General features: G+C 43.1%; 1 protein-coding gene across 1 annotated transcript; it reads right to left on the bottom strand.

The window, feature by feature from the left end:
- Window positions 1-58,191: 58,191 nt before the first annotated feature.
- Window positions 58,192-133,801, bottom strand: apoba (apolipoprotein Ba). Its single transcript, XM_067985269.1, has 30 exons — window positions 133,711-133,801; window positions 133,513-133,617; window positions 118,730-118,768; window positions 117,940-118,055; window positions 114,624-114,769; window positions 112,816-112,972; window positions 110,778-110,933; window positions 110,522-110,643; window positions 108,637-108,722; window positions 106,588-106,813; window positions 104,134-104,361; window positions 102,606-102,723; window positions 102,364-102,510; window positions 99,091-99,302; window positions 98,519-98,753; window positions 97,658-97,837; window positions 97,369-97,557; window positions 96,745-96,912; window positions 96,070-96,275; window positions 95,798-95,980; window positions 87,912-88,033; window positions 84,742-84,952; window positions 83,715-83,893; window positions 81,928-82,127; window positions 78,782-78,924; window positions 70,523-70,944; window positions 62,122-69,975; window positions 61,580-61,694; window positions 60,420-60,603; window positions 58,192-60,149 (listed from the first exon to the last, which is right to left on the bottom strand). The coding sequence occupies exons 1-30, from the start codon at window positions 133,799-133,801 to the stop codon at window positions 58,320-58,322; spliced, it is 14,370 nt and encodes a 4,789-aa protein (XP_067841370.1). The 3' UTR covers window positions 58,192-58,319.
- Between the last annotated feature and the right edge of the window lie 10,378 nt (window positions 133,802-144,179).

Below are 144,179 nucleotides of genomic sequence, written 5' to 3'. Positions count from 1 at the left end.
CTTAACTGTGTAGCATTCTCACTCTTGACTTTTACCTGTTGTTCTCCCCTTCCCCCTTTGCTTTGTTTAGTCCTATAAATGGGCTCGTTTATCTTCTAGTTTTTCATTCTGACAAATGGTCACACAGCAAACGTTAATCCATTTTTCTCTTTCCAGACGCTGATGAACCTGCTGTATACTTCCTGCATTTTCTGTTCCTATTTCAGATTTTCAGCATTTGCAGATTTTTCTTTTCCATGTCCATCATTTTCTGCTTGTCTTACAGATTGAACTTTGGTAGTTATTAGAAGTACAGAAAGACCTGGAGAAATTGTATTGGGTGCAAGTAGGCAAGTCATAGATTTTGTTATAGCCAAATTCATGCTCCAGCAACCCTGGTTTAGCAGGTGGCAGTTAATTCTTTATTTGAAGAAAGACTGCATTCTGGGTTTCAACATTGTCAGGAGAGAGTTCCAACAGAAGTGACATGTGAAGCTTCACTCATGATATTATGTACAGACATTTTGGAGTGATGTAGAGCGGGTTGAATTCCTGCAAGTATTCTGCTGCCACAGAAACCCCGGAAAAATGGCGTGAACATTGTTTATGCCGAAATTAGGGGGGCTGAGAGGGAGAACCCCCATAGGAATTCACCCCCAGAATGTTAAGGTGCAGCCACAACAGCTCTTGTGTTCCAGACATAAACATGGTGTGGGAATATCCTCGGAGCAGCTCCCACTCCAGTGCCATAACTTCACCGGAAGTGTGGGTGGAAACCCTGTTAACGTGTATAATCGGGATTTCCGCTGCACTTCCGGAGATGTTACAGAGGCACAGTGGGAGCAGCTCTGAGGAAATTCCTGGCCATAGTGTTCTGTAGGGGAATCAAATATAAAGGAAAATCTGCATATTATGGAAATCTGAAAAAAAAGCACAAAACACTAGAAAAACACAACAGATCAGTCAATATCTGTAAAGAGAAAAGACAGATTATGATCTGTTGTTGTTTACCTTTCAGCATTGAGTCTGATGTAGGTTACATAACTGAAACATCATAGCCTGTCTTTCCTCTCTACAGATGCTAACTGACCTGCTGTGTATTTTCAGCATTTTGTGTTTTTAGTTCTCCAGGGCACTGGGCAGTGCAGTGAGTTAGCAAACTTGCATTTACCCTCTGGGACCTGGATTTAAATTCAAACTAGACCAATGGGATGAAGGTCTACTCTGTCTGTTCGGTACAATGGCCCTTTATCACATGAATTTGTAATTCTGAATGTAGTTCTTAGGCCGAGTGAACAAAAATTGGCTATTTCACTTAGAGAGCCCACAGAATGGCTGGTGTAGGAAAGGAAAATTTCACACTGGTGCAGTAGAGGATGCTTTTCTGAACTTGGGCTTTAGCCAAATTGTTGAGGCATTGTACCTCATTGTACTATACCTGACCTGGGAGTGTTGATGCTAACACCCAGTGCTAGAAATGGGAACACATTCCATTCGCCAGTACCAACATCCCTCTCGTTGAGTAAAACAATTTTACAAAAATAAATAAGATTTACAAAAATGAATAAACATTGAGATCTGACTTAAGTTCTAGCAACTTCTCTGGTGCTTATCTGATAGAACTGACAGCACGACCATAACTAATGGTTGAGGCAGAAACTATGGCAACATTCAGGATTATATTGGATGATGGAAAAAAGGTTGAAGTGATATGGGAACAGGGTGGGTAAATGTGATTAGAACTATTTGCTCGCGTGGAGGGTAAACACCAACACAGACTGGTTGGCCAAGTGGCCTGTTTCCATGTTGTAACTTTTATGTATTTCTGTGTATAACTGTCCAGCACTGAAGTGGGCAGACTTCGGAATGAATAAATCAGCCTCATCCATTCCGCTGGTCTTGGAATGTATGGATTTGGAATGTAATAAGTTCAGGAATAAGGTGTGGATTTTCTCAGCAGGCTTCAGAGCACCAGCAATAGTTACAATATTCCAACACTGAGAGAATGTATGCCTTGCAGAACATTCAGTTTATTAATGGTAAGAGGTAAGACCAAGGGATAATTTTGAACTAACCTGCTGGCGAGATCAGATCGACTGCCCATTTTACACCCAACCCGATTTTACTTCCCATTAATTTTGATGGACAGTAAAACCGGGTGGGGTGTAAAACAGGCGGCCGATCTGATCCTGTCAGTTTCCCGCCAGGCACGTTAGGTTAAAATTATGCCCCCCAAGTTATCTTGAGATTTCCTACAGTTCTGCAGTTTTCCCAAGCACTTTTTTCCTTTTGTATGCCCCATTACATTGTGTAACTTACTGCCACCACATTTACCAGTCAAGGAGGCATTTTCACTTTTGGCATTTTTGAGTCTTGAGGATACAAATGATCCTCCGTGTCCTTTTTATTCTTACTTTATTTATGTGATTCTGAGTTGATGAAGAAATGCAGTATAAATTGTGACGTCCATTATTACACATTCACTCATGCAAAATAATGATAATCCAATGCTTGCTTCCACAGAAAATGCTGGAAATGCAGCATCTATATTTTGCTCCCTAAAGTAAGCATAAAACAACACAAGTACCTACAGAACAATCTGTCAGTTCACCAGGCACTGGTGTAGTGCATATAGTCTGGTGGTCTATCGGGTGGTGATTTCTCCCTATGGTTTAAGTTAGGCCTTTGATTTTAATTGGAAACATTCTGTGCACAAATGGCTAATTTAGGTGGCCTAACCAGTAAACTAAATTATAAGAAATGATTGGCCTTCCTCCTAAAAAAACATATGTTTATACTTGAAACAAGATGATTCAGCTGTTTGAGGAACAGGTCTGGTTTTATCTTCCTTGCTCAAAATACATACTTACTTTGTTTGTGGACAGCACGTCAAGGCAAATACACTAAATGCTACCTTAAATTAAAGCAGTCTTGGCGGAAAGTGGGCTTAGTGCAAACTATTAGTGAGCAATACTCCTCAATTTTGTCATTTAGGTCTTGTAAATCAAATTGCTAGGCTAAAATTTCAACATGCAGCGCAATTTATATGATTATAATCTGTAGTTTTAACAGAACGTAAGAATATATAAACTTTAAATGTCATTACGTTCTTCATAAATGAGCCACCATCATTGTACTTTAAGATCTGATATCATTACTCTTTTACATGTAGATTTACTAGAAAGGGGAGCTCTCTCAATGGTTCAGTTGGTTAAGATGTTGTCCAGTAGTAAAGTCAGCCACACAGACCAGGAAGGTCCTATGTTTGATCCCTTGTTTCTGCTGAGTTAGTTGATCACATCCTGTTGAATGGTGGGGGTGCTACAATTAGCTTCAGAAACCATACTATAGGCAGGAGAAAAAAGTTGTCTTAGTTTCTGCTCTTTATCACTATCCAGTTGCCTCTGCTGGGAACAAACACCTATGAATCCACGGTGTGGATAGAGTTAGGTTCGGCTATGATGTTCGTATAGTCAAATAGCCTGCCAACCTTCACACATGAAGGAACTGGCATATGGCTGAGCAGTGGAGGGTTCACAAAACACCTGGAGGCATATCCCGGCATCAATCAATATCTTCATAGAAGATGAGGAAATTATTGATGGGGAATCTTTTTTAGATGCAACGTTTATCTTCAATGCTTATTCTGATGGAAGTAATGCTGGGTTGTATTTGCAAAGGGCACCAAAAGTCATTCATTTGTATACAGGATGCATGTTAAATTAGGAGCCCATTCATAATGTGCGGAAGTTTATTACAGGGGCAAAAGGCCCAAGTAGAAGATAGTGATGGGGGCATTTCCAAAGGAGACCTGGCAAGATCAATAACCACCCAATATCCTGACCCTTACTCACCCAAATTCCCACATGCCCCTAAAATAAGTGAATTTCTGATGTCAGAATTGACCATTGTCTCACACAATATAAATCTTTTTAAAAGAGAGAGATTACCTGTTGTGGACTAAGCTATACAATGCAGGAAGGCCCCTGATCTGACCCTTGTGCTGTACTGAGTTTGTCAGTCTTAGCTGGGCAGAGGTAGGCAGGGGCAGTCAGAGCTTCATAGATCGGCTATAAAGGCAAACATAAAAGATTCAGCCAGAGTTCCCTGTTCTTGATTGCTAGTCAGTGACTTCTTCTAGAAATTTGTGCGTGTGTATGCAAACACTGAGTGAAGACAGGATAAGACTTGCCTGTGATGGCACCCACAGTTGAATAGTCTGTCTGATTTACTCTCCAGAATCACACATGAAGAACGAGTACTTCCAGGAAGCTCCAGATGGCCACTGGCAGTTTGGAACCACACTCCAGCATGAGTCATTACATTTAGAAGAAGGAAAGGTAAAACACAAGATAATAGAAGGAAAAATGCGGGATGGAGAATTACCCTGACTGTGGACAGTCATTCCCCTCTTGTGCAGCACTAAAGAACATCAGGTTCAGTGATCTTTTCCACTGGAATTTTCAGTTAAATAAATCTTTTGCTGCTCGCAAAAACAAAATAATAGAAAATTGAAGAAGCACAATTTTGGTAGAGCACATGATAAGTTAGCAGCAATGTAAACAAAGTTATAAAAATTGAGACCCATATCTGATAACACTTAAAGCAAAATGCACAGAGCAATCCTATTGAAGTGATTTAGCAAACTTCTGGTGCTGCTAAAGTCTAGATTCAGTAGTATAAATTGTCTTGTGAAGTTAAAATGTCAATTGAAATAAACCCTTTACAGTCAGCACAATTCTCCAACCATGTAATTATTAAATGCCCTGTCAGATGCATGAAAATGGGACAGTGGAGCAAAGCCAGCAAGTGATTTACAAATGTAAGATGCAGCACATGTTTACTGCTGCTTTCAAAGTAAATCATTTAAAAAGGCAGCTGTTAAAAGGAAACCAGATCTTTTAGTTGTTTTTTTTGGTATGGATTTTGCCTGTATTATTATTATTTAATTTTTATGGACTTTCCCTACTTTTTCAGATGAGAACATGGAGGAAATGTTTATGGTAGTACACAAGCAGCCAAATCATTGTTTCCAAATGTAAAGAAAGTTTGTCCAAGAGTTCAGAAGACCAGGAAGACCCGTAAATCAAAGGGGATCTGTAAAAGTTGCTCCTACAATACCAATTTTCACTCTACCTCAGGGAGTGCCAGAGCATCTAACTAGAAGCTATGGAATCCAGTGCCAAGTCTATGTTAGCTTAATGCTAGAGACTGCTTTAAAAGTACTTGAAATTAGATTATTTCATGTTTTAACTGGTATCAGATGAAAGAAAGCATTTGCTGGCACTTTAATCTACAGCAGCAAAAAAAACTCACTGGACAAAGCAGTAATAAATTAAACCCAATTAATTTATTTCTACAAGTGCTCATGCACGTGTGCTTAATGTGTTTTACCTGGTGCTTCCCCTTGGTGATCATGTACGTTTTGTGTTTTCTACTTCCCAAATGTTTCCCTGTGTCACGCTACTGGATGTTAGTAGGAGCCTCTTGGAATTCATATGGCCCACTGGCTCCTTGTACCAGACCATGAGATGGCCTTGAAACTGCCTACACAATGACTAATAAAATGATGACTGCCTGGTCCTGCCCACTTTCTGCCACATTTTTGGTCATTTGAGGGGGAGGGTTGTTGAAGGTTCTGAATACAGCATCTTTATCCTTGCCTGCTCCAGCCATGCACCTGCTGCTGAACACTCCCTTGCATAAAAGAGCAGACTTGTACGTAGCAATTAAAAAAGAAAGACTTGCATATATATGGTGCCTTTCATGACCTCCGGATGCCCCAAAGCGCTTTACAGCCAATGAAATACTTTTGAATTAAAAACAGAAAATGCTGGAAATACTCAGCAAGTCAGTTCAAACTTTTTCCAGTTCTGATGAAAGGTCATTGACCTGAAACGTTAACTCTGTTTCTTTCTCCACAGATGCTGCTTGATTTGCTGAGTATACCCAGCATTTTCTGTTTTTAAATTCAGATTTCCAGCATCCGCAGTATTTTGCTTTTGAAGTACTTTTGAAGTGTAGTCACTATTGTAATGTAGGAAACACGGCAGCCAATTTGCGCACAGCAAGGTGGGGCAAACAGCAATGTGATAATGACCAGATAATCTGTTTTAGTGATGTTGGTTGAGGGATAAATGTTGGCCAGGACACCGAGGAGAACTCCCCTGCTCCTCTTCAAAATAGCGCTTTTATGTCCACCTGAGAATTCGATGGGGCCTCCGTTTAACGTCTCATCTAAAAGACAGCACCTCCAACTCACTAAGTACTGCTCTGAAGTGTTAACCCAGATCATGTACTCAAGTCTCTGGAATGGGACTTGAACCCACAACCTTCCGACTCAGAGGCAAGAGTGCTACCACTGAACCAAGGGCACTAAAGCACTGAAGCCCTGCATAATGGCTTTCTCTAGCATGTAGAAACTGCACAAGACAGCCTCTGAAGTTTGGAAACCAAGGCCTCTATAGCAATAGTCTGAGCATTCACAAGAGATACTTTGGGCTCGATTTTAACAGGCCTGCGGGTTTCGGGCGGGTTGGGTTTCAGGAGCGTGGTCAACACGCTCGGTGAAATTAGTGGGTTGCCCGCGCGATCGTAACAGGCAACACACTAATTGGATCCATTTACCTGCTCTTCCGGGCTCCGCGCTGCTGGTCTGCGCGTCGGGCGGGCTGCGCATGCGCAGTACGATCTGTCAGCTGGAGGCTCTCTAGTTAAAGGGGCAGTCCTCCACTGACAGATGCTGCAACCAATAGAACAAATTACAGCATGGAGCAGCCCAGGGGGAAGGCTGCTCCCAGTTTAATGATGCCTCACCCCAGGTATCATCAGATGGGGTGAGGAGGAGGGGGAGGACAGAGATCTTCCACCCGGCGGGCGGGAGGAAGCGGCCTGCCTCTGCCACCAAGAAGGCCTGGCTCGAGGTGGCAGAGGAGGTCACCTGCACCACCAACATATCGCCCACCTGCATACAGTGCAGGAGGCGCTCCAATGACCGCAGTAAGTCAGCCACAGTGAGAACACGTAGTCTTTCCCCTACACTCCGTCTGCCACAACACTGCCCCCACCCCACATCTCCTTCGGCACCGCCAACACTACTCTGTCACATCACCCCTCATACCCACTCAAACCCCATCCTCATCTTACCTGCACCTACTCACCTCGCGAGTACTCACCCCGCCACTAACACGCAACCCAATCCTCATACAATCTCATGGCTCTATCTCATACTCACCCTCTCGTGCATCTCCCTCACGGCCAGCCTCACTCAACCTGCCACCACCTGTGCTGCAGCCACAGGGCATGCATCACACATGTGCAGTAGGCAGCGTAAGGCAAACATGTCGTGAGCATGAAGGGGATGCACAAGGGTGTTTGAGGGTTTGCCATGGGTGTTACCTATATTGAATTTCAGAACAACTCACATCACACATTATATTGGCACCACCACTGCCATGTCTCCGCGAATCCTGTCTGTTTTGTGCAATAATGCCCGCTCCTGGGTATCACTATGAGGACCCACCACTGATGCCACCCATTGTGTTACTGCAGAGTAGGTGCAGGTGTATTTGCAGGGCCCCTCCGCGCAGACGACTGAGAGACATCGGCGGTGTACCCGGCTGCACCCTGGAAGGATGCGGAGGAGAAGTTGTGGAGGGCAGTGGTGACTTTGGCAGCGACAGGTAAGCAGATGGTGCTGGGGCCAGCCAGGAGCAGCTCAGCATGAAAGAGGCTGCAGATGTCCACGACTACATGTCGAGTGAATCTGCGCCTCCGTGTGCACTGCTGCTCAGAGAGGTCCGGGGAGCTGCGCCTCGGTCTGTGGACCCTGTGGCGAGGGTAGTGCCCTCTGCGACGCGTCTCTGCGGTAGCCCTCCCTCCTGCTGTACAGGTGGATGTGTCACAGCACTCTGTTGTGGAGCTCCACGTGTCAGAGGTGGACGGCGTGGATGGCGAGGCTGGCGATGTTGTGCGCCCTCCGAGGAGGTCATGACTGCAGCTACGGTGGCCCCCATCCGCAATATGTACATCTGAGGGGGTCCGCAAAGTAGGCACATGTCTCCGGACCCCGGGGTGAGTGTGCAGGTTGGTGACTTTGACCGTCAGGAGGGGGGTGGTGGAGGCCACACTTTGTCCCAAGTGACAGAGCGGCCTCCTGCAATGGGTGAGGGTCTCCCCCCCAACCTGTCAAATGGACCTTTGCAGCTGCCACAGGCTGACGGCTGCAACACGTCCAGTTCAACTAGGACTGTTTCCCCCAGTGTGTGAAACAGTCCCATGTTTCCCCAAAATCACACACAGTCCCTTAATCAGGTCAGTTAATGACCTGAACAAGCAAAATAAATACACTCAAGTGGCATCCCGCTGGCTTTAATTGCCTGCGGGATTCCCACCAGCGGGGGCCGCGCACGCACCCCCGCACGTCATCGGGGAACCCGGAAGTGGGCGGGATCGTGGCACGATCCGGTCACGTGCCTGGATATCGGGATTTTCGGGGCCCCCCCGCTGGAAACGCACACGAAACCCGCTGGTAAAATCGAGCCCCTTGATTGGGCTTAGGACCTCTGTCAATGGGGGCTCCACAGCAGATGGTCCTAGTGTTTCCACATTTTGCATCATAGACTGCAGTTCCAATAATTGGTTATTTATGGCCATTAGACTCACCATACCTTGCAAGGCATGTGACACACCCTTTAATGACTTTCCCTCCTCTGAATTCACTGCCGTCCTGTCCTCCCTAAACCTCTCCCTCCATATAAACTGTCTTGCTTATATTCCCAGCCACCACATGAACCTTGCTATCTCCCATGGCCTCTTCACTCCTGTTGTCAAGATCAAGACCCCACAAACAGCAATGAGCTAAATAACCAGATAATTTGCTTTTCATGTTGTTGGTTGAGAGATAAATGTTGGCCAGGAAACCAGTGCCATGGGATCTTTTACATTTACCTGGCAGAGCAGACAGGGCTTCAGTGTAATATTTCATCTGCCATGATGTCACTCCGAACCAGATGGTAGACATGTAGGAGAATAGCGCAGGAATGGCCCTTTTTCTAATTTCCCTTTGTCGCTGTGGCGAAGAGCCAAGCCTTTGGTTGGTACATCATTTAAACCAAAAATAACTGTTCTGGCCTGCATTATATGTGGTATGATAATTAGAATGATTTATAGTATAAATGCATAATTCTAACAGAGTACCTGACAAAAAAACACTGTGGAGGTGTTAAAGAATGTACTCCACTTTCCAAAAAGTTAATATTTAATGATACAAAAGCACAGACATAAGATGATGAAGACTGTGAAACATCTCATCCACGGCAAATTAAACATACTTCTCTGTCTTAGTCATTCCCTTGGAGGCCAAATATATTCACAGCACACAACAGGCAGCGATATTAACAACATTTTTATAAATTATGCTTTTAATAGAAAACAAGATTGAATAGGTCTCCCAGTCTTCCCCCAACCCTTATTGCCAACCAAATCCACCACCCTAAACATTCACTCCCTTCACCACCGGCGCACTGTGGCTGCAGTGTGCACCATCCACAGGATGCACTGCAGCAACTCGCCAAGGCTTCTTCGACAGCACCTCCCAAACCCGCGACCTCTACCACCTAGAAGGACAAGGGCAGCAGGCGCATGGGAACAACACCACCTGCACGTTCCCCTCCAAGTCACACACCATCCCAACTTGGAAATATATCGCCGTTCCTTCATTGTCGCTGGGTCAAAATCCTGGAACTCCCTTCCTAACAGCACTGTGGGAGAACCGTCACCACACGGACTGCAGCGGTTCAAGAAGGCGGCTCACCACCACCTTCTCGAGGGCAATTAGGGATGGGCAATAAATGCTGGCCTTGCCAGCGACGCCCACATCCCGTGAACGAATAAAAAAAAACAGGTCCAACAAATGTCTGAAATGTTAAAAATAACTAAGAATTGAAAATTTTTTGGATTTCCATACTTCACTCTTCAGTTGATTTATAGCAAATGTTGGGGGTGAAACTGGTCTTCAGTGGCAGCGCAAAAATGGGCATATAATGAGTTGGCAGCTGTTTTACACCCTGAGCGGAGTGTAACACGGGCTGCCGACTCGCTCCCACCTGTTTTGCACTACCACAAAAAACATTTCACTATCTATCTATCTATCTATCATCTCTCTTTGTTCTTTTTGCTCAAACTCAGGATAAGGAAGAGATCAACCAACTTAGAGTGTTTACATGTGTCTCCCAGCAAAGCTTCCTCCAAAATGCCAGAAAGCTCTCGTTCACATGGAGGTTCTACATCATAAAACCAATTAAAAACATGTGACAAAATTCATACACTTCCATCCCCTCGGGCATGTGCATTTCCTATCGCCAACAAAAAAGGTTCCAACAGGAAACAACAGAAATTATACAGTTGAAGAGACAGATGCCAAATTCATTCAAATCTCACAAATTTTGTGTTTCTCTGAAGCAAAGATACAAATTTGGATGATTTCAGTTTATCATTTCAATTCGTCTGATTTCATCCTTAATCATTACTAAGATCTACATACTGATTTTTTTGTCTTCTTTTAGATTGTTTTCATTCAGCGCATGAATCAATAAATTAATTAGCTTGATTGGTAGGAATCTGAAATGAATATATTTTCAGAATCATTGAAACATCATTTTTTCAAAGCAAAATATTGAAGTAATGTTAACTATACTGTGTGATTGATCAGAACAACCTATTTATATAATATAAGAACTAAAGGTTATGGTATTTATTATTTCTTGCCTTTTCTTACTTGGTCTGCCCATAGAACTCACCATCTCGGCTTGAGGTGGTGGGATGATAACCTGTTCTGAGCGGTCTGTCAATGTTCCACTAGAAGTGGCTGCTTGGTGCTGTACAAGGACTGGCCCAGGTTAATTCTCCCAGCGATTTCATTCCTTTCCTGTGGCAAAAATACATAGCTTTCACATGTAGTCTACCCAAGACTGCAAAACTCCCCATGTGAGAATTTTTTAAAAATTCGATCATGGGATGTGGGCATCGCTGGCAAGGCCAGCATTTATTTCCCATTCCTAATTGCCCTCGAGAAGGTGGTGGTGAGCTGCCTTCTTGAACCGCTGCAGTCCGTGTGGTGAAGGTTCTCTCAGTGCTGTTAAGTAGGGAGTGCCAGGATTTTGACCCAGCGACGATGAAGGAATGGCAATATATTTCCAAGTCGGGATGGTGTGTGACTTGGAGGGGAACGTGCAGGTGGTGTTGTTCCCATGTGCCTGCTGCCGTTGTCCTTCTAGGTGGTAGAGGTTGTGGGTTTGGGAGGTGCTGTCGAAGAAGCCTTGGCGAGTTGCTGCAGTGCATCCTGTGGATGGTACGCACTGCAGCCACAGTGCGCCGTTGGTGAAGGGAATGAGTGTTTAAGGTGGTGGATGGGGTGCCAATCAAGTGGGCTGCTTTGTTCTGGATGGTGTCGAGCATCTTGAGTGTTGTTGGAGTTGCACTCATCCTGGCAAGTGGGGAGTATTCCATCACACTCCTGACTTGTGCCTTGCAGATGGTGGAAAGGCTTTGGGGAGTCAGGTGGTGAGTCACTCTTCCCGAATACCCAGCCTCTGACCTGCTCTTGTAGCCGCAGTATTTATGTGGCTGGTTCAGTTAAGTTTCTGGTCAATGGTGACCCCCAGGCTGTTGATGGTGGGGGATTCGGTGATGGTAATGCCGTTGAATGTCAAGGGGAGGTGGTTAGACTCTCTCTCGTTGGAAATGGTCGTTGCCTGGCACTTGTCTGGCGTGAATGTTACTTGCCATACGGGCACGGACTGCTTCGTTATCTGAGGGGTTGCGAATGGCACTGAACACTGTGAAATCATCAGCCGACATCTCCATTTCTGACCTGATGAGGGAGGGTAGGTCATTGATGAAGCAGCTGAAGATGGTTGGGCCTAGGACACTGCCTTGAGGGACACCTGCAGCAATGTCCTGGGGCTGAGATGATTGGCCTCCAACAACCACTACCATCTATCTTTGTGCTAGGTATGACTCCAGCCACTGGAGAGTTTTCCCCCTGATTCCCATTGACTTCAATTTTACTAGGGCTCCTTGGTGCCACACTCGGTCAAATGCTGCCTAAATGTCAAGGCAGTTACTCTCACCTCACCTCTGGAATTCAGCTCTTTTGTCCATGTTTGGACCAAGGCTGTAATGAGGTCTGGAGCCGGGTGGTCATGGCGGAACCCAAACTGAGTATTGGTGAGCAGGTTATTGGTGAGCAAGTGCCGCTTGATAGCACTGTTGATGACATCTTCCATCACTTTGCTGATGATTGAGAGTAGACTGATGGGGCAGTAATTGGACAGATTGGACTTGTCCTGCTTTTTGTGGATAGGACATACCTGGGCAATTTTCCACATTGTCGGGTAGATGCCAGTGTTGTAGCTGTACTGGAACAGTTTGGCTAGAGGCGCAGCTAGTTCTGGAGCACAAGTCTTAAGCATTATAGCCGGGATGTTGTCGGGGCCCATAGCCTTTATTGTATCCAGTGCACGCAGCCGTTTCTTAATATCATGTGGAGTGAATCGAATTAGCTGAAGACTGGCTTCTGTGATGGTGGGGATATCGGGAGGAGGCCGAGATGGATCATCTACTCGGCACTTCTGGCTGAAGGTGGTTGCAAACGCTTCAGCCTTGTCTTTTGCACTCATGTGCTGGACTCTGCCATCATCGAGGACGGGGATGTTCACAGAGCCTCCTCCTCCTGTTGGTTGTTTAATTGTCCACCACCATTCACGACTGGATGTGGCAGGATTGCCTCCTACTGTTCCATGGTACAACACATTGGAGTTCTAATGTGATTCACAACTGCTCTGACCTACAAAGGACCATGACTGACTCTTTAGCTGGAACAGTCATTTTCTTTCAACAGTCATCTATGTTGTTGTGTGACTGATCCCACCTGGAAAATGCTGATGTGGAAATTATACTGCATTTTTATCAAGACCTGCTGCGCACAAGCACTGGGACAGATAATGTTTCTTTGTATTCTGTAAAAAAAATAATAAAAGTCCTCATCAGTAACAATGCAGTAAAATAATAGAACAGTTACTCGAGTTGTCTCTGACATAAGGGGCTTTTTGTTATTTAAACAGATTGAGCTCCTAATGTCAAAAGTGGCTTAATTCCCAGTAATCATCTGAAGATTGAGTAAGGGAGCTACAGTATGACCAGGTGTTCACATTTCCCAGTTTGGCAGCCAAGTGACATGAACACTCTGGAGGTATGATTCCACTTGTCTCACCTAGCCACATTGAAGTATTTTACATTTATCTTATAAGGTGTGCTCATTATTCTTTCCACACACCTCAGAACAACTTCTGAAAGATATCCACTTTGGCATATGATTTCTAGATATGATTTAGGAACATAAAGTTGGCAGCCAGGGCAGATTTTTTTCCTTTTTTAATTTTAACAAAGAACTAGTAGTGATTAAAAAGGCTGTAATGTTGACAGACAGCCCTCATGGACTTGTCTCCCCTATTTATCACTATTCTGAGGATTCCTAGATCTCCAAAAACAGCACATGGGTAAAAGTGAAAAGAGGACATAAAAAAGTCAATGTTGACTTGTTAAAGGCCTTGTTAAGGTCATTATTGATGCACAAATCCAACATTATATAATCCACAGTCAAATTGAAAAATGAATATTTTATTCCCGTTCAAATCTAGAATTAGAGAGTTCCACAAATGGGAAGATTTTGAAGTGCCATCCTATCAGCTGCAGTAGTGAATAGTATGTAATGGTCTAGAAATTGGTCCTCATTGCGTCCATTTTGCAGGCGTAAAGAGCACCAATTTTGTAGACCAAACGTCCCACCTAAAAAAATGCCTGAAAGACGTTCAACCCGATATTGGGGCAGGTATCTCTGGTAGCCACCTCAAACAAGCATTAGGCACCGTACATATGTAAATGAGGGGCCCAACAACTATTTTAGATTTCCTCTGGGAAATTGGGCATCGCAGAGTGGAGCAGCAGCTGGAGGCATGACAAGTGCGGCTTTTCACCGGATAATGTTAATGAGGCCTGAGGCCCAATTTTGGGCCAACCTCAGCCTTCCCGATTCAGGTGCACACTGTCTGCATCCCACTAGTTATGCAATTGAAAACAGGCCTCAACCAATTTCTAGGCCACAGGATTTTTTTTTTTGTTAGAGAGCATGGATGTAGTGGCTATTAGGAGGAATATTGCAATGGAGTAGCAGGAGCACGAGGAAGGGAAAGCCTGAGAGTACAGATAAAATAGGAAGATAAATTTTCTGGTGGCACTGGGAAGTGGAGTTAGAAAATTGGAAAGCAGGGGTTGGAAAATTGGGCAGAAATCCAGCAGATTTTGCCCATTTTGCATCAGGTATGAACTCTCCGTTGGGCCTCAAAGCAGGCTTATAGAGCTCTCACGGTTAACAGGTGAGAGCTTCATTATAATATTTAAATATATTTTAGTTGGAAACACTTTAGCACTCATGAAATTTCTTGTGATTCTTGTAGGAATGCTCTGTGCATTGATTTTCCCATGTAGAACTGGAATGATGTTTTGTTTTTTATTTAGTTCTTTTGGAAAGAAATCGGCTCACCTTTAACTCACAGCACCAGTCCTTTAAGAACTGCAGCTGTGCTGGGTTCCCCAACCCATGGAGTGAGCTCCTGGCAGGAGCTTGCATGGAAAATATATTTATGCCAGCCTCAGAAGATCTGGTGCAGTTGGCCATTCCTAAAACATGTGAGTGTGCGGCTTGTAGTTGATTAAGTGCCAGGAACAGAAAATTGTCCCATTGAAGGGCATGGAGGGTGTCAAGATGTAATGATTCCACTATTGCAGTGTAAAAGTTGTGAGTACTGAAAGCTTGCAGTCTGAAGGAAGATTCACCAATAAAGAATGGATGGGGCAGATAAAATGTACAGGTGATGACTGATATGCAGAAGAAATAGAGTAGGAGAGGGGGTAGAGCCTTGGGGAACCCCAGAATCAATGGATAAAGATCAGAGGATGATTTTAGTGGCCCTCACACAGGGCAGGGCCAAAAGCAGTTTTGGAAGAGGCTTTTGAAAAAAGGAGACACAGATACAGCAATTTAAAAATAAGCTAGGGTTTCCTGGAACATGGCTGTGATGGTAGACAATGGGCTCGATTTTAAAAGGGTGGCGGATGGCAGCGAGGAGAGGGGAGGGGTCAATGGGTGCGCGGTAAACCCGAATAATAAAAACTTACCGTTCCCCATGCAATCGCAACTTATTTGGTGCCCTTAACCTTGTTTCCAGGTTTTCCGTCCGAAAGCTGCGCAGTGGGCGGACTGTGCACCTGCATGACAGGCCGTCAGCTGCAACGTCTGGATTTGAACGGCCATTGTTCCAATGGATTTTGCTGGAGCAAAGAGCAAGACCCAATGGAGCAGCACAGGGGCAAGGCTGCTCCAAGATTCAGTGATGCCTCACTTCAGGTGCTACTGGCTGGGGTGAGGAGGAGGAGGGAACTATTTTACCTGGCCGACAGGAGGAAGCGCCCTACCTCTGTCACCAAGAAGGCCTGGCTCGAGATGGCAGGTGGTCACAAGCAGGAGCAACATATCCCGCACTTGGGTCCAGTGCAGGAAGCGTTTCAATGGCCTAACTAGGTCAGCAAAAGTGAGTACACTTACTGATTCTCCTGTATTCCGTGTCGCACATAAACCCCCCTCCCCCCTCCCACAACTCATTCTGCACTGCCAAGACTACTCCATCTCATCACTCCTCACACCCACTTAACGCTCATCATCAACTTACCTGCACTTCCTGAGCACTTCCTCACCTCCCCATTTGTGGCTCCACCACTACCATTCACCCCAATCCTCATTCAATGTGATGGGTCTGTCTCATACTCACCCTCTGATGCATCTCTTTCACGGTCAGCCTCACCCAAAGCAATGCATTCATCGGTTGGCCACTTCACCATCACTCACTCACACGTCTGTTCTTTCCCCCCTTCTAGGAGAAGAGAGCGCAAAATGCACGCGAGAGGGTGAGGACCGGAGTGGGGCCACAACAAATAGTGATCCTCACAGAGGTGGAGGAGGAGGTCCTGGAGATCAGCCGCACCCTCGAGTGCCTGTCCGCCGGGGACGCCGAGGCTGGCACCCTACAAATATCTGGTGACACAACTTTAACATTCATCACACACAATATGAATTGATGTTAACAATGAATGGTGTGTTGAACATTATGCTCAGTATGCTCATCGTAACATGACACACCTGTGATGATGCTTAATATTGCCTTTAATATTGCCTTCTGTTCTCTTGCAGGCCCTTCAATGACTGCAGTGACAGCAGAGGGCGATTCCTCAGAGGAGCTCCAGGCTCCATCACACTTACATTATGCTGTGGCAGCGTTGAAATCACTTGCCTTCACTCTTAATTAGATTTATGTACACTTCAAGTACTTTAAGTACTTGAATTACTGCTTTAAATATTGTCCCACCAGCTTTAATTGCTGATGTTGGAGCCGGGATTTCTGCCCGCTCCTGGAAATCCCGATTTTCTTCGCGCCCCCCCCCACCCACCTTCAACGTACCTGCACTTTCATTTTAAAATTGAGCCCAATATATTTGTTTGGAATGCATGATGCCAGACACAGACACAAGCTATGGAGCTGTCTGAAACAATGACGGACGATTCTCCAAAACGTTCAATAACAGATTCATTTAAAATAAATGGGTCAATATATCTGTTAAAAGAGCAAACAAAAGAATTCGATGCAGGTTATGCATTTATTTGATAATATCATTTAGTATAATTTTCGAGCCACGTGTTTTTGTTTGTTTGAAACTCTGACACCTATAAAATAAATAGAACATTATCAGTATTATTTTACTCGTGATGAAGACCTCATAATTAACTCATGTTTGAAATGATACTTTATTATGGATCTTCCATGTTCACTTACTTCCTGATCAAGGATAAACTCCTGTTATTTAGTTACTATTTTCTCTACTAATCTAGCTGGCCAAGCATCAATTGCAGTCCAGGGACCAGGGAGGAGACTTCCCTGAAGCCCAACAAAGGTGTAAGAGAGTGTTTTTAAAAAAAAGTCATTCTCAGGATGTTGGCATTGCTAGCATTTATTGCCCATCCCTAGTTGCCCTGCTTTGCTACAACTGTGTAGCTTGCTAGGCCACTTCAGAGGGCAGTCAACCATGCTGGTAGGGGATTAATGTCACATATAGGCCAGACTGGGTAAGGGCGACAGGTTTCCTTCCCTAAAGGACATTAGTGAACCATTTGGATTTTTATAACAATCCAACAATTTCATGGTCACTTTTTACTGATATCAGCTTTTCATTTCCAGATCTAAAAAAAACTAAATTCAAATTTGCATGGTGGGACATGAACCCACATTCCCTGGATTATTAGCCCAGGTCTCTGGATTACGAGTCAAGTAACATAACCACTATATTACAGTTCCTTAAAGTTAAAAGTTAAAAGCAAATTTCCTCTTAACTTCCCTCGCAATTGGAAAACACTTGGGGTGTTAAATTGGTTAAGGCAACAAACCAGGCCGCGGGTCCCGCGATGCGTGACAAACCTGCACCCAGTGCTTCCTGTGCAGGCAGAACGTGAACTTCGAGCTGCCTGTTAATTAGAATGATTCCTCCGTGCAGCCAGCGCTACTGAGGCTGCACGGAGAATCAGGAAGCCCAAAATGGGGCATGGCCAGCTCTTGTCACAGGCAGCCTGCACCTCTTAAAGGTGCAGGTGCACATTTTAAATGGCAGGTGCACAGTCCACTGGGAGGAGGGAAAGATGGCAGGAAGGATTGTGGAACCGGTACGAGAGCGCGCCCCATGCGTCTCTGACAATGCACTGGAGGTCCTGATGGAGGTGGTGGATGAAAGGAGAGCCACCCTGTACCCATAGGGTGGCAGAGACCCTCCAGACTCCAGCTTCGCAGGTAGTGGGAGGCTGTGGCCCAGGAAATCAATGCCAGGAGCACAGCACCACGCATGTGGGTGGCAGTGCCGAAAGAAGTTCAATGATTTGACATGAGTGGTCAAGGTGAGTGAATGCAAGTGTCAAGTGGCACATCCTACAACTGCACCACTGCTCCACGCATCACAATCCCCGTCACCCACCCACCAACAAACACTGCCCATCCATACTCAATGCTGCACTCGGCATCTGCATCTAACCCTCACACAGTACCATACTTGCAGGCCACACAACCACCACTCACAGGTTACACACAATGGCAGCAATTCAACCATGACAGGCACATCACCTGCACACCTTGCAGGATACTCACTGACACACTACGCTCTGTCTTACAGGAGAAGGTGGCGCATAACAGCCAGCAGCAGGAGAGACCTGAGGGTGGATGGGACGCTTACACGTCCTCACCCCATGGAGGAGACCGTGCTTCGGATAATTGGGTAGGCCGTCACTGCAGCCATGACAAGATGCCGCGCTGGAGGTCCCAAGGAAGGGGGGGGGGGGGGGTCTCTGCCTATCTAATGCTCCTTCTCCTTTCCCACATCTCCCTCCTCCCACAATGTTTTTGGACTCACGTGCTGCAGATGCTGTTGGCACGCACGTCTTGCTTGCTCCTCTCCCTGCTCCACAACTCAGCCTGTTTCTCTTTGTTATTGCAGATACCCAAAAACATGTGGGGGCACCATCTGAGGAGGAGGAGGAGGAGGAGGGGGACACTGAAGCCACACCGTCACTCGATCTGACGCTCACATCCACCAGCTCAGAGACTGACACTGTGCGTCCTTTAGAGGCTAGGTTAGAGGAGGGATCTGCACGTGGTGAGACACTGAGCACAAGTGCACAGGAGCTGGGGCGGGGGGAACGGATACCGCAGGTGCCAGCTCACCGGAGGGTGAGGTCACTCACTAGTTCTGCTGCAGAGGAGACAGATGAGGACTTCGATGGGCCAGGTTACAGAAGACGGCTGATGGACGTACACCACCGAATGCATGGGGCACTGGAAAGCCTGCCAGAAAGCTTGCGCACAGTGTCAAGGAGCATGGAGGAGTCCAGTTCCAACTTGGTGCAGGTCTTTGCACAGAGCTTGGAGCCCATCCTTTCTCACATGGAACGAGCGATCATCTCCATCATCACACCTGTGGCACCCACCATGATGAAGCCTCTGATGGCCAATGTCGCAGCTTGCATTGCAGCACAAAGCGATGCCATTGCAGCACAAAGCGATGCCATTGCAGCACAAAGCGATGTGATGAAAGGTCTGCAAGCTACGGTTGAAGCTCAGACTGCTGCAATGGCAGCTCTGGCTCTGGGTACCACTGTGGAACAGGGCTCCCAGGATGTCACAGCACTCACAGCAATTCATTGTAGAGCACATTGTTGCATCAATACACTGCACTGCTGCACCAACTTGGAATATTTCATACTCATGAAATAAGCCTGCTGACCTGTTTACTTAATTTGTTGTGAGTAGTTTCTTCTTAGTTTAATGACCAAAGGTTTTGCTTATTTCTTATGTTTTCATCACTTGCTGTTGAACATTATAATGAACAGCAAGCAAGGAGAGACCATCGGCAATAATTTCCAAGGTGGTTCTCCTGAACTCCTGCCATAACTTTGGTGGAGGATTGACTGAAAACCCATGAACTTCTGTCGAAGTTACGGCAGGAGATCGGGGAACCCTTGTGGAAGTTCTACCCTAATACTGCATAATACTCTTAACTAACTCAGTGTTATTACCTGCCATTACAACTTTAACTGTGACTTTAGAAGACCCCATTTCAACTGGCTTTAATGAGATTAAAGATCAGTTTGGTGGTTTCATTTCACAAACAACACCACCTGCACGTTCCCCTCCAAGTCACACACCATCCCGACTTGGAAATATATCGCCGTTCCTTCATCATCGCTGACTCAAAATCCCTACCTAACAGCACTGTGGGAGAACCTTCACCACACTGACTGCAGCAGTTCAGGAAGGTGGCTTACCACCACCTTCTCAAGGGCAATTAGGGATGGGCAATAAATGCTGGCCTTGCCAGCGATGCCCACATCCGATGAAAATTTTTTTTAAAACTCTATAGGATTCAGTCCAAAGACAAAATGGGGTGAATTTCCACGGAGGTTCTCCCACTCATCCATTATAATTTCAGTAGAAGAGCCATGGAAATACCAGAAAAACATAAGTACCTTGGAGGAGAATCCCCAAAGAAATTTATACTCAATATATGTCAACAAACACTGTCGACTTTTACCATATTAAATGATCCTAGTCTTTAAATTCCTCAGAGCCAAAGATCATACAAGTGTAGGGAGCCTACTAAAGGTGAACTATTAGCATTGAATTGGAGGACACAAGTCCAAAATTAATACACTTCAAGTGAAACTAGAAATACGATGAAAATAAATTAATGCTGTGACAATTGAAAAGGAGAGCTGGATAAACACACCAGTGTAGAAACTCCCATCAAGTGAGATTCTGCACTGGGAGAGAAGTCTCAGAAAATTGACCCCAAAATTCTCATGGTCCGAGCAGCAGAGGAGACCTTATTGCTAACTCTTGATAATTTTGTTCAAAAATCATTTATAGGTCATAGCTATTTAATTATTTAATGATAATTGCTTCTTCAATAAACTTTTACTGTTTTGATCCATTGCCAACTATTATTTGCTACAAGATCCCTTTTCCATTGTCCTTGTTGTGGTGAGAAAACAGCACAAAAATTGCTTCCAAATGGAATTACACACAAAAGTGTCAATGGCCTAACGCGTTCAAAAAATCAAACAAGCATTATATTGTTACAACCTGTAAACGTAAAACAGTAAAGGGGGTCAACAATGTTTTACTTCGATGTTCAGGTTTAGCATTTAATCATATAATACTGGTCTTGTCTATGTTCTTTTTTCCCTTGGCAGGACTAGCCTACTGTAACTATGTAAAATGATAGGGCTCCACTTATGGTATTATTGTAATCTGCCAACATTGGAACGCAAAAAGCTCATAGTATAAAAATCTCATATACTGCAACAGATTATAAGCATCTATTATTTGTGGAACTGCAGGTGCACTCATCTGCTCTTGATTATCAAAAGGCTGCACTGCACTAATTTCTGTAACTATATATAGAGTTCATCAATCAGATCACTCAGAGCTACTCAGAGAAGTAAATGCAATGCACAACTACCTTTGATATCTTAAAAATAAAACCTGCGCAGGCAGTCATTAAGAGAAAAACTTCCTAATTTCTTTGAAAAAACCCGGCTTGTGTTTGTGATAAACACTGTTGTGTGACAGAATAACAATTATAGCAATTATTATATACAGAGTTGTGAGGTTGCTTGTTCAAAAAAATTAAGCTACCTTTGATCTGTCATCTGGGAAAGTTTACTGGGTGTGCTTTCAGTCATCACTATTGATTAAGGTTATTAGCTACATGCGTTGACTTGACGCAGTTGTTATTTTTGTCTCTGTAGGGCCATTGTATGTAACTCAAGGACATTTAACTTAATTTACAATGCAGGTGTTGGTATATTTATTTATAGTCCTAATTTAAAACTATATTCAATGCTTTGTTTCATGAGCATCATCAAGCGCAGAAGTTTATGATATTTCCAAAATCCAAACATTTAAAAATCAGGCTGATAGCTTCAAATGATAAACAAATACTTCTGTGTGGGTGCTGAGGAGTGGGGCAACAAAGGAAGGGGAAATTCAAAAAACCATACTGTACATGTACATTCGTAAATATCAGGAAATAGCCACATAGGTGAAAGTGATCTGCTCCACAGGGACTGATTACATAAGAATCTGTGTCAGCCACATGAGATGCCACTTGTCACACAATCCGGTAACTCAACAGGAAAGAAAAATAAAATAAACATTGATTTATTGGACAGCCTTTACGCTTAACGGGAAAAAATAGGCGTTTGCCGATACTTCAGCTTTCATGCATCTTCTGGACTTTTCAGTAAATGGACCCTGAAGCAGTGGGATACACACTAGCTTAGAAATTGGTTCTTGCTCATCTGCCGGCACCAACTGGGCACAAGGAACAATTCCTGTGCCAGAATGGGTAGGCCTGCAACAGTCTTTGGTACTGCATCGTCGCTGGGAGGGGCACCCCTGCATCTTCCGGCTTAATATTCAGGTAAGTACTCTTTTTAAAACTGACCTTTTTGGTGGAGGCCTGCAATGGTTCCTTTAAGGACTGCTGGTTCGGCCAAATGTAGCCACAGGCAGAGCACGTTTCCCTGATCCCAGCCTTTCCCCCCCGGCCGGCCTAATTCAGGGCTGCCAAATTTTGCATAAGAGGCCTCAAGCAGCACTAGACACCTGTTTCAGGCGCAAGCCCTGAAGGCCTCGTTTTCTGCCTTCATCAATATGGTGGGCAGCGCACTTTTGGCATGTAATGAGTGTGCATACCCCGCCCACCATATTGGGTGCTTAGGATGAGTTGGAGGATGCAGCTGGGATAGGAGGTCTCCAACATCAGCCTGCTGCCAGAGCTGTATGCCAGCAACTCATTGAACATTGCTTCTCCTAAACTGCTCCCACCATCACCTCCCCCCACCACCCCCCACCCAATTCCTGTCCAGATCACCATCTGAACCAGTCCATCCACGCTCCAGTAAAGATCTTCCATCCAAATGACCATCATTGATATATATGGCACCTGGGTTGGTTGAGTCCACGTCTACTACTGAAATACTCCTCAGACACCATCATAAAAGCAGACTGGGTTATATTTTAATGGTGTTCACAAATGCCAGGAGAAATAATAATCATCCCTGTTTCAGCACAAAGTGCCTATCTTACATGTCTTTTTGCCTATCCTACTACTTCCACGAGGTGCTTCCCCAGTAGCTTCCGCATTGGAGGTAAGAGGCTGCTGATGTTCAGATGAGGGTTTCTGAGGTGTTTGGACTCAATGACCTCCAGGAGCTCAGGCCTGAAAGGGCCCGGCTGGAGACTGCAGCATCTCGGGTATTGCCGGAGCAGGCTGGCCTGCTGCCTTTATGGCACCCGAGTTGGCATTGATTGAGAAGTGACGGGGAAGTAGGTATGCTGTCACCATGACAGAGGGCAACATGTGCCACTCCCATTGCGGCAATGCCACTCCCATGAGGCTGCAGCTCAGCACTCCCACTGATCTGCGGGAGATCTATGACACGATTGAAGCTCCTATCATTGTGTTCCCCCAGCCTTTCAAAGGCTGAGGAGATGTTGGAACTCAGAGCCCAAATGGCAGCAGTTTGAAGATCGATCAGACTCTTGGACACAGGGCCTAGCTGTAGCGTCCATAGAGGTGACCACATGCTCCATGATAAGCTGCAGAGTATTGATACCTTGTACCAGAGCACCACACAAGCTTGAAGCAGACTTCTCCATACTGTCAGATAAAGTGCAGCAGTTCCAATGCCTCAAGCAGTTGCTGTTGCATACTGAAGTTCATTCTTTTGAACGTTGGGACGCTAAAGCCTGTATCTCACTCCTCTTCAGCAGAGCTAGGACCCAAGCTTGTTCTTTGGCCAGCCATCTCCTGGTCTGTTCTTTCCACTATCACCAGCTCATGCTCACTAGTGCTGAGTGATTCACCCTGTGCAGACCACGCTAACTCACTATCTACACCACCCAGGGTGCCGATTTCTATGCTGGTGCTTGGAAAGAATGGAGCAAATGGTGTTGCATCTTCCCAAGGATAGATCCCCCCCCCATTTATTGTGCTGCCAAGCCTGAGTCATAGGATAGACCTTAAAAAAAAGGAAGAGGAACAAAGTTCAATGAGGAATGTGAAGGTTAAGCAGTAGCAGATGCGTTGCACCACAATGCAGATGACACATTACCTGTAAGTGTGCTTGATTGAGGAAAGAGAAAAGATAAGAAAATTAGACAGACACCCTACTGCACTGGTTTCATGCTTGTACATATTTTTGGTTTTCTCCATGGCCTAGAGGTTTGGAGACAATGGGGGTTAAATTGGATAAGGCCTGATACTGGGCGTGGGGGTCACGTGGTTAACCTGCAGTCGTTGTTACCGATGCACGCAGCACGCGGGATTCGTGCTACATCCTCATTTCCATGATTTCCATATGCAGCCAACACTACCCATGCCATTGAGTGGCTGAACGCAGCAGCAGGAGGCCTGATACAGGGCGTGGCCAGCACTAGGTAAAGGCAGCCTGCACCTCTTAAAGGGGAGGTGCACTGTCAATGGAAGCAGTGCAGGGTGGCAGGCAGAATGGCTGGAATGTCAAGACAGCGTGCCCCTAGGTTCTCTGACAGCGCACTGGAGGCCATAGTGGAGAGAGCGCAGAAATGGAGATCCATCCTGTACCCACAGAGTGGCAGGAGACCCTCCACTCACCAGGTGCGGAGGCAGTGGGAGGAAGTGGCCATGGAGGAGAATGGCAGGAGTATCGCACCACGCACATGGATACAGTGCTGGAAAAAGTTCAATGATTTAACACGAGTGATCAAGGTGAGTGAATGCAGTGTCAAGTGGCTCCTCCTACCAACCCGCAGCATTGCTCCATGCATCACACCCCCCCTCAACCCACCAACTAACAAACACTGCCCATCCGTACACAATGCTGCACTTCAAATACAGCATCTCACCCTCACATAGTACCACACTTGCAATCCACACACCCACCACTCACAGGTCGCACACACTAGCAGTTATTCGACCATGACAGGCACATCACCCAAACACATTGCAGGACACTCACTGACACACTTCCCTTTATCTTGCAGGAGATGGTGGCACATAACAGCCAGCAGACCAAAAGACCCGAGGGAGGGCAGGCGTGCCTATACGTCCTTACCGCCTCTGGACAAGTCCATGCTACGCATCACTGGGCGGGCCGTCGCTGTGGCCATAACCACAGGCAGCGCTGGAGGTCCCGACGAAGGTGGGGGGGTGGTCACAGCATACCTAATCCTCCTTCTCTTTTCCCACATCTCCCTTATCCCACAATCTTTTCTGACAGACGTGCTGCAGATGGTGTCAGCGCGCACGTCTTACTTGCTCCTATCCCCGCTCCACATCTCAACCTGTCTCCTTTTGTCATTGCAGGTGCCCAAGAATTGGAGCCAGCACCGTCTGAGGTGGAGGAAGAGGAGGACACTGATAACGAAGCCACACCGTCACTCGATCTCACACTTGCATCAACCAGCTCAGATACTTGTAAGGAATCTTACAACACCAGGTTATAGTCCAACAGTTTTATTTTCAAATAAAACTGTTAGACTATAACCTGGTGTTGTAAGATTCCTTACATTTGTCAACCCCAGTCCATCACCGGCATCTCCACATCACAGCTCAGATACTGACACTGCACGTACTGTAGAGGCTAGGATAGAGGAGGGATCTACACGTGGTGAGACACTGAGCACAAGCACGCAGGAGCGGGGTGGGGGGAACGGATACCACAGGTGCCAGCTCACCGGAGGGTGAGGTCGCACAACTGGTTCTGCTGCCAAGGAATCAAATGATGAATTCAATGGGCCAGGCGACAGAAGACGGCAGATGGGTGTAGACCACCGAATGCTTGGTGCACCGGAACACGTGCCAGAAAGCCTGTGCACAATGAGAAGGGGCATGGAGGAGTCCACCTCAAACTTGGCGCAGGGTTTTGCACAGAGTTTGGAGCCCAAGCTTACCCACATGGAACGGGTGGTCACATGGTCACACTGTGGAACCCACCATGATGCAGCATCTGATGACCGATGTCACGGCTTCCACTGCAGCACAAACCAATGTCATCAAAGGTTTATATGCTTCAGTTGAAGCTCAGACTGCTGCTTTGGAAGTGCAGACTGCTGCTATCATGGCTTTCGGTACCACTGTGGAACGGAGCTTCCAAGGCATCACAGCACTCCTGCAATCTGTTTCCCAGCTGATCACCAGGAGTACCAAGGCACTGTCCTGTGCGAGTGGCAGGGCGCCATGGCAGTCGAACCTGCTGTCCTCTCTCCAGACGACAGCATTCCTGCTCCCACCCCTGCCACTCCGCCAGTGCTCTTGCTGTTGCCTGCCAGCCAGCCTGGCCAGACTGCTGCAGCCCATGCTGAGATGGTGCAGTCTGAAGACGGGCCCTCCCGGGTTAGAGCTGCTCGAGGCCGTCCTCCACGGCCATCTGCACACTCCTCCATTGAAGGTCAGCAGCCTTCCACCACCCACGCTCCAGCTGCTGGGGATGCATCTCGTAGGAGCCCTAGGATAGTTAAAGGCACACGAGTGACAGGCACTAAGGGAATGCACAAGGGAATAGTGTAATGTTGTATACATGAGTTCATGTGTTAAGTTATAAATTTGGATTTGAAGTCACAGTTGTTGGTGGTTTTTATTTATGTGATGAACTGTGGGAGGAAGCAATGTGTAATCATATGGAGGGCGATTGAATGGTCATGTGGGAGAGGAAAGGAGGGGAGCGTTGGACTGTTGTTGACTTGGGAGGTGTCGTTGAGGTTACTGATATCGCTCATGAATAAGGTGAGCACGCAGAGCCCTGGCAGACAAAGACTTGTTGCCTCCTTGCGTCTTCCTCCACTTCTTCCTCCGTCTCCTCCCCCTTGCAGTTTGACCTGCCCTGCGTGGCCTCTCTGCATGATCCCAGTCATGTTCTATGCTCAGCGAGAGCCCTAGCAGGCCACCCATTGTTGCCAGGAATCTTGTTGTAAATGACACCAAAAGTAATGCAGGACCTGCCAAACCACTCTTTATATACTATAGCAACTCTATCCAAGTATAGGAAGCTTCAACAAGCACATACAATTGTACCAACAGCCAGAAAGAATAATCCAGCCGCTAACCTGCAACACCTGCATGATCCCTTTAAATAGTCCTCCAGGCTGTCTAAAACATGTTCAGCTGTTCATGGTTAAGAAAGTTCATTGGCTGGAGCATTGACTGCCAAAATGTTGTCTATACCTTTAAATCAGCGTTGCACACTGATCTAACGCATATTCTCCTTACTTTACATGATGCCGGCATTCATTATCTGCGTGTGCGTAAACGCCTTTACCAAGATGGCCTCCAACGCATGTCATGCTAGAAGCGTGCACACGCATTCCGGATGCCATTTTGGGACCTTAGGAGGCCATGCAGTGCCTGAAAAATGGGCGCTACACAACCGAATTTCTAGCCCAGTGTTTCCCCTGTTGGCAAATTCATGCACACCAGCTCCTTGTCTCAGTGATAACTGCCACTGACTGGAAACAAGCATCTCTCTCTCTGTTCAAGCAAGGCATTCACAAGATCAGACACAGCTATGTCCATAAAATTAGAGGGGAGATTTTCCTCTTCCCTCTACCTGACAGTTGACATTGCTCTGGAATTTCCTGGAGTCTGCACTTCTAGTAGGCACAGACCTACTGTACCCATTATAATGAGATAAGAGAGAGGTTCTTGGCTTCTAGTCTCATTTTGCTGCCTTTGCAACCATTAAATGTCCCAGCTTCAGGTGCTTGAAGAGACTGGATGCAAGTAAAAATAATTTTAGGCAATCATTACCAGGAAGATTTTAAGCTTTCAGGGCCTTACATTTCCTCCTAGATTTTTAGATACCTGCACATCCAGGCAGGAAAATCCTAAGCAGCTTCCTCCTCCACAGGCATCTGAAGTGCACTGCACCTGTAGGATGCCCACAGGGCATAAAGGAACATCTGTCCAATATGCTTTAAAAGAATAATAGCGTCCTCGTCAGTGTATGACAATTTTAAAGCTGTTAGGTTTAATGGTGCTTTGTTAGATATCTGTAATCCTCCCATGCTAGCTGGACCCTGGTATGTTAATTCTGTCTTACATGGATGTTTCTGTTTAGTCTACCAATTTGCCACGTCTAGTACAAACACACTAAGAACTGTGTATGTTGGAAGTAGTATAACCTGATCTAAGTGACTACATCCATTGTTATGAGTTTTTTGAGTCTTTGCCATTTCACAATTGTTTGACTTTCAGGTTTTTCAAACATAAAGCAACATTTTCCCCTCAACTGGTGCCACTGATGTACTTACAATAAAAATGTGATGTAAATGCCTTTTTATTTGTGGAGAGCTAGCTGCCATATTTTAATCTCTAAATTAGGTGCTGGTACAAGAGACAATTTGTTTCTTCTTTAGTCACCAGTTAGGCAATTACACTAAATGATTAGATGGAAACATATAGCTCCAAGTTAAGTAAGCCATCCTCGCTTTAATTTTTTTTTCTTTTTAATTTTTCTCTTCAAGAAGGGAAGGGGAGCCACTTCTTCTTTCAACCTCCCAGTGTCAACAATAAGCCCTCCTTGGTAAGATATAGCATAACCACCTACAGAGTGGACTCTTTCCCTAACAATGTGCCTTAGCCCCAATCTTAGGAGGACGATGCCTACCGTGCCAGTTTGCTGTTTCCCCACATAAGCCATTCTTGTGGTCCCTCTGAGTGAGGTTCCCATATTAGCATCAAATAGGGGCTTTCACGTGCTATGGGTTTTTCTCCACCGGGAACTAGATTCAGATTCTTTCACAAAGGACTCCCACACTGAAGCAGAGGTTTAGGATGTCGCTGCAGGAGGAGCCCAGCACAAAATGTCTGCTCCTAGGCCACCGCTAAGTAGCAGTTCCAAAGCATAAAGCAGACAATGGCAGGTGACTGAGAGACTCTGATAAGTCTGCAGGTTGTGCTGCCCATGATTCCCCAATGTGCGCAACTGACAGGTGAGGCTTCCCGGCGGTAGCGCGAAAGTGGACAATCGGCCTTACAAACAAGATGGTGATTATAAATAGAGAAAAAAAATAGGGGAGGGGCTGAAAATCTGTGAAGGGGCACACCCTGGCATATGTGTCGAGATATGCCAGCCTGGGACCTCTGCCGCTGACCCCACCAAAGTTCACAGAGCATGACCGGAGGTCCCTTCATAGTAGGCACCCGCACCACTTGAGATATGTCTGGAGCGCCTGCCCACCAAAGAGGCCATAAAGCCCACAAGAAGAGTGACCATCTTGGGGGAGGAGGAAGAATGTCAGGTTAGCCCTTGGAAACAAATATCAGGTACTCACAGCACTCTTTCACCTTTGAAAGGGGTTGCATTGAAATATCTTTTTAAAAAATTGATAGTCCTTTTCTTTGAGACTCCAGGTGATGATCCTGGCCTAAGACCCTCAGGGGGGGTCTCTACTTCCACCAGTGGTTATCATAGCACTCTGGTCTAAGTAGATGTACCTCTGCCAGCCCTATGTCGGGTCCCTCTGAGGTCTGGGAATGCAGGAACTCCAGATGTAGGGAGGCCATACCAGATACTCCAATGTTAGCCCCGACAGTGTATCTTGGTTCCAGCCAAATTTATGGCCCTTCTGTTGCCCTCCTACCTAATTTATGGTGGGAGTGCACCAGAAGGGCTGTTGGATTTTCAGCCTCCCCTATCTGGGTACTCCTAGTGTTCATCCTATTCAGAAGTTATGTAAAGGAGTTACCTTTTCTCCCAATATTGTCTCTTCTTCATTTGTGATATTAGCCAGCAATGTTGCGAGTTTATTTGACTATGGTGGTTGTTGGGGTGGGGGGTGGGGGGGTTGTGGAGTGAAATCACAGCCGATTCTATCCTCTCACAAAATTCACACACATGCACTTTCCCGGACCAGTCAATGGACAATGAAAAGGAGCAGGAACTTTGATTGATTTTTCACTTCCCTGGATCCGAGTGCTTAGGCCAAATTTAGTGCCCATACACCCACCTCAGCTGAGGTCAACTAACCCAGCACAGATTAAGGTTTGAAGCTGGGGCTTCCTTTGTCTGGATGGCTCAGTGCCACAATGAATGCATTTACCAACCGGGCTAACGAGGCGAACTACAGAGGATGGTGCTTCATGTAATATAACATTTGCTGATTAAACCAATCTACGTGACCTGGTGACAGGGAAGATTGATAGCATTCAAAGGACCAAGTAAGTGGATGGGTTAATGAATGACAGATGAACTTTAATTTAGATAAACTGTAAGGGGCAATGCACGTTGCAGAAGAATTAAGTTGTTAACTCATTGTTCACCCGACATATGAATGAAAGTAGGACAGTTCAATCTTTTTTTTTGAATAGTCCTTTCAATGGCCCATGGAAGGCTTGAAATAAATTGAGTGTGAAAGGCAGTTAGCAAATAGGTCTGATCACACTTGGCTGTAATGCAGCATTCTCGACGCATTCCAAACCACTTAAGGTGAAAAAAGAAGCTGCCAATGTGGTATGTGAAGATAAAATAGTGTTTACTGGGAGGAAAAGTCACTTGTTAAAGGCAGACATTTCAATTCTGACAGCACACTCTACAGAAGCCACTTCTTACTTAAATCTAATCAGACACTCTGTACATACGCATGGGGGAGGGCATGTAAAGTAGGTCACCATTTAACCCAAATAATTGATCAGAAAGATGGCAAGGGTGTATCCCAGATGCTAGTAAAGTGAATTTTTTCTGATAGGAAAATAATTGACTACATTGTCTGGAATGTGTTGTGAACATGCCAACAATGTGAAGGAACAGATGGTACTCTACTTCTCATTTGTTTCAAAGTCTTTAGCATACTCTGCACATTAATAAGCAACAATCTCTCCATGTTTAGATTACCACTGTAAACATGTAATATAACTGGAAATTAATAAGCCTAATGGTTCTGGTGCTAGTGTCACAATAAAAACATAGAGGAGCTTGGTGAAGGAGTATGGTCGTTTAGTTTTCAGATTTTTCTCTCAGTTTCTCATGCGCTGAGTGCCTGATCTTACCCAGGTTGTTAGAGTGAGATGCTGAGCAAATAAAATACGATTTCTACTGACAGGGGAAACTGGTTGAGAAAACAACGCAAACAAATCTTGTTTATACCCAGCAATCAGTTATACCTTGCTTATCTTTACATTCAGAGTCAGAAACCAGAGCCTGTGCATTGAGAAACACAACTTCTGTTGTGAAACAGCAATTTAATTTATGTAACACCTTTAACATAGCAAAATGTCTCAAGATGCTTACAGTTTAAATTGTCTCACTTGTACTGTGAGCAGATTTCACAAACAAGGGGAAATATTCACAAATAAGGTCAGCATCAGCCTGCCTGCCTTTTTTCACCCCAACCATTAATCAGTTTTAAAACTTCTTACATTAAATCAGACGGCTTTTGTTATCATGCATGTAATAAATTGTCAAAAAGTTTAAACAATCTGCATATGCACCACATTCTTTCTACTTTTTTTCCCTCATTTTGTTCTCACTATTGTTAACAATTTTTAAATCTGCTAAGAGGGAGGGCAGGACTATTGCAAGAGGATGGGTAGCAGGTAGTTTAATGGCTACTATTTTGGTCTATAGTTGTGTGTTCAGTAACTAGTGTCCATAACCAATTATCATATCAAAGAAGGAGGCCATTCGGCCCATCAAGCCCACGCCTGCTCTCTGCAAGAGCAATCCAGCTAGTGCCACTCCCCCGCCCTTTCCCCGTAGGCCTGCAATTTTTTTTCTTTCAAGTACTTATCCAATCCCCCTTTGAGAGCCACGATTGCTCGGGGGTCTGGTTATACTGGCAGAAGTTCCATGTTTAGTCTACTTGGAGTAGATCATAGCCGCCAAAAGGTGTTTTTCTTTATATTCTGAATGGACTAAAATGACAATGTTTATTGTGACAATGCCCATCTTTTTTTCTGTCTATTTGGCTTCTTTTTGCAAGTATAAATGAGGAATTACATGTGACACCGGAAGAGATACAGGAGACTAGTCACCTGCCCACCATCTCAATTGCAGATTGGTGCTTTTTCTTCGGTTGATTTTGATTTTTGTATCTTCACATTCTTCCCCTGGAGAATAGTGTGAAGCATCATGACTAGACACTTCCCACTCCTGGGAGAGGCAAAAAAACAAAGGACAAAACAGGGCCAGTAAGGGACAAAAAACTCTGGAAAACTTCTCTCCGACCCCCTCTGGCAATCAAAACCAGTCCAGGAGATCACACGGACCTTGTGTTAAACCAACCAATGGGGTGGTTAGCCCTAATGGCGAGAGGGTTTTATAGGCTCCCACAACCCATATGATAGGGGGTGGGGGTGGGGATTGGGGGGGGGGGGGGCACCTACATCAACCATATGCAAGAATCCCACAAGATGCTAACACAGAATTTAGAGGCAGAACTTCAGACTCCACTTGCCGGGACTGTCAAGTGTGGGATCCGGACCCAGCACCTTCTGACTCTGGCAGGAATGCTACCACTCATCCAAAGACTGGCTCCCACATTTCATGCAGAAACATATCAAAAAGAAAACAATGAAAACGAGTGGATAGCGTGTTGCAGTATTTTAGCTGTCCTTTTATCTCTGGGATTTGGCTTGAATTCAGCCTAGACTGATAAACTGAAGATCTCCTCTGCCTGTGAAGGTCCCATATAAAATGAGTTTGGACTGCTGTTATATTGCAGCCAACATGAGCATTAAAAATACAAGACAAACTATCTCAGATGGTGCTACAACTGGCTCCAAAATTGGAACCACTATACTGCACAACTGGTAAACTGCTGTTAAAAACACCAAGACTACAGTACAGGATAGATTTTACAAATTCACACGCCCAATACAGAGCTTTGAGCGTAGGAGCGTTATTAGGAATGTGCTCCCACCGTGCGAAGCTCCACACTTGGAATGTGTATTTGTAAAATCTGCCCTTATAAGTGGGGCTTAAGTGAAATTAAATTTGTCATGGTGAGGATAAACTTATCCATTGGTTCTAATTGATCTAATTCTGAAAATACATTTTTCAGCTGCACTGCACTATGCATCAATATATTTAATACAAACCTTTCCTATACCACATACCACCAGTGCAAGGCTCATTTCATACCATGGTGTCACCACATAATTGCTATTGGTAAAATATATCTCTCAACAGCTTATAATTGCAAAGAGCCTTTAACTTGGTGAAACATCACAAAGCATTTCACGGGGGAGGCAGGGTGGGGGAAATTTAGATGCTGAGCAAGTTTGGGAGAAGAGTAAATTTTAAGGAAGCTTTTGAAGGTCAGGAGAGATTAAGTAAGGCAAAGGGTTTTGGGAAATAATTCCAGAGAGCAAGGAGGGCAGTGGTGGCTGATGACTGAAGTCTTACCACCAATGTTTTGAGTAAAAAGGAGGGGTGATGATGCCTAGTATTCCAGAGTCAGAAAAGGGTGGAGGAGGTTACAGAGGCAGGGTGGAATTATGAAGGGATCTGTAGACAAAGAAGGGATTTTGAAGTTAATGCATTGGGGGTTGGTAAGGACAAGGAACATAAGAACAGGAGTAGATCATTCAGCCCCTCGAGCCTGTTCCGCTATTCAATCAGATCATGGCTGATCTGTGGCTTAACTCCATTTACCCACCATTGATCCAGATCCCTTGATACCCCCATAGATGAGCAGGACTTAATACAAATGCTATAATATTTAGAAGGCAAGTTTCTATTCATTTTAATTAGGGCTTTAATATTTTGGGTTGGCAAATATTTTAAAATAAATTAAATTCCAAACAATTTATACATGGAGCACCTGATGGGGACCTGGGGAGGGTTAATCAGGTGGTGTACGGGAAGCATTGTCCAGAAGTCTGGAGTGCGTGATGGGGAAATCAACATCAAATACTTGATGCATCTAATGGGATAATCCTGAAGCCATGATCTGGCAGTCTGGAGATTGTCACAAGGAAATTCTGAAGCTGTCATCTGGAACCTTGGAGAATTTGTGGGAGGATCTTGGCAATCTGGAGAAGCTTGCAGGAGCATGTAGCAGGAAAGAAATCTTCAAGGTAGCTGTATAAGCGTGCTTTCCCTTTTATCAATAGAGTTGAAATTTGATTAGGTAGTGGGATGTTAGGGGCTGAAGGGTAAAAGTTGATACTTCTTTGTCTTGCCTCAAAGTTAACAACAAGGATTTGGAACATTGTAGATCTGGAGAGAAGTAGGGGTAAAAAACATACAATTAGAGCTCAGGTCTGATTCGGTTTGACTGATTTGACTCAGTTGGTATTACATCTCTGTTCCTAAATCACTTTAATCGTCCTTATCATACATGGCATTCTAAAATTGTCTGTCACGTCCATAAAATAAACCGAGCAGAACAGGCCCTCCTAATACCAATTTTTTGGTTTGATTGTTATGTTGTTATAACAGGTGATGTGTTCTTTATGAGGAAAGAGACAGAAACAGTGCTTGAACTTTTCAGATGTCACATATTGAAAAGATGTAGATCCACTCAAGTCACAATGCAAGACCAGGGGTCATGTGGCTGGATATTGTTCATTGATACAATCCGACAATTATATTCCAGATATATTGTTGACCCATCAGTAAAGATTATTTCCATCCCATGATCTTTAGTTGTGTGCTGTTGTTGTTTTCATGGGGTAAATTTTAACGGGGAGCTGGGAAGAGGGCGGGGGGGAGGAATTCCTGACGGGAAACCCGGAAGTATGGGTTTTCCAGATGTCCTTACGATTTTGATGTAAGGACGTCTTTCATTTTTTTTCTGTAGGTTTCCTGCCCGACAGGCCAGCCAGATTGACAGGCTGGCTATCAGTCGAATGGGAGACCAGCCAGGGAGCAGATACTAGCAGGTAAATTGGTACCCCATCTACCGCCCTAAACATTCACTCCCTTCACCACCGGCGCACTGTGGCTGCAGTGTGTACCATCTACAGGATGCACTGCAGCAAATCGCCAAGGCTTCTTCGACAGCACCTCCCAAACCCGCGACCTCTACCACCTAGAAGGACAAGGGCAGCAGGCACAAGGGAACAACACTACCTGCACGTTCCCCTTCAAGTCACACACCATCCCGACTTGGAAATATATCGCCGTTCCTTCATCGTTGCTGGGTCAAAATCCTGGAACTCCCTTCCTAACAGCACTGTGAGAGAACCTTCACCACACGGACTGCAGCGGTTCAAGAAGGCGGCTCACCACCACCTTCTGAAGGACAATTAGGGATGGGCAATAAATGCTGGCCTTGCCAGCAACGGCCACATCCCATGAACGAATAATAAAGAAAATCTTAGATGGGGGGAGGGTCGGTCATTGGCAGGGGGGTCGGGGGTCATCGGGGTCGTGAGTCATCGAGGGTCGGGGGTCATCGGGAGCTCAGTCATGGTGGATTGGACATCAGGGGGTTCAGAGATCAGCGATCATGGGGAGGGGTGTGAGAGATTGTGGTGGGGGGTCGAAGATTGTGGGGGGAGTTGGAGATTGTGGGGGGATTTGGAGATTGTGGGGGGGGTCCGAGATTGTGGGGGGGGGGGGGGGGTCCGAGATTGTGTGTGGTGGGGAGGCAGAGCTGGAGGTGGAGTGTCGGGCGATCATTTGTGTGGGATCGCGGCAGGTAAGCTTATAGGGCCTGGAGGAAACACTCCTGCTCCGCCTGGCCTACAAGCAGTGCAATAAAGGCACTTACCTGTTAATCCAGCCCTTCTCGCCTGCTCTTACGTGGCATGAAGCAGAAGCCCCGGAATCCCAGCCTCCAAGAGCTAAAAATAAAAAACATGTCAAAATGGAGGCCTGCAGCCTCCTTAAACGATTTCACTGACCTACCCACCTCCTGAGAGCGGTTTGGTTGCCTGCCCCTCAACCCGCCTCCGTTAAAACCGGAAGTGGGCGGGCTGGAGACGGGTTGGGGTTGGTTTTTACTCTTTTTACCTTCCCACCACCCACCCCCCAACCCACACATTCGTGGGGTTAAAATTTACCCCTTTATCTTCACTTGGAGAATAGTGTGAAGTAATGAAAGGACTACTTTCGCTACTTATTAACAGTCTGACAGGCCGCGACATGAACGCTTCTTCCATGGCCATAATCATCATTATATCTGCCAATAGGGTGGTTAGTCCTATATGAGCTCCCACAACCCATAAGATGGGGACTGGGGTGGGGGGGGGCACCCGCACCCACAGGACAAGAATATCCCATTGCACGTCAACCCAGAATTCAGAGCCAGAGCTCCATTCTCCACTCGCTGGGACTGTCTTGAGCAGGGATCAAACCCTGTACTTTCTGGCTCAGAGGCATTATTGCTACCACTAAGCCAAAGGCTGACTCCAGTCATGTGCTGTGATTATATAAATAAAGAAAGCAAGCAGATTTTCTACTTGGCAATAATGTTACCCTATTTTTCCAATGGATTTACCTGGATTTCAATGGGTAAAGCCAATTTAGACTGTGGGATAGATTTTTCAAGTCCTTGCCTCTGCAGAGGTACCGTGAGAGCAAATCAGGAAATTGGGAGCAATATGCTTGTGATTTTCCAATTCATGCTCACAATGGGCCAGCTACCTCAACAAGAGCAAGGACTCAGTAAATCTACCCTTGTAAACCAAAACTAACAGCAACACCTCACCACAGCGTGGGTAAAACATGTACTTTCTGGCTCAGTTAGTGGAAGGAGGATCAACAGATTTATTTCCCACTCCTGATCTTGGCATTTAAAAAAAATGGAAAATAGAGTCTCATATAATTCCCAAATTGTGATCTATTAGGTACATACATTGTTACTTTTACATCCAATCAACTGAAAAAAGCACCTGCAGCAAAAGAAATCTCATTAAGAGTATTACATAGAAGTCCATTATTTGAACATGAAACTCTTTTCCCAGCAAAATTTGAGTACATTATGTATAAAATGATGCTTGGTGGCAAAGCGCGGAATGGATGAGAAGATCTTTAAGATATTGTGAATTTAAAATTGTGGGCGTAGATGGCTGGTATATTGAATACACAACTCCACTTGTGACCCTGAAGTAAACAAATAAAACAAGACCTGCCCAGTGGTACAAAGGTCAATTGTAACTCTGCCCTACTTGAGATCAGATAATTCAACATAACCCACAGATCAAACCTGGTACTTTGCTGGTCTGTGGGTTCAGCTTTGGGCATTCCTTTACTAACTGGCCTACTATGAGAGCTTCTATATTCCAAAGGGCAAGAGCAGGAGTGGAAAATAAATCTGTTGATCCTTTTTCCACTAGCATATTCTCCCCAAACCATGGTAAGGTATTGCAGTTAATTTTGGCCTCCAAGGGTAAGATTTTTCAGAGTTCTTGCTCTTGTCGAGGTAACTGGTCCATTGTGAGCATGAATTGGAAAATCACAAGCATGTTGCTGTCAATTTTCTGATCTGCATTCACAGTGGGCCAGGCACCTTGCCAGAGGCAAGGGCTTGAAAAATGTACTCCACAGTCTAAATTGGCTTTACCCATTGAAAACCAGGTAAATTCATTACAAAAAACATGGTTACATTTTTGCCAAGTAGAAAATCTGCTTGGTTTCTTCATTTATACAAAGGTCTATGACCCCGATATTTATGGGGAGGCAGGGAGGTAGCAGGGGCACGTGTTAGTTTGCAGCCAGGAAACCCGCAAATGCCAGGGCGCAGAGGTCCTGCCGAATTTAACTTCATGACCGCATTAGCATTTTTTTACTCTGTTTCCCGCCCGGCAGCTGGCCAGATTGAGAGGCTGGCTGGCTGCCGGGCGGGAAAGCCAGCGGTAGACAGCAGCAGGTGGGGACCCTTACGGAGGGTCCCTGACAATCGGAAAAGATTGAGGCATGTTGAGGGGTGCTTGGAACGCAGTGGCGAGGAGGGTGGGAGAGATCGCGGAGGGGGGGGGGGACTCAGTCGATCGCAAGAAGGGAGAGATCGCGGTTGGGGGGGGGGGGTCAGCCAATTGCGGGAAGGGTGAGATCGTGGGGGGGGGGGGACAGCCAATTGCGGGATGGGGGAGATTGTGGTGTTGGGGGGGGTGGGGACAGCCGATCACGGGACGGGTGACATCGTGGTGTGGAGTGGACAGCCGATCGTGGGATGGGTGAGATCGCGGTGTGGGGGAGGGGGTTAGATGATCACGGGATGGGTGAGATCGCGGTGTGGGGGAGGGGGTTAGATGATCACGGGATGGGTGAGATCGCGGTGGGGGAGGGGGTTAGATGATCACGGGATGGGTGAGATCGCGGTGTGGGGGAGGGGGTTAGATGATCACGGGATGGGTGAGATCGCGGTGGGGGAGGGGGTTAGATGATCACGGGATGGGTGAGATCGCGGTGTGGGGGAGGGGGTTAGATGATCACGGGATGGGTGAGATCGCGGTGTGGGGGAGGGGGTTAGATGATCACGGGATGGGTGAGATCGCGGTGTGGGGGAGGGGGTTAGATGATCACGGGATGGGTGAGATCGCGGTGGGGGGGGTTAGATGATCACGGGATGGGTGAGATCGCGGTGTGGGGGAGGGGGTTAGATGATCACGGGATGGGTGAGATCGCGGTGGGGGGGGGAGGGGCGGTGGTGTTAGCCAAAAACAGGAAGGGAGTGATCGTGGGAAGAGAGGCAGATCGCAGAGATGATTTGCTTTGAGGGGCTGTGGGGGTGGGGGGGGCCACTCCTGTTCCTCCTGCCCACAAGCAGTGCAGGAAGAAAAGCACTTACCTGCTGGACTGGCAACTCCCCCTTCCCTTTAGCTCCCAGGTTTCCTGAACCCTGGGAAATTCGGCCCACAGCCGTTAAATTCAAAAGGCTCCCAAAATCTGAGGAACACAGCCTCATTTAAATATTATAATTACAGACCCGCCTCTCCAGAGCGGGTTACTCGGATATCCTCAAACCCACCGTGGTTAAACTGGAAGAAGGCGCCTTTGCGGCAGGTTGGGCTCAGGTTTCACATTGTTACCGATTTAACCGCCCCCTCCCCCCACCCAAACCCTCTCCTGCCTGTCGCGAGGGGTTTAAAATTCACCCCATGACTTCTGTTTGCTATATGTACCTTTCATATTAATTGATTCCTAGCTACTGATTACAGACTATGTGCAATAAGTGCTTGGGCACTGTATCATGCCTCCTGCACTTAGGACCAATGAAAGATATAACTCAACATCAATGATAGTAAACCCCAGAATATCTTTCACTCGTGGCATTTGTGGGTAAAAATTCTTTCACATTCACGAAAGAAGAATACTAACACGCTTCCAGCAGTCAGAGGCCTTCCATTTCACTTTTTAACTCAATTCTTAAGGAATTCTAATATTTGAATAGCGTAGTTTCAGATATTGATTTAAGGTCGAGTATATTATACAAACTTGTCATGAAACTTCAATTCAAATATAAGGCTTTGCAGTGACAAAAAGGCAGTCTCATGGAAGCTAAACATAGCCCTTCAATTTTGTTGGTACTTTGGAGAATTTCTGATCGAATGCATCAGAGATGTTATGGACTGTCTGTAGTATAACGCTACCTTGCTAATAATAGCTTCAGTTATAAAGCCCCACAAACAATTTTTCTGAGTTCATGAAGGCAGTTCTATCAGTTGCTCCAAAAACCAAAGGGTCTCCCCAAAGCATTAACCTGTCTTTCTCTTTCAGATGCTGGCCGATCTATTTTACATTTTTATTTGATGATGTTAGCATTCATAAAATAGAATGCACCGAAACAATTCAATTCTTCAAATAAATAAAGGGGGTTTTGGCACATGGTTAGCTTTTAATAGCATAATTCAGTAAAGTGTTGAACCTTTGAATAATTATGCAGAGCTAAAGAAATTATTTATAGAGCCCATCGTTAATAGCATATAATTGAAAATCTTATATTCCAAGAGAGATTGAGAAGTAATAGCTTTTATATTAACTGTCACTGCTAATTTCCTTTAAAAGCAATTCACTGTGTCTACAGGGCTAATGTGAAACTGCAAACATACAAAAACAAGTGTGGTTCTCACTTGCTGTTTATTAATGTCCATCCTTACCCACTCTTTGTGTAGCTTTACTTAATGTGACTGCACACTGTGACACAGCATGAATAGCTCAAAGTTTCTCCAATGATCCCAAAGTGAAACTTCAGTTCTTTCTTTCCTAACCATTTCTTCAGCAGATGTGGGACACACTTTAATAACTGAAAGTACCCAGCAGTTAAAAATTTCATTAGTTAGAGAAAAATAAAAGGAGACATTTTATCAATAGCTTGATATTGGTGGGCTTTTTGTCAATTTGACCCATATCTAATTAGATTATTGTTGCAAGTGAGACAACTGTTTCTACAGCGACCTAATGTTCTGCCTATTATGTGCACATGATCTATAACCTTTTAAAATACTACTGTGGGAAAGCAGCACACTTCACTGCAGACACAAGCCATAGATTCCTAACAGGTGGCAGTCTTTCACTTAGCAACATTTGTTACGGAATCTCTATGTTGAGTATATTGGAAATATCAGGGGGCACAGTTTCCTACCAGGTATCCAGGGGAAATAAGTAAAGAGAATGTAAGAAGGCATAATGAACATAAGTACAAGCAGCTGCTGTAGGTTTATGAACTTGGAGAGATCTACAACTCCGAGGGCACGAGGTTTAAAATGATTTGTTGTTATCTGCAGCGCCACCTTCTGACCTTTATAAAATAAAGCAGCTGAACAAAGACTTTGGAAGAACTTTTTTAAGGCATGTTAAAATTGTTTTTCCTCATGTTGGGCCATATTTTTCTCTGGATATTCAATTTAATGTAAAAGTAAATGTGAGTAAACAAAGGGGTAGAGCTGATTTAAAGTGATAACTGTTAACTACATATCTCAGTCTTTTTCCCATCCTAAAAAATGCTCGAGGGCTTCTTAAAGGCCAATCATGGGAAATTCCAGCAGTATTGCTGGGGTTCAGAGACTATTTTAATCTGCTCTTAGCAATAAAACAAAATCCTCCAGTATGCACAAATTACTCTGAAGAATTTTATTCACTCCAAGATTGAATGCTCACTCCGTAGGATCATAAAATATATAAGTATCTTTTAATAGGAAATGTAGGATATTTTCATCTCCCACAGCTTTTTTTTGAAATTACTAATTCCAATAACATGGGCATATTAGGATTGAGAAAATTAAATTCTGGTTCCTAAGTAAAGGAATTACACGGTGAAGGTTAATTGAACAGTCATATTGTTGTACATACATAACTGTATAAATGTCCCCCTTTAAATTAAAACTTTAAATTTGAACCCAAGTACTATTTAAATCTGTACACTTGCACGCCTGAAGGTAAACAGCAAAAAGTGGCAAATTTAAATCAGATGCTTTATAAATTAATTTTTAAGAAAGAAGATAATAATTGCATTTTAATTCAATTATAATCTTAGTGTATCTAAATGGTTTGAAGTGATATTCCACTGGAGTTGTAATTGATTCACAAAGTGGAATCAATCTTTAGCTATGTGCTAGGTGTTATTTTCAGTGCTATTTTGTGGCTGGTTATTTTGGAAATTTTTGCCTAAGAATTTTGACTGCAACATTTTTAGTTGCATCAATTATAATCTTGAAAATGGGGATTCCCTATTTTCAGTGTATTTAGAGGGCGGTGGAGAGGATGAAAGAAGGGATGTGAGGAAATTAGAGGCAGACTGCCTGAATCCACCGTTACCAATAAAGGTGTATCTACAGGCAGAGGCACACCTATGTTGGAATGGCGTAGGACAACTGGCTATGCAGACTCCACTTCATTAAGGAGGTAGCGACAGAGTTGCGTATTCTCTTGAACTCCAAAGTTTTTATACTTACTGTCTGAGCATTCACAAGGACGAGTTGGGGAGGCTGTTAAAAAAGCATATGGGACCCGGGGCTTTATAAACAGAGGCATAGGGCTTCATTTTTGCACCCACTATCGGGTGCGTTCCTGGCAGGGGGGCTCCAAAAATCGGGGAATCCCGGAGCGGGTTCGGAGCCCGGCTCCAACCCGCCCACTTCCGGGTTCCCCACAGGCGCGCCGACATGCGCGCGCAGCCCCTGCATGTGGGACTCCCGCAGGCAATTAAAGCTAGCGGGGTGCCATTTAAAAGTATTTACTTTGTTATTTCAGGTCATTAACTGACCTGATTAGGGAATATGTGAGGAGGGGTGGGATTTTATAGACAACTGGGACTGTTTCCCATACTGGGGGAACCACTCCCAATTGAAATGGACGTGTTGCAGCTGTCAGCCTGTGGCAGCTGCAAAGGTCCATTTGATAGGTGGGGGGGGAGACCCTCACTCATTGCAGGAGGCCACTCTGTCACTTGGGACAAAGTTTGGCCTCCACCACACTCCTCCTGACAATCAAATTCACCAACTTGCACACTTACCCCGGGGTCCAGAGACATGTACCTACCTTGCAGACCCCCTCAGATGTACATCTTCCGGATGGGGGCCACCGTAGCTGCAGTCATGACCTCCTCGGAGGGCGAACAGCATCACCAGCCTCACCAGCCTCGCCGTCCACGCCGTCCACCTCTGACACGTGGAACTCCACAACAGAGTGCTGTGACACATCCACCTGCACAGCAGGAGGGAGGGCAACCGCAGAGAGAGATGCGTCGCAGAGGGCACTACCCTCGCCACAGGGTCCACAGACCGAGGCCCAGCTTCCTGGACCTCTCTGAGCAGCAGTGCACACGGAGGCTCAGAGTCACTCAACATGTAGTCGTGGACATCTGCAGCCTCCTTCATGCCGAGGTGCTCCCGGTTGGCCCGGGTTCCCCCTGGGCTACTCCGTGCTGTAATTTTTGCTATTTGTTGCAGCATCTGTCAGTGGAGGACTGCCCCTTTAAATAGAGCTCCTCCAGCTGACAGACCTTACTGCGCATGCGCAGTCTGCCCGACGCGCAGATCAGCAGTGGGGAACCCGGAAGACAAGGTAAGTGGATCCAATTAGGCTGCGATTGCGCGCGGGGGGCAGACTGATTTCGCCAGGCGCGTTACCCACGCGCACAATAGCCCCCCCACCGCGAACCCGCAGCCCTGCTAACATCGAGCCCATAGAGTACAAAAGTAAGGAAGCTATGTTAAACCTTTATAAATCACTGGTTGGGCCTCAGCTGGCGTATTGTGTCCAATTCTGGGCACCACACTTTAGGAAGAATGTAAAGGCCTTTAAGAGGGTGCAGAGGAGATTTACTAGAATGGTACTGGGCATGTGGGAACATAAGAACATAAGGAACAGGAGCAGAAGTAGGCCATGCAGCCGCTCGAGCCTGCTCTGCCATTCAATAAGATCATGGCTGATCATCAATCTCAACTGCACTTTCCCACCCGATCCCCATATCCCTTGATTCCCTTAGAGTCCAAAAATCTATTGATCTTAGCCTTGAATATACTCAATGACTGAACATCCACAGCCCTCTGGGGCAGAGAATTCTAAAGATTCACAATCTTCTGAGTGAAGAAATTTCTCCTCATCTCAGTCCTAAATGGCCGGCCCCTTATCCTGAGACTATGTGCCCTAGTTCTAGACTCTCCAGCCAGAGGAAATAGACTCTCAGCATTTACCCTGTCAAGCCCTCTCAGAATTGTATATGTTCAATGAGATCACCTGTCATTCTTCTAAACTCCAGAGAGTATAGCCCCATTCTACTCAATCTCTCCTCATAGGACAACCCTCTCATCCCAGGAATCAATCTAGTGAATCTTCGCTGCACTGCCTCTAAGGCAAGTATATCCTTCCTTAGGTAAGAAGACCAAAACTGTGCACAGTACTCCAGGTGTGGTCTCACCAAAGCCCTGTACAATTGCAGTAAGGCTTCCTTACTCTTGTACTCCAACCCCCTTGCAATAAAGGCCAACATGCCACTTGACTTCCTAATTGCTTGCTGTACCTGCATGTTAATTTTCTGTGTTTCGTGCAAAAGGACACCTAAATCCCTCAGAACACCAACATTTAATAGATTCTCACCATTTAAAAAATATTCTGTTTTTCTATTCTTCCTACCAAAGCGAATAACCTCACGTTTTCCCACATTATACGCCCATCTGCCACCTTCTTGCCCACTCACTTAACCTGTCTATATCACTTTGCAGACTATTTGTGTCCTCCTCACAGCTCACTTTCCCACCTAGCTTTGTATCATCAGCAATCTTGGATACATTACACTCAGTCCCTTCATCTAAGTCATTAATATAGGTTGTAAATAGCTGAGGCCCAGCACTGATCCTTGCGGCAGCCCACTCATTACAGCCTGCCAACCTGAAAATGACCCCTTTATCCCCATTCTCTGTTTTCTGTCCGTTCAATCCTCTATCCATGCTAATATATTACCCCCAACCCCATGAGCCCTTATCTTGTGTAACAACCTTTTATGTGACACCTTATCGAATGCCTTTTGGAAATCCAAATATACCACATCCACTAGTTCCCTTTATTTATCCTGCTAGTTACATCCTCAAAAAACTCTAATAGATTTGTCAAACACAATTTCCCTTTCATAGAACCATGTTGACTCTGCCTAATCATATTATGATTTTCTAAATGCCCTTTTGCCACTTCCTTAATAATGGATTCCAGCATTTTCCCGACGACTGATGTCAGGCTAACTGGCTTGTAGTTCCCTGTTTTCTCTCTCCCTCCTTTCTTGAATAGAGGTGTTACATTTGCTACCTTCCAATCCACTGGGACTGTTCTAGAATCTAGGAAATTTTGGAAGATCACAACCAATGCATCCACAATCTCTGCAGCCACCTCTTTTAGAACCCTGGGATGTAGGCCAAAAGGTCCAGGGGATTTGTCAGCTTTTAGTCCCTTTAATTTCTCCAGTACTTTTTCTTTACTAATATTAATTATTTTAAGTTCCTCACTCTCATTAGACTCTTAGTTCCCCACTATTTCTGATATGTTTTTTGTGTCTTCTACTCTGAAGACAGATACCAAATGTTTGTTTAACGTCTCAGCCATTTCCTTATTCCTCATTATAATTTGTCCTGTCTCAGCCTCTAAGGGACCCACATTTACTTTTGCCACCCTCTTCCTTTTAACGTATTTGTCGAGGCTCTTACAATCTGTTTTTATATTTCTTGCTAGTTTACTCTCATATTCTATTTTCTCCCTCTTTATCATTTTTTTGGTCATTCTTTGCTGGTTTCTAAAATTCTCCCAATCCTCAGGTTTACTGCTCTCCTTGACAACATCATAAGCCTCTTTTAATCTAATACTATCCTTAACTTCTTTAGTTAGCCATGGATGGATCACTTTTCCCGTGGAGTTTTTATTTCTCAATAGAATGTATATTCGTTGAGAATTATGAAATATTTCTTTAAATGTTCGCCATTGCTTATCTACTGTCATATCTTTTAAACTAATTTCCCAATCAATCTTAGCCAACTCACCCCTCATACCTATGTAATTGGCTTGTTTCAAGTTTAAACATTTAGTTTCGGACTTAAGTACATCACTCTCACACTCAATGTTAAATTCTATCATATTATGATAACTCTGCCCCAGAGAATCCCTTACTATGAGATTACTAATTAACCCTGTCATCTTGCACAAGACAAAATATAAAATAGCCTGTTCCCTGGTTGGTTCCACAATGTATTGTTCTAGAAAACTGTCTCGAATGCATTCCATGAACTCGTCCTCCAAACTACTTTTGCCAATTTGATTTGCCCAGTCTATATGAAGATTAAAGTCCCCCACAATTATTGCATTACCTTTGCTACAAACTTCTCTTGTTTCTTGATTAATAATCTGTACAACAGTATAGCTACTGTTAGGGGGCCTAAAAACCACTCCCACCAGCATTTTCTGTCCCTTGTTATTTCTTATCTCCATCCATTACTGATTCACCTTCCTGATCTTCCGAGCCAAGATCCTTTCTCACCACTGTCCTTATGTCATCCTTTATTATCAGGGCTCCCCCCCAACTTTTCCATTTTATCTGTCTTTTCGAAATGTCAAGTACCCTGGAATATTTAGTTCCCAACTTTGGTCATCTTGCAACCGCATCTCAGTAATGGTTACTAGATCAAACATATTTATCTCTATTTGTGCCATTAATTCAGTTATGTGGCGAGCCTAGAGATGCTGGGATTGTTCTCCTTAGAGCAGAGAAGATTAAGGGGAGATTTAATAGAGGTGTTCAAAATTATGAAGGGTTTTGATAGAGTAATTAAGGAGAAACTGTTTGCACTGGCAGCAGAGTCAGAAAACAGAGGACACAGATTTAAGGTAATTGGCAAAGGAACCAGAGGGGAGATGAGGAGATTTTTTTTTTACTCAGCGAGTTGTAATGATCTGGAATACACTGCCTGAAAGGATGGTGGAAGTAAATTCAATAGTAACTTTCCAAAGGGAATTGGATAAATACTTGAAGGGGAAAATACTTGAAGGGGAGCCATACAGTTTCACCATAGCCTATGTGTTCTCAGGTGCTATCATGGTGAGTATGGCCTGCTGATAAACTGAGGAAGACCACCCCCAATTCAGATCTGCTCCTTCCTGTTATGCATCTTGTTGTCCTGAAAGCAGAGTGGTGCTGAGATGTTGGAAGTTTGAAGGGCATATCAACAAGTGAGAAATAAGTGGTCAGCCGTCATCACATCTGTCGTATGAATAAATTAACATGTACAGTGCAGCTAGGTTGTGTTATAGGCTTGCCTTGTGGGGTTACATTTTCAAATGGTCATGCTGCAACAGTTGCAGTTTGAAATGGCAGTAATAAAGTATTTCCTGCTGCAGAATTAGAATGCACATGAAGACTAGAGAGAGCTGTTTTCTGAGGGCTTTGCATGCAATAGGATGTAACAGGATGAGAGGAAACTATTAGTGACCTGCATACTTTGCCCATCTCCTTAATAGTGCAAAGCTGGCTAACCTTACCTTGGTAAACCTCCTGAGACTCTTGACCTTTCTTGTCATCAGCGTCCTGGACCACTGGATAGTGAAGGCTGCATTTTCCCTGATGGCCAGCTTTCACCAAACAGCCTGTACATTTCTTCTAAGAATAGGGTGTCCTGGGATTTCAAAGGGGGAACCCTGCTTTGCTGCACTTCTTCTTAGAATACCTTGAAATGTGCATCTGAAAATAGAGCAGATTTGCACCTTCCTGTGGTCATTTCACTTTCTCTGCTAACAACTAATCTGTCCTTTAAATATCAATTTCCCTGTTGATTATTAGTTCCCAAAGGTAGGTGCAATCATCGCTGGGAGCTCACTGTGCATATATAATGAGGTCAATGGGATTAACATAGTGAAAGTAAATGGGTTAATGCTTCTCCTAAAATAGCAGAGGAACTATGGACAAACATATTGTGGGTCAAATTCATCTCGAGCGGTAGTGTATAATGGGCGATAGCAAATTGGTCGCCTGTTTTAAACTCCACCCGATTTTTTTTCCACTGAAGTCAATGAATTTCATCCCTATTAAGCATTCGGATGCTAGCATTCCAATGTGTAATTTGAGGGCTATAAGGTGTTAGAAAGTAAATTCTGCAGTCACTGCAGTTGCAATCCCATTAAAATGTAGTTCCCTCTTTAATTTACTAGTGCAGAACAATTTTGCCTGACTGCAACTATTTTGTTCCCTCCTCTGAAGTGGTGCTGAAATCACTAATCGCTCACCCTTCATTTTCTAAGATCACACGTGAAGGTTGTGCAGATGTGGTGTTGACATAAAAACACATCAGTTCAGAGTTCCACACAGCTGTAGATTCTGAAGGGAAGTAAAACCCAATCCATTGATTTATTATACAAAATGCAACATTTGTGTAAAATAAATCTGTAGCTTAAAAAAATTGTGGTGCAATCAATCTTAATCAATGCTTAGACCTAATTAATGAAGAACATGGAAGGTAAGTTAATTCATTGTATTGAAAAGATAAACCACGACGAAAATCAATTCTTTATGTTATGACATTAGAGTGATTATTTTTTTACATTAGAAGGTGCTTGAAAATATTGACTCATGCCCCCATTAAGGCCTTTTTTTATTATTGCTTTCTCAGTATTGTAATGGGAAACCCAGGACAAAAAAAATCATGTCTAGACCTGGCATTCCAATAGCATTATTAACTATGTTGACAGAAGCTAGACTTTATAGCCAGATTTTCCTTATGCTATCGCCTGATTTTCAGGTGGTATTTGGGCAGCTAATATTGGAAAACGGGCAGAAGTCCTGCCCTACCAGAAATTTGCATTCTGACGCATTTTCTGGTGGGCAGGAGGAGCAACATAGAAGCTTCTGCCTCAAACACGTGGGCACTTTGCTTAGCTATTATTTGTGGGCATATTGATTCTGGATGCTATTTCCTGCTGCTCTGGTGTACAGGACTGCAAAGGGAAAGAATGTCTAATTGAAATGGGCACCCAGAGTTGCTAGAAGCCAACAAGTATCTTGGAGGTCATGAAACGGACACAGTAACAAAAATAAGTGGATTTTAGCTTTTTATTAAGCATTTTTTTCTTTTTCGCCCCCTCCACTGACATATAGGTTCTCATTAGACTTAGTGTCAATAGTTATAAGTATTTTTTTCCCTAGTACCATACTGGCTCCAATGCACTTTCCAATGGGATTCTCCCTATTTGACATGTCTGGAAGAAGAGGAAGAGCTACAGCAGGATGGTATAATTCTGTCAAACAGTGTCTTTTGTAGTTGGATGGACAATGTATAATTGCCAGTCATCACGAGTAATTCAATTTATCTGGTATAAATCAAAGAACCAAACCAGCCTGTGGTGATTTTGATTGACAGCTGTGTCTCCGGCCTATGAGAAAGGGTTATGGGCAATGATTGACCTGAGTTCATTGGTGGACAGCTCTGTAGTCTAAAGTTTCTAGTGCGGGCTTATCTAGGGCTGTGGGTGTCCAAATCACCAGTCAGGTTGAAGGCAGCAGAGATTTGCTTTTACATTCATTCTTGGGATGTGGGCATCGCTGGCAAAGCCAGCATTCATTGCCCATCCCTAGTTGCCTTAGAACCATAGAACCATAGAAAAGATACAGCACAGAAGGGGGCCATTCGACCCATCGTGTCTGCACCGGCTCGAAGAACAACCAGGTGCCCATTCTAATCCCACCTTCCAGCACCCGGTCCATAGCCCTGCAGTTTACAGCACTTTAGGTGCAGGTCCAGGTACTTTTTAAAAGAGTTGAGGGTCCCAGCCTCTACCACCAATTCGGGCAGCGAATTCCATACACCCACCACCCCCTGGTGAAAAAGGTTTTCCTCATGTCCCCTCTAATCCTTCCGCCAATCAGCTTAAATCTATGTCCTCTAGTTCTTGAACTCTCCACTAGGGGAAACAGGTACTTCCTGTCTACTCTATCTGGGCTCCTCATAATTTTGTACACCTCAATCAAGTCACCCCTCAGCCTCCTCTGCTTCAAGGAAAACAACCCCAGCCTGTCCAATCTCTCCTCGTAGCTGCAATTTTCAAGCCTTGGCAACATTCTTGTAAATCTTCTCTGCACTCTCTCCAGGGCAATTACGTCCTTCCCGTAATGTGGTGACCAGAACTGTGCACAATACTCCAACTGTGGCCTTACCAGCGTTTTATACAGTTCCATCATTACATCCCTGCTTTCGTATTCTATACCTCGGCTAATAACGGAGATCATTCCATATGCCTTCTTCACAATCTTATCTATGTGTACTGCCACCTTCAGGGACCTGTGCAATGCACTCCAAGGTCTCTCACTTCCTCTATCCCTCTCAATATAGTCCCGTTTACTGCGTATTCCCTTTTACTGTTTGCCCTCCCTAAGTGCATTACCTCACACTTCTCCGGGTTGAACTCTATTTGCCACTTTTCCGCCCACTCCACCAACCCATTGATATCTTCTTGGAGTCTGCAGCTATCCTCTTCACTATCAACTACTCGGCCAATTTTTGTGTCGTCTGCAAATTTGCCAATCATGCCCCCTACATTCAAGTCCAAATCATTAATATATACCACAAACAACAAGGGACCCAACACTGAGCCCTGTGGCACACCTCTGGAAACGGATTTCCATTCGCAAAGACATCCATCGACTTTTACCCTTTGTTTCCTGTTACTGAGCCAATTTTGGATCCAATTCGCCACACTTCCCTGGATCCCATGGGCTTTTACCTTTCTGACCAGTCTGCCATGTGGGACCTTGTCAAATGCCTTATTAAAATCCATGTAGACAACATCCACTGCACTACCCTCATCAATCCTCCTTGCCACTTCCTCAAAGAATTTAATCAGATTTGTAAGGCATGACTTTCCCTGACCAAATCCATGTTGACTATCCCTGATTAAACCATGCTTTTCCAAGTGACAGTTTATCCTATCTCTCAGTATTGATTCTAATAGTTTGCCCACCACCGAGGCTTATAATTGTTCGGCCTTTCCCTTGTACCCTTTTTAAACAATGGTACAACGTTTGCAGTCTTCCAGTCCTCCGGTACCTCCCCTGTATCTAATGAGGATTGGAAAATGATCTTCAGAGCATCCGTTATTTCCTCCCTGGCTTCCTTCAACAGCCTAGGAAACAATCCATCCGGCCCTGGTGACTTATCAACTTTCAAGGATTCCAGTCCCTCTAGTGCTTCCTCTCTCGTTATGTTTACCTTATCCAATATTTCACACCTCTCCTCTTTAACTACTACGTCTAGATCATCCCTTTCCTTTGTGAATACGGAGACAAAATATTCATTTAAAACCCTACCCACATCCTCTGCTTCTACACACAAGTTACCCTTATCATCCCTGATAGGTCCCACCTTTTCCTTAGCTATCCTTTTGTTCTTAATGTACTGATAAAACATCTTTGGGTTTTCTTTAATCTTACTAGCTAATATTTTTTCATGCCTTCTCTTTGCTCTCCTTATTTCCTTTTTTACATTATCCCTGTACTTTCTATACTCCTCTAGGCTTTCTCCAGTATTTAGTTTTCTGTGACAGTCATAAGCTTTCTTTTTCTGCTTTATCTTGCCCCGTATACTTCTAGAGAACCAGGGGGCTCTAAATTTGGCAGTGCCACCCTTTTTCTTTGAGGGGACGTGTCTGCATTGTACACGTAGAATTTCACTTTTTAGTGCCTCCCACTGGCTTGCCACTGATTTCTCCTCAAGTAGTTGTGTCCAGTCCACATCTGCCAAATCACCTTAGTTCTGTAAAATTTGCCTTCCCCCAATTTAAAGCGTTTACTCCTGATTTAACTCTGTCCTTTTCCTCTTTACCACCACCTTGAGCAGGTGGTGGTGTGCCACCTTCTTGAATCGTTGCAGTAGTGGCTTGATACAACTGAATAGCTTGTTACGCCACTTCACTATTTATCTGGTATGCATGAAAGAATCCTAGTTAAGTGAAAAGATTGTGGGATGCAAAATATTATTGAGGCAGTGTAACTTGCATTTCAAAGAAAAGAGAGACAGAATATTGCCGTCAGGGTTTAAATTGTGAGCTATACCAGCTTCTACGTGAGCATCATTTGTAACAGAGAAGTTCAATGAGTCAATAAACCTGTAATGCTGGAATCTTTTCTACTATTACTCAATCACACTGTCAGCAAGTGATCTTTGCAATATAATAACAGGGAAATACCTTTTGTAATATAATCTCCCTCAGACATTCCAACTAGCTAAATATGGGGCTTCAACATCATTGTAAATGAGTTTAAGCATTGTGATCACAGCAAAGCAGGGTAATGTTCCCAATTTTACAGCAAAAAGAGTCATCAGTGTTCATATTTGATGGACCGCATGTGCACTGAAAGTAGCTTTAGCTTTCACATCAGGGCAAAGCCCCTCATTTGTCATTCTGTAATCACTTTGTCTGAAAAATATGTAGCATGCCATAAGGTTTTACTTTGGTAATGAAGAGGACAAGCAAATATTCTTTTTGAATATGCTGAAAAGGGAAGAAATAAAGCAACTCTGTGGCTTACAGACACTCTAACCAATTTTGCGATTTTTTAAAAACAGGAAATCTTATAGCATTCAACAGTTATCTTCTTGAAGGCCAACTAAAAATGATACACTAAGTATATCACATTCCTATATAACTGATGTTGGTTTCTTTCTGTTCTAAAGTTTTTGGAGTGGTAACCATCTTGCTCGGGAGTGAGGGAATGGAAAAGCTTATTAATTATTGTGCATCAGTTTTATAGACCATGGTGAGAGTTGGATTGTAGATATAGCTGAAGAGGATGTTGAAGAACCATCACTGGAGATGAGCTTTCTAAAAATGTAATGGGATTGAAAATAGAAATTTCAACAGGCCTGGATGGTATGCGTTCCAGAATACTGAAAGAGGTTGGGGAAGTGATAGCAGAAGCACTATGCGTAATTTTCCAAGAATCTTTGGCAATGAGTGTGATGCCGAAAACCCAGTTGGTGGCAAAAGTTACACTCTTATTAAAGATAAGGGAAAAGGATAAGTGATGAAATTGTAAGCCAGTTAGCCTTAACTCTGTTGTAAGAAAATGTCCAAGGACCAGTTTTCTAAATGTTCACTCCCAACAAATGAGATTCCATGCCAGCAGCATGAATTTGGAATACCACTTTCTCTCCACTTTCACATGGGTATGCACTTTCCAGGACCACCTCCTTCAGCACAAGGAATCTCAGGAAAACCCACAGACAACTGTTTCCTTGACCGACACCTGCATACTACACATTTCTGCCTTCACTCCTATGGAGTGCACCTTCACACATGGGGCTAGGCAGATTCCATGTGGCCACTGTCAGATAATCAATACATGCTTTTATAGAAAAAAGCATTTGGACAGTTACATGGGTAAGATGGGTATAGAGGGATATGGGCCAAGTGCAGGCAATTGGGACTAGCTTAGTGGTATAAACTGGGCGACATGGACATGTTGGGCCGAAGGGCCTGTTTCCATGTTGTAAACTTCTATGATTCTATGATTCTATAAAGCAGTGCCAACAAGAGGCAGGTGGCTGTAACTGGGGGTCAGCAACATTGCATTACCTGATCCGTTTGAGAAATAGTCCCTGAAAAGTCAGGGTCAGAACTTGGAGGAGGATGAGGCAGGAGATGCAAAATCAGGAGGTGTGGACCCAGCTCAGAGTTTGTGCAACACTTATCAGGGCTGATTTTTCTGTGCTGCTGTTGTCTGGGGGAAATTTGGGGTGATCTGCTGGGACCACAACTTTTGTATATGAACTTCCTCTCATGCCTAATTTGAATACTGCAGGTATGCACCAGGTGCTGATGGAAGAGCACTAATGGGCACATCCATGAATGGAAGTAGAGGTCTGGGTGCTTCTGGGAACTTAAAGGCAACAGAAACCTTAAAGAGGCAAGCACAATGGAATCCCCATAAAAGAAATAGCAATGTTTGTGGATTTTATGGTGCATGGAACAGAAAATGTTAAAGGTGTCAGCTGCTGACAAGAACTGGAAAGTGCAGAAATTAATTCTAGCTAGTCAAAGGTTACTATTTTATTTCTATGGCCTTCTTGTTTAGTTAAATGGGACAGTCCCCATATGTCCATGTTACTGTGCCATGGCAGGGATGGCAGTAGCAACCCAAGCAGGAGTCTGGATTCTCCTGCAATCTACCTTGGTGGCTGTGGATGAGAGCAGCACCATGAAGAAAATCAGCCTAGCTATTAATTTGCCTTTATGTTTGTCCCTCTTGATGTCTTTACAGGAATGGCAATCAGAGGCTGAACCCTCAATGGAACCTGCAAGAAGCACCTCATCAGACACCCCTTACAATTTCAAGACTTGGCATGCAGCAGCTGAGTTACATCCACATGGGGTGATATAGATAGAGAGAATGAGGGGAGCATTGAGGTTGAATCTCTGAGCACCGGAGAACAGGAACAGGATGAGCAGCAGGAGGAAGAAGAAGAGAAGGTCCCTTATTAAGGACACAAGAGCATCATCCAGCAGCTACACGGGAAGTGGACTCAAATCTCCATGGTCCTGCATTCAAAGAATGCTTATATGCCATGATAGACTGTAGTACAATTGCGACAAGTATGAAGATGTCCACATCCTGCATGTGTGACATGCTGATGCATGATGTTGAAAGCATGCAGACATCCTTGGAGCACATGGCAGTTCCAGGGCCATTTATTGGGGAAGTCACAGTTGAGGCCTTATTGCCAGTCTTAGCTTCTCTCATGAATTCTCAGACTGCTGCAATACAGTCCCTTGGCTGCCCTGTGGCAACCTTCATGACAAGCTCACAGGAGAGGTAGCCCAAACAAGGAGGTGTGTGCCTTGCACCTGTCAATCCTTTCATGGACTCTGACCAGCCTCTCTCTCCCCACACCTCATGACTGTATAGAGGCCTGAAAACAGCTGCAGGAGCTCTGCAGCAAGAAATCTGCCGATGTGGTGTACAAGCGCACAAAGATTGAGAGCCACCTTGTGTAATCGCACATTATCAGCACATTGATTGAGCAGTATCCCTTATGATTCATGTAAGTGGCCCTTCTATCCATTGGAGCTCACAGACTCACATGGGCACCATCAGTTACACCCTGCAACCTGAGTGATCCAGCAAGATGGTAAAAACAAAGGGAACGTGCTTGCTGCTCCCTGGCATCCACTGAACAACTATGTGGTGTTTTGCCCTGGCAGAAGGGGCATCTATGTACCGCCAACTGGTTGTTGCAAGTGTGGGGTTCAAAACCCCTTTAACAAAAGACATTTGAAGGAAAGGGTTAACTGTACCCCTTTTAAACAAAGACATTTGAAAACCTGCAAACACAGTAATGTAGTAAACTGTGTTCTCGCAAATCCTGTTTTTCCCTCACTGACACTGACGGCATTGGAGAAGTCTGAGTTTCGGGATCAAAGACATTGTACAGTGGATAGATATCTCGATTATGAAATAAATAATCTAGATGGATAATATTGAGCTTAAAGCGTTGTCAGGTTTTCAAAACACACAGGCTTTTGGAAGCACAAGCTTTTCAACACAGCAGGGGGTAATGTAAGAAAAGACAACAAGGACATACATCAAAGGTTTTGGATCAGAAAAGCAACGATAGATGTGAAAAAAGCATGGGCCTCTCATTCCTATCTGGTAATCTGTTCAAAAGAACTGGGATTTGTAAAACATCAAATAGCATTGCATCCAACATATGGTCAAATGGTATAAGGAATGGATTTGAAACCACTGAAACAATCAAAATTGGAGGCGCAAGGACCATTTAAGCATGTCTTGGCGTAGAAATGAAAGGGGCTATCTCTACATGAAAGGCCATAAACAGGGATAGTAAAGGCACCCTATTACAACCCATCATTCGAGCACATGGTCTTTTCTGCATCAAAGGGTCTCCAGTCACATGATCAAAGCCTAAACTGTCAATCATTGAAGTATGTTAATGATTGAGGCATAGCAACAGGGAGTGATTGGACAAAAAGAATGACCCTCGCCAATCCTATGTCTTATTGGTAAAAAAATATAAAAAGACTTTGATAGAAGAACAGTCTCTTCTCTTTACCACCCGGAACGCACACTGCAGTTAAACATCACGCAAGAAGAAGAGGACATCGAGTTCTGAACAGCTGATCAACCTTCAGGCCTGATGAGCAAAATCCTTGGTTTAAAGGTATTAATGGTTTGCCTGATGTGTATAAATTGTTAAGTCATTACATAATAACATTGCGAATTATTAAGTGTATAGCGGGATTTTATTAAGGAAAGTCAAAAGTATGGTTTGATTTCGCTTCATGAATGCTCGTATGAATGATAACATCATTAAATAATTACTTTTGATTGACAAAACTACTGTGAGAATGACTTTCTTTGCTTGACCAGTGTCCAAGAATCACACAAAATAAGGAATTTCCTACACAAGCAATGTTATCCGTGGCCCCCCTGAAACCCTCCAGTGGAAAGTTGAGTGCCATTGTTATTTTTATTGCAAGCTCAGGAGACGGCCTTCATATCCTCTTCCAGCAGATGACAGAGCTCTTGTAATACCTCCCTGTTAAATAGGAGTCTCCAGTAGCTGTGCTCCACCGAGAGGTCCAGAAATGTCTGTCTTCGTTCGTAAGCCCACTAGGCTGGGTACCTCCAAGTTGGTATCTTCCTCCTCTGGCGTCCTCGCCATCCTTATCCAGCAATGCTTCATCCTCACCCTCCTCTCCCTCCGCAATATAACATATATAAAGAGAGATCCGAAAGGACACCCCAATCGTGGTGTCCTCCCAGCAGTCACAAATAGCAGGGGAATCAGAACAAAGTGACTCTTTGAACAACAACGCTCAGCTCCTATCTCAGATAAACTTCTTTACCATACACAATCTGCTGACTCACAGGCAGGCCTCACAGTCCACGAACAGCTCTTTAAAATTTTACGGTGGCCCCTTTTTCTGGGGGAAGCTTGCCCACGACCAGCAATCAGTGCTGGGCTCAGAAATTGGGTTGCAGCTCTTCATGATGTCTTAATTGCAACAAAAATCACAAATTTGCATGGCACCGCATCCCTGAGCTGTAGCGCTACAGAGCCCTCCATCTATTATGCCAGGATCTTTGTGGACAGAGTAACGCTGCGTCTCCACTCAAATTTCCAGTTCACTACATCTCTGCTACAGGCATTCCTGGGATGCTCGGGCCAGAAAAAACAAGCTCTATGTCCCTTACAGTGGCCATGAAAGGATCCTGTTGTGTATAGGCTTGATGCAGTAGTGACCTTCACAGGTACAGGTAGAGCCATATAAGTTATTGAAATTGTCTGTAAATCAATCTGCAGCAGATAGTAAAACTCAGTAACTGCCTCTGAAGGGAAGCATAGGTGCCAAAAATAAATATCCTCTGACATGTCCAGGTAGGAGTGGTGCGGTGCGAAACATGGATGCTTGAGTTTTGACTGAGGTGTCATTGGAGCTGTAGATGGCCCTTCCTTCTCTCAACCTTGTTGGCTACAATTTGCACTGCAGTAGTAATGTCACATACTGTCGAGAAATCTTATTTTGTCAGATGTAACCTTTCACCAAAAAGGCAACAGTGTAGAGGGGAGACAAGACCGTGCCAAATGTTCAACGCACAAGCAGAGAAATGCTCACTGTCAAAAAGCTAGACTTCAAAAACTCTCCACTTAACATCAACTGCAACCTTGATTTCTGAACCACTCAAAAGCAGGCCAGGCCTTGTAATTTTTAGTTCTTTTCTGCCCCTCTTACTCAATTAACTTTGGCTTCTGTGTTTTACATTACTCTTGTAGGTGAGTCTTATCTCCCCATGGTCTCGAGAGTACCTTCTGTTATCTAGGTACGTTTATGATAATGAGCCCAAGGTAACAAACAGCAAACCTTGGTGTAAATTGCTTCTAGCACTGGATCCATCCTGTTCCTCCACAGGAACTTTCTTCCATTTTTGAAAAGTGACAGAGCACCACAACATCAAGCAAATTTACGAAATAATACTTGAGCAGGTGAATATATAACAATAATATAATACACCCACATATTTTATAATGTATAGAAGGATTGATAGATATATTTACAGTAGGTATTATACTAACAAGCTCCTTGAAAAGAGTAATAAATGAATGCATTTTCTATACTAAGCTATAATTTTGTGTTTAACATTTTTATACATGTAGTTATTATTTTCTTCTTATCCTTTTCAGCTGCAGGAGCTAATTGGTTTGATCTTTGTTTATTTATGATTGAAATGGCTGGGTTCTACCCTCAAGCAAATTTGTGCAGATATACATTTGTATCGCGATAGACTGGGAACATACTAATTGTTAAAATCTTTGGCCCCAAACTTTCTTGGGGCCTTCAGGCTCATTGTATTTGTGATGGAGCAGGAATTCCACCAGCTGGCTCCGGGTGTTCCTGACCCTATCAGAATTCCTAGGGTCAGAGTATTTTACATAAAGTGGATGGGAGCCTGTATTCATTTTGGCACAAATGGGACACCCACCTCAGGAAATTAGCGCAGGGTTTTGCTGCAGCATTAGAGGGCTGGCCCAAAGAAATGTATTTGTTTTTTCAATAGGGCAGTTTCCCCACTGCAATCGATCGTTCTGGGAAACCCTCGCCTTTAACAGTTTCACAGCCTCTGATATCTTTAGCAATGCTGAACACCACAGATGAACAGAATTTCCTTGCACCTAGCATTGCTAAATGCATAAATCCAGGATTGACATTGTATCACATCATGCTTACATTTACATGCACCTGCTGATTTGTAAGCAAGTTTAACATGCACTTGCCTACAAATGACTGGAAATTTAGATGGATGGGGAAAAAGGACAGAGCTCAGCATAATCAGTTCCCATCCCAATTTCTGCACCCACCTGCCGCATATATGGTTTTCTATTATAGAAAAAGCCAAGGAAATCCATCTCCCTTATGTATTGTGACTAAGTTAAAGGGAATGCTATTCAGCCAAAACTAGCCAAAATGCTTCATTTTTTTCATACTAATCATTCTGTTTCTTTAAGTATAACCTGATATTTGTAATTATCTGTTTGTTTCATATTAACAAATATGAAAATAAAATGATACATGAAGAACTCACCAAGTTATTAAGAAATTTGCATTTATTTGCATTGGAAACACTGAAATAACATGATTGTTTCTTTTTCATTCACAAAAATAGCTATATGCTATATAGTTTGATTTATAACAACTTTAAATATTCAGATGAATTTTACATTTTTGATTTATTGTTCTTTGTTCTTTTTTCCTTCAGGAGCTTTTTATCTTTTTGATAGCTCTCCGTAATCAGTTCCCATGCTAGAGCAGTACTTCTTTGTAGCATCCGCTGACCCTTGATAATAGTTGTGTTTAACTGGCTCATTGCTCCTTCTTTCAAATGGGGCACATCATCAAATGATTTCCATTCAAGAGGGTGAGGAACGTTAATTATAAGCTGTCCAGGGTGCCTTTCCACATATCGCTCCATTCCGTCAGATAGTTTGTGGGAAATCTGTTCCAAGAACCTAAGTAGCTGTTCGGTAAACTTGCTGCAGTTTTCAATGAACAGATCAACTGCATATTTACCCTGAGCAATTAATCCTACATAGGATTCATTTAGGTGCACATAAGCTACATCTAATTTGGCTTTAATTGTCCGTTTATATGAAACTGCGCGCTTCTTAATGTCTACAAATCCGTCATTCAACTTTTCTTTGGCCAGTTTAAAATATTCACTAATTTTTTCTTCCCCGTTTTCTTGAAACTCAGAGTATAAGACTTCAAAATATTTATTAAAGGTTTCAACAGAATTATTAATGAATTTGCTTGCTTCGTGCTTCAGATGATCAGCACTTGCAACACTGACATCAATTAATTTTGGACTCTCTTCTTTTATATATTCCATAAATCTTTTCAACATCTCGACTAATTTTTCGTCAATTTCATTGTACTTGACTGTCCATCCAAACAAGGAATTATTAAAATATTCTTCACGAACTGACTTCACATATAAGCTTGCTGCCTGAATCTTTTCCAGAAGGACTTGCAACATGTTTTGGCTTACTTGAATAAGTTTTGAAAGGTACTCTTTCAAACTATTTGAATGCATTTGCAATTGGTCTGCATATGGTGAATTGACAGTATCATTGTACAACTGATTAATTTTAGCTTTCACAGAATCAAAGTTTATATTCTTTAGATCTGCGTACCTTGGAACCATTTTTTGAGACCAGGTCTGTATATTTTCTTTTAGGGACTGTAGGTGCCTTTCAAAATCAAAACTGTGCATGTCCCCTAAAGCTTCAAGTACCATTGTTTGAACTTTCTGTAGAAAATCTCTTAAGTGAGAAAGTATTTCTGAGCCCTTAATGGTTGTGTTAGTACCAGAGATTTTAAGCTCCAATTCTTCGATGTACTTGACCACATCTCTAAGATTTCCTTCCACAAGATGATCAACATCCTGAATAAGGCTCTCAGTGAACTGTGTTGCCTGTTTTATGAACATGCCATACAGCTCTTGACCTGTATACTGGCCATCAAGTCCAGGCAGCTGAAATTTGTTGAGTTTCAGAAAATTGATTGCTGCATCAATTAAGTCCTTCAACTTACTCTGATACTCTTGTGTCAAATTAGAAATGATACCCAATAATGTGGTGACCTTTTTCTCGATGTCTAAATCTGCTACTGTGACTGCTGCTCTCTTGTACAATTTCTTTGTTGTTTGTTTCACCTGTTGATAGTTTAAAGCAACATCATCGACTGCAGACTGGAGATGGCCGTCAACTTCCTTAATGCCAGTAATTGCTATTGTATATGCTTTATTGACATTCTGCTTCATCGAGTCTTTCACTTTTGAGGGGATTTCACTCATCTCTATTCCAAGATGTTCAGTGTGATACTTGTTTACACAATTATAGACAGCTCCAATCATCTTGGGTATTCTCTCCTTCAGGCCATTTACTATATCTGGAGTAACATCATTTCTCCAGTTGAACTGCACTTGAATGTTTTCAGGACTCACCAGTGAAACTTTACTATCCAGAATAACTATTTCAGAGGATGACTGTGGAAAGAAAATTAAGTACATTTATATTGCATGTAAAGACTGTTAGTACATGTAAATGATTGGCATAACTTAGATGTGACAGATCCAGACAATTCAGTAGTTCATCCTTAACATTCACTATTTAACATTGTACATGCAAGGACTGTATTATCTATAGGTCATTAAATTCCTACAAAATTTGTTTTGTGGCTAACCAAACAAACAATATAATAGTGGCATTGCTGAATACAGTCAATATTTCTCATACACAAGAATAAAGTTACTTACTGGTTTGTGGATATACAGCTTTGCATACAGAACATTTGACATTTTCTTTTCAATTGTCATTCCTAGGAATCCAGCAGATGGTGAGGAGACTGATGAAGAAATTCTACCATTATTCCCCTGCCAATGAATACTAAGGTCTGTGAAAGTTGAGCTGGTGACATCTACTCTCAGCTGACTTGTTGTTCTGATAGAGAAAACATTTTTTATTGGTACAATATCATAATTCGTTTCTGAAGAGGCACAACAAATAATTGCTAGTTTTCTATTTATGTTAGTGCTACTGGGGTAGAGTTATGTATTCTCCACCTGGGTGGTATTAAGGCATGGCAGATTGCCCCTTACAGATCCCACAAGATCTTCATTCCATTGAAATTAATGGTTTTGTACAGGGTGTGCAATCAGCCCGGGCGCTGAAGATCAAAATCTACTCCACTGAGTCAATTAAAATGAACACAGACAAAATTGAAAGAAGTTCAATTTAGCCACAACACAATTTATTGGGGGGACAGATGCCTTATCAGGACCAAAATATTATCTTAAAATCAAAAGTTACAGCATCTGAAAAGGAAAAGGGAGAGCTAGGTAAAAAGGGTGGAAATAAACATATGAACTACAGAACTAGAGAAGACTATTACAGTCATGTGATCTATCCTAAATCTAAAAAAAACATATTATTCTATTTCTCATACCTTTAATTGCTTTCTCTGACAAATACTTATCCAGTTCCAGTTAAGTGAAATCTTACTATATTCATGCAATCTGGTAAGTAGTTATTTGATGTGTATGGACAGAACTTTCAACTTTACCGGAGGCATAAAACAGGTGGTACCGGGTCGGCCTCCCCTTATACACCCCACCCGATTTTCCTTTCTAATGAAGTCAATGGACAGGAAAATCAGGCAGGCTGTATAATGGGTGGCCGATCGCCTAACGCCCGTTTTATGCCCCTGCCGAAGCTGAACGTTCCACCCTATACATGAAGACACTTATTTTTGGCTCACTAAACTGGTGTTATGTCTTTGCAAGCAACCCTTTCTAGATAGCTGGGTGGGACTCACATAAATGTGACTGATGCTTTATCCTATTATTGGTTGCCATTCAAACACCACATCAGACAACTGATACATCACCTAAAAATTGAATAAAAATGTACACCTTACCGTGAATGATCAAAAATGCAATTCTGCTGCCAGTTAACACTTAAGTCAGGATGGGCAAATGTATATTTTCCATTAAGACTGTAGATATCAGCCTTGGTGCTTATGGTTGTGCTTCCTATGAAAAAGGGGGAAAATATATTTTAAAAATAAATATAAAATATTATCTATTACATTTCAATGTTAAATTCTTCCGCAAGAAAATATAATGAATCCCCAACAGATTTGCCTATGATGATTATGTTAATTGAAAAAAACAAAATAAATTATTTTGACAGTATTATAAAAATATTTCAGAAATTCTTACATAACTGATACAATAGCATTTTTAAAATATAAGACATATTTAGATATGTTTAAAAAATGGATGAATTGCATTGTCTTGGAACAATAATATTTTCCATGAAAGGTGACAGTACAAGACAACTGTTAAAAAGTAATAAACTAGACAGAAAAAAGACTCAAAGGTCATAGTATAGTTTGATAGGTCAATAATTATAATATCAGTTTCAAAAAAAAAAGACAATACTATATTTTCAACTTACCTTTTAATTCATACTGCAGAAATCGGAGGGTAGAACTGGATGTTGCATCCACTGCTGCAATGAAGGTAGATGCTTTATCTTGATCCGATGTAGCTTTCACACTTGTAATCCATGTAGTATTGTATATCGGTGACAAAACTTTGACATTTCCAGCAAAAGACTTAAATGCTGGCAGAACAAGTGCTAGAGGCAGACTTGTCTTGAGTGCTGGAATCTCCAATGTCATTGCTGAGATTGTTAGTGTTGGTAGTTCGAAGTCTGCAATTTGCTTTGCAATGTTGTCCAGCTGCAGATACTGTCCAGCAATTTCGAAGGATTTTGGTAGAGTAAACTGAGAAATCATGATTTTGAATTCTGGTATTGTCACTTCAAGATAAGGGATCTTGTACTTCTCAAGTTCAAAGTATCTGGAATCAATGCTCACGTTAGGAAGTCTTACTGAAGGCAAACCTGGCAAAGATACCTCAAATGGAAGAATGTTTATCTTTGATGGAATAGCAATATCCGTAAAGTTAATGGTGTATGATGGTACATGAAGAGTAGTATATGGAACACTAAATTCAGGAGTGATGATTACTCTGGGTAGTTTTAATTCTGAAAACTGGAATTTATATGATGGCACAACAACGTTTATCAATGGTATTACGATTGTTGGAAACTGGATTTCATCAGGAATGTGGACTTTATCAATCTGTGGAAGTAGGCTGTTAGAAATCATGTCTGGTACATTTTTGACCCATTCAGGAACATGAAGGGTAACCTCAGGAAAATTTATCTTTACACCGTTGGCTAATGTCTGCACTGGTAAAGGGATAAAGAAGCTGTTTTCACTCTTTGTGCACACTATTGATGTAGAGGCACTCAAGTATTGTCGCTCATTTTTACTGGTAGTCAGGTCAAATTTCAGTATGTCCCACAAACTTTTTTCATACACTGGAAGCCAAACTTTTGTCAGTAAATGCGCATATTCCTGTAGGGAACCAGCCATGTTGAGGCGTATTTCTGCTCTGTTGTTCAGTAATTCTACCTCATCAGTGAAAATTGCTGAATAGAGGTGACCATTATTATTCCATTTCAATGCTTGGCTCTCTGGTTTGATATTTACAGTCACATCATGTTGTACATCTGCCTTATTCCAAATGTTACTGGGTTGATTAATCACAGCATGTAGATTTGCAGTCAAACTCCAGGGTGCTAACTCTAATGTTGCGTTACAATTTTGACTACCTTGTGTGACAAATGTTAATGGTACATTAAGTGTATTATCACCAGTATGCTTCCAGATGGCAAAAATATGTCTTGTGGATGCCTCTACAGCAAGGTTTTCATTCATTGCAATGTTCCAAACATTTCCAGAAGCTGTGTCAGCTGATGAACTTAACTCAAGTTTTGCATTGGAATGAGCATTATTTGAATTGAGGTAAATATTTGCTTCGTTGTTTATACTGCCAGAAAATTTGTTTTTGGAAGACACAGTTCCTTCAATCTGAACATTGGTTAAAGTTTCCAAATTGAAGTAAGATGTAAGGTCTGCCAAGGTAAGAGAATGTGTAACTTTTCCTTGAGCATGGGTGTCAACTAAAGGCACTAACAGGCTAGAGTGAAGAGATACCTTTGATACCACATTAGGCTTAGACTTTGTGTTTCCACTCAGATCATGCTTGAAATTAAGAGTGAATTTAGAAAGTTCAATCTCCACTTCAGTAGTAATTGAAGCATCCATGTTCCTCCTTGTTAAACTTATAGTGCTGTCATGTTTTCCATGAATGGTTTCATGATTAACAGAAATAATTGTTGCTAATTTCAGTCCTCGCCTTCTTGCCAGACTTGTTGTTCCTTCTGCTTTGAAGTTTGAAGTAAAGATGGATGAAGATGAGGCGCTATAACGAGCAATTATGTCTGACTGGTTGAAGAGTTCAGCATGAGCACTGAGAGTTACCAAACTTGATTTGAGTGAGAAATCATAAGTCAAGTTGCCCATAGCAGGAAGCTTGATGTCATTCTGTATACGTGGCATTTTGATCTTTGGAAATGACAACGTATAAAGACTGTCAGGTATATGTATTATTGTGAACTCAGGAGATGGTATAACAAAAGTGTACGAAGGCATAATGAAATTAATAATGGGTAGTGTAAAGGTAGGAGTAGTAATTTTTCTAGCAGTAACAAAACTGAAAGTTGGGAGCTCTAGTTTATAAGGGGAGACTTCAGCCTTCAGTACTGGTATAGTATATCCTGGTATATGAAGACTTTTTGGCAAGTTGCTTATAACAGGATTTGCGTGCAATCTATCATACTGTGTTCTTTTTAGGAAGTTCAAGGTTTTGTTTCTGGCCTGTTCAAATATAGGAACAGATGCACTAAGATAACCATTAATCCTCTTGTAAACTGGCGCCATATCTATACTGAAGACGTGAACATCTTTATTCTTTTTGTATTCAGTCTTTATGCTTAAGTCAAATGATTGTCGTGTTGTTCTTAAGAGGGATTTGAGTCCTGCATGTTCCCACAAAGAATAATCATTAACATGAGGAGTTTTGAATGATGAATAAGGAATTGAAATATCAGGAATGGAAATGGGCATAGTCAGGAAATCAAGGTTTGCCTCACCATTCAACCCAAGCTGCATAATGATGTTTTCTTCATTATTACTTGCAGAGATATCATGAGTATATCTGTACTGGTTGAACTTAGAATTTACTTGCCAGGCATATCGTTGTTCATTTGGATTTAGTGTCAACTCATAGTTATTCAGGAACTCTATTCTACCAATGAGCGTCAGAGGGAAAAAAACCTTTACTTTGGCACTATTCTTTGCTACAGTGCCAATTGAAAATGGCTCTGCTGTAAAGCTAAGTGAATTTGCCACTGTACCCGTTGCCCAACCATTAAGTTTAGTATTGTGAGATCCCGTCAATTCTACTTTCAATAACGTTAGGTCCGCTTTTCCATTCACAGCACAAACTCCAATGTGAGTAATGTTTGCTTCTGCATTCAAAGCTAATTTGGCATAAAACGAAGAGTAGATCTCAGACTTGAAATTTTGGCTCATCTTTATATACTTGGTATTGATTTCATCTGAGAATGCAAGTATAAGAGCTGGTGCATCTAGGTTTAACTTCAGCTCACTTTTGTAGGTTCCTACATCAGAGTAGTCCCTAAAAGACCATTTTCCATCACCAGTAGTTGTGACAGATAGCCCTGCACTCCTTTCTTTAGCAGAGGTTTGAACAACGTTAAGCAGGGAAACTTGGCTTGATAACTGCTCATGTGGAACATTGAGATTGTGTACATAGGTTGTCTCCATTTTGGTGGAAAGTCCTTCTTGTATTTTCATTGTTATAAGATTCCTTGTTTCTGCATTATAGGCTTCAGTGGTAATTTTGACCATAGTCTCTGCTTTTCCATCTACAAGGGGTCTTGTGAAAATAAGAGTACCTTTATGATCAACTGTGATAGCTGCGTGGTCAAGCTTTATATTTTCACGCAGTTCCAAAAGAGCTTGCTCGGAGGTTGACAAATGGGCATTTGCTTCTAAGTCGAAGGATAAGATGTTTACAGTTGATTTTCCCTTTGCTGTGATAAAAGCTAGCAGTTCAGGGCTGTTTTGAACAATTGTATTGTTGTGAATACCAGCACTAGTACGCAGGTTATAGATAGGACACGTAATATTGAATGTACCAGTGAGTTTTCCTAATGCAGGAACTGGCAGATTGTGAGGTATACGAGGAAATTTGAATTTTGGAATCTGAATGTCATTTAACATGAAATTGTCTAAGTTCACTTTTGGAATTCTTATATCAGGCATGCGAAATGCACTGAAATCTATTTCAGGAAATTTTATATCTGGCAATGACATAACTGGGAAATTTAAATTTGAAAACGTATTGAACTCTCCTATGGTAATGTCAAAATTGCGTATATTGTCAAGTGTGGTGATAATAAAATTCTTAATTGTTTCCAAGTCAATTGTGACAACAGGGACAGTAAATAAATTCAAGACAGTAAATGATGGAATATCAAATCTTGTAGGTATGGTGACGTTATTTAGGTGTTTTAAGTTGACATGGTAGGATGGTATTCTTAGATTTGTCAGAGGAACTGTAAATGATGGAGTTTCAAACTCTCCTTTTCTGATAGCACGAAGACTTACTTCAAATTCAGGCACAAATATTAGGTACAAGTCCAGTTCAGGAACAATAAAACCTTCGTCCAGGTACATTTTCATTTGATCCACTATTTCTTTGAGGCTGTATTTTTCTACAAAAATGTTAATTTGCTCTTCTGCATAATTCAACGCATCTGAGAGGTAAACAACAATTCTGCTGCAATAGTTCACAGCATCCTGCCAGTGTCTTTGCAGTTCATCATGGATATTCATTTTACTGATCCTTTCTCGAAGGTCGTCGAGTGTGTCTTCAAATAAAATTCCTAGGTAATTGCGAAATGAACTACCTATAGTTCTGAGCACGTCTGCCAACTGGGCGATCAATTCATTGAGGTTTTTCTGTTTCAATTGCTTGGTGTAATCCACTATTATAGACTGAATTGCTTGCACATATTCTTTTGCAGCCGTAACTTTCTGTGGTAGTTCTAGGTCTTTAATTTTAGCATTGACTGCACTGGTTATTTCTTGGATCTGTTGATTTGTTTTATCAACAAAAGCATTATAATCAAACTCTTTTAAATTTGTAATAACTGTGTTAAGGAAATCATTAACTTTGTCAATCATTTTCTGGTAATCATATAATCTTATCTGTTCAATTGTTTCATTAATGTACTGAACTGCTCTGTCAATATATGATTTTACATCTATTTTTTTAATATTAGTTATGACTCCTTGTAATGTATCAGAAACCCTGTATTTTCTAATGAGTTGCATTGTTTCATCCAAAAGCTTCTGAACCAGTACGTCAAGTTCATACTTTACAATTATCTGCTGTATCTTGGCATTAATGCTGTTCATTTTATCATTAATTTCATAGTGCTCTATCAGGAATAAAAGTCCCTGATATATAGTCTGAATGACTTTCTTTATCTCTTCACTATGTGTATTTAGACTTTGTTTCAGTTTTTCAATAAGTTCATTAAAGTTAATGGTTGTAATTTGTTGCTTTAATCTATCAGCAAATTCCTGCAAATTGATGTTCTGGAGTTGCATCTGTAGTTTTTGTAACTTATCTTGAAGCTGAGCTTTGATTTGAAATATTGCATCAAGATTTTGAATCCAATCAACAATGTCACTTTGTGTAACATTCAGGTCAAATCGCTGGAGAATTTCCTGCATTTGAGTGATGATCCTGACAATTTTTTGGGTTATTTCATATTGCTGATCAATTGTTGTCAATGTACTTACAATTAGCTTAATGACATTATCAATTGCTTCCTTCAATTGAGTTTTGTCATATTCTTTCAGATAGGAAAGAACATTTTGCAGACTGGTTATTGTACTGTTGTGAAACTCGATTAAGGCAAGCTGAAGGCGCTGTGGTGTTATTTGATACTCTGTTACAAACTTTAACACTTCATCTCTTGCATCATTAACCTTGTTTTTTAAATTCACTTCCTTGATGAAGTCATTTACTTGACCTAAAGTTTTCTTGTATTTCTGGACAAACTGATTAATCTTAATGTTCTTCAAGTAATTTTGAATGCCCTCCAAAGTACTTAAAATGGCATCTTTAAATGACTCAAAATACAAGGGAAGATGTTCTAAGAATGGTATGTCAATAGCATGAACATTCCTATTTTTATCATATTGCAGATTACCTGAAATTTGTAGTTTCTTAGGCTCAGCTAGATCAACAGAAGTTAGCCCCTTGAAGGGAAGTAAATTAAGTGTCTTTGAGGAGAGTAGAAAACTAAAATCAACCTCTGCATCACTTGCAAAATCCATGCCAATTTTTTCTGGATTATTGTAGGCATTGATGGTTTGCATGTAAGCATTATTGTTTAACTGACTCTTTAGTTTCCACGTGCTTGTCTGCTCAGTTGGATTGAACATAACGTTCAACTTGTTTTCCAGAAGTGTCTCTGAAAATCTTTGCTCTGTCACTCTATGTTGAGAAGCTCCTTTATAACTATGATGAAATGCAATGGCTAGTGGTTCTGCCCTCATTTGGAATTTATTATTAAGCTCTCCACTGTGGGAGCCCCAAGCATCAATATTTCCCCGAGCAAAGGTATCAGCTTCAAATGTGAAGACAAATGGAATAGCTATACTGTGTACACGATTATTAAACTGCAGTGCTTTTGAATTGCACATTGCATCACTGGAGAATTTTGCAGAAAGTCCGACAATTTCCAGGTTCAGCTTGTGGTTAATATTTGTAGTTTGTACTTTTCCAACTGTGTTTGTACTTAACAAAGCTTTCCAATCAGAATATTTCAAGGTATAATCATGTTTCACGTGACTGTCCATCTGCGATCCTGTCAATTCACCCTTAAAGTCAATCTTGAAAGGTTCAAGCACAAGTTGCCCAATATGGGTAGTATTTAGTTGTTGATACTTGAATGTCTTATCAAAACTGACTGAAAATCTGAAAGGTTGCATTTGTACTTCACATTTTTGCAGGTATTTGGTATTAGAACCTAGGCGACTGTCAGTCTGAAATATGCCATTGAATGTCCAAGAAGCAAATGTAAGGTGATTCGTATGGTTAAGTGTCATTTCCTTATACGATGCCTCTGTCATTGTATAAAGCACCAGCCCTTTTTCTTTGCTAAGTTGAAGATTAACGGTATTGGTTGCTTTGGTTTGCAAAATAGTACCTGAACATGAACTGGTGGCTTGTATTCCACTGCTATCTGCTTTTCCTTCTATATTTAAATTAATTAAGTTATTATTTTGATCTTTGATATTAATTATCATGATGGCTTCTGCTGGATTAATAATAGTACTGAAGGTGTGTTTCAGACTGAAGGGATGTATATTTACATTTGAGGTCACTTTAGTTGACAAACCACTGTTATCAATTTTCAGAGTACCTTGGTTTGTTACACCAGGGAAGATAGTATCAGACTTTACCTCCAGAACATTGCCATTAAATGCACCGGACAGGGTGTTGTGGAACTTTTTGTCATAATAACCTGCATGCCATTTATGTTCAACTTCAACATGCTTTGCTGATACTGTAAGACTCAGTCTGTTGGTTGCATCCATCTCGTTGTACTTTCCAGTTGTGTTCAATAAGAGACTAAGTTGGCCCTCATTATAGTTTAGTTGATCTATGGTTTCTAAGGTAGCACCAAACAGTTGACCTCGCAGTTTGTTTTCCAACTTCAGTCCTTTGTTGTTGTTAGTCCATTTTATGTTATGGATGAAGTCGCCATTACTAGACTGGCCTGAAGTATCACATTTCAGATCAAATTTCTTAGTGGTTACTTTTACTTTTATGAGATTTTTCAAATTTAAATATGATCCATCAGTATTTGAGGAGAATATGAAAACACCATTACTATAATCACCATTCATTCTGTTGATAACTTGGAACAATGCTGAATTAACGGTTAGAATTGAACTTCCTCTGCCTTCAGAGTTAATGAGATCAATTGTTTGAGACATAGTATAATTCCAGGTACAGTAATATGAAGCTGCATCAAAAGATCCTTTTGCACCTCCTTGTATTTCTATGTTTGAAGATTTATGCACAACTTGATATGATGAAAGTAAAGAGGCTCTTGCTCCTAAATTACTGAATGCATCCCATTCATAGTTCATCTCAACCTTCATCCCATCTGAATGATCAGACTTCTTAGATAGCTGTACGAAAGACTGAAGTAGTGTATGTTGAAATGATCCAGTGACGGAGTCAATAATTACACCATCTGCAATTTCTTTTGAAAGTACAGAACCTATGGTACATAAATACATATATTTTTTAAAATTATGACTATATTTGACTATAAACATTGGTGCAGTATTTTTGTTAAATAGATGAGAATGCGCTAATGAGGTATATTCAAAGCTGTAATATGAAGTTTGTAAAATTCAGCAGTTCTAATTAGTTTTCATACTAAATGCAGTTTCTACAAAGATAACTTTCAAAAATAAGCAAATTTAGCTGAACTGTTAATTATCATCTATCATTTCACTTTTTTTCATTTGCTAAAGCATGAATTTTGCAGTGTCAGTTTCAAATTTTACAGGTTAAATCCTTGTAATGCCTTCGTCTTACTTGATATTATTAAAATATCATCGCTATTTAAGATAGACTCGGGACCCATTAACGTGCCATCAAACAGAATATGTAATAGTACTAAGCATCAAATTTGTAACTTCACATCTGCTCTAGTAAAATGTGTCATACTATGGAAAATTAATACTGTTAAACAGCAAGTAGATTTTCATAAATCAACAGAGCTTGAAGTCTTGGATTCAATCATTCCAAAAATTTCTTACCTTTCAGATGATAGGACAAATAATCCAGTACTGAGGTTGCTTGTGTATCTATAGCAGCAGAAAATTGTCTTCTGTCTGTCTTTGGACTGTTTTCACTTGTGAAGGTGGAGGTCCAATTGTAGTAATTACTGTTCAGCTTTGTGAAGAATTCCAGTTTGCCAATTAAAGGAAGGTGGAGCTGGTGTTTTTTAGGAATAGTAAAAGATGGAATGGAAGTTACTTCTCCAACAAGTGGAATGTTGACAGATGGTATGGTATACTCATTGGATGGCGAATTGATTCCAAGAGCTTGCGCAGCCATCGGGGATACTCTGAATGTTCTCGGGAAAAGTGTAATTTCTTCAGACATTTTCCCACCAAAAGGAATTGGAATTGTAATAGTCAGCTTATTGCTACTAAATGTGCCTGCAATGGAGCCATGACTGTAGGGGAAAAAAAAACAAAAAAAACAATGTTCAAGAAAAACATCCATAGAATTTTCATAAACATATCAAAAGTGCAACAACAAATTGTATTCCTCATTTGTGCATTACATTAAGGAGGAAGGGGGTGGACACCGGGCATAGGGAAAGGGAAATGGTATAGAAAGCATGAGGAATTGTAAGCAGTTGCAAAGAAGGGGTGTTGAAAGCAGGGTGAATCTTGGCAAGGCAGAGAGAACTAGTTAGAAAATTCCAAATGGAGGAACGTAGTGATTGAATGAGCATCCACCAATGGTAGAAAGGAGGAAGCCTACAGTGACCAAAGACAGGAAGAAATCACCAAGGTAAGATGGGATGAGGCTATGGAGAGATTTGAAAATGCAACATAAATCACTTATAAATGTCAATATTTGCTTATAATTGCTCTCATGTAACAGTTTCTGTATCTCTTATATAGACATTACTGATTCTGGATTCATTGGCCCCAATATTTATGGTGAGGCGGGGAGGGTGCTGTGGAGTGCTGTACTGCAGTGGAAACCAGGCAAGGCCGGCGATGTGGAGGTCCTGTCGAATTTAACGGCAGAACCTCATTATAATTTTTTTTTCCGTTTCCAGCCCAGCAGCCGGCCAAATTGACAGGCTGGCTAACTGCCAGGCAAGGTAACCAGTGGCTGGAAGTCGAAGCCGGGGATCCTTGGGGATGGTCTCCAGCAATTGGGTGGGGAGAAGGTCAGAGATCGGGGCTGGGGGGCAGGAATGAGGCAATCGGGTGGGGGAAAGCCGGAGATCGGGGCTTAGAGGGGGGAGGTCTGCGATTGCGGCAGGGGGAGAGAGACCACATTTGGTAGAGGGGAGGCTGAAGGCTTCCTTGAGGATCCGGGGAGAGCACTCCTGCACCTCCTGTTCCACAAGGAGTGCTGTAAAAGGTACTTACCTTGAGGCGGCAGCTCCCGCCTCCCTTTTACTGCAGGGTTTCCTGAGCCCTGGGAAACCCGCGCAGTAACTGTTAAATTTAAATTAGACTCCCAATTGGACTGTGGGAGCCTGATTTAAATATGTTAATGAAGTGTTCCGCCTTGCCACAGCGGGACACTCACAAGCCTCGAAACCCGCTGCCGTGAAAATGGCAACGGGTGCGAATGCGGTAGGTTAGCGACGTGTTCCCCATTTTAAAATTTTTTATCCCCCACCCGACCTTCTCCCGCCCGTCGGAGAGGGTCGGGGGGGGCAGCAGTAATAGCAAAGCCATTATATTGACCTCAAATAGATGAGTAGCTTTTTTTGAAAGGAGGTCACAACAGCTTGAAATGTTTATTTATTGGAGGTATTATGATATTTCCACTCATACAACATTGGACTTGCACATGAAGGTATGTCATGTTGGTGTTGGAACTTATTGATGTTTGAACTTGCCTAACCTCATTTGGGACACCTGCCTGAGCTGTTAGATGTGACAATGCACCACTCTGTCTCAAGACATACTACTAGAGAAGTATAATTTCCATTTACAGACTAGGCGGCTGTGAAGAGCACCATGGCTCAGACAGCGCTGCCCTCATGGCTGTATGGTAGATATTGTTGTTGTTACTTACATCTGAGACCTCTTAGCTGTGCCTCCCAGATAGGTGGTGCAATGGCACTATTCTCAACAGGACGACTACCTTGGTGATACCAAAATCCAGCTTCCCATGCTGCCTGTTCACTCCTTGCATGCCTCCCAACTGCCATTGCCACCTCTCCTCTGTGACTGTAGGGCCCTGCTACACCCCGATTGACCTTGAGTCCCTGTTCCTCCTCCCTCAATGACCAGACCCTCCCTCGATACAATGCCCAAGTCCTAACACCCCCTTTAAATAAAAAATTTACTTAGGAAAAAAGGAACAACTTGAAGTATTTCTAGAATTGTTATTTATTTTAAAAAGCTCCTGTAACAACCCTTAATTTTGTAAGATAAATGTCTCAATTTAATAATATTGACATTATTGCTTGTTTTAAAGTCCATTTTCTAAAATTAATACACATTAAGAACAAATACATTAATAACATGTCTGTGTCTACCATTTTAATGAACCTTTAACCCCTAGTTAACAGACTAATTTTGGACAGATGATTCTCCACACCCCCCGATAAAAGTATAACATCAATGATTTGCAGTAATCTTCAGTCAGATTAAAGTCTCTACAAATTAAGAAACGTTAAAATCACCCCATCCCCACAGAAATTCTAGGGGTAAAGTTCGTCTTGATGGAAAAGAAAATTGGACAGAGTGTAAAACCGGCTGTCAATGTGCTATCGCATGTTATGCACCACCACCCAAGACGATTTTCACCCCCACTAATTTTTATATTATAAATTACATATGATATCGGGGTAAAAATTCAATAAGGGCCGTTTTCGGGCAGGGGTAGCATGATGCGCTATTACCCCGCGCCCGATGGCCCCTCCATGCAGCCGCTTAGCAGCGCGGGTAGTGCTGACTGCACGGAGAATGAGGAAGTTGAAAATGGGGTGTGCACAGCGCACATCATCAGCAGCCTGCACCTCTTAAAGGTGCAGGTGCACATTTCAAATGGCAGGTACACAGTTCACTAGGAGGAGGGAAAGATGGCCCCGAGGATAGCAGGACCGGCACGAGAGAGGGCTCCATGCTTCTCCGATGATGCACTGGAGGCCCTGGTGGAAGGGGTGGATGAGAGGACGGCCAACATGTACCCGCAGGATGGCAGGAGACCCTCCAGACTGCAACTCTGCAGGCATTGGCAGGCTGTGGCGCCGGAAGTCAACACCAGGAGCATTGCACGTGGGTGCAGTGCCGAAAGAAGTTCAATGACTTGACACGAGTGGTCAAGGTGAGTGAATGGAAGTGTCAAATGGCACATCCTACCAACTGCACCACAGCTCCATGCATCACACTCCCCGTAACCCCCCACCAACAAACACTGCCCATCCATACACAACACAGCACTCAGTATGCTGCATCTCACCTGCACATAATCCCACACTTGCAGGCCATACAGCCACCACTCACAGGTCACACAAACTGGCAGCTATTCGACCACGATAGGCACATCACTCACACAACTTGCAGGATACTCACTGACACACTGTCCTCTGTCTTGCAGGAGGTGGCAGCGCATAACAGCCGGCAGCAGGAGGGACCTGAGGGTGGACGGGGACACTTACAGATCCTCACCCCCCTAGAGGAGACAGTGCTTCGGATCATTGGGCGGGCCGTTGCTGCAACTGTGACAACATGCCATGCTGGAGGTCCCGATGAAGGGAGTCTCTGCATATCTAATGCTCCTTCTCGTTTCCCACATCTCCCTCCTTCCATAACCTTTTCTGACACACGTGCTGCAGATGCTGTCAGCACGCACGTCTTACCTCTGTCCACTCCACAACTCAACCTGTTTCCCTTTGTCATTACAGATACCCAAAAACACGTGGCGGCACCGTCCGAGGAGGAGGAAGAGGAGGTGGACGCTGAAGCCGCACCGTCACTCGATCTGACACTTGCTTCCACCAGCTCAGAGACTGACACTGCGCGTCCTTTAGAGGCTAGGTTACAGGAGGGATCTGCATGTGGTGAGACACCAGGCACAAGTGCGCAGGAGCCGGGGCAGAGGGAACGGATACCACAGGTGCCAGCTCGCCAGAGGGAGTCAGATGAGGACTTCGATGGGCCAGGCTGCAGAAGACGGCTGATGGGCGCACACCATCAAATGCTTGGGGCACAATGAGAAGGGGCATGGAGGAGTCCAGCTTGTGCAGAGCTTGCAGCCCATCCTTTCCAACATGGAACGGGTGGTCACCTCCATCAGCACACTTGTGGAACCCACCATGATGCAGCATCTGATGACTGATGTCACAGCTTCCATTGCAGCACAAACATCTGCCATCCAAGGTCTGACTGCTGCATTTGGAGCTCAGACTGCTGCCTTGGATGCTCAGACTGTTGCTATCATAGATCTGGGGACCACTGTGGAACAGGGCTTCCAGGGCATCACAGCACTCCAGCAATCCGTTCTCCAGCTTATCACCAGGATTGCTGAGGTGCTGCCCTGTGAGAGTGGCAGTGGCGCCATGGCAGTCGGATCTGGTGTCCTCTCTCAGGACGACAGCCTTCCTGCTCCCATCCCTGCCACTCCACCAGTGCCCCTGTTGTTGCAATCGACCAGCCAGGCCAGACTGCTGCAGTCCATGCTGAGATGGTGCAGTCTGAAGCCAGGCTGTCCCGGCCCAAAGCTGTTCGAGGTCGTCCTCCAAGGCCATCTGCACGCTCCTCCATTGAAGGCCAGCAGCCTCCCACCACCCATGCTCCAGCCACTGGGGAAGCACTCGTAGGAGCACACCAACAAAGACACACCAACAAAAGGCACTAAGGGAATGCACAAGGGTGAATAGTTCTGTTATGTTTGCATAATTTCATTTATTCATTGATAAATGAGACTTTGAATTTGCATTTGGTGGTGGTTTTTATTTATGCAATGAGCTGAGGGGCAAATCAATGTGTAATCAGATGTAGAGCGATTTAATTATCTTGTGGGAGCGGAAAGGTGGGGAGTGTAAGACTGTTGGTGAGTTGGGGGTGTAGTTGACATTATTGATGGCGGGCACGGATCAGGCGAGCACGCAGAGCCCTTGCAGAAAAGGCGTGTGGTTCCTTTTACACCCTTGAGTCTTCCTCCACTTCCTCTTCTAGCTCCACCCCCACCTCCTCAGCCTCTTCCTCCTCAGCCTCTTCCTCCTCAGCCTCTTCCTCCTCAGCCTCTGGCTCAGGGTCTTCTCCAATTATTGGTGGCAGTGGCTGTTCCCTCATGATGGCAAGGTTGTGCAGCATGCAGCATACTATTTTCTATGTTTCTATACCACCATGAATCTGCCCACCTGCTCAGGGGAGTACTGCAGGGCTCCTCCAGACTGGTCCAGGCAGCAGAAGCGTTGTTTGAGGAGGCCTATGGTGTGCTCCACGATGTTGCGTGTGGCAGCATGCGTCTCATTATAGGCCTGCTGTGCACGAGTGCGTGGGTTCCTGACCGGTGTCATGAGTCATGGCATGAGGGGATAGCCCTTGTCGCCCAGAAGCCAACCTCTGACTTGCTGAGTCGGGTGAAAGATAGCTGGCACATTGGACTGCCTCATGATGAAGGCATCGTGACTGCTCCAAGGGTAGCAGGCATCAACCTCCATGATTCGCTGTGTATGGTCGCACACCAGCTGCACGTTGAGGGAGTGGAAGCCCTTTCGGTTGACGAAGACGGCTGAGTTGATACGCGTGCAGTCAATGGCACCCTGCAACATGGGGAAGCCAGCAATGCGAGCGAACCCTCGTGCTCGCTCGTTCTGCTTGTCTCCGTCGAGAGGAAAGGTGATGAACCTATTCCTCATCTGGTACAGTATGTCTGTGAACTCCCTTATGTAGCAGTGCACTGCATATTGCGAGATGTTGTACATGTCGCCAGCAGAGGCCTGAAATGATCCTGAGCCGTAGAAATTCAACACCACAGTGACCTTCACAGCCACAGGCAATGCTATTCCTGATCTGCTCTGAGGCTGCAGTTGTGGCCGCACCAGATGATGGATCTCGATCACGGCTTCCTTGGTGAACCTCAGGCATTGGATGCAATCCTCCTAGGTCATGTTGAGGTAAGAGAATTGGTCCCAGAAGGCCCTCATTGGGTAGGGCCTCCTGCTCAGTGCCCTGTGCCTTCTCGTCCTCCGTCTCCTCGCAGCGTGGCCTTTCTGCATGCTCCCAGTTGTGCTCAATGCCTAGCGGGAGCTCTAGCAGACCGCCAGGAATGTTGTTCAACCACGGATGTAAATTTCCGAACCGTAAGGCAGTACCTGCCAAACCACTCTCAAATGTACTCTAGGAACTCTCAGTAAGAATAGGAAGCTTCAAAAAACACTTCCTAATCCACCAGCAGCCAGAAGCAATAATCCAGCAACAAACCTGCAACACCTGCATGCCCCCTTTAAATAGCGCTGGTGGGGGGGTCCTCCAGGCACTCTAAGGCATGGTTCAGGTGTGTGTGATTAAGACTGTGTGTTGAGTTGAGCATTAAGGTCCAAAATGGTGTCTATCACTTTAAATCAGTGTTGCACACTGATTGCCTGCATTTTCTCCCTACTTTATATGCTTCCAGCCTTCAGTATTTGCACACACGCTTACCAAGATGGCATCCGGCGCACGTCACGCTGGAAATGTGCGTGCGCATCCAAGACGTCATCTTGGATGTCAGAGAGGCCGTGTAGCACTGAAACAACAGGCGCTACACGGCCTAATTTAGCGCCCATCACCTTTGCATGAGAGGCAATATACTACAGTCCCACCGCAAGCATTAGATGTAGAAGCAAAATGTTTCCTAATGGACCAGTAGTTTGGGTGGCTGTCATAGACTTGCATTACAGTACTCAAGTATCTCTAACAGTAAGTTGTTCCATAGTTTTGAAGATATTGCAAGTCGAGAAGAACAATTGAGGAATCCATTTGCTTCTCAAATGAATCCTGCACTAAATTTTTGCTCAGAATTAAATAATCAACTGTTGAGTTGGAAGTATTTTGTAATTATTTTCACAATTAAGGGTGTAGATAGGGAAATATTTCTATTTCCAAACTCCCTTGCAGTCTTACAGTCACATATTTAGGGGCCCCCTGGCTTTAGACTGCTGTAAGATAACGTCAAAGCAATTAACAATTCACTGCTTTCAAAAACAGACGTTAATCTTTTATGGTTGTTGTAAGAACTTATTTAAGGAAAGGAAAGTTCTTTAGGGTGGTGAACCTGTGGAATTCTCTATCTCAGAAAGCTGTGGAGGCCAAGTCACTAAATATATTTAAGAAGGAGCTAGATAGATTTCTAGACACAAAAGGCATCGAGGGGTACGGGGAGAGAGCGGAAATATGGTATTGAGATAGAGGATCAGCCATGATCATATTGAATGGTGGAGCAGGCTCGAATGGCCTACTCCTGCTCCTATTTTCTATGTTTCTATTTCCAAGGTTGGCTGCAAATGTAGTGACTTGCTGATCTCTTCCATCAGCTATTATGGTTGTTCATTAATATTTGAGGCTGCAGTTACATTGTCATTTTCATACTGATATGCAGCAGATTTGGGTACATTTTGATGTGAAAATAGCACTACAACACAGGATTCGGGTCCCAATTTGATTTCTAAGCATACTAAAGCCAAACAGTGTGAGGTCCCCTTCAAAAGGCTGCTTTGGCTTCACACTAAGTAGAATAGAACTCCAGTCAATGTGAAGTCAGCTTTAAAAGGTGCTCAGTTATTCCAATGGACGTCATGGGCACTTCATAAATGTATTTAGTTTTGAGTCTTTTTGACATTATAAGAGAATGGACAATGCAGTCCATGCTCTTCTAACCTTTTAACAAGCCAATGTTGAAGATGAGCTCTGGGCATCAATGTAAGCACATATGGGTAGAGCTATCTCCTGGTGGACAGAGTGTGAGATGCAGCTCACAGCCTTATCGGCTGTGTTTTATACTTTCCAGTTAACTGTCTCATTTCGGTATTCAGTATAACTACAGATTAAATCATACTAGTCGTTGTTGATGTAATTTACAACAAATTAAAACTATTTGTTGCCACAAAGGTATTGAAGATTTAGTTTCACTGAAAAGCGTAGTTACCTTTATTCAGGATTAATGCATATAAACCTTTAATGCTGTTTTAAAAATTCGTGTTTGCAAAATTCATGTGTGTCGACATTGTACTGGGGAAAGCGCACTTTATCCAACATTAAAAGTTGCGCTGAAAAGTTTTAAAAGCTACTCCTTGTCTCTTGAAAAAAGAAAGCAAAACTACTTACCTCTTTAGAAATAGTTTTTCTGGAAGTGTAAAAGGTAATGTCATTTGCTCAAAGTCCATGTCCTGCAGAGCCTGCAATTTGCTTAGAAGGGTATCAGCATAAGAAACATTGACAACAGCCTGTTTTAACCATCTATTGCTTGCCTGCCAAAAACAAAAACATATGTATTTATGTTATTGTGCCTTGTATGATTATTCAATATAGGTGAAAAAGACAAATATTTTGAAGATGCATCAGATCATTTGTAGATGATGACAATGTGATGAAAATGTTTCATGACTCTTCTAGTCTTTCTCAATCCTCAAACAATAAAAGGTTTTCCAAGTATTATTTTACATTAAAATTCTTCACTTAACCTTTTTGTTACCTTTGCTGATTATAGTTTCATCTTTGACAAATGACAATCCTACAACAACAACAACTTGCATTTATATAGCGCCTTTAATGTAGCAAATCGTCGCAAGGCGCTTCACAGAAGCGATTACCAAACAAAACTTGACACCGAGCCATATAAGGAGATATTAGGAAGGGTGACCAAAAACTTGGTCAAAGAGGTAGGTTTTAAGGAGCATCTTAAAGGAGGAGAGAGGTAGAGAGGCAGACAGGTTTAGGGAGAGAATTCCAGAGCTTAGGGCAGCTAAAGACATGGTTGCCAATGGTGGAGCGAAGAAAATTGAGAATGCGCAAGATGCCAGAATTGAAGGAGCGCAGAGATCTCATTGGGTTGAAGGGCTGTTGGAGGTTACAGAATTAGGCAGCGGCAAGGACATGAAGGGATTTGAAAACAAGGATGAGAATTTTAAAATCGAGGCATTGCCAGACCAGGATCCAATGTAGGTCAGTGAGCATAGGGGTAATGGGTGAACAGGACTTAGTGTGAGTTAGGATACAGGCAGCAGAATTTTGGATGAGCTCAAGTTTATGGAAGATGCATGGTGGGAGGCCGGTCAGAACAGCATTGGAATAGTCAAGTTCAGAGGTTACAAAGGCATGGATGAGGGTTTCAGCAGGTAAGCTGAGGCAGGGGCGGAGACGAGCGATATTATAAAGTTGGAAGTAGGCGGTCGTGGTGATGTAGAGGATATGGGGTTGGATGCTCAGCTCAGGGTCAAATAGGATGCCAGGGTTGCTAACGATCTGGTTCAGCCTCAGACAGTGGACAGGTAGAGGGACTGAGTCGGTGGCTAAGGAACGGAGTTTGTGGTGGGGACCGAAGACAATGGTTTCAGTCTTCCCAATATTTAACTGGAGGACATTTCTGCTCATCCAATACTGGATGTCAGACAAGCTGTGTGACAAATCAGACAGTGGCAGGGTCGAGACAGGTGGTGGTGAGGTAGAGCTGGGTGTCGTCAGCATACATGTGGAACCTGACATTGTGTTTTAAAATGATGTCGTTGAGGGGCAGCATATAGATGAGAAATAGGAAGGGGCCAAGGATAGATCCTTGGGGGACTCCAGGGGTAATGGTGCGGGAGCAGGAAGAGAAGCCATTGTAGGTAATTCTCTGGCTACGACTGGATAGATAGGAATTGAACCAAGCAAGGGCAGTCCCACCCAGCTGGACAATGGAGGAGAGCCATTGGAGGAGACTGGTGTGGCTAACTGTGTCAAAGGCTGCAGACAGGTAGAATGAGGAGGGATAATTTACCATTGTCACAGTCACATAGGATGTCATTTGTGACTTTGATAAGGGCCATTTCAGTGCTGTAGCATGGGTGGAAACCTGATTGGAGGGGTTCAAACATGGAGTTGCGAGAAAGATGGGCATAGAGTTGGGAGCAATAACACGTTCAAGGACTTTGGAGAGGAGAGGGAGGTTGGAGATGGGGTGGTAGTTTGCAAGGTCAGAGGGGTCAGGGATGGGTTTTTGAGGAGGGACACGATGGCCGATTTGAAGGGAAGGGGGGCAGTAGCTGAGGAGAGAGAACCTTTTAACAATATCGGCTAACATAGGGGCCAGGAAGGGAAGTTGGGTAGTCAGCAATTTGGTGGGAATAGGCTCAAGGGAGCAGGAGGTGGGTCTCATGGATAAGATGAGCTTGGAGAGGGTATGAGGGGAGATAGGAGAGAAACTAGAAAAAGATGCGAGTTCAGGGCTAGGGCAGGATGGAACCTTAGGGGAGGTTTGGCTTGGTTGGCATGGGGAAGGCAGGGAAGCTGCAGAGGCAGCTGAACGAATAGTCTCAATCTTAGTGACAAAAAAGTCCATGAGCTCCTGGCACTTGTTGGAGGTGAGGATGGAGGGGGCAGGGGAGAGAAGTTTAAGAAGATGGTTTGTAGCGGAGAAGAGAAGCCAGGGGTTATCTTTACATTCCAGGATGATCCTAGAATAGTGAGCAGTTTTGGCAGAGGAGAGCAGGGCCCGATAGTGCTTTACCCTAAAGCTTCATTAACTAAAGTTGCTTACCAAGGGTGCAGTTATACTCCACTTTTGCAAAGTGGTTTCAGGTGCACGTCGATATGAATGTGCGAATACAGCTCAGGAGTCAGCTCCATTATGTACTCTCACATCACTTCGAGATTACACTGGGCACAATATAGTTCCAGCCAAAGTCACATTTTAAAAGTGCCCAGGCAATGCACTTTACCTCCTGTGGGCTTCATAAACTATTTTTTTTAATGTTGTGAGAAAGCAACCACTCACATTTGTATTCTCATGACATCAAAATTTAGCTGACCTAGGAGTGGAACTCTGCCTGTGCATCCAAGCATAGATGCACAGAGCAACTTTGTCACTGAATTCACTGCAAGATATACCTTAGGTCTGCTGACTGTATTTGCTCTCCACAGGTACCAGTATGAGACCTACAGTTATGGTATAACTGCAACTTAACACAGCAGACCCATTTAAAGAAATAAAAACAGAAATGCTGTAAATATATAGCAAGTCAGTTGACATCAATAAAGAGAAAAAACAGGTCTGATGTACCCTTCATGACCTCATAACCTGTCTTTTCTCTTTACAGGTTCTAACGAACCTGCTGTGTATTTCCATCATTCTGTTTTTATTTCAGATTTCCAGCATTTGCATTATTTCCCTGTTAGTGGACCATATTTAAAGACCGTTTTCAATAAAATCACAATTTTGAGGACTACTGAATATAATACCACACATTCCCCATGTTAAAAAAATACCGTCTTACCACCATCGAATTGGAAATGATGTGTCCTAGTGTCACATCAGCTTGGGCAGCTTTTCGAGTTAAGAAGTTGTCAATAATCTTATTTAGGGACTTTAGGTATTCAGACATGTCAGGCATTTCCATGTTTGTAATTTTCTCATTAATTGTTTTGATATCAGATGTTACTTCTGAGTTCCATGCAACTTGAGCCTTCTTAGCATCTAAAAGTGCAACAGGAGAGAACAAGTTCAAAAAGGTAATCTCCCAGATCTAAACTTAAAAGCCATTTTCATTTTTACCAGTTTTAAACTGTTCCATAAATTCAGTTTAGTTATGGATTAATTTCACCTAATTATCATTGCGATATCACTGTACCCTAAATCAGTGGTACTCATAATACAGCCTATGGGTTGGCCAAGTGGGGTGATTTTAAAGTAGCACCCAAAATGGGCGTGAAGTCAGTAAGTGACGGCTCATCCCTTCATTCGAGCCGGCGTATGGCCTGAGCCATTTTGAAGCCTAAGCCTCATTGGCATGCTGCCAGCAAATTGCAAGCACCAAGCGGGCATCCTGTTTCAGCTTGCCAGTTCCAGGAAGCTGGGAGATCAGCCAGCTCCCACACTGGGACAGCTGACAGATCGGGCTGGGGGGAGGGGGAGGGGGTGGGAGGTGGGGGTAGGCGATCCCGAGGGAGCCGGCAGTGGGCTGGAGTTTTTTGGGAGCCCAGAACGAGCAGTCCTGCTCTTCCTGGGCCCACCAAAACAAAATTTAATGTTTCCTGAACCAATTTTTGATTGGCCCCCTGGACCTCCCTTTAGGATTGTTGATCAGGCCGCACAAAGCACAACCTAAAAATTGCAATTGGGGTACTACAACTGGCGTGGGAGCTCCAATTTGTATATTTAAGCAGTCTTCTGCTTGTTTCAGGCAGGCTGCTTGCCCATTTAAAGGTCCACCTGAAAATTGCATCAGGCGGGCCTTGGGTATTAATGGGTAGCCGAGGTGACCCCCGCCCGATTTCAATTGCTGGCCACTCTTTTTTCAGGCACAAACTGGATATCCACCAGTTACAAATTTCCCCCTTAGTGTTGTTCTTTTTCCTTTTTTTCTTTTCAGCAAAAGGATGCAAGGGAATGCTATTGGAAGACAGAGTTATCTCAGCCTCCATAGAACGAATTAAATTATAAAAGTAGAAAAATTGGTTAGAGAGTTCCACTTTTTTCTTTCTCTTCCTGTGGGAAGTGCCTGGTCTCCACTTTGCAACTTCCCACAATGGAATGATTGAAATCAGGAGCTTACAGTGCGGGGAATTGTAGGCACAAATACACATTCCATTACTCTGGGGTGCAGGATGTTACAGAATGACCCTTTTGCCATTGGTTAGGATTGTGATCCTCTAAATATTCTACTCTGAAATAATAGATTTATTTACTTCTTGACTAATTTGTTATATAATCCTAAATGTTATAAAAATGTATATTTATTAAGGATGTGCATTCTACTGTTCCAGGGATTGCAATAACTGGAAATTCTGCCCTCAGCCCATGATCCCTGTTTATTATAACATAGGGAAAAGTCTACACAAAATGTTAAAACTGCCATCATTTTGAGGGAAAATATGGTGGAAATGGCAGTGTTAGGGTTGCAGTTCCTCAGCCATATCGTGGCGAGGCCAAGGACATCGCCATAAGAAAGGGGGGAGAGAGAGAGAGAAACACAAAAACGTCACTAACTGGTTAACCTTCAGAAAATATGCTAGTTTCTTTTACAAAATGGCAGATATAAAATAAGCATTATTAGTAACATACCATATCTGAAATTAGTTTGGTATGAAGCCTTTGAATGAGGGATAAAGGCTTCTACATTGAATTCAGTAAACAATCCATCAGATAAACTCTGAATCTGTGTTGTAACGATAGTCTTTACATCCAGTTGAGGAACAGAGAAGAGGCCCTGCAGTAAGAGATCTTTTTGTTCAACATTATAGCTAAAAAAGGAAAACAGCACAGGTCAGAATTGATATTTTCATTGCTATTATACCTACATTGTTAATTTTACTTTCTTTTTTATTTATGTACTTAAATATATATCTTTGTGCTCATCGAGGTGTGAGATGACAGTGTTGTGGAATGAAACATTTTTTCAATTTTTGCACTGAATGCCAGTATCAAGAACTTTTAAGTCTAGCATAGGAAGGGCTGAATTAAAATTGAAGATCCTATCACTCTGGCCCAAAAATGTGCCTGGGACCCAACATCAGGAGTGCCCCTTTACTGCACACCATGAATTTCTCTGAACACATTTTACTTGTGGCTTTTTATAAGTGAAATTGCTAACTAAGTGCCAATTATGGGCAGTTTTGTGTTGGGGCCCTAAATCCATTAAGAGCTCATTTCACTTAGAGTCTTGTAGCTGGCAGCAAGAGGAGACCTTCAATCCATCTGGGCTGTACTGAAGTACAAGAAGTGAAGAGTCTATATCTGAAATATTAACCTTTCTTTTTTTCTTTTCAGATGCTGATAAGCCTACTGTGTATTTCAAGCATTTGCTGGGTTTTTTTAATCTTTAAAAATGAAAGGACAAAAAACTAACCAAATATTACTACCAAATTTCTGCCATAATATTTCACTGGGTAGGATAAAACATCACCTTACTTGTTTTCAGCATTGATACATTTTGAAAAGCTGTTTATTCACAACTCTAAGATTACATGTTTATTACATGTCAGATGCTTCTGCATTTTTTTTGATAAGGATTGTTTGATCTTTTGCAGTTATTAATAGTAATACTTTCTTGTTTACAAATTACTGGTCTAATGCAATATTTTATACACACCTTGCACGGCCCGTGAGGGTCACTTCAGGCTCATTTTTGTTTGTGATATCAAATCTAACAACATATGAGGGCCTTTCCGGTGCAGATTTATCTTCAACTCCTAGTTTCATGCCAAATTCCACATCAAATTTGGGAATCTGAACATCTCCTGTAAAAACATGCTTATTGGTGTTGTACTTAATTTCAGCTGTAGCCTCTGTATTTTCGGTGCCTGTTAAATCAAACAAACTGTAATTATCACAGAATACATTTACTTTCACATAGAACTACAATAAAACATTTCTATGGATTAAAACTTTCTAAGCAATGGAAAATGCTCAGGTAAAACATTTACAATATGAAGGGTCATTTTATCAGGGATTCAGGCATGGGCTTCCCCCTATTTTCTGTGCTTTCATTTTAATGCCCAGAAAATCTTGGCGAGCATACTCCTGAATTACTGTCATGCGTTGCCAATGAATCATAGAATCATAGAAAGACTACAGCACGGCAGGAAGCCATTTGGCCTATTGAGTCCGTGCCTGCTCTATGCAAGAGCAATCTAGATAGTCCCACTCCTTCTTCTTATCCCCGTAGCACTGCAAATTTTTTCCTTTCAAGTACTTATCCAGTTCCCTTTTGAAAGCCATGATTGAAACTGCTTCCACCACCTCCCCTGGCAGTGCATTCCAGATCCTAACCACTCGCTGTGTAAAAATTTTTTTTCTCATGTCACCTTTGGTTCTTTTGCCAATCACCTTAAATCTATGTCCTCTGGTTCTTGACCCTTCTGCTAATGGGAACAGTTTCTCTCTATCTATGCTGTCTAGACCCTTCATGATTTTAAATATCTCCATCAAATCTCCTCTCAACCTTCTTTGTTCCAAGAAGAACAACCCTATCTTCTCCAGTCTATCCACTTAACTAGAGTCCCTCATCCCTGGAATCATTCTAGTAAATCTTTTCTGCACCCTCTCTAAGGCCTTCACATCTTTCCTAAAGTACGCTGCCCAGAACTGGACACAATACTCCAGTTGTGGCCAAACTAGTGTTTTATAAAGGTTCATCATGACTTCTTTGTTTTTGTACTCTATGCCTCTATTTATAAAGCCCAGGATCCGCATGCTTTTTTTTAACCGCTTTCTCAAACTACCCCGCCACTTTCAACGATTTGTGCACATATGCCCCCAGATTTCTCTGTTCCTCAACCCCTTCCACCAGCCTGTCTATATCCTCTTGAAGTCTATTACTATCCTCCTCACTGTTTACTACCCTTCCAAGTTTTATGTCATCTGCAAATTTTGAAATTGTGCCCCGTACACCTAAGTCCAAGTCATTAATATATATCAAGAAAAGTAGTGGTCCCAGCACCAACCCCTGGGGAACACCACTGTACACCTCCCTCCAATCTGAAAAACAACTGTTCACCACTACTCTCTGCTTCCTGTTACTTAGCCATGCAGCTACTGCCTCCTTTATTCCATGGGCTTCAATCTTGATGACAAGCCTATTATGCGGTACTTTATCAGACTCCTTTTTGAAAGTCCATATACACCACATCAACTGCATTGTCCTCACGATCCTCTCTGTTACCTCATCAAAAAACTCGATCAAGTTAGTTAAGCATGATTTGCCTTTAACAAATCCATGCTGGCTTTCCTTAATCAATCCACACTTGTCCAAATGACTGCTAATTCTGTCCCGGATTATCGTTTCTAAAAGTTTCCCCACGACCAAAGTTAAACTGACTGGCCTGTAGTTGCTGGGTTTATCCTTATACCCTTTTTTGAACAAGGTTGTAACATTTGCAATTCTCCAGTCCTCTGGCACCACCCCTCGTGTCTAAGGATGTTTGAAAGATTATGGCCAGTACCGCCGCAATTTCCACCCTTACTTCCCTCAGCAACCTAGGATGTATCCCATCTGGACCGGGTGACTTATCTACTTTAAGTATAGCTAGCCTTTCTAGTGCCTCCTCTTTATCAATTATTAGCCCATCCAGTATCTCAACTACATCTTCCTTTACTGAGACTCTGGCAGCATCTTCTTCCTTGGTAAAGACAGATGCAAAGTCTCACTTAGTACCTAGGTCATGCCCTCTGCCTCCATGAGTAGATCTCCTTTTTGGTCCCTGATCGGCCCCACCCCTCCTCTTACTCCCTGTTTACTGTTTACATGGACAAAGCTTTGTGCCAAAGGAATGACTTTGTAAAATTTCCCCAACACAATTTATTCCATGAGTGATAAGATGACATAGGTTATCATTTTCCATTTGAGTGGAATCAATTTTATATTCTGTAGTCCCCCACTACATATGCTGTAAAACATTAAAATAAGCAGTAGCTTTCTTGATCTTTAATAAGGCCCATAACTAGCAAAAGGCACGTCAAACCTCCTGATGAGGTCAAGTGAGTTGCCTTTTGTCTTTCTCCAAGGCAGTGGAGGACATCTTCAAAATGTTCTTAAGCGAAGATTGCTATCTTGGCCCAGAACAGAGTATGATCGCTCTAAGATTTGCAGAACTGCATCATTGGCACAAGTGCCAAGCAACGTCCGCCAGTGACCTCCGCTCCTGACACCGCCAAAGTATTCAGGATTAGGGGGAGGACACCTTATTTTAATGACAGGCAGGCGACTGCCAGAGAAGTGGGGGAACAGCAATGATCAGCAATTAGCGTAGCTGCTGGCAGCCCTGCTGACCTTCTGTAACTTCTTCAGCCCAATTGGCCATCTTTATATGGGGGCCAATTTCAGTGACATAGAAGCAAGTTTTTGCAGGGTCTAGGTCAGGACCCAAGCCTGTACCGTCAGATTGGCCCCACATCCTCCACTCCGAGTGCTCGTATGTTTTCATCCTGGAATACAGTGTACTCAGTGGAAAGGAGGCAAAGTCCAGAAAAATTCCCAAAGTGGGAATTCCATCCTTGACCCTGCCCTCCAACGTCATGGGCCATATTTAGGATAAACGGGGGTTTTGCCCATACAGATAAGCCAGAAACTTACAGCTTAGGCCAGGGCCCAGCATATCCAGATCTCAGCCAATTTCCTCCACTGCACTTCCAGCTGACTTTTGCTGGGAGTGTACTGGTAGGCTCCATAGAATTTTGGGGCCAATGGATTAGCATGTTAGAGAGCTAAGGGAATGTTGTAGTTCTATGACATTATACAAAAAAAAATGTAAATCAACATACCTTCTACCTGAACAGCAAACTTAAGAGAGTGTTCCAAATCCTCTTTATTTTTCTGTGACTGAAAAGTTACTGATGCAGAATACTCTTTTACATCACCTGTAGGTTGAAGTTCAACTACAAACCTAGAATACAAAAAATGAATAAGAAACATGAATGAACTAATAATATAGCACCAAGCTGTACCAACTATAGCAAGAAAGTAATTATGCAAAAATAGATGTCAAATATTACATCGCTGTAAATGACAGAAAACATACTTCTGAATAACGTTTAAACTTTATTCTAATTTTTGATGTCGATCCAGAATTCTAATTAAGTCAATGTATGAAATGGATTACTTATTATATATACTAATTATATTCATAGAATGACATAGAGTGTACAGCACAGAAACAGGCCATTCGGCCCAACTGGTCCATGCCAGTGTTTATGCTCCACACGAGCCTCCTCCCACCCTTCATCTAACCCCATCAACATAACCTTCTAGTCCTTTCTCCCTTATGTGATTATCTAGCTTCCCCTTAAATGCTTCTATGCCAGTTGCCTCAACTACTCCTTGTGGTAGCGAGTCCTACATTCTAACCACTCTCTGGGTAAAGAGGTTTCTCCTGAATTCTCTATTGGATTTATTACTGACTATCTTATATTTATGGCCCCTAGTTCTGGTCTCCCCTACAAGTGGAAATATCTTCTCTATGTCTACCCTAACAAACCCTTTCATAATCTTAAAGACCTCTATCAGGTCGCCTCTCAGTCTTCTCTTTTCTAGAGAAAAAAGCCCCTGCCTGTTCAATCTTTCCTGATAGGTATAACCTCTCAGTTCTAGTATCATCCTAGTAAATCTTTTCTGCACCTTTTCCGGTGCCTCTATATCCTTTTTATAATATGGAGACCAGAACTGTTCACAGTACTCTAAGTGTGGCCGAACCAAGGTTTCTATACAAGTTTAACATAACTTCCCTGCTTTTCAATTCTATCCCTCTAGAAATGAACTCCAGTGCATAGTGATTATGTCGCAATCATCAATTGCTATCATATAACAATGACATGGAACAGTGGCTGTCAGTTTTTGTAATGACAGCCACTGCTGGTGTGAATGGAAATCTGTACAAGCAGTAGATTTGTGCAGCCTTGTGTAAATTTGCCAGGACATTTGTAGGAACTCCAGGAAATTTGAAAAAGCAATTAAAAATTTCTCAAAAGTTTTAAAGCCTTTTATGAATCACCAATTAGATTACTGTCTTGGAATAATTATTCTCTATTGAGGTGAAATTGTGCTGCATAATAGCATACTAATATCTTAATCTGTTTCTTCTGGTACTTTAACAAAGATCATAACTCATTTAAAATAAATGGATTAATGTCTTTGCTAAAATACCAGACAGTACACACAAATGTATTTGCATACGACCATCACACAGCACTACAGCACTCCATAAATAATTTGTTTATACTTAGTGGCAAAAATGTACCAGAACAATTCATAGAACCCTAGAAATTATCTATTAGAGTGCAGAAGGGATGAGGAATTGGCACCATAGATTTAAAAGCAATAGTTTGTGTCTCACAAATCTGCTGAAATTCTTTGAGGAAGCAACTAAGTTGGCAAACGGGAGTAATCCATTGAATATAAGGGCCCTGAAATTCCTGGGGTCCTGTGTTAATATTTTAAAGAAATTTTTTATTGCTTGTTCAAATTTCCCTGGATTCATGGAAATGACCTGGCAAATTTGTACAAAGTGGCAGAGCAGAACCCCCTGTCCACCCATGCTGAAAGATCCAAACCCCATCCCAAATTGGAGGGATGAGATCATTTTCTTGGCTGGGGTGGGTGCATCACGCTTGCAAGGACACTTCAATGGTGCCTGCAAGAGCACTGATCCTGAAGCGCCGGTTGAAATGTTGAAAGTAAAGGGTTAAGTTACGAGGAGAGATTACACAAATTGAAGTCAATGGGAATCAGGGGGAAAACTCTCCAGTGGCTGGAGTCATACCTAGCGCAAAGGAAGATGGTAGTGGTTGTTGGAGGCCAATCATCTCAGCCCCAGGACATTGCTGCAGGAGTTCCTCGGGCAGTGTCCTAGGCCCAACCATCTTCAGCTGCTTCATCAATGACCTTCCCTCCATCATAAGGTCAGAAATGGGGATGTTCGCTGATGATTGCACAGTGTTCAGTTCCATTCGCAACCCCTCAAATAATGAAGCAGTCCGAGCCCGCAAGCAGCAAGACCTGGACAACATCCAGGCTTGGGCTGATAAGTGGCAAGTAACATTCGCACCAGATAAGTGCCAGGCAATGACCATCTCCAACAAGAGAGAGTCTAACCACCTCCCCTTGACATTCAACGGCATTACCATCGCCGAATCCCCCACCATCAACATCCTGGGGGTCACCATTGACCAGAAACTTAACTGGACCAGCCATATAAATACTGTGGCTACAAGAGCAGGTCAGAGGCTGGGTATTCTGCGGCGAGTAACTCACCTCATGACTGCCCAAAGCCTTTCCACCATCTGCAAGGCACAAGTCAGGAGTGTGATGGAATACTCTCCACTTGCTTGGATGAGTGCAGCTCCAACAACACTCAAGAAGCTCGACACCATCCAAGATAAAGCAGCCCGCTTGATTGGCACCCCATTCACCACCCTAAACATTCACTCCCTTCACCACCGGCGCACTGTGGCTGCAGTGTGTACCATCCACAGGATGCACTGCAGCAACTCGCCAAGGCTTCTTCGACAGCACCTCCCAAACCCACGACCTCTACCACCTAGAAGGACGAGAGCAGCAGGCACATGAGAACAACACCACCAGCACGTTCCCCTCCAAGTCACACACCATCCCGACTTCGAAATATATCGCCGTTCCTTCATCGTTGCTGGGTCAAAATCCTGGAACTCCCTTCCTAACAGCACTGTGGGAGAACCGTCACCACACGGACTGCAGCGGTTCAAGAAGGCGGCTCACCACCACCTTCTCAAGGGCAATTAGGGATGGGCAATAAATGCCGGCCTCGCCAGCAACGCCCACATCCCACGAACGAATAAAAAAAAATTGGGGTTGTATTCTCTAGAGTTTAGAAGCTTAAGGGGTGATCTGATCAAAGTTTATAAGATATTAAGGGGAACGGATAGGGTGGATGGAGAGAAACTATTTCCGCTGGTTGGGGATTCTAGGAGTGGGGGGCACAGTCTAAAAATTAGAGCCAGACCTTTCAGGAGCGAGATTAGAAAACATTTCTACACACAAAGGGTGGCAGAAATTTGGAACTCTCTTCCACAAACGGCAATTGATACTAGCTCAATTGCTAAATTTAAATGTGAGATAGATAGCTTTTTGACAACCAAAGGTATTAAGGGATATGGGCCAAAGGCAGGTATATGCAGCTAGATCACAGATCAGCCATGATCTTATCAAATGGTGGAGCAGGCACGAGGGGCTGAATGGCCTATTCCTGTTCCTATGTTCCTATGTTCTTATGAAGCGCCGTTTGAAATGTTGAAAGTAAAGTATGTTGAAGTGGCACCATGCCACTCCAACAGTGGAGAGAAAAGGCCCAGCAAGGGCCCAATGAAAACCTTCATTTCTTCAATCTTCTATTCCTAATGGAGCAGGCAGGCCTCTTGGGGGAAGGTAATTGATCCTGGATCCTGGATCAATTCCCTTTCTTAAGTAAAGACCCCTTAGTGGCACTCCCACCAGCTCTCAGTTGGCATGCTCCCCTGAGGTTTTATAGGAAGATAGGAATAGGAGTAGGCCATTCAGCCATTTTATTAGATCATGGCCGATCTCTATCTCAACTCCATTTACCTGCCTTTGCTCCATATCCCTTGATACTCTTACCTAACAAAAATCTTTCAATCTCAGTCTTGAAAATTTCAATTGAACCAGCAACCACAGCCTTTTGGGGAGAAAGTTACAGAGTTCCACTACCCTTTATGTGCAAAAATGCTTCCTAATTTCACTCCTAACTGTCCTAGTTCTAATTTTATGATTATGTGACCTTGTTCTCGATTCCCCACAGAGAAAATAGTTTCTCTGTATCTACTCTGCTGAATCTCCCTATCATTTTAAACACCTTGATTAGATCACCCATTAACCTTCCAAACTCAAGGGAATACAAACCAAGTTTATGCAATCTGTTTTCATAATTTAATCCTTTAAGCCCCAGTATCATTCTGGTGAATATGCGCCATACCCCTCTAAGGTCAATATATATTTTCTGAGATATGATGCAAAACTGAATACAGTACTCCAGATGGTGTCTAACCAAGGCTCTGTACAACTGAAGCATCACTTCCCCACTTTTTTATTCTAACCCCCTTGAGATAAAGGGCAACATTCCATTAGTTTTTTTGATTGTTTTTTGTACCTGTGCACTAATTTTTAGGCGGAATGGAAGGAATTTCCTGGGGTAGCCATGGAATTCCACCACACATGCAATCCCTGATATAGGGTGCTCATGGGTGGAAAATTCACCCACACCCTCACCACCAGAATTTAATAAGCATAATTGCCCATCATCCGCAATCAGAACAGATGACTCATTTTCTCTCCTTTCAAAACTATCATCATCACCATTCTCCTCAAAAAGTCTGGCTACCCATCATCCCATCTCCAACCTGCCATTCATCTCCAAGGTCTCTGTTGTCGCCTCCCATATCTGTGCCCATCCCTCCCCAACTCTGTTGAATTCCTCCAATCAGGTTTCCACTGCTTCCACAGCACTAAAATGGCTCTAACCAAAGTCACAAATAATATTCAATGTGACTGTAACCATGGTGCATTATCCCTCTTTGTTCTCTTTCCAACCTTCAAAATAGTCGAATGCACACTCCTCCTCTAACACCTCTCCTCCACTGCCCAGCTCTGTGGGACTACCCTTGCATGCTTCCAATCTTATCTATCCAATCGTAGCCAGAGCATCTCTAGCAATGGCTTCTCTTCCCACACCTGCACTGTTACCTCTGGAATTGCCCATCCTTGGGCCCCTCCTCTTCCTCAAGTACATGCTACTCCTTGGCGACATAATTCACAGACATGGGGTCAGCTTCCACACCCACTTCTACCTTGCAGGGTCAATTTTCAAATTCTGACAGCCTGTTTCTTGTCTCAAAAACAGTTGACTGGCAGAGGGAAATTGGGTGGGCACCTTAGCTACCCCTTTGATGCCCAATGTCCACCTGATTCAATTTTCAGGCAGGCATTTAATGGGCTCCCAGTATTCCCGCCCAAAATGAGCGGGAGGCTGCTAAGTATGCAGACCAGAGTCCTACACTGGTTGTAGGATCCTGATTGTTTTCATGTTCCTTCATGGCCTCGCCCCTCCCTATCTCTGTAACCTCCTCCAGCCCTACAAGCCTCCAAGATCTCTGCGCTCCTCCAATTTTGGCCTCTTGAGCATCTCCTAGATTCATCGTTCCACCACTGGTGGCTGTGCCTTCAGCTGCATAGGCCCTAAGCTCTGGAATTCCCTCCCTATCCCTCTCCACCTCTCTCTTCCTTTAAGACTCTCCTTAAAACCAACCTCTTTGACCAAGCTTTTGGTCACCTGTCCTAATATCTCGTTATGTGCCGTTGTGTCAAATTTTGTTTGATAATGCTCCTGTGAAGCGCCTTGGGACATTTACTATGTTAAAGGCGTTATATAAATGCAAGTTGTTGATTGTCATTTTCCTGTACAAAAAAGCAGAGCATGTATTCGGCATTGAGCAGGACTGCTGGAGGCCACTCCAAAAACCACTTGGGAAATTTTTTGAGGGCATTTTTTGTGCGACCCAGAGGAGCCATCCTGTTTTTACCCTCCCCCCTGGGATTGGCTCCCCACCAAGAGGTCTGGCCTGGCAGGCAGCTCCGTTAAGAAGGTGGATAATTTTCGGCCTTCCAAAACCAGCAAGTTGGAGCGGATTGCCGGTTTATTGCCCGCAGCTCACCAGTTAAATTCAAATTAGGCTGCAGCCTGAAAATGGTTCGGGCTTCAAACAGTACCAACGGATGCACCGCCAACTTCATGCCTATTTAAAAGATTACACTCCACCTCTTTTGACCCCTTTACTGATTCTAAACTGTGGGAAAACCGAAGCCATCATCTTTGGTTTCTGCCACAAACTCCATACCCTCCAACTACATGCCTCTCTCTGGCTACTGTCTCAGGCTAAATCAGACTATTTGTAATCTCAGTGTCCTATTCAATCCCAGGCTGAGTTTCCGACCCTATATTCACCCCATCACAATGACTGCCTACTTCCACTTCTGTCACATTGCCTCACTCCACCCCTGCCTTAAATCATCTGCCACTGAAACCCTCATTCGTGCCTTTTTCACATCAAGATTCAATTACTCCAATGATCTCTTGGCCATCTCCCATTCTCCATCTTCATAAACCTCAACTCATCCAAAACTACATTACTCATTTACTATCCCAAGCCAAGACATACTTGCCCATCAGATTCATCCTCACTGGCTCCCGGTTGCTTACTAAACTTAATATTCTCATCCTTGTATTTAAATCCTTCCATGGCCTCACCCCTCTCTATCTCTGAAACCTCCTCCAGTCTTATAACCACCCTCCCCCCTGGAACTCGCCATTTCTCTGATTCCGGCCTCTCGTGAAACATCCCTCTTTTACCCACCGTTGACGGCCATTTCTTCAGCCACCTATGCCCCACTCTCTGAGCTTAACTACCTAAAACCCTCTGCCTCTTCACCTCTCCCTCCTCCTTGAAATCCATATCTTTGACGAAGTTTATAATCATCCCTCTTAATCTCCCTTTGGCTTGGAGTGTTTTCCTTATGTCTCTGTGAAGCGCTTTGGGATGTTTTTCTACATGTAGATAAAATCCAGGTATGTGAACCTCTGTCTATAGATGTGGGTTTGTAGGTACTGGCCAGTGAATGTAGAACACCTCTGGTGCATCCTTACTTTCCTGCCATCTATCCATTGGTCCTTTCCTCCAAAAAGCTGAGATAGATTGCAACTAGGGAACCCACTGATGACAGTAATGGTACTAGTGTGAAAAAAACAAAGTTGCAGAAGAATTGGAGGGAAGGTTTAGGAGAGCCTATGTGCCAGAAGGGACCAAAAGAAGTGAAGAAAAATGATCCAGAAACTGTCTAAAAATACTTAACTTTATATTACTGTGCTCTTTAAATTAAATTTCATATATTTTCCAATCCTTAGCAACCTTGGACATCTATTTTAGTTGCGTGTAATTTGCACTGAGTGTCCTGCATGCATGAACATCAGGAAATTGCATGCAGACATCCCCATCCACACTTTAATATTTAAATTAAGTGCCCACTTGTATCAGGTAGGTTCTTCCTGCCCCTGATATTTCTGCCACTGGAACGATAAGTGAGGCAAAAATTGATCTGAAATCCAGTGTAACAAATCTCCTCCAACTTTTCCAATCAAGTTTACCTGATCCATGCTTATAAATTCCAGTCATGCTGATAGCTCTTCAGTACCGCTTATATGAATCATAGATACTTTGCTGACCTTGTTTATTTGGTCAGCGGATAACTGGGTGCATTGTCAATTGAGCATGTATTGGAGTAGTTACATCTATAAATCACCAAACCTGATTGGAAAATATCCCATCATTTGTCTTTGAGCAACAATTGGTCTGTCCTACATTAAGGATAGATTAGTATTAAGGCAAGGATTGGTGCATCTTCCACTTGGAAAAGAAAATAGGGCAATGTGTAAAACGAGCTGTCAATTCGATATCACCTGTTTTTCGCCTGGAGATAATAGTTAAAATTACCCCTCACCTGTGATTACCAGAGTAGGTATTCTTTTTACTCTACAATCATTAAATTTTGGTTAAGTTGATGATTTTTTCAGTCGGAGTTAGTTTATTTGAATCGGGAACACATTACTGACCTTGTTTCTCCAGTCAGTGGATAACTGGGTGCATGGTCAATTGAACTTGCATTGGAGTATGTGGCACTGCTGCAGATGCTAAGTCCTGTAAATAGTGGTTTGCATGATTTCCATTCTTGTCTGTTCTCCATGATGGATGGGATTTCCTCAGTTTTTGTACTGTGTATCAGAGACAGTCTATTGCTGTAAAAGGACAGAAAGAACACTTGTTAAATGCATGGCCTTTGGTTTCCATGGAAATGAAAAGCCTGAAGGATTAACTTTACACTAACCTAACACTTAAGAGCTTGGTTGGTCCTTTGGGCGCTGGAATGCTGAATTTTATCTGACCATTATTCTTGCTGATCCGGGCTTCAATGCCAGACTCATGATACAAATTGTAATTAATCTGTATTCCATTTCTGGCAAAATTGGGTACACTGACACCCATTTGGGTCACAAACTCAATTGCAACTGCTGGCTTGATCAACCCTTCGACCTGCAATAGAAGAGATATTTGCTTTCATTGACAATGAATTTCCAAAATTAGTCACCAATAAGTAATTTACTTAGTAGGTGTAATTTTTTGACTTCATGCTTCCAGCGAGGAGCCTCACCAATGGATATGCAAATCAGAATGTAAAATCAGAAAATTGCCCCATGTATATACTTTTGATGAAGACTTTTAAACAATCCATTTCAACTTTATTCAATTTTGTAATAATTCCATTTTTTTAAGATTATATATGTGAAAGTATTTCATGACTGATGTGTTCGCCTGTTGCATGTGAATTTAGTAAAAAAGGGATTGGCATGTTGAGCTTGATGGCCTCTCCCTGTCCCTAAACATTCTTACATTTTAAAAAATACTGAATATTTGAAGATATCAAAAGAAGGGTGTCTTGTCCATCAATGCTCCCCCCTTGAAAAGTCAGGTGCCAACCTTGAGCAAATGAGCAAAATATTACCTTCTTTCCTTCAAATTTTATCCCTGCTTTGGCACCAGGTGTGATTGTACCAGACATAGACAGCTTGAGAGGAAGGCCAGCACCAGTGGGGAGATTAAACTGGCTGTCCATGAAGATATAGTGAGCAAATAGGTCACCACTTAAACCCTTTCGCAAAGCCGGCATGAGCTACAAATGCAAAGAATAATATGCATTAAAATCATATATCAAGTATTCCCACAGTTTAAACATCAATGGTGTATGATATGTGGTTAGTTTTATGATGTTTTTAATGTAAAGAAATGTAATACTTTAAAAGTTCTGTGCCTATTGGTATTTCATAACAATTTTTTCTTTCTTTAATGGCTCAGAAAGCAAGGCTACTACATTTATATATGCTTCATAGTATTAAGAATCATTCTTGTATTTACAAGAAGGCACATCTCATGGATCTTCAGGTAATATCTACTGATCACAATACACATTTAAATTAGCCAAGTGTAGCCAGAGACATATTCTTTCTCAGCAGTAGATATTACAATACTATAAAGCCAATTAACTTTGAAATTTGAATGAGTTTCTTTTTGACCAAATGATCATATTTATTAGAGCCCATTCTATGCCTTGTGACTTGATGCACTGTACCTGTGCTGGAAGGCTTCGGAATAGTTGAAAACTTTTTGACATAATTTCTCCCACCAGCTTGAAATCACTGCCTTTAATATATCCTAGTTCATTTCCAAATATTCTCAAGAAGGCCTCTGCTTCTGGTGTTTGTTTTTTAATTTCCTTCAACATGTTTTGAAAATTGTGTGTGAGTTCCTTCATCAGGACCTGATGAACAGCAAAAAGGTAAAGTATTGGTAAGATGTGAGATAGCATACTCCAACAACTTAATTCTGGAATGAATTAAGAGTATAACTCTGATACATACTTCTTTTGGACCTTCATCATCTCTACTGATTCCAAACCAATTGAACAGCACTTGCGATACCTTCTCTGGAACTTTACCATCCACCCAGTATAGTGCCTTCATTGCACTGTTTGGGAAAAATCCTTTTGGTCCAAAAATTGCCTCCAGAGATGGTTCAAATCCGTTGCCATCCAGGCCAACCTGTTTAAAAAGATAATCTTATTTCATTTTTGTGAATTACTTTTAAATTGTTAAATTAGCATTAACAATTGCTAGTTTTAATATCATTCTATTATCTATATTTGTATTAGTTGCCTATTATCTATTTTCCATCCCCTGCCCCTCCTGCTTGCAATTTTCTATCCTTCTCTCCAGAGGCACTGTCTTTTTCTGGCACCAGCAATCCTCTGAATACCTCACTCAAAAAGTCATTCTTCATGTGGGAGCTTAGACAGTGAAAGCCAGTAGGTTATTTGATTATCACAGCTGATCTCAGTCCTGTCCTCACCTGACATCCAAACACAGGCCTTTTCAAAGGGGAAGGCCCTGGTCAGCAAACAGTTGGAGGAACCTTGGATATTTTTTTCTCACCCAGTTAATGAGATCTAAATCAGTTGTCGTGCTTTTACCTTCACCCTGGTTAAGATCAACTAGTAGAATGCACTCCAGGCATGAAACCTGAGACCTTCTTGATCTGTATGGTTTAGTGTCACAGTGGGCAGTGCCTTTACCAACTGAGCATTGGAGTGAGCTAGCTTAAATTTTCTAATTTTATAAATTTTAAAACTCTTTACCGATTCGCTGATATAAATTGATATTTGCATAGGGCTGATTTTAATTTGTTATAAGTCAAAGTCGGGGTTGCACCATACATACACCTACCTCAAAAAGGTCCATGGATTGACCAAATACATTTAAAGTGGTCTCCAGCATTACTGCTCTTGGCACGTAAGTGTTTGGCTCAAAAATTATATTGCTTTGCAATCCAACATCCAGAGGATCCTGTATACGTGGAATGTTAATTTTCTTATACATCTTATAGTTTCTAGAAAATTTTCTAAAATTCATGGGTTCTGGCTGAGATTCATTTAGAGCATCTGTTAATTTCTTTTTCAGTCTGTGCAAAAGAAAATACAGAATTTAGTTGAGCCACACATGATTACCATTGTTACATTCAGGAGTTTCTTCAAATAGATCAGCAATATCATGTGACAGACATATATGTCATGAATTTCAGCAATTCTAGGTCCCAATTAATAATTGGGCCAAGGAAAGGGAAAAAAATCACTCATTCTCATCTTTCAGCAAGCAAATTCCATATTAGATTAATGTGGAAACTGAAATGACATAGATAATGGTATTGATATATAAGACTATGGACCCAGGAATACCTTTATAGTTGAACATGGGTGTGGATGTTGAGGCTAAAATTTGTAACACAGTAGTTCACTTACTCTTGGACCATAGGATCCTCAGATTTGAGAATATTGACCATATGTGTGGAAACAAAGCTTTTCACTTGGTTGTTTTCAAACTTTGCTAGATTTCTTAGGATTCTTCTTAGATTGTTTGATGCTGGATCCTTCATGACTATGAGGTAGGCTCCCAGTCTCCTCAGGACTGATGAATATTTATCTGTATATACATCAAGAAGTGTACTGCGAACCTGAAAGTAAAATTATTGATAAGTAAATAATTTGCACTTCACACAAAAATATTATTCAGAAGCTCTTCCAAAGGCAACTGTACAGACGACAATAAACAACACCAATGAGTAACTGAGCACAACTGTCAAGATTCAAGTTCCATTCAGTGCTGAGCTTGCTGGTCTCAGCCAGCGTAACAGTTGGGTACTACAATTGGCCTGAATACCCCGGATTAGGGAGGAGAAATTCAGCCAGGCTATTCGCTTCTGATCACTATCAAGTAATCTGAGTTGGTAAAGCTACATGTGCATTGATTTTGAGTGAGGAAAGGATTGGGCTCAGCTCCAAAGAGACTCCCAACACTCACTGTCTAGGTTCACAAAGGAATAATGGTCACTGGTGAAACCATGGCCAAAGAATTGCTTCAGAGCTGCTCCCGCTCCAACGCCATAACTTTGCTAGAAGTGTGGTGAAACCCCATTTACATGCAGAAATCTGTGAAAATTTATGCATTTAAATGGGGTTTCACCATACTTCTTGTCGAGGAAGAGACAAGAGGAGAAAATCTTGTATTTGCTTCCAGAGACACATGTAATCGAGGAAACGCCCAAATCTCCTCGCTCTTTCATGCCAGTCAATAGATCCTTTCCCCCAAATGCATCTCAGCTCATTATTATGGCTCCACCCCCAGGTTAAAGAACCATACACACGAATTTCCTGCAATTACACTGCTTCAAAACGGGTGTAAAATTAAGCCCAGAAGTTTAGTCGCAGCAGGAAACAAAATCATTTATCTGGTGTTTTCCTGCAATTTTCTGAGCAATTTTTAAAAAATTTATCCTCACTGAGACCTGCAATGTATTTTCCATTTCTTTGAATTCATTTTTATGACATCAGTATAAGTCATCTTAAAAACTGAAACGCTTCCATGATTGCATGTTCTGAAACATGCTGCATCTAATGTGCATGAATGATAGTTAGACGGTATGAAACTTTAATTTTCATACTTAAAGAAGGAATATATGGTTTGAGTTTGGTGCTTTCCTCAAGCCCCGATTCTTTATGCTGATTTATACTCATTTACACCGTTGGCTAGGCTGCAGAAGGTAACCTGAGACGTCCGCTGCTGATACACACAGGCAGGAACGACTTTTGAACTAAAGTAACCTGAGTTCAGTCCTGGCCTCAGCTGGCTGGAACTGGTTTGAATTAGCTAAGTTTTGTGAAAGACAAAGGAAATGTGATAAGACACAAGTCCTTATTTAGAAAAGGAGTAATGAGGTAATGCTACCTAAGTCCTTGAGACAGAGCCAATGAGGAGAAGACACAGGCAAAAAGCGAGTAGGCCTAAACCAAAGGGAGAGAGATAGCACAGCTTGAAGAGATAAGATTCGGAATAAGAATGAAGAATAAGAGCCAGAGCGAAGACTCCGGAGACCAACCATCGCAGAAGTGGAAGACCCTACGTCAGGGACGTAGAGACGACGTCGAGAGAGAGAGAACGGAACGCCTGGCCAGCGTCAGCTCTCCTTTTCGGGTATAATCCTTTATATTCTGTGACCACTCAGGGAGTGTCAGAGAAACCTAGTGGGTGTGCATTTAGATCTTAGTTTGGGTATAAAACTGTATAACCTGGTGTAAACTTGCATGCCTATATCTAACCAGACGTATAAGCTATATGTATATGATCTAACGGCGTGAATAAAGTGAATTGAGAGTTAAGAGAGAATTGACTCTTCTCCTCTTTGTACTAAGTCAGTAACCATAACTGGTGACCTCCGGTCAACAACACCATTTTTACGCTCTGGAGTATGTTAATGAGATTGGCAGGAAATTTGGATGTAAATAGACATTGGCAAAATGGGCATACGAATGGACATAATTTTCAGGTGTAACGTCCCGATCACATCCCCACAGGAAATTTCACCCATTGGTCTCACCTATGTATCCTGCTAACAGACCCTGATATGGGCCCACCTGGGAGTTCAAGCTAGGATCAAGGCCTGGACCCTCGAAGATGATGAGTGGAATTTTTATTAATGCATTATAAGTGGTATCCTGATGCAGAGTGCCACTGGGGAATGGTCTTCTTCTTTCCATGAGGTTCCCAACACGCCCTTCTCCAGCTCAACAAGCTTCAGCTGGCGTTTCCAACCTCTTTCCAGCCCTAAATGCACCAAAGACCCACCACTCATGGCTCCTCCCCCTGACCCCAGAAACTTTAGCAGGGTCAGTGGTGGAGGCTGAGGATAAGTGTACCATAGCCCTTATGCCGAGATGCACCTCCCCCAGGATCTCCTAGGCCGTATTATTTAACAGCTTATTCAAAACAGCAGGATAGACATTAAACTGTTGTTAACTGTAAATGTGACATAAAAATGTAGATGTTGTCAAAAAGGTTAGTGTCTAAAATTCTCTGGGATCAATTGCAATTTGAATCCAGCATTGTGGGGCCCACATGTGGCCCAGTGACGCATGCCTCCTGCGAGCATACATAGCTGTGGCCGCTACAATGGCACATCTGGTTGGATTTCCAGAGGAGCCTGGAACCCCCACCCCTCGTTCTCAGACACATGTCCCCAAAAATAATATCAAGACTAATAGGGTTGGGCAGAAGAAGTGCCTGCTCCACACTGGTCAGAAGTTACCAGTTTTGCAAAGAAGATAGAAACCTGGTGGCGATGGATTCCATCCGATTTCTGGCCTATCTACTCCTGGGCTGCCTGATGTCCACTCCTAAAAGAGCAGAAGTTCTAGGCCCATATCATATAAGTACATTCTCTATCATTACTGCAAATAATAAATGATAAAATTGAAAACGTTCTTGGTGTGGCATCTTTATAAAGAAGCAATAGTCATTCTAAGAATTTATTCATTTCCAAGCTTTCAAAACTATGGAACTGCTTTTCTCCCTTAGTCTTTCATTCCTTTTCCAATTGACAGACTTTTAAAGTTGAGGATAATGTGACCTAATCACTGCTTCCTGATCTCAGATTCTTTCTTGGTGGTATCCTATGCTATAGGTTTCTCAATAAAAGCAGTACACAAAGACATCTTCACAATATCCAGAAGTGACATTACCTCATCAGTCAAGGTCATTTGTCTGAAAGCTTGAATTGCAGCTTGCTGAACTGAGGGGGAAGCATTTGGACTTTTAACACATTTTGAAAGTGTCGTCATAATTTCAGGATTTGCATTCTCCATTGCCTGTCCCATGTTTCCAAGTGCCTGCAGAATGAAGACATAGATCACAATGATAGTTGTATTCAATCCATTTGTAAATGTTAAGAAATTCTATATTTGCCAAATTCTACATCTGTTACCTTTAGAGTCAGGTAGATCTTCTCTTCATCACCGGAGCAGTCACTTCCAATTATAGACATCAAGTAATCCACGACTGCCTTTAGTTCTGGCACTATTGTCTTCTTTTCATCATAAAATCTAACAGAATTGTTTGAGGATTAACTATTAGAATATGAAACTAATGCCATCTATAAACACATGTCACGGCATCAAAAATTCTAGTATTGTTTTTATAACATAATATAACTATTTCTATTCTGAAATGAATATTAAAGCATAAGCCATAATGTAATAATGCTTTTACTATTAACTTAGCATTTTTAATATTAATTTATCTGTTTAAGTATTGAAATGACTTTGCAATTATCAGAAATCAAATGTCTCCCAAATGACTAAAATGATTTGTGAAATTATACAGTGCAATTATATAAATGTATGCTACCACAGCCAGTGCAATATCCTCTTCATAAATAGTAAGCTATGGACTTCATTTTGATTCAAAAAGCTAATTTTATATCTCATTCTGACTATTTTACAATCTGGATACTGTATAATGTAATCCAACAAATTGATCATTTTCATTGATTAATTATTACAGTAAAAGATGGATGTCACAATATATTTAAAGAAGTACTGAGTGCTTGAAATTGTGTTTGTCTAAACTTTTATGTTTGAGAAGAAGAGGAGCCAACTGTTAATTTAGCATGACCATGTCAATGATGATGAACTCTGATGTTATTTATACGACTGCATTGTGTTTTTGTAAAGAGACAAGAGAAGTTTTGCATAAAACTTTTTCATGAAGGTGATGTGTCTATAAGCACCACATCCTGGTCACAAATTGTAACCAAAATCTAGCAGCAAATTCTTTTCAAGCAGTTAAAAGTCTAGAAATAACTTTTCTAATTTATCTAATTAAAACATCAGCTCTCTTCTGGACAGCAAATATTCTGCATCTCACCAGTTCAGGTAGTTGATGTATTATTTGAACAACTTTTAAAACTTTTCATGTAAAAAAATAATAACAGCAACTCTTTTCTCTTTTTTAATATACTGATGGGAAGAGCAACTCTAGTGCTACAGTTATAGCTTTCCAATTGAGGTCTCAAGCTCTAATCCCAGTTTGAAATTATATTCAAACGTGTCTGCCTACATAAGAAAACGATAGCAGTTTATTTGATTTTCCACTAGATGGGGCACTGCATAGTGGCACAGTGCTTTAACTCAGAAACCGGGCAGGGCCAGGATCACTCCGCACCTTCTATCAGCTGATCACAGAGGTGGGTTGGGAGTAGCTAGCTAAGTCTGCACCCTATACCATCTTCCCTTTGAAATACAAGCAGAACTAACTATATATAATCAATGTATATAAGGAAATAAAGGGAAGGGGATATTGCACAAAAATAGTTTTTTTTTAAAGTTTGATATAGGTTCATAAGAAATTTCAGCATATTTGGCACTTGAAGTCAACAATATAAGTTCTATTTCTGGAAAACGCTTGCTTTATATATGACAGATGTTTTATTAAACACTGCATAATGCACTTACTTCCGTACTGTGTGACTCAGAGCGTAGAAGGTACCCCGTGTTTGCCGAAACTTTGCCAGATTAAGGATGTCCTGAACCCTATTCTCAGATGGTGAAGCCATTAGTCCTATGGCATAGGTAACTGCATCTGACACCAACGGGGGGACTGGTTCACTTTGGAGCATTTTCAAGATAGCTCCAAAACACTCTGGAGTACCGCACTGGAGAAGCGCTTGAAAAGTAATGGACCTTTTAAAATGAAAAAGCAAGTTTAAGTACAGTTACTCAGGTGAACATTATATACCAATATTAACAGGTGAGGCATTTTATGACAATGTTGATCATACATTATTAAATTCTGGACCAAATAGCAACTCGCCATTCTGATGTTCACTGGAAACTACCAGTGGTATAAAAGTTCAGAGCTGTTGTTAGCTTGGCAAGGCAATGCTGACTGAACATTGTTCCAATACCTCCTTGTTCAGGTCGGATATAACTTCCCCGGACACTCTCAGCATTAGCATGCACGATTGCATCTCCTTTCAGGACAGGTAGCTTTTCCTTGGCCTGTATACACGTTTCAAGGGCCATGAATGTTTTCTGAAGCCTTTACTCCTTCTCTATCCTTCTCATAGAGCAATCCAGAACAGCACATATTGAAGCTGAAATGCTTATCTACATGTTTACCATCCTGGAGATATAATGGGGTTGATTTTTCCTTGGTGTGAACTTCAGCCAGCCAGCCAGCGATGCCTGCCCACAGGCTACCCGATTGTCCCAGTGGGGGGCCCGGTCTGTTTCTAGGGCCGGGCCTCATTAGCAATCAGCCAGCGGGCAGCAGGTGGAAAACGAGCACCCTGGGGCAGTCCACTGGCACCTGGCCTGCACTATATCAGGCGGCCCAGCTGACCTCTGGGCTGGAAGAAAGTAGGTCCATGGGGAGGGTCCGATTTTTTGGAGGGAGAAACCAGAGCATAGAGTCATAGAGTCATCGAGTTATACAGCACGGATAGAGGCCCTTCGGCCCATCGTGTCCGCGCCGGCCATCAGCCCTGTCTACTCTAATCCCGTATTCCAGCATTTGGTCCGTCGCCTTGTATGCTATGGCATTTCAAGTGCTCATCCAAATGCTTCTTGAATGTTGTGAGGGTTCCTGCCTCCACAACCCTTTCAGACAGTGAGTTCCAGACTCCAACCACCCTCTGGGTGAAAAAGTTCTTTCTCAAATCCCCTCTAAACCTCCCGCCTTTTACCTTGAATCTATGTCCCCTTGTTATAGAACCCTCAACGAAGGGAAAAAGCTCCTTAGTATCCATCCTATCTGTGCCCCTCATAATTTTGTACACCTCAATCATGTCCCCCCTCAGCCTCCTCTGCTCCAAAGAAAACAAACCCAATCTTCCCAGTCTCTCTTCATAGCTGAAGCGCTCCAGCCCTGGTAACATCCTGGTGAATCTCCTCTGCACCCTCTCCAAAGCAATCACATCCTTCCTGTAGTGTGGCGACCAGAACTGCACACAGTACTCCAGCTGTGGCCTAACCAGTGTTTTATACAGCTCCATCAGAACCTCCTTGCTCTTATATTCTATGCCTCGGCTAATAAAGGCAAGTATCCCATATGCCTTCTTTACCACCTTATCTACCTGTTCCGCCGCCTTCAGGGATCTGTGAACTTGCACACCAAGATCCCTCTGACCCTCTGTCTTGCCTAGGGTCCTCCCATTCATTGTGTATTCCCTTGCCTTGTTAGTCCCTCCAAAGTGCATCACCTCGCACTTTTCCGGGTTAAATTCCATTTGCCATTGTTCCGCCCAGCAGCAGCGGCCCAATGCTGGTTTTGTAGAACCCAGAGGAGCACGCTTGCTACTCCTGGCCCCACAAGAATTCAGTAAAACTTCCCTTTGGGCACCTCTTCGGTTGCACCGCCAGCTGATACTGGGTGGAGCATGCATAGTGCACATTCCACCCAATAATATCCTACGTACATCATAGGACCCTGATTTTCATGATAAACGGACATACCACCTGACTCAGGTGGACACTCTGGCAGCCCAGCAGTAGGCCCGGAGGAAAACTATAGCGGTCACGGCGATGACAGGAACAGGGCAGTAATTCATCCTCCACCATTTTTGGGGTGCTACCGGCCCATTTCCGCAATACGGGAGGCCTCAAAATCTCCCGTGATAACTCCAACTCAGGTTGGAAGCAACGACACCAGTGGATTATATTGAATGGAAATCAGCATCAGTCAGCATTAAGAATTATTAATAATCCCTTAATGGGATTATTATACTTATTCTATGCGTGCTTTAAATTATCAATGGAAAGTTGGTACAAATAAATTCTTTTCTCAAAGGGCAGAAATCTTGGATTAGTGCTAGCATCACCAATTAGCTCGGCTAGCATTTCCTTCATTGTTTTCGGACCCTTTTATGGATAGTGGCTGTGGAAAACATAGCAAATTGCCTCAATTACCTGGGTATTTCCATTTTGACAAGTTTAGGCAAAGCAGTTTCAAGTGTATGTTTCTCCATCCTCCTCAATTCGACTACAAACTTTTGGAACAAATTAGCTCTTTGTTGGTTCTGACCATCCTCAGATAGTCTGACTAGATTCTGTAGCGCTGAAAGTGCAGGATCTTCGCTCTTTGCTCTATTATCAGCGTGCTCCAAAGTCAATTCTTTCTTCATTATTGATTCAACTATAAAAGATAATTTCAAAAGAGCTATCAGTATCCACATTCAAAAAAACCTATTACCCAGAATAATGCTGCTATTCAAAATGATTAACATTTTACATCCTTGCTATTCATTTTATGATGGACATTATAGGGGTATTTTAACTGGAAGCGTGTTTTGGATGAGTGGGAAGTGGGTCGAGTGTCAAACCCACCCAACATCAGCAGTTCGAGGCCCAGACTATTTTAAATCCTGGGCCCAATTTGTATCTCATCGGCCAGCTGCTCGCAGAAAATTGGCAGAATGAGGCAGCTGGCCAGCTTTGGGCAGGTCAGAATTGCGGGGTTGAGAGTCCAGCCACCAACATCAAGGTAAGTTGCGGGAAGGAGGGGCGGGGAGGTGGGGAGGGGAGTTATCTGGGGCTTTTCGTGAGTGAGAAGGAGGGGAGCCCGAGGCACCAGAAGTCCAGACTTTCCTTGTGGGTCCGGAGGAGTACACCTGCTCCTCCTGGGTACACTAAGGAAAGTTTCTAACTTCTCTTAGAAGGCATCTTCTTCTTCCCCACCAGGTATTACTGATGATGATATAAAGCAGGCGTTTTCGATTGGCTGCCAATTACACACCCCGCTTGATTTTCCTTTCCAGTGAAGTCATGGAATAGAATATCGGGCAGGGTGTATTATGGGTGGTCGATCTGATATCGTTCGTTTCACACCATCAGCAAAAGTTAAAATCACCCCCCACCAGAATCCCAAGTGCTAATAGCACACAATTTACATGCACATTCACAACTCCAGGTGCAAATTCCACTGGTAGGGTCGATTTTCACTTTTGAATGGAAAACCAGCAGAGCACGCCGACCACCCGAGCTATTTTGAGTTTGGGCCACATTTAAATCTCCTCTCCCCGTGGCCTCCAACCTCATTGTCCCCCAACCCCGCACAGCCCACTTCTACCTCCTTCCCAAGATCCACAAACAAGACTGCCCCGGTAGACCCATCGTTTCAGTCTGTTCTTGCCCCATGGAACTTATTTCTTCCTTTCTCGACTCTACTTTTTCTCCCCTTGTCCAGTCTCTTCCGACCTACATCCCTTCTGACGCACTCCGCCACTTTAACAATTTCCAGTTCCCCAGCCCTAACGTTTTCTTTTTTACCAGATTTCACTGGCGTGCTGGAGACTCGGTGTCCAGCACACTCCTGGGCTGAAAATGGCATGGAGCCCTTCCAAGCCCCTTTTTGAAAATGGTAATGAAGCTCCCACCTGTTCTCAGTAGGAGTTCTGGCCGTCTAAAATCGCAACAAGCAGGCTTCTGGCAATAAGTCAGTATTTTCAGCCTGTTACCGCCTCATTCATGCCAAAAATAGGGGTGAAAGGAAAATACAAATCACCCCAATCTATTCTTACCATGAATGGTATAATCTATAATACATTAAAAATTCTATTTCCACATTTGTATCCTGGAGCTCATATATTGGGATATTGAGTGCTTACTCCCCATGATTTTCCATTCATTAAAATTATGGGGAGCTCACACCTAAATTCCTAATGTGTGTTCCCAATGGATGAGGTTCCCAACTGGGAGTGCAAACTCATGAAATTACTCATCCCATTCCTTTCAATATATAAAAACTTTAGCTTTACAGTTTACTTTTCTTTCAAAGTCCATAAAATACTGTAAGATTGTCACATTAAGCATATTTGGAATTCACTAAAACTTGAGACTGAATTTTCTTTCATTATCACTAAGGAAGATTTCAAGGAGTAAAACTAAGAAAAAGAATATTGTAAATAAAATTATTATGCATTTCTATAAAAAAGTCATGGTTTAAGACCAGTATCTTACCACTAGCAAAGTATCTGATATTAGATATATCAACTCCATCCAATTTAAGGGTCTGCTTTACATGTGACACAGCTCCATATTGATCTCTAACAAGAAGAAAAAAATACATCTTAATCACTTTCACATGTAACACTTTATAATAGGTAGTTCTACTGATAAAAGGCAGTTTTAGGTTTCCATTGACATAAATTATGCAGCGTATCTTGGGTGCAAAAACATTTACAATGCACTTGGACAAGAGGTGGGAGACCACCTTCAGCTTTTGATTTGTAATCCTTGCAGTATAACTGCCCCCATCTATTCTCATCACGAATGGTAAGTTTTAAACCAATTTCCATAAATTTTCTCCGACTCCCTCCTGAACCCGGCCAGATCCACTATCAGCCGGCGGACGGGAGCAAGTATTTGGGCGGCAGGAGGCCGCAGCCAGGGACCCGCGGGATCGGTCCCTGAGTCAGGTAAGTGGTGCATGAGGCTCTGGAAACGATCCAGGAGAGGGGGAGGGAGGCCAGGCCAAGGGAAGCCCAAGCTTCCTTGTGGGGCCCGGAGGAGCACTACTACTCCTGGCCAAGAAAGGCATCTAAAATAAAATTTTAAAACTTGCCTGCCTGGGCCTCTTCTGGCCGACGATCCAGATTCCGACAGGTTTGGCCTGATAGGGAAGCCATCACTGCTGCCCCACTCAGGCCAATGATGTCATCGGGACCCGATCTACATATTTAAACAAGATTCTGCCGTCTTGGGATGGGTGTCCTGCTCGCCTGCTCAAAAGAGCAGATTAACACTGGGACATGGAGGGAAGGCAGCGGGATCAGAGGGGGTAAGTTGTTGGCCTCATTTTAACTGCTCCCCCCGGCCTGGTTTCCGCAGGGCAGGAGAGATTAAATCAGGGCCTGCGTTATAGTTCATGATCTACCCTAATATTATTTTGTCATTGATCACTGTTAGAATATTTTTTTCCAATATTAGTACATCTGTCATAGTGTTTTTTACAGGCAGATAAGTGGAGATGGTACAGCAAATGTGAGAGTGGAACATGAGGTTATTTGGGGAGCTAGCAATAAACCAAGGAATAAGGCCTAACAGAAAGTGCAAGCCCCGGGAGTGAACTGCAGGTTACAACTGTGGTGGTAGTGATGTTGACAGGTAAGGAAGGCAGAGAAGCTGTGAGGCAAAGAGCCAGTAGTTTATTTATGCAAGTAAGTTAGGACCTGCCTCTTTGTAGCTCTATTTCTGCCTTAACATGCAGTGGAAATTGAAATGGGCAACTGTCATGGAGCTGAAAGCTTTTTCCTGATATCTAATTAATTGTTTTTCCACAGTGGAAATATTAAACCAATTGGAACGCTCAGAAATTAGCCTTTACTCAACCAACTGGAAAGCTCAGCCATGACCATTCAGGCACAAAAAAGTTTATTATATAGATTTATGTGGAAGATACAGGGGGCAGTGATTTATAGAAAATACCTAGTGAAAGTTACAATAGCCAAAACACAAATGGTTTATTTTTCTTAACGCGCCAGACTGAATGTGTATTCTGCATAATAAATACATTTTAAAAAGATTTTTAAAAGGAATTTAAAAGAATCTTTACTTTGTTCTTTTGTAGTTACCGGTATGAGAGGTATTGAGAGGTTGTATAGTGACATGCATAACAACATCACACAAAACAGCCCAAAATTGACCAAAAGAACAAAGCTAAAAAATAACAAACTCTCCAAAACACAGGTTTACTGACATAAATATATTAAAATAAATAAAATACGTCAGGAGCAGATATTCTTATATTTGCTTGCTGTATTGTCCTGAAAGAGATTTTTAAAATCTATCAAATTTAGATCTGTGAATCAGAGCTGTTAATTGGTATTTTAGTGAAACAACTTACTTATGAGAGCGAGGCAGCAAAATATGTTTTTCATTGCAGATGGCCTCTGTTACGTGCTTCTTCGCATCGAGGGAATAGCTGCAAGATTGAGTGCTACCCAACAAGGATGACATGGGTATATGCTGTATATATAAAGAAAACACTTTTAGGAAAGAATTGTTATGTTATATAATCAAACTTAAAACTCTTTAAACTGCAAAAGAAAATCACTGTTTTAACAATATTCATACTTCAGTGTATATTTTTGTTTTCTTACCATTCCTGTAACCAGTGCCAAAGGGCTACTGTAGTCTGTGATAGGTGTGAATCTATTACAGGCAGTAAGATCTCTTCCAATTGTAATACGAGTAGCTGCATTCCCTGCTCTGTTGTTCACTGTGACCTCACTCGTGCAGTTACCGTACACAGTAGCCTGAGTCACAAAAGGGGAGAAAAATTGACATTTTTAATAGATATGTGTTTGTTTTTAATTTCTTCAAAAGAACAATTTAATGCTAATGCCAACTTCTCTTGAAATTGACATGTCAAGTAATAATGAAGCCAGTAGTGTTAAAATAATACCTTATGTCTCGCATATAATAATTCCAAGCTCTTAGTGGGAAAGCCATGCTCAAAGGGAGAGCGAGTCAGAGATCCAGATACAACTACAGCCACAGCATTGTATCCCTGATTCTCTAAACCATGCTCTTTGCAAGGGAGCCCCCCCGGGAGTGTGAAATTTCCTTTTATTTTTATTAAATTTTGAACACCATAGGGCCAATTTTACCAATTTTACAGTCTTGCCCACCAGTCACACATATCAGAAAATCACAAATATGGTGTGCATGACCTTCCATGTGTTAAAATTAATGACACAACATAATTGGGAGCACTTGTGATTTCCCCATAGGTGCAGCTGATGGGTGAGGCTCCCCTTTATAAATTTGGTCCTTATAAGATGTTGTGGAAATTATTTACCATTGTTGGAAGAAAAATATGACTGATTCTTGATTTATTGTGCCTGCGGCTACAGTCATCAACTCAGCAGGAAAAGTTTAATAATTACTGAATATTTAATTTCTCCAGTGTTGTTAACAGCAAATTACTTTCCATTAGAAATAGTTTCTAAGTAGTGTACACACACAGTCCAATACATTTAAGCACATTTGATATTACAGAGCAGGGAGTCTCCAACCTCTTGGAGCCGTCAGCTGTTGTCATGTCCCATAATGAATGAGTGGGCGGGTATTTGATTAAATTATTTTTGAGTCTGGCAGAATCAGAATTCAACACAAGATCCAACTCCGAGTTCATCTGCATTTCTTAATTACTGTCTATCTGTTTCTCTCCTTCACTTCTGTCCATCTCTCTTCCATCACTTGCATCTGTCTCCTCCACTTCTATATTACGCCTTGCTACTTCTTTTCTCTCTTCTTTTCCTTTTTCTATTTCATTTTCTTGATAATCTGTTTTATCTCTCTGACCTGTTTCTATGCAACCTTGCATAGGGACTGATAACAGCATCATGACTCAGGTGGGGATAGAGGCAACAGCACTGGCAATTGTTACATCCAGTCCTTGCTGGGAAGGGATGCTGGTGATGCTGTCTTATCAGGGGGTGGATGACTGAGAATCTCTTGATTGGTGGTTTTTTGTAAATGAATAGTCTGCTAGGGGGAAAGGGTGCTGGCATGCTCACACTCAGCATCCCAGTGTGAATCGTTTAAAGAGCTGCTTTGGGTAAATTAAATACAACAAGGTGGGCTGGCCAAGCCCTGACAGTAATATTCTCTCCTGCTCTCAGCACAAAGCCACATACGATTTAAATAACTGCTCTAAACCCAGTCTCAGGAATCTATAGCAGGTCCTGACTGCACAGAAAGAGCAGCACTGCTGGGAGCAGGAGGTGGGTATCAGCCTGGTGTGCTCCCAGTGGAAGAGTCAGTAGTGCTGTTTGTTTTTTATTCCCCACCAGTACATCACTTTGTTTCTTCAGATATGAGCACCTATATGGCTGTGTTCAGAGTGGGCGGGATAGTTTGTGAGGTAGAGCAAAATTATTTCAATAAGGAGTTATTAGCAGGCCTGATGAAATTGGGGTGTGGATCAGTCTCAGCCCCAGAATGAACATCTCAGCAACAGCAGCAGCTAATGATGCGATTTGACATTACATAATATTGCATCTTTGGACCAAGAAATTTTACTATGGAAACTTGCTATAGAATGGACTTTTTAAAAAGCTAAGCATCAATTTGAATATTTTTATTAAATCCTCTAGAACTGTGATCAACTAATTAATAAAAAAATATTCTTACTATGTCAACTGTCTGTACATCTTCATCAGACTCCATTGGCACCAGAAGAGCAGAAATTATACCTCTCTTGATGTTGAGAATGTTGGTTGGTTCATTTTCATCTGGGTATAGATTGACACCCAGATGTCCATGTGTTGTGGTGAATCTCAGATCATATCTAAGGAGAAAGACATTTCATAGAATCTTAAAAATTACAGCATAGAAGTAGGCCATTTGGCCCATCATGCCTATGCCAGCGCTCGTTCTTCAACTGGGGCTGTCTAATCCCATTTCCTTGCCCTTTCCCATATCACAAGATTATTACAGATGAGGAAGGCCATTCAACCCATCTTAGTTCATCCTTCCAGAAAGATCATGAAGTCCCCTCATTTCAGCATCCAATTGTTTCTTAAATTATTCCTGGATTATCAAATGCCTGTTGGGAAGGCTAGCAACATTGGCCTAGAAATTGGACCTCATTGTGCCCATTTTACAGTGTAAAATGGGCCAATTTAGGGGGCCAACATCCCACGATCAAAGGATGCCTGAAACATAGCCGACCCAGTATTGGGTCGGGCCATTTTTCGGGCATTCTGGCAGCTGCCTAAAATAGGTGTTAGGCCCTTACATTTGTAAATGAGAGGAGTAATGCCTGTTTTAGAGCCCCTCTTTGAAACTGGACATCGCAGAGCTGAGCAAGAGCCAAGTATGTTCTGCTTCAGATTCATCAGTGGCTGCAGCAGCCTAAGCTGCAGCCAACTCCAAAAGGTAAGTTTTTAACATTGAAAAAAAACGTTTTAAAGAATGTTCCTATGGAGCCAGGAGGAGCAGGAGAGCTCTCACACCTCGAGAGTTTCACAATCGCCACCAACCACCGCCACCACCCCCCCCACCCTGAGCTGCCGCTCCACCCTCCCTGGGACATATCTTGTCGGTGAGGTAAGTGGCCCGAAATTGATTTATATATGAACTGCCTGTGGAGGCGCGACAGTTGCCAGCAGCTCACCCAGATAAGGTTAATGTGGCCCGAGGAACAACTTCAGGCCAACCTCAGGCCCTTCCTTGTTGGGATGCATGCTGTCCACACACCACTGGTTATGCACCCAAAAACGGGCCATAACTAAATTCTGGGCCAATGTGTTATAGTAATGCATTCCTATTAATTCAATCATATTGTAAGCTAAGTGACATCCACAAGTTACAAGGAGTAGTGGATAAAGGAAGTCCACCAGCAGCATACAGTTGAAGAGAGTACTGTCCGAAACGTAATTAATTTATTTTTTCACACTTCTCGGTCAGATAGATTTTGAAAAACATGTTCCAACCCAGACTTATAACTACCACACATTTGCAAATTGGCCACTCCTGAAAGAAGACTACCATATTTCTCTTGATTTCTGCTGCTCAGAAATACAAATGAGACCAGAAATTACTGTCTGTGATATTAGTGAAGGGGCACTTAACGCTTGTTTTGTTCACTGTTTTCACAGTGGCATTAGCTAATTTACAGTATTTGAAATGGGTTAAAGTCTCTGATAAAATGGAGGACAGAGCAATGTCTTATGAATGCAATAAATGCTCAGCTGCTAATATCATTAGACATTTCTAGCATCATATCTTCTTACAAATAAAAAAGTATGTTATGTTGCTGAGCTCCCCCACTCGTCTGCCATAATTTCAAGGGAAATGATGCAAAAACCTCAGGACCACTGCTTACACCATTTTACCGGGGTTTCTGTGGCTCGTCTGCTCACATTATAGTAAACGGCGGAAGTACCCATGTCGAAATTCACCCATTAAGACTCAGGAAACAGCCAATGTCTCCTCACCTGGACATAGCTTGCTGGAACTCTTCAGTGTTCTTGGAAAGCCCAAAGTTAGGTTTGCCATCAGCACTGATGCTGTGCACTTCCTTCAGGGTGCATGCACTTATCCGCATTGTGTGGGCACAGTATTGAGGAACCTCAAGTTCCACCTGTGGAAAAGAAGTAAGATTAAACTAATAGTTTCAGCTTTCTTTTCAATTTCAGTTAGTGGTCCTAATCTGTTGCAGGAACTAGAGGCTCCTATGACTGGCTGCTATGTTAAAAAGAGATGCTATCTTTTTGTTTTGAGAAATATTAAAAAATTCTCTCAGTGGGTTGCGAATCTTTAGAATTCTCTAACCCAAAGGGATGAGGCTGCTCAGTCGTTGAGTATATTCAAGATTGAGATTGATAGATTTTTGGACGCTAGAATCATAGAATCGTTACAGCACAGAAGGAAGCCATTTGGCCCATTGAGCCCGTTCCAGCTCTCCGCCCTTTCCCCATAGCCCTGCAAATTTTTTTCCTTCAAGTAATTATCCAATTCCCTTTTGAAAGCCACGATTGAATCCGCCTCCACCACCCTTTCAGGCAGTGCATTCCAGATCATAACCACTCGCTGTGTAAAAAAGATTTTCCGCATGTCGCCTTTGATTCTTTTGCCAATTACCTTAAATCTACGTCGTCGGGTTCTTGACCCTTCTGCTAATGGGAACAGTTTCTCTCTATCTAATCTGTCTGTATCCCTCATGATTTTGAACACCTCTCTCAAATCTCCTTTCAATCTTCTCTGTTCCAAGGAGAACAACCCCAGCTTCTCCAGTCTATCCACATAACTGAAGTCCCTCATCCTGGAACCATTTTAGTAAATCTTTTCTGCACCCTCTCGAAGGCCTTCACATCCTCCCTGAAGTGCGCTGCCCAGAATTGGACACAATACTCCAGTTGCGGCCGAACCAGTGTTTTATAAAGGTTCATCTTAACTTCCTTCCTTTTGCACTTCATAACTGTATTTATAAAGCCCAGGATCTCAAATGCTTTTTTAACCCTTTCTAAACCTGTCCTGCCACCTTCAGTGATTTGTGCAATATACCCCCAGTTCTCTCTGTTCCTGCACCCCGCTTTAGAATTGTACCCTTCAGTTTATATTGCCTTTTTTTTTATTCGTTCATGGGATGCGGGCGTCACTGGCAAGGCCAGCATTTATTGCCCATCCCTAATTGCCCTTGAGAAGGTGGTGGTGAGCCGCCTTCTTGAACCGCTGCAGTCCGTGTGGTGAAGGTTCTCCCACAGCGCTGTTAGGTAGGAAATTCCAGGATTTTGACCCAGCGATGATGAAGGAACGGCGATATATTTCCAAGTTGGGATGGTGTATGACTTGGCGGGAACGGGCAGGTGGTGTTGTTCCCATGTGCCTGCTGCCCTTGTCCTTCTAGGTGGAAGAGGTCGTGGGTTTGGGAGGTGCTGTCAAAAAAGCCTTGGCGAGTTGCTGCAGTGCATCCTGTACAGTACACACTGCAGCCACTGTGCGCCGGTGGTGAAGGGAGTGAATGATCAGGGTGGTGGATGGGGTGCCAATCAAGCGGGCTGCTTTGTCCTGGATGGTGTCGAGCTTCTTGAGTGTTGTTGGAGCTGCACTCATCCAGGCAAGTGGAGAGTATTCCATCACACTCCTGACTTGTGCTTTGTAGATGGTGGAAAGGCTTTGGGGAGTCAGGAGGTAAGTCACTCGCTGCAGAATACCCAGCCTCTGACCTGCTCTTGTAGCCACAGTATTTATGTGGCTGGTCCAGTTAAGTTTCTGGTCAATGGTGATCCCCAGTATGTTAATGGTGGGGGATTCCACAATGGTAATGTTGTTGAATGTCAAAGGGAGGTGGTTAGACTCTCTTTTGTTGGAGATGGTCATTGCCTGGCACTTGTCTGTCGTGAATGTTACTTGCCACTTATCAGTCCAAGCCTGGATGTTGTCCAGGTCTTGCTGCATGTGGGCACGGATTGCTTCATTATCTGAGGGGTTGAAAATGGAACTGAACACTGTGCAATCATCAGCAAACATCCCCATTTCTGACCTTATGATGCAGGGAAAGTCATTGATGAAGCAGCTGAAAATGGTTGGGCCTAGGACGCTGCCCTGAAGAACTCCTGCAGCAATGTCCTGGGGCTGAGATGATTGGCCTCCAATAACCACTCCCATCTTCCTTTGTGCTAGGTATGACTCCAGCCACTGGAGAGTTTTCCCCCTGATTCCCATTGACTTCAATTTTACTAGGGCTCCTTGGTGCCACACTCAGTCAAATGCTGCCTTGATGTCAAGGGCAGTCACTCTCACCTCACCTCATTCTTCCTACCAAAATATATCACTTTGCACTTCTCTGCGTTAAATTTCATTTGCCATGTTTCCACCCATTCCATCAGCCTGTCTATGTCCTCTTGAAGTCTATCACTAAGAGAATAATGGGATATAGAAATAGAGCAGGAAAGTAGAATTGAGGTAGAAGATCAGCCATGATCTTATGGAATGGCAGAGCAGGCTCAAGGGGCCACATGGCCTACTCCTGCTTCTATTTCTTACGTTCTTATGTCCAAATATTATTATATTATTGTTTTACCATGTACATTTAGGGATTTAGGAAGTTTCAGGCTGCATATTGCTTTTAATAAACATATAAGTAAACAAATAAGCAAGATATCATTTTGTTTCCAAAATTTTAAAAAATGCTATTTTATTGGGAGCTTCTACATGGCCACTTACAGAATGAACCACCAACCGCCCTGGAAGAAATAGCTATAAAGTATAATGCACAAACTTCGTTAGCTAATTTGTTTGGGAATATCTCTAGAAGAATAACTACATCGGGGGACAACAGCAAGAGCACCATTTTAAGTAAACGAAGTATTATTTGTAACACCATATTTACAGATTTTATTCACTTACAACAGTGACTGCACTTCATTGGCTGTAAATCGCTTTGGGACGTTCTGAGGTAGTGAAAAACGCTACATAAATGCAAGTCTTTTCTATCTTACTGGGTTATAATCAGAAACTTGTAAAACACATTATTTTTATTTCATTTTTCGAATCAGTGGTATCTTATCACGTTACTTAGGTTGAAGCATATCATTATACTAGATATATTTGAGTAAATGGAAAATGTTAAAGGCACCCAAAGTTAAATTATAGATACATATACTGTGTTACTAAACATGGTGTCTGGTGGTCTTTACAGCCTACTAGTCATTTGAAAATATGAAAAAATCATCTGGGAGGTCTTGAGCTCTGGATTTAAATGTGGTGTTTCCGCATATAGGAAAATGTCGACTGCAACTTTCAACTTACTCTGCAAGATATCTGGGCACCAGAGCGCGAGTTTGCAGTCCCGACCATTCCATTCGTGGTTTCAGCTTCATAGTTGTAAAAGTACTTCTTAAGATTTTTGAAGCGATTGGTCCGTTCTGCAATGGGCAAAATAAGTTTATGTTATAATTTCTAAGCCGGATAAACTGCTTCCTAAGATTTTTTTTATCATAGTGCTGATCATCATATCCAGATGTTATTTGGTAAATAGCAATGTCTTGTCAGGAATATCGAAGCAGTTCTAAAGTCTGGAACGGCTGCCCCGGCTGCATCATTACGATCCCCCAAAGGGCGGCGCTGTTCCACCAGCCGAGCGTAGTGCAGAATGGTCTCTTTAGGTAACAAAAAACAACACGAAACTTCCACACAGTATCTCGGTCTCGACTTTGATTATGGTATTTTGACAGAATTTTTTATTCATGTACATCGTCATAAGCGCAACCACCAGCAGGTGGGGAGGCCGCGTCTCCTCGTGTATTTTTTGGAATGGGTAATGTCCCCCTATTCCCCGAATGCAAATTCCAGAATTGCTCCCGATGTCTCCTTGTTAACCCTGTAGGCATGGTTGCGCCTCAGTATAACAATATTAACAGTTTATATCAGTTCGATACAAATCTAATGGAATTTAAACGGTCTGTGTTAATTGATGCCAAGTAATCAAGGTGTGATTTATTCTCTTTTAGTTTGCAAAAGATGGTCTCGAAATATGTAATAACTGAGATCAGATAAATGACAATAGTAATAGTCATATAGTTAAGACAATACGACTTACTTAAACAGTGTGTGCTTTTTCTGTCTTCAGATCTGTCTTCTGAAAAGTGAAGATACATTTATATGTAGTATTTTAACGTATACAACTAAACTTAATAGTGCGCCTTTCATTTCAAATATCTCTCCTACTATCTTAAATGCAAGGCATTTCAATAATTATCCTTTGAATGATATGTTTCTTCATCAATTAAATAGTTTTAAATAAACAATATAACAGACACAATATTACGATTTTTGTTACATACTGGTGCAAAAATAAAAGTTAAAATATTTAAAAAGTCAAGGGAAAAAAAACTTCAGGTGACCTCGTTTTTAATATATTTTAAGCAATTTGTTTGAGGTAAAAAGAGCGGATAGGGTTGAATCTTTATAATTTGTCTTAGTTTTAAAATAATATATTTTAATTTAAAGTATTTATCTTTGCATTGAAACTAAAGCCAGTATTCAAAATTTGAACGAATTTTAACTAATTCTACTCGAAAGCTAATCATATTAATTAGTCTTTCCTCGGAACGATATCAATTGTAGGCTACAATGTAAATGATGAAATATAAATTAATTGCAAACATGTTACAGTACTCAGTATGTAAAACATGGTACCGAATACACAACACTTTACATCGCGTTTAATGGGTAATGAGTTACTATGAAAAACGTTAACGAAAACTTACGTGCGAAAGCACAACTGCTTAATAGCAGTAGAAGACTGAGCTTCATGGCGAAGCCAATGTGGAGCAGTTGACGCTCCTTACTCCGATCTTCTGTTGAAGTGACTAAATCCTATCCTGGCGCAATATTTATATAGTCATTGCAGCTGAGCCAATCTGTTTATGAAGTTCACTGCAGTTGCAAAAGTTATCAGAAAGTCCAAAGGTTAAACTTGGGTTCTTAGGCATTTGGGACAAAGGCAGCAGGACTCTTTACATAATAACTTCATAATTCTGATGTGGGAATTGCTTTTCTTTGTAAGTGTAGTTAAAACAGAACCTTCCTGTTTACGGGAAGAAAAATGTAGAGGACCCGAGTTTGATTCTGAACCGATAATGATAAACAAAAATGAGCCATACAAGCTGAAATGGGTTAGACTAGTATCACATAGACGGGTTAAGATGACATCATTAAAATCAGAGCGAAACTCAAAACAGTTTATCAAGATCATTTAACCCCAGTTGTGATAGTGCATGCGAACACACTTTGCCTCCCATATAGACAGTTGGACTTTGCGGGGGGTAGGGAGGAGATGCTTGATTTTGGCAAGTTTTTTTTCCTGGCAGCAGGTCGTGACCTGAGATGATTTGACAAGAAGCTATTTTGTATCCTGTGATTCTACACAATGACATCACGATTTATATAAATGGATATTATATATTATAATTATTACATTATTTTACTAGTAGAACTCCCATAGCATTATTCATGGGTAGTTTACGGTATGGAGCATGGTGTTCTGTGTATCTTAGTTGTACTGAGCTGATGTCCCCACTTAGTTTCTCATCATGGTCTTTTAGGGGAATGGAGGAAAAAGAAAACAGGCAAGGAAGTAGTTTTAAGGCTAGGTTTTTGTTGAGGTAAGAGATAGGTTAGGTAGAAGAAAGTCAAATTTAATTTTAAAAAAGAGACAATGGAAAAGAGAATGGGGAGAAAAGATGAAGTAACATATCCTCTGTGCCATATGTATATCAAAATGTTATGCCTGTTTATAATGAACATCTTTGTGATTTTGTTACAGAAGAAAGGAAACCTTCCTCCAGTCCAGTCAAATAAGTTATTTAAATTTTAATTATTTCATTTTAAGTGCTTAATTTCATAGAATCGGTTAATGTTATTGTAATAATATAAACTTCTGATATTGAGCAATTTTACTACTATAATATGAATGTTTATTTCAGCAGTGTGAGTTGAAAACTTACAAAATCAATTGGTTCAGAAGGTCTTATCTCTGAATCTGCCAGCAGTCTAAGGTTAAAAGTATTTGAGAAACCTTATTAGGTTGTGTGCTGAGATATGGTCAGCTAGGCACCAGTAGTCATTTGATACCTCACCAGCTGTTTTTGTTATCATGTATGAGCATAGTTAAGGAGCATAGTCAGAGAATCACCTGCAATGGCTTCTCTTCCCGCTTCCGCACTGTTACCTCTGGAGTCCCCCAAGGATCTATCCTTGGCTCCCTCCTATTCCTCATCTACATGCTGCCCCTCAGCGACATCGTTCCAAAAACACATCAGATTCCACATGTACGCTGACGACACCCAGCTCTATCTCACCATCACCTCTCTTGACCCCTCCACAGTCTCTCATTTGTCACACTGCTTGTCCGATGAGCAAAAATTTCCCCCAACTAAATATTAGGAAGACCGAAGCCATTGTCTTTGGTCCCCACCACAAACTCCGTTCCCTAACCATCTACTCCATCCCTCTCCCTGGCCACTGTTTGAGGCTGAACCAGACTGTTCGCAACTTTGGCGTCCTATTTGACCCTGAGATGAGCTTCCAACCACATATCCGCTCCATCAGCAAGACCGTCTGCTTCCACCTTCGTAACATCGCCTGTCTCCACCCCTACCTCAGCTCACCTTCTGCTGAAACCCTTATCCATGCCTCTCGTCTCGACTATTCCAACGCTCTCCTGGCCGGCCTCCCATCTTCCACCCTCCATAAACTTGAGCTCATCCAAAACGCTGCTGCCCGTATTCTCATTCTCCCATCACCCCTGTACTCGCTGATCTACATTGGTTCCCGTCCAGGAACGCCTCCATTTTAAAATTCTCATCCTTGTTTTCAAATCCCTCCATGGCCTCACCCCTCCCTATCTCTGTAACTTCCTCCAGCCCGACAACCCTCCGAGATCTCTGCGCTCCTCCAATTCTTGCTTCTTGTGCATCCCTGATTATAATCGCTCCACCATTGGTGGCCGTGCCTTCAGCTGCCTAGGCCCTAAGCTCTGGAATTCCCTCTCTAAACCTCTCTGCCTCTCTACCTCTCTCTCCTCCTTTAAGATGCTCCTTAAAACCTACCTCTTTGACCAATCTTTTGGTCACCTGTCCTAATATCTACTTATGTGGCTCGGTGTCAAATTTTTTTTAGTAATAGTCCAGTGAAATGCCTTGGGACGTTTTACTACATTAAAGGCACTATATAAATGCAAGTTGTTGTTGTTGCTGTTGGCAAGCCATGTGACTGGGGAGAGGGGGTGTATCACAACTGAAGCCCAAGTCTCCTTACTTCACAGTCACATGGGTGCATTTCCAGTAGGAATATACTAATCAATGTATAGCAATCAAGAACGAAAAACATGATTGATTTTTTCCTCCACTTAGCACAGGGCTAATGATATTGCCCATACTGCTGCTTGGCTTAAATCATAGAATCATAGAATCATAGAAGTTTACAACATGGAAACAGGCCCTTCGGTCCAACATGTCCATGTCGCCCAGTTTATACCACTAAGCTAGTCCCAATTGCCTGCACTTGGCCCATATCCCTCTATACCCATCTTACCCATGTAACTGTCCAAATGCTTTTTAAAAGACAAAATTGTACCCGCCTCTACTACTGCCTCTGGCAGCTCGTTCCAGACACTCACCACCCTTTGAGTGAAAAAATTGCCCCTCTGGACCCTTTTGTATCTCTCCCCTCTCACCTTAAATCTATGTCCCCTCATTATAGACTCCCCTACCTTTGGGAAAAGATTTTGACGATCTACCTTATCTATGCCCCTCATTATTTTATAGACTTGTATAAGATCACCCCTCAACCTCCTACTCTCCAGGGAAAAAAGTCCCAGTCTATCTAACCTCTCCCTATAAGTCAAACCATCAAGTCCCGGCAGCATCCTAGTAAATCTTTTCTGCACTCTTTCTAGTTTAATAATATCCTTTCTATAGTAGGGTGACCAGAACTGTACACAGTATTCCAAGTGTGGCCTTACTAATGTCTTGTACAACTTCAACAAGACATCCCAACTCCTGTATTCAATGTTCTGACCAATGAAACCAAGCATGCCGAATGCCTTCTTCACCACCCTATCCACCTGTGACTCTACTTTCAAGGAGCTATGAACCTGTACTCCTAGATCTCTTTGTTCTATAACTCTCCCCAACGCCCTACCATTAACGGAGTAGGTCCTGGCCCGATTCGATCTACCAAAATGCATCACCTCACATTTATCTAAATTAAACTCCATCTGCCATTCATCGGCCCACTGGCCCAATTGATCAAGATCCCGTTGCAATCCTAGATAACCTTCTTCACTGTCCACAATGCCACCAATCTTGGAGTCATCTGCAAACTTACTAACCATTCCTCCTAAATTCTCATCCAAATCATTAATATAAATAACAAATAACAGCGGACCCAGCACCGATCCCTGAGGCACACCGCTGGTCACAGGCCTCCAGTCTGAAAAACAACCCTCTACAACCACCCTCTGTCTTCTGTCGTCAAGCCAATTTTGTATCCAATTGGCTACCTCACCTTGGATCCCGTGAGATTTAACCTTATGTGACAACCTACCATGCGGTACCTTGTCAAAGGCTTTGCTAAAGTCCATGTAGACCACGTCTACTGCACAGCCCTCATCTATCTTCTTGGTTACCCCTTCAAAAAACTGAATCAAATTCGTGAGACATGATTTTCCTCTCACAAAACCATGCTGACTGTTCCTAATCAGTCCCTGCCTCTCCAAATGCCCGTAGATCCTGTCTCTCAGAATACCCTCTCACAACTTATCCACTACAGATGTCAGGCTCCCAGGCTTTTCCCTGCTGCCCTTCTTAAACAAAGGCACATCATTTGCTACCCTCCAATCTTCAGGCACCTCACCTGTAGCTGTCGATGATTCAAATATCTCTGCTAGGGGACCCCCAATTTCCTCCCTAACCTCCCATAACGTCCTGGGATACATTTCATCAGGTCCCGGATATTTTTCTACCTTGATGCGCGTTAAGACTTCCAGCACCTCCCTCTCTGTAATATGTACACTCCTCAAGACATCACTATTTATTTCCCCAAGTTCCCTAACATCCATGCCTTTCTCAACCATAAATACCGATGTGAAATATTCATTCAGGATCTCACCCACCTCTTGTTGTTCCACACATAGATGACCTTGTTGATCCTTAAGAGGCCCTACTCTCTCCCTAGTTACTCTTTTGCCCTTTATGTACTTGTAGAAGCTCTTTGGATTCTCCTTTGCCTTATCTGCCAGAGCAATCTCATGTCCCCTTTTTGCCCTCCTGATTTCTCTCTTAACTCTACTCCGGCAATCTCTATACTCTTCAAGGGATCCACTTGATCCCAGCTGTCTATGCATGTCATATGTCTCCTTCTTCTTTTTGACTAGGGCCTCAATCTCCCGAGTCATCCAAGGTTCCCTACTTCTACCAGCCTTGCCCTTCACTTTATAAGGAATGTGCTTACCCTGAACCCTGGTTAACACACTTTTGAAAGCCTCCCACTTACCAGACGTCCCTTTGCCTGCCAACAGACTCTCCCAATCAACTTATGAAAGTTCCTGTCTAATACCATCAAAATTGGCCTTTCCCCAATTTAGAATTTTAACTTTTGGGCCAGACCTATCATTCTCCATAGCTATCTTAAAACTAATGGAATTATGATCACTGGTCCCAAAGTGATCTCTCACTAACACTTCTGTCACCTGCCCTTCCTTATTTCCCAAGAGGAGGTCAAGTTTTGCCCCCTCTCTAGTTGGGCCATCCACATACTGAATGAGAAATTCCTCCTGAATACACTCAACAAATTTCTCTCCATCCAAGCCCCTAATGCTATGGATGTCCCAGTCAATGTTGGGAAAGTTAAAGTCCCCCACTATTACCACACTATTTTTCTTGCAGCTGTCTGTAACCTCCTTACATATTTGCTCCTCAATTTCCCGTTGACTATTTGGTGGTCTGTAGTACAATCCTATCAAAGTGATCTCTCCCTTCTTATTTTTCAGTTCTACCCATATAGACTCAGTGGGCGAACCCTCGGATATATCCCCTCTCACTACTGCCGTGATGTTCTCCCTAATCAAGAACGCAACTCCCCCTCCTCTCTTACCTCCTGCTCTATCTTTCCTATAGCATCTGTACCCTGGAACATTGAGCTGCCATTCCTGCCCCTCCCTTAGCCATGTTTCAGTAATAGCTATAACATCCCAGTCCCATGTACCCATCCATGCCCTGAGTTCATCTGCCTTGCCCATCAGACTTCTTGCATTGAAATAAATGCAGTTTAATCTAGACTTCCCTTGGTCTTTGCCCTGCTTTCTCAGACCATCTGTCCGGTCATGTTTTGTACACTCTCCCTTACTGCCTTTTGTTTCTGTCACCACTTTACTTCCCACTGACTTCCTGCATCGGTTCCCATCCCCCTGCCATATTAGTTTAAACCCTCTCCAACAGCACTAGCAAACACTCCCCCTAGGACATTGGTTCCAGTCCTGCCCAGATGCAGACCGTCCAATTTGTACTGGTCCCACCTCCCCCAGAACCGGTTCCAATGGCCCAGGAATTTGAATCCCTCCCTCTTGCACCATCTCTCAAGCCATGTATTCATCCTAGCTATCCTGTCATTCCTACTCTGACTAGCCCGTGGCACTGGTAGCAATCCTGAGATTACTACCTTTGAGGTCCTACTTTTTAGTTTAACTCCTAACTCCCTAAATTCAGCTTGTAGGACCTCATCCCGTTTTTTACCTATATCGTTGGTACCTATATGCACCACGACAACTGGCTGTTCACCCTCCCCCTCCAGAGTGTCCTGCAGCCGCTCCGAGACATCCCTGACTCTTGCACCAGGGAGGCAACATACCATCCTGGAGTCTCGGTTGCGTCCGCAGAAACGCCTGTCTATTCCCCTTACAATCGAGTCCCCTATCACTATAGCTCTGCCACTCTTTTTCCTGCCCTCCTGTGCAGCAGAGCCAGCCACGGTGCCATGAACCTGGCCGCTGTCACCTTCCCCTGGTGAGCCATCTCCCCCAACAGTATCCAAAACGGTATACCTGTTTTGGAGGGAGATGACCGCAGGGGACCCCTGCACTGCCTTCCTACTCTTCCTCTGTCTGTTGGTCACCCATTCACCATCTCCCTCAGTAATTTTTATCTGTGATGTGACCAACTCACTGAACGTGCTATCCACGACTTCCTCAGCATCGCGGATGCCCCAAAGTGAGTCCATCCGCAGCTCCAGAGCCGTCAAGCGGTCAAACAGTAGCTGCAGCTGGACACACTTCCCGCAGGTGAAGGAACCAGGGACACAGGAAGGATCCCTGAATTCCCACATCCCACAAGAGGAACATGACACGGGTCTGGGATCTCCTGCCATGTCTTAACCCTTAAGTTAGCTTAACAACAACTACAATGTCAAAAAAAAGGAAAGAAAAACTACTTACCAGTCACCAGCCAATCACTTACCTGTTGGCTGTGACTTCGTGCCTCCAGCAGCTGCAGTAGCTCAATCCTCCTCCTAGTCAACTTGCTTGCCCTCCTCACAGTGCCTCCTTTTTTTTTGGTTAGAGGAGGAGGGAGGGAGGGAAACACAAGTGTTGTGTTTCAGGTTTAACTGCTCCTCCACACCAGTTCTTCTGCTACCCACTGTTCAGTAGAGGTGACTGAGCCGACTTCTCCCAGAATGTCCCTCTGTCTCCTCTGTCTCCTCTAATCAGCTCACTCAACACAGACGAGAGACCAAATTTGCCAGCTTTCTGGTGGGTACCACTCTGAACCATTCAGAAGAACTTTCTTGGCATCTGCCTCCACCTTCTTGCTGACCCTTCCTGCTCCATGAATCCCCTTTCCACATCTTATTACACTGCAAGAATGTGCATGTTTGTATATGAGAGAGACTTCCACCATTGGAGGCAGGGCTTACACAAGCTCCTTTTGTGCAACTTTATACAAGAATTTCACCAGCATGGAAACTCTGCTTCCCACAGTGCATTTTCCAAGCATGCAGAGTATTTGAGACGGTCAATGAGAATCAAAAACCCCAAAAATCAGGAACACAATATATTTGGACTTGACTTATAAACTGTTGAGACCGATCCTCAAATGACATGCTGTCCCATATGATACGACCTTCTTCCTTCAGTTACATAGTCTGTCAACAGTCACTATTTTATTTATTCTCAGGATGTTGGCAAAGCTGGCACGGCTACGTAAGTGCTCATCACTGGTTGCCCTAAGAAGATGGTGGTGGTCCTTTTTCTTGCGTGAATACTTGAATGGCTTGCTAGGTTACTTCAGAGGGCATTAGGAACCAACCATATAGTGTGGGACTGCAGTTATGTGCAGGCCAGACTAGGTATGCTTTGCAGGATTCTTCACGGAAGGGCAATAGTGACCTAGTTGGGTTTTTACGATATTCAGGAGATTCCATGGTAATTTTTCTGGTGCCAGCCCACACATTACCAGATTTATTTAATTCATTTTCACAACTTGTTATGGTGGGACTTAAACTCAAGACCTCTGGGTTCCTAGTCCAGTACCATAACCACTACACTACCATACCTTGCTTGCACATGAAGAATGAACAGTTAAGAAAACCGCAGGAGCCTGCATAATTGTAATCTGAGTGTAATCTGAGATAAGTCAGCACATTCAGGAGGAAATTAGAAGGAAAAAAAGGTTTTTGTAACTGCAAGTTTTAAAAAAAGCCTCAAAGGAAAAGGGATTTCTAGCACCCATCATGAAATAAAAACTGGAGTTTCTAAGACATTTTGAGAGCAACGCTAAACAAGAAGGATTGTATAAACTTTATACAAACTCATAAAATGTGTGAAAGTTCACGGCAGACATTGTAATGACATTACTTGCATGGCAACAGGATATGCAACTGACAGCTATCTCAGAGAAGTCCAGTTGGCTTTCATTATTTTGGGTCAGTACACAAATTATTGCATGAACAAATATACTCAGGAAACACCTTCATTATTTATCTGGACTAGCAGAAAAGGCTACAGTTACCTTTTACAGAACAGCTATCAATATTATCCTCCAATATAGGAAACAATACTATAATCCTTCACAAGAGTGTCATTACAAAGCACAGTTAAATTTTACCATTTATAATATTGATAACGATGAACTCTAAATAATCAGTGGTCAAAAGAAATTTTCATTACTAATGATTTTTCACATTTTATTGGGGCTGCTGTCTCCTGCCGGAGTTATGGCAGGAGATCAGTTGAACCCCCGTGGAATTTCAGCCTCAGTGTGGTTTATGGGACCATAGTCATACATGTCTTACCCATATGTTACACTCTGTACAGTGCATTTTAATGACATTCCATATCTTGTGTTGTTTGCTACACTGGAGGGAAATATTGATAGTATTATTAATGTATAAAGAAATTTCATAAGGACCAAGCTAGAGGAATGTGCCAAGATGGAGCTACCCACCTCAGGAAAAACAAACCAAACAAGACCTAAACTATCCTGCAGCAATGTGCCTCTTGTAAGCCAATCCAAAGCACCATTGATAGTAGTTGTGGATGAGTTCACAGCCCAGACCAGCTTGCCTAAAGAAGTAAGCTTGATGGAAGGAGACAACAGCAAGGATTATCAATTTACACAAATTCTTTGTAATTTGGTCATCATTGCAAAACTATACTGGAGTGCTCCAGCCATCTGCCCATTGAGACCCGAGGCATTTTGAGGCTCAGACCTCATTAGCACGGCCCCGGTAAGCTGTATGCTCTAAACGGGTGTCCCACTGCAGCTGGCCGCTTGGCCAGTGGAGCAACTCCAGCTGGTAAAAATACCGAGCTAGCCGGTAGGCAGGTGGGTCTGGAGAAGGGGAGGGGGTGACCGATTGTGGAGGGGGATGAGCCTGGCGCTTCAGCGGCCCACAGTATTATTGTGGAGCCTACAAAAATGAAATTCAAAAATGATTGGGGACCATTTGTCCCTCAAAATTGCAACTGGGGCTCTATCTATGTCATAAGACCCCAATTCGCATAGTAAAAGGACCTACCACTACATACTGGTGGGCATTCCAGCCACCCTTTAGAAGACCCGTTCCAAATCATGACAGCTGGAGCACCAGCGTAGGTGATGCCATGCCATTTTTGGGCTACTACCATCCCATTTGCACACCTATAACCTGCTCACCGAAGCTCAGTTTGGGTTCCGCCAGGACCACTCGGCTCCAGATCTCATTACAGCCTTGATCCAAACATGGACAAAAGAGCTGAATTCCAGAGGTGAGGTGGGAGTGACTGCCCTTGACATCAAGGCACTAGAAAGGCTAGCTGTACTTAAAGTGTATAAGTCACCCGGTCCGGATGGAATACATCCTAGGTTGCTGAGGGAAGTAAGGGTGGAAATTGCAGCGGTACTGGCCATAATCTTCCAAACATCCGTGATACGGGGATGGTGCCAGATGACTGGAGAATTGCAAATGTTACACCCTTGTTCAAAAAGAGGTGTAAGGATAAACCCAGCAACTATAGGCCAGTCAGTTTAACCTCAGTGGTGGGGAAACTTTTGGAAATGATAATCCGGGACAGAATTAACAGTCACTTGGACAAGTGTGGATTGATTAGGGAAAGCCAGCACAGATTTGTTAAAGGCAAACCATGTTTAACTAAGTTAATAGAGTTTTTTGATGAGGTAACAGAGAGGGTAGATGAGGGTAATGCAGTTGATGTGGTGTATATGGACTGTCAAAAGGCATTTGATAAAGTGCCACATGGTAGACTTATCATCAAGATTGCGGCCCATGGAATAAAGGGGGCAGTAGCAACATGGATACTGAATTGGCTAAGGGACAGGAAACAGAGAGTAGTGGTGAACGGTTGTTTTTCAGATTGGAGGGAGGTATACAGTGGTGTTCCCCAGGGGTTGGTGCTGGGACCACAGCTTTTCTTGATTATATATTAATGGCTTGGACTTGGGTGTACAGGGCACAATTTGAAAATTTGCAGATGATACAAAACTTGGAAGGGTAGTAAACAGTGAGGAGGATAGTGATAGACTTCAAGAGGATATAGAAGGCTGGTGGAATGGGCGGACACATGGCAGATGAAATTTAATGCAAAAAATTACGAAGCGATACATTTTGGTAGGAAGAATGAGGAAAGGCAATAAAAATTAGAGGGCACAACTCTAAAAGGGGTACAGGAAAAGAGAGATCTGGGGGTATATGTACACAAATCATTGAAGGTGAGGTTGAGAAAGCGGTTAGAAAAGCATACAGGATCTTGGGCTTTATAAATGGAGGCAAAGGGTACAAAAGTATAGAAGTCATGATGAGCCTTTATAAAACATTGGTTCGGCCACAACTGGAGTATTGTGTCCAGTTCTGGGCACCGCACTTTAGGAAAGATGTGAAGGCCTGAGAGAGAGGGTGCAGGAGAGATTTACTAGAATGATTCCAGGGAGGAGGGACTTTAGTTACGTGGATAGACTGGAGAAGCTGGGATTGTTCTCCTGGGAACAGAGATGGTTGTGGGGAGATTTGATAGTGGTATTCAAAATCATGAAGAAACTGTTCCCATTGGCGGAAGGGTCAAGAACCAGAGGACATAGATTTAAGGTGATTGGCAAAAGAACTAAAGGTGACATGAGGACAAACTTTTTTACACAGCGAGTGGTTAGGATCTGGAATGCACTGCCCGAGGGGGTGGCGGAGACAGATTCAATCACGGCCTTCAAAAGAGAACTGGATAAGTACTTGAAAGGAAAACATTTGTAGGGCTACAGGGATAGGGCAGGGGAGTGGGACTAATTGGATTGCTCTTGCTTAGAGCCAGCATGGACTCGAAGGGCTGAACGGCCTCCTTCCATGCTGTAACCTTTCTATAATTCTATGAATTCAATAAGGTTGATTAAACATAACCTTCCTATTAGAAACCCATGCTGACTATTTTGGATCATATACTCCATCTCTAATGGTTTTGTGTTCTAGGATTTTCGGTGATTGTGCCAAACCAACAATAGCAAATTGGCAGCCCATTTTACACCTGCCCAATTCTCGTTTCCATTGACATCACCCTGAATCGCTATCATCTGTTTTGTGTTACTGCCAAAGACCAATTTCACCTCCCTAATCTTTTAGCAAAGATTCCAGTATCTTTCCTACTGGTGTTAAGCTGACTGGTCATTAGTTCCCTGGATTAGCTCTAACTCTCTTTTTGAAGATAGGAATTACATTTTCTGTTCACAAGTCCTCTGGCACTAGTACTTTTTCTGTTGAATTTTTATATATGGATATTAGTGCCTCTGCCATTTTCTCCCTAGTTTCTTCGAGTATCTGTGCAATCCATCTTGACCCGGGTTTTTGTCCTCCTTAGGTTTGGCTTCTTTCTTTCTATCTTAACTGTTGTAATATCCCTCTTGACTTCTTCTGAAGTTTGTGATCCTGATTTAATTTATGTATGTCCAAAATTTCAACTACTGAAATAGACAAATACAGAGATAGATAGGTAAATTCAGGCTACACAAACTCCTATTTCGGCAGCAGAGAGTTAGATAAGATTTCCATGACGTAAGTTACTGACTCCTAATTATCACAGGCTACAAATTCTAAGCATGCTCAGCGAATAAGAAATATCTGTAGAAAACCTCAGACGAACAATTCAGGCACAGGAAACTATGCAAAACTCAAGCAATAAACCCAACTGTACGGAGGAAAATTGTTTGAGGTAATTCTAAAATAAAATATATAGGTTTATTCGTGACTTTTTTTGAGAATTAATTTTTGTGTTTATGTGTTTATGATGTTATAAATTTAATTTTAAGGATCTCCGGTCAAATGAATCACAAATTATCAGAGCTGCTGAAAGGAGTTAAAGCAATTTTTTAGATGGTTTAACAGGTTGTTTTTTGAATTACTTGATTGGTTGGTTTTGCAGTGATTGCTGGTTTCTGATTGATAGCTCTTTCAACATGTTGCATGAATGGAAGGAGCTTTTGATTACGTTGCATTGAGTCAGTGGGGGTTAAAGTGTAAAAAAAATTGTTGGTTACCTTCAGGGATCCAGCCGGCATCACAGACTTGGACCTTGGGTGGGGCCCGCATGCATGCATCACAGTTTTGGTATGGCTGATTTCATCTACTGATGAAACACAAGGTACCTTTGAGAGCCAGAAATGGTGGGTTCCACCCCTTACAAGTCTCCTGGAAATCATGACAGACCTAGATCCTGCCATAATTTCCAGCCCTTCTGGCACACTCCAATTTGAGTTATGATGGGAGTTTGCCAGAAATGCCGCAGGTTTTCAGCCCGTGTTTTTTGAGCCATTCATGAATGATCCACACACAATTTTATGATGTGACATCGTGAGGGTAATTTTCCGAGTTCACGTTACTTGCTTGCGGGGAGGCAGCTTTCCCACAAGCTCCAGATATGTGCATCAATGGGAAAGACTTCCCACTGGTAATATGAACTTTGGAAATCAGCCTTCTAATATATACTTTTGAGATATGATAGCCTTTGAACTGTAATAGCTGACAAAGGGGTAGAAATTGGTATGGATTGTGCATATCTTTCAGATGTAAAATGGGCATGAAGCATACCAATTTAGGTTTACCCTAATGAGCGCAGGTGTTGGTCCAGCTGCCAACTTCATGGGGCCCATTTTTTTGGTGTCCCGGGTGGTTCGAGTTGTGGCTGCAGCAGGTGACAATGCTCAGTGATAAACTCCTGGGTGAAATGAAGGCGCTTCAGACATTGCTCCTCTGTGAAGTTCAGGAAGGAGAAGTGCTCCCTGAAGACCTGCTGTGGGTATGGCCTCCAAGCCAAAAAATGTCCACAAGTTAACCAGTAATTTTAGGGGACTAACCATCTAACCTGTATATAGTGGCTGAACCCTTTAAATAGTACTGCTGAAAGGTACTTCTTGCCTGTTAGCACCATGAGTTGCTGAGCAAGTTTATCACATGGCAAGTCAGGCGCTGGGGCAGACCATTATCACAGAAGAGCCCTACAACAAACGTAGGATCCCTATTTAAATATTTTAATCAGTGTTTAACATATTTTGGGCATGTGCCTACGAAGGTGCCCAATCCAATATGGCGTGCGGGCGCTCCACCAGTGTGGAATGAACGTGTGCCTTATTGGATGCTTAGGTGCCCACTTGGCGCCTGAAAAACGGGCATTGTGCCAATGAATTTTTGGGACAGAATATTTTAATCTAAATATGAGATAATAGCTGGGGCCAGCATCACCTAAAAGTCCTTCGAGTTCATGACTTTAGAAACCGATATTCTTTGTAACAGCTTTTGCTGTACCCTCCAGCCCAGTTTACGCATGGTTTTGCCTTCCATGTATTAAACATCATTTGCACACATATCGATACAGAATTGCTGAATTGTCCATTTTTGGCATTTATTTATTCTTGAGGGACGTTTTAGTGAAACAAACTTGTGAAACAGCAGATTAACAACAATCAATGCATAAAAAAAAACATAGTTAAAAAAATCAAAAGAAAACAATCATTAATAATACATTTTTATTGACATGGTTTAAGAACCTGTCTTTCAACAAGTCTCGATTAACGAACATGTTTGCAAGTCGTTTGAATGTAATCAGAGAATGCATTTAAAGTCAATAAATCATGCCATTGCCAGGTCTCCAGTGCCATTACTTTTCAGTCTAAGTGGCAACAGCGAGAAAATTAGCATTAATTAAGGAAATTTGTAATCACCATTGATTTTAATGGGGGGGGGGCGGAGCTATAATAATTCAATTTTCTCTGTTTTGGTGAGGATAATGGCAAAGCAAGCAAAAGTCCCAGGAAATTATGGTGTGGCACATGTATGGCATGAATCACTTACTGCATAATTTCCTGGAACTTCTGTGCTCAAATAATGGCATATGCTGTAGATGCACCATCTCTTCAAGCGAGGTTGCATTTCCTGCTTTCATTTTCGCCTGAACAACTGTGGAAAATATTATGGCAGCACAGATGAGTCACAGGGTAGCCCCCACATCACCCGGTTTTCTCATATGAGCACCCCCCGCACCCCCCTTACCTGCTGTTGCTGGCGTTGGTTGCTGAGGCTGCTGTTCCTCTTCGTCCAAGTGTTCCTCCATGCAAATGAAATGAGCAATAATTGCACCCATTATAAGCAGATGAATTTACTGAGGGTGATAAAGCAAAAAAATGAGAAAGAAGCGATCTGGAAGCTGGAAATTCTCCTGGCAATCCAAATAGCACAAAGATCCTGTGATCCAATGAGCTGCAGGTGAGCGCCCCTTTAAATACTGCTTCAGTGGCTCTCAGATAACAATCCCGCCAGGCTTTACTGGCGAGTTAGGCACTGGGTGGAACGCAGCAATTTTGAGCTAAAATGCCATTGGGGTCCTAATTGAGTCATGGTACCAGGGTTTTAATATATTCATAATACATATTATCAGCCATCTCTGAAAAATGCATGTTTAAAATGGCAGCGGGTGAGAGTGCATCTGTAATACAGCAGTAAGTACTCTACCGCTTTTTTAACCCCCTGCCTGCCTCGTTCCCTTCGGGTGGGCAGGGTTACTATCGGGGCTTTAGAATGAACATAGAATTACATAGAATTACATGGAACAGAAACAAGCCATTTGGCCCTACAGGTCCATGCCGGTACTTATGCTCCACACGAGCCTTCTCCCTCCCTACTTCATCTAACCCTATCAGCATATCCTTCTATTCCTTTCTCCCTCGTGTTTATCTAGCTTCCCCTTAAATGCATCTATGCTAATTGCCTCAACTACTCCTTGTGGTAGCAAGTTCCAAATGGATTTATTCGTGACTATCTTAGATTTATGACCCCTAGTTCTGGTCTCCCCTGCAAGTGGAAACATCTTCTTTACGTCTACCCTATCAAACCCTTTCATAATCTTAAAGACCTCTATTAGGTCGCACCTCAGTCTTCTCTTTTTTAGAGAAAAGAGTCCCAGCCTGCTCAATCTTTCCTGACAGGTATAACCTCTCAGTTCTGGTATCATCCTAGTAAAGCTTTCTTGCACCTTCTTCAGTGCCTCTATATCCTTTATGTAATATGGAGACCAGAACTGGTCACAGTAATCCAAGTGTGGTCTAACCAAGGTTCTATACAAGTTTAACATAACATCTCTGCTTTTCAATCTATCCCTCTAGAAATGAACCCCAGTGCTAGGTTTGCTTTTTTTTACAGCCTTATTAACTTGCATGGTACTTTTAGTGATTTGTGTATCTGTACCCCAGATTCCTCCGCTCCTCTGCCCCATTTAGACTCTTATTATCCAAGCAGTATGTGGCCCCCTTATTCTTCTTACCAAAATGTAATACCTCACACTTATCTATATTGAAATTCATTTGCCAATTACACGCCCATTCTGCAAGTTTATTAATGTCTTCCTGTATTTTGTCACAGTGTTGCTTGGTATTAACTATACGCCCCAATTTGGTGTCGTCCGTAAATTTTGAAATTGTATTTCCGATTCCTGAGTCCAAAAACATTACCTGACAATGATTGGAAATCCATTTGTAAAGTAGAGCATGTGGTCTCAACCTATATTACATTAAAAGAAGGGCAAATTAAAATTTATTCCTGAAAATACCACACCATACCCACTGGCAAGGTGGAACTCCAGAGCTAAGTCAGTGTTGGAGAGACAGTGATGGCAAGGGCACAATCCTTCATATTTTCTGGTTGTACCTAATGATTCAACTGCTCTGGCAGAAAGTGCTATGTGGCATCCATATCACCAAGCACTCTGTTGTATCAAACCAGGCAAACTGCCTCATGGGTTTCCATATTGCACTGCCCCCAAACCCTAACATGAAGAAGCCTCACGCCTAATTGGTCAATGCAGTCTGAGGTACTACAGGAGGAGAAAAAGTTTTTTAAAAATCATGTAAAAGAAGCTACTAAAATTCTCCTTACTACGTAACGCTACTGTTTAAGCAAATTTAAATAGCTTAAAATCCTTCCATAGTACCTGATGCTTTTTTTTGTCCCCTATCTTTGGACACCAGAATATATCGCAGTTAAATATTATTTCTGAATAATTAATATTCGGCTAATCTTTGGAGCTACCTGCTTCCACTCCCCATCATCTCAACACCTTTTTTTCTAAAATTTGTATTTATAAAGGTTACATTTTTCTGGCCTTGGATCATCCCCTTCCTGCTTACAGCTCCATTTTCTGCTGTAAGTATATTTCTATATCTTAGAACAATGTCACTTATCTTTTTATATATAGATTTAGATTTTTAAAAATACCTTAAAATATTTTATAATTTCAGGCCTCCTGGTCTGGTTTTCAGTCACTGCTGTCCTGCCTATGTTGTGCTCCATTTTAACCTGTGATCAAGGCTCCAGTTTCTCTGACTCAATGACTCAGAGGCTCAATCCTGCAGGCTATCTGCTCAGGTCCGAGACTCAACTTCCCCATTTCCGCTGATATTCCTGGTTAACCTGGAGGCCTGCATCCCTCCCCACCTGTTTTCCTCCTCGATCCAGAGGCCTGATCCAGAGTGTCTGCGACTTAGGGTTTTCTATGGTTCTATTTAAAGGCATGCTTTTTTACTCATTCCTCTGCACCTCCCTGGGAAGGTTATTTGTTTTCAGGTTGGGAAATAAATTAATAATTGGTACACTACAGTGCTCAGGTCACTGGCATACAGAAATAGATACGTAAATGAATGCGGAACTGCTCTGACCTCCAAAGTGGTAATAAATAAATTCTCTTGGTCTTTCCCAGTCCTATGTTTTTTGCCCAGAGTGAAAATAAACCTCAAATCACTGCTGCATGCACTTAAAAATACTTTTATTTGATTTTATAATTACCCCCGCCCATCTGAAATTAATAATTGATGGCTATATGTTGTTCTCTGAGCTGGAAACAAAAAAAATCAACCAGATCTTCATAAACACAAGAATTAATTCAAACTTTAGCATCCTATTAAATATTCCCTTAATTTCCAGCAGTTAAGATATTGTTATAAAAAGAAGATTTCAGAATTACTCTTTCATTTGTTAACTATCTATCTATCTCAACCCAAAAAATTATTTTTTCCTATTTTCACAGGTCCCCACAATTCATAACTAAATAAATAAAGCACTGTCCAATCTGAATCAGGCCTCACTCGTCTATTTCAATAAATAGATAAATTACTGGCCATGTTAAACCTTAGCCCTCCATTGTTCAAGTAAATGGAGCAGCCCATAGCATCGAGATTTGGACTGACTTGTGACAGATAACATTCGCACCACATAAGTACCAGGTAGTGACCATCCCCAACAATTAAAGGTACCTTGTGGCCGTCCACAGCACCACCATCGCTGAGTCCTCCTACTATGAACTTGGGGATCACCATGGACTAGAAACTTAACTTGACCAGCTATATCAACACTGTAACTACAAGAACAGGGCAGAGGCTGGGTACTGTGTGACAAATGGCTCACCTCCTGGTCCCTCAAATCCTCTCCATCACCTGCAAGGCTCAAGTCCAAAGTGTGATGGAATACTAACCACTTGCCTGCATAAGTGCAGCCACAACAAGACTCAAGAAGCTCAACACCACCCAGGACAGAGAAGTTCATTTGATCAAGTGCAATGTGTACTACAGGATGCACTGCACCAACTCACCAAAGTCACTTCGACTGTACCTCTCCCCTGTGACATTTACTATCAAGAAGGATAAGAGCAGCAATTATCGTGGGACTGCCAGCACCTCCAAAATCCCCTCCAAATGTCGCACCATCCTAACTTGGATATCTACCACCATTCCTTCATCGTCACTGGGTAAAAATCCTAGAATTTCCTATATAACATTGTGGGAGCATTATCAGTGGAAGTATTGCAGTAATTCACAACCAGCTTCTCAGGGTAATGAGGGATGGGCAATAAATGCGGCCTTGCCAGTGTCACCTTCATCCCAACAACAAATTTTTAATGAATTACAAATTACATTTCAAAAGCTTATGAGTTGATAATGCTATAATTCCTTCCAGTACATTGAAATCAATGGGTAACACTGAAACACCCCCAGTCTATTTAAATCAATTGGAAATGTTGTAATAGTAAGGCTCACATGTACTATTTTTACTTCCTCTCGAGCTTAAAAATATAGATGAATACCTGTGCACTTAAGCTGGGATTGCACTCACTGGGAACCTCTACCACTAACCCTGCCAGAGTATGTGGAGTTTTGGGATGTTTCATAGAGTCATAGAAAGGTTGAGTCATAGAAAGGTTAAAGCACGGAAGGAGGCCATTTGGCCCATCGAGTCCGTGCCGGCTCTGTGCAAGAGCAATCCAGCTTGTCCAACTCCCCCGTCCTATCCCAGTAGCCTTGCAAATTTTTTCCTTTCAAGTACTTATCCAGTTCCCTTTTGAAGGCCATGATTGAATCTGCCTCCACCTCCCCCTCGGGCAGTGCATTCAAGATCCTAATCACTCGCTGTGTAAAACAGTTTTTCCTCATGTCACCTTTGGTTCTTTGGCCAATCATCTTAAATCTATGTCCATTGGTTCTTGACCCTTCTGCCAATGGGAACAGTTTCTCTCTATCTACTCTGTCTAGACCCTTCAGAATTTTGAATACCTCTATCAAATCTCCTCGCAACCGTCTCTGTTCCAAGGAGAACAACCCCAGCTTCTCCAGTCTATCCACAGATGTTGAGCCAGGAAAGGAGGGATGAAGAAGGGTGATCCAAGGCTTGGGAGAAGGGATGGGTTTTGAGAGATTTTTAAAGGAGGAGAGAGAGATGGAGAGGCGGCGAGGTTTAGGGAGGGAATTCTAGATAGTAGGACCTAGTGGCTGAAGGCCCTACCTCTACCACTAGTGGTGAAGCAAAGGTGGGGTTTGGGGATACACAGAAGGCTAGTGTCGGAGGAATGGGCCATTCTCAGAGGAATGATATAGGGCTGAAGAAGGTTGCGGCGACAGCGTATGGTGAGGAGGATTTAAAGAGGGTGAGGGTTTTAAATTTGGGAGATGGGAGTGCCAATGAAGGTCAGCAAGAATAGGGATGATGATTTGCATATCTCCAATTTTGATTCATTACAGTAAATGTCAATTTCTATACTGTAATAGTATCAGTGCACGTTAAGTTGTAGTGGCCCCGATATTACCATGGAGGGGGGGGGGGGGGGGGGGGGGCGACTGGGCGCGTGGGAAACCCGCCACTGAAATCGGTCCGTTCCCCATGCAATCGCAGCCATATAAATGCTGTGGCTACAAGAGCAGGTCAGAGGCTGGGTATTCTGCGGCGAGTGACTCATCTCCTGACTCCCCAAAGCCTTTCCACCATCTACAAGGCACAAGTCAGGAGTGTGATGGAATACTCTCCACTTGCTTGGATGAGTGCAGCTTCAACAACACTCAAGAAGCTCGACACCATCCAGGACAAAGCAGCCCGCTTGACTGGCACCCCATCCACCACCCTAAACATTCACTCCCTTCACTACCGGCGCACAGTGGCTGCAGTGTGTACCATCCACAGGATGCACTGCAGCAACTCGCCAAGGCTTCTTCGACAGCACCTCCCAAACCCGCGACCTCTACCACCTAGAAGGACAGGAGCAGCAGGTACCTGGTAACAACACCGCCTGCACATTCCCCTCCAAGTCACACACCATCCCAACTTGGAAATATATCACCGTTCCTTCATCATGACTGGGTCAAAATCCTGGAACTCCCTTCCTAACAGCACTGTGGGAGAACCATCACCACACAGACTGCAGCGGTTCAAGAAGGCGGCTCACCACCATCTTCTCAAGGGCAATTAGGGATGGGCAATAAATGCCGGCCTCGCCAGCGACGCCCACATCCCATGAACGAATTTTTAAAAAGTACCGTGGTTTCCGGGTTTCCCGTCGTCAACATGTTTAGCAGGCGGACTGCGCACCCGCATCACAGGCTGTCAGCTGGAGGAGCCCTATTTAAAGGGGCAGTCCTCCAATGCTGCTCCTGCAGCAAACAACCAAAAGTACAGCATGGAGCAGACCAGGGGAAAGGCTGCTCCCAGATTTAACGATGCCTCACTCCAGGTCCTACCGGATGGGGTGAGGAGGAGGAGGGATATTTTCTACCCAGCAGATGGAAGGAAGTGGCCTGTCTCTGCCATCAAGAAGGCCTAGCTCGAGGTGGCAGAGGAGGTCACCAGCAGCAGCAATGTCTCCCGCACATGGATCCAGTGCAGGAAGCGCTTCAATGACCTAACTAGGTCAGCCAAAGTGAGTACACTTACTCATTCTCCTACACTCCGTCTTCCACATCACTGCCCCCACCCCACAACTCCTTTTGTACTGCCAACAATACTGTATCACATCACTCCACACACCCACTCAAACCTCATCTTCAACTTACCTGCACTTACTCACCTCCCCAGTACTCATCCCACCACTACCACTCAACCCAATCCTCACACAATGTCATGGCTCTGTCTCATACTCACCCTCTGATGCATCTCTTTCACAGTCAGCCTTACCCAAACCAATGCATTCAGCAGTTGACCACGTCACCACCCCTCACTCACGCCTCTCTACTTTCTCCCCTTATAGGAGAAGAGAGCCCAGAATGCGCGGGAGAGGGCGAAGACCGGAGCGGGGCCGCAACATCAGGTTGTCCTCACAGACGCGGAGCAGGAGGCTCTTGAACTGAGCCGCACCCTCGGGTGCCTGTCCATCGGGGACGCCGAAACTGGCACCTGACAAACGGCTGGTGACAAAACTTTAACATTCAGCACTCACAATAGCAAATGAGGTTAACATGCCTTGCCATCTTCAGCACCTCAACATCTGTCATCATGCTTAATATTGCTTTCCGTTCTCTTACAGGGCCTTCAGCGACTGCCGTGATGGTGAAGGCGATTCCTGAGAGGACCTGCCGGCCTCTGAGGGGGCACTGTCACATCTGAGTGAGCCATCCACCAGCGCAGATACACACACCTCGGTGGGTCCCGTCCTCAGTTAGTTGGGGTCGCACATGGTGAGTCACCACACACTTGAGCACGAGCAGACACTGGTGGCAGGGGCAGTTGTGGAGAGTCCGTGTCGGTGGGAGCACTCCTCTCCAGGCTCTGCTTAGCTGAACACAGATGCTGAACCCTGGGGGCCATCCTTTAAAAGGAGAATGATCGAGGGGCAGCAGCACATTTGCGAGGTGCTAGAACAGTTGCCACGCGCACTCTCCACAATCGCGCAGAGGATGGAGGAGTTCAACTCCTGCATGAGTGGAATGGTGGCACAGGTACAGGAGGGAATCTCTGAGATACTGTCACAGGGATGTGAGGGCATCTCTGAGATAGTGTCGCGGGTAAATGCGGGAAAGTCTGCGATGGAGGGAAGGCTAGCCTACTTCGACTTTGAGCACGGCTCACCAATGAGTCCATTGAGGCCTGACAACGGCCCTTCGGACTCAGAGTGAGCAACTTTCTACCGCCTTAAACAGGCAGGCAGATGCACTAGCACTGGCCTTACAAGGCTTCACACATGTCCTCCAAACTGTTGTTCAGCAGGGTGGTAGGAGTGATGTGGGCCTGGCCCAGGAGAAGGATGATGGCGAGAGGGGACATGGAAGTGGGGAGGCCACTCAAAGATCTCCCAAGTCTCACCCGTTGCCCCCCTCTCAACCAGTACCCGCAATGCTGCCTCCTCTCCAGGTGGTCGAGTCTGCAGGTGGAGCAGTCTTTGGAGGGGCCCTCATGGGCACCGAAACCCAGAGGGCGTAGGCCCAAAGCATCTAATCAGTCAGGGCATGAACAAGAGCAACCTGCCACTACCTCTGCTGCAGCCACAGGGGAAGCACCACATAGGAGTACTGGTAAGCGTAAGGCAAAGGTTTTGTAAGCACAAAGGGAATGCACAAGGGTGTTTGATGGTTTGTCATGTTTTTTATTTATATTTGATTTTTGTTAATGGCACATTAAATATTATTATTGTCACCACTACTGCCATGTCTTGGCCATTCTTGACTGGCTTGTGTAATAAGTCCCTTTTATGAGGTTTACCATGAACACCCACACCTGATGCCACCCATTGGGTCACCCTACAGAGGGTGTATGTGCAGTTGCACCACTATTTTGTGCAGGTGCCTGTGGCGCAGCACTGTGATGTGGAGCTCCATGTGGCGGAGGTGGACTGTGTGCCTGGCGAGGCTGGTGACATGGCTCGTCCTCGGATGAAGTGATGAATGCAGCTATGGCACCCCCCATCCTGACGGTCTGAATTTGAGGGGGTCCGCAAAGTAGGTAAATGTGTTTGCACAGCAGAGTTTAGGATATAAATTAATAATTTTGAGTGGAAAGACAAAGGCGTTGCAGCCAAAACTTTGTCTGAAGTGACAGAGTGCCCTGCTGCAATAAATGAGGTATTGCCCCCAACTGTCAAATAATCCTTTGCATCTCCCACTGGCTGCTGGCTGAAACACTTCTGCTCCAACAGGGAGCATTTCCCACAGCATGGGAAACACGCTGAGGATCCTTCAAAATTGCACCCCTGCCAAAATCTCCACTCAATGAAGTCTGTCAAGTACCTCAACTATCTGACTAACTATCTAAAGCAGCATCCCGCCGGCTTTAATTGCCGGTGGGAATCCCGCATGCGGGAGCTGTGCACGCTCCCAAACGCGTCATTGGGGAACCCAGAAGTCAGCGGTTTGGAGCCGGGCTCCGAACCCGCACCGGGATTCCACCATTTTAGGAGCCCCCCGCCCCCAACATATCCGCTTGGCCATCCGAAAATCGGCCTCAGTGTATCCAAGCAGTTGGCCTTCAAAAAAACAAATCCCCCCTTAGGATTGGGCAAAACACCCTTATTTTTTGAGGATGCGGTTCACTCTTTCTGAAGTATTTTCTCTCCTTTTCTCGGTCTCCCTGTTACTTGCAACACTGTTTCTTGACACAAATCAGTGCCACTCTGAAAATAGCTAGGAGAAGGTGCACAACACTTGGTCTCTCTAGATGACACTACTGATTTTCCTGCCTCCTTCTGGGAACCACTGGCCTCTGTCTGGATTGAGAATTCAACACACTAAACCACCTTACTGCCTAGGTGTTGAACAGTTTTTATTTGGATCTATTTTGGGAGCAGAAAGATGATGGATAACTGACAGGATGAGCCTGGATAAGCAGGAACTTAATAACAGAATCCTGATAGTGAGGGTCCTAATAGAAGTCTGGAGGTGTTGAACATACGAACATACAAAATTGATGCGCAGGAAAAGACCAGCTGATCCATCAAGCCTGCCCCACACCATGATGGCCGGCGTGTCAATTGCAGTAGATTCATTACGCAAGGTTTTAAATAACAACAATAGGTATATTTGCTTGTTAATTAATGCTCTCATGAAGGAGAAACTTTGTACCATGATAGTTGCATCTCACAAGAAACAAATATGTCCATGCCCACTGTCCCCCCCTACCCATAATAGCATGATTGAGAAATTTAATATATGGAGGAGCAAACTGATGTCCTACTGCTCCATGGCAGTTCATTAAGGTTCCATTGAACTGCTCCACTGCACAGTGATAACCATGCAATCTTAAGCTGGTACTATCTAGTTCCCATACCACAGTTGCGAAACTAAATCTGATAAATTGTGTCAGACTAACAGTAGGATTCAAAGGCCACATTTTAGGTAGTTGAATCACTGTGTTACCAAGGAAGGTCTGTCTTTGTTTTAAATGTCAAAATACTGATTTGTTATTATCCAGGCAAAAAAACAACAACAAAGTCAAAAGAAATAGGCAAAAAACCCAAGTGACATAGGTCAGAATCCTGTAGCTGATTTGTCTGCCCTTTGTCCCAAGGCTTAAGTTAACGGTAATAGCTTGATATCTCTGGCTGTGTAAAACAGCCTAATAACTGTCATGTGTACACTTCTTCAGAGCCATTTTGATTAGGATAAGAGTTACATAGCCTGGAGAAAAGTGTTTATTTGCCCAGGAGTAGAATTTCAATAGGGATTCCCTCAATCTCCTGCTGTAACTTCGGTGGGAGGTTGGTGGAAACCTCAGAGAAACGGTGTAAACAACCATTTCTCTAGAGTTTCTACTGATCTTCTGCTGAAGTTACAACAGGAGACTGGGAGAACCTCACGGAAATTCTACCCCTGGGTACTTTCTCCACACAAAATCATTGAGGTAATATGGACCTGGGCCCCAAAATTCCAATGAGATGGGAGGGTGGAAGTAGAGCGGGTAAATTGTTCGTGGTCTAGAATTTAGGGATCCTCTGTGGATTTGCCCATCTTGTGCTATGTGAAGTATTCCACTGAAAGTAGTGACTGGAATAAAATGTGCCTAACCTCCATGCAGATCATAGGTTTAGGATGACATGATGTCCTATTATTTCTGTCCGAGAGTCGACCCCATAATGAGTGCCTGCAGGTAACAGACATTTCTGGCAGAAGCAATCTCACAAAGGGGAACTTCAAAGGCTGAAGTCATCCAAAACTAATTTTAGTAGCCTCTCTTTACCGTAGTCTTTTTGAAAAACAATTTTGTGACTGCACTTTGGGAGCTTC

Source organism: Heptranchias perlo, chromosome 5 (genome assembly GCF_035084215.1).
Source record: "Heptranchias perlo isolate sHepPer1 chromosome 5, sHepPer1.hap1, whole genome shotgun sequence".
Classification (NCBI taxonomy): domain Eukaryota; kingdom Metazoa; phylum Chordata; class Chondrichthyes; order Hexanchiformes; family Hexanchidae; genus Heptranchias; species Heptranchias perlo.
Note: the sequence above shows the minus strand (reverse complement) of the source record. Positions and strands in the feature narration are given on the sequence as shown.

Excerpts from the sequence above, each read along its gene's own strand:
- apoba (XM_067985269.1), bottom strand. The coding sequence starts at position 133,801 with ATGGGTGCAATTATTGCTCATTTCATTTGCATGGAGGAACACTTGGAC. Across the intron at positions 97,558-97,657 it reads ATGATGAAGGTCCAAAAGAA|GTCCTGATGAAGGAACTCAC; the intron begins GTATGTATCAGA and ends GCTGTTCATCAG. Across the intron at positions 69,976-70,522 it reads TTTGTCCTATCATCTGAAAG|GTTCTGTACTTTCAAAAGAA; the intron begins GTAAGAAATTTT and ends TATGTACCATAG.